Below are 128,917 nucleotides of genomic sequence, written 5' to 3'. Positions count from 1 at the left end.
AGAGAGAGAGAGAGAGAGGTCAAATTCTAAGCAAACAGCTAACTGCATTGAGCTGACCTTCAGAGCTTAAAACATTAAATAATTACTCTAGAAGTACTACATGGGCCATAAACTTATGTACTGCCAAAAGAAAAGAGGATGTGATAAGAACACCAAAATCATACACACTGTAGACAAAGAATGATGCAAATTTCAATCCAGCAAGAAAATATGCTCATGACTTATATGCACTACATATTTTACAATGAAACCTGAAGTTACAGCTCCCAGATAAGTAGTGTCTGAGGGGAAGTTAAAGAGAAAATATCTTGGTCTGGATAAAATTTATGGGGTAAATGAATTTTAAAAATAAATAGGTCTACACATAATACAGACCTGCAAGTATCCACTCATTTGATCAACATATATTTGTTACATGCCTACAACGTGCAAGTTTTCTCAACCCCCTCCTACCCTACTACAACAATATTGATGATAGAAGAAAGAAAGAAGAAATGAAGACAGGACTTATAGATTCATAATATATCAACCAAAGGTAACTAGTGAAAGTTACTGACACATGATTTTATATTTATATGTTCAAGAAGTCTGTTTCTCCCATTACACTGTACGGTTTAGGAGGGCAGATCTTTATACTCACCTTTGTTTCCCAAGGATTAAAAACAGTGCCTGGCACATAATAAGCACTCAGAAAATATCTATTAAATGAGGTAATTATATTAGTCCAATCTGTTCCTTAAGAAACAGAACTTGAATTTCAAAAAGTGAAATTACTTGCTTAAAGTCATAAAATTAAGTATTGTCAGAGTTCAGTTAGAAATCAGGATTCTAAAGATGTGTCCCTTTTCATTAGAAAAGATGATTTCTTTGGTCCAGTAACCATGTAAAAGAATACCTTTTCAATTAAAAATGAATGATCACCACACCTAAGTAAAGGCCAAATAGTGATTACTTGCATGATATTTACAGGATGATTTCAGGGTCCTATGTAGACATATCATGTCAGAAAGGAAGCCAAGTTAACAGTTGACAGTTAATTTATCAAAGCACTGAGATTCTGAGTAAGTTTTCTTCCTCCTTTCTTTTAATTATCTTTATTGTTTTTAGGATTTTTTTTTCAATCTTCAAGTAAGAATTAATTCTTCACCCTGGTCCCACAGCTTACAAAGTACAGCCCTGATACAAAATACAAAATACAAATATTGGATCCTACCACAATCACCCAGCAGCCATCCTCAAGAATTCTGGCTTCAGTAACAAAACTTGCTATATTCTTTCCAGTATGCCTTGGTATAGTTTGTTTTCTCAAGTTCAAATGCCTTCTGCAGTCCACTTAAAACCTGTGTCCATTTTCAAAGACTTCACTAGGGACCGCTTCCTAGGTATATAAACTAATTCTAGTACTCTACTGTATCCACATCCATGCATGCATGCATGCACTCACTCTTTCAAAAAGTATTTTATGAAGAATACAAATTTCAAATCCCAATGATTTATTCATTTACTCTTTGGAAACAAAGAAATTAGTCTTCCCCCTTAGCCTGGGAGCTTCTGTAATGAAGTTAGTATGTTTTAAATCACCTCTATAGTCATTTTATTTAAAATGTTTGTTGAATAAATCCAAAATCAATTCATAATGTCGTGCCCTGTTAAATGAAGGAACCTCCATAAGCAAGAGGTCAACGCCCCTTGCACACTAATCTTACTTATTGTCACTCACTCTCCCAAGGTCCCAGCCGGATCCGGGGCGTGGCGAAGGCGCGCTGGGCGGTTACCACGGGGTGCTGGGGGCGTGGCGCCGCAGCCTCGCTCCGCCCCTTGCGCGCTTATTCTCGTAGCCGGCTCCGCGGCTGAGGAGAAGGGTCGTGGTCTCGAGACGAGGGGTCGTGGTCTCGAGGCCTCCTCCGTTCTTGGGCCGAGGCGAAGGCATGTTCCCTGCTCAGGAGGAAGCCGACAGAACGGTGTTTGTGGGAAATTTAGAGGCCCGAGTGCGGGAAGAGATTCTTTACGAGCTGTTCCTTCAGGTACTGTCGGCGGGGAAGGGGTGGCTGAGGGGCAGGGCGCGTCGAGCCGGAAACGCAGCCAGAGGGGCGGGCCGCACCTGAACCATCCGGAGCCCGGCCCACTTCCCGCCCCATCCTGTGCCTTGGTTTTAATTTAGTTCCGCTTTGGCGCACCTGTCACCAGGTGAGCAACTGGGTAGTGAAGTGACAGAGTGCGCCCCTTCCCCATCCCTTCCGCATCCCATCCCCACTGCAGAGTCCTGGGGTGAGCAGTGACTGGGCCCTCTTCAACCCCCAGCCCTGAGTAAGGGCTTTTCAGAGGCGCTGCCTGGGCCTTGGGTGTGTTTAGGCAAAACACAAAACAGCCCTGTCGCTGCCTTGCTTCAGGTAATAAGCACCTCACGTCTTACATCCCGCGAAATGAGAGGAATACATTTTAACATGTTTCCATATACATTACTTATTCCCCCCAAGCCCTTTTACACGGCAAGTATTTTTACTCCAGAATGATAAATGAGATTTGAAATGATTTGGGCAGCCAAATCGTGACTGTGACCAATTGATTCCCTGGCCAGTTCCCTTTATTTCATACCAAGAGGATCTTATGAAAACTTTTCCACACCTGGTACCTCCAGGATTAAAACTCCTGTCTCCTGTAAACACTCACCTACTGTATACACATAGGCCTCACTTGCTAAAGAGAGGTCTTCATTCAGCCATTCATTTAACCATTTAATGATCCACAATTATGTGACAAACAGTAAGTAAGGTGCTGGACATACAAATTTAAGAGACAGCCCTTGGTCTTCCTAAAAGGAGAAATTTCAAATTAATTACCATGATTTAAGATAATCTGCAAAAAAGAGGGACACATAGTACAGAAAAGTTGTTTAGAGTGTGAATTCTGATGTCAACAATGTGACTTTGGCCAACTAAATGAATAGCTCAGTGCCCAGTTTCCTCAAATGTCAATGGGAGTAATAGTATCCACAATATGATGTGGTGTGAAGATTGAATAAACTAATCCAGATAAAACAAAACTGAACCTGGCCCTTACTAAGTGTTTGCTGCTGCTGCCACTACTCATATCACTACTATTACTATCAATAATACTACTGATACTAACATCAAGAGAAATCAAGAGTGACTTCCTCCTATCAGAATAAGGGCAAGTTCAAAGGGAGCAATAGCAAAACTAAATATCAAAGGCTAAGTATGAGTACCAGAGGTGAAAGGCGTTCTTTATATAGTTTCTGAAAGACTCTACCTTCATCTCTGAACTAAAGCACCCCTCTGTTAATTACAGATACACACAATTTGATAGAATTTCCTCCAGGAACTCAGTTACCTTTCCTGGACATAAAACATTTTTATTATTTGAAAAATATTGTTGATTTTAAGGCTTTTATTCTTCTAACTTGCCGTCTTTTTTAAACTCGCCCTTTTTAATCTACTCTAATACTTGTCTTTTCCTATGGTTATGTTTTTCTCCCCGTATTACTTGAAACTTATCATTTTAACTTAAAAAAAAGTGGGGGGAAGGAAGGTAGGGAGAGAGGGAGGAAGGGAGGGAAGGAGGGGGAGAGAGAGAGAAAGAAAACTAGTTCTTTTTCTCCAGGAGTCTTCTTTCATGTTGAGCCAACAAAAAAGGAGCAGAGGGGACTGATGAGGGGAATGGGATAGGCATGAAGGCCCCCATGCACATATATTATTTCTAGTCAGTAGGGACTGGATCTATATCAGTTGTATGTGGATCTACAAGATAGATAGGTAGATCTCATTGCTTATAATTTCTCCCTAAACAAAATATTCATCTCTTTTAACAGTTCAGACAACCAAGCATACGTTTGTATTTTTGCCTAAGCCCTTCTGTATTCTAGAAGAATTTGCTGAAGTGAGGTATCTTTTAGGAAGGCTTCAACCCAGCAGAAGTTAGCAGATCTTGACAACTGGCCACACTGTTTATGTGTTTCATTCTGTTTTAAAGAGACTAAAAAGTTTTGATGTGATTGTTGCTACTGGCAAGCCTTCTTGTTGGACTTTAAAAATGCACGGGCATAGTTTTGAATTTGTGAAACTCAAAGCATGTAAGCACATTCTGTCCATTCGCGATTTTATATATTTAATATCAGCAGTGGAAAAGTACTGATTAAAATTGATTTATTTTATTACTATATATAGTTATCCTTTTTACTGGTTTCTTTCAAATTTCTGCTTATCCTTGGAAGAGTGGACATCAGTTTCAATATCTTTGTACTTTTAACCAAGAAATACTGAAGTAGAGATTTCAAGGGGAAAGATAATGAATTCAGTTTCAAATATGTTGAGTTTGAAGCACAATCACATGGAGGTCTCTAGGAGACTGTCTCCATGAATGAGGCATGAGTGGGAAAAATAGATTTGTTGATGCAGTGGCTCTTGAAGACAGAAGGGAGGATGAGCTACTCTCTGGGAAAGTAGAGAATAAAAAAAGAAAGATTGAATCTTAAAATACAGCATCATTTTGAAGATGATAATTAACATTTTTCTTTAGACTAGAAACAATTTCTTAATGTACTTATCCAACTCAACAGACATCAGTAATCAATCATTAAAGTACAATGGAAAACTATGAGCCATTCACCATTAACTCTTAGCTATTGTGAGTCTTGGTGAGCACTTCCTCAAATCACTATCATGGTGGAGAGGTAACATTCTTTTGGTTGTAATTAACACATTTTACAATAGTTGGCTCTGCTTTTTTACTCTGTATTGCTAATTATAGGTTTTATTATCAATAAAATCTGAATATTTTCAATTTATTTTATTTTATTCTAGTTTAATGATACACCATGGAGTAATATTCTCCTGTTGTTGGACTTAGAGCCTTCCTCATTTTTCATTCTTATAAATAATGCACCTACCTAAAAGTGTTAAACATATTAAAATATTTTTCCCTTTGGGAATATTTACCAAATGGGATTACCAGATCAAAATAGTTTCTATATAGATCAAAAATTTAGTTTCTCCTGTGAAAATGTTTAATTTTGTCAGAAAAAATTAGGCTTTGATGTAATGTTACCAGTTTCTTTATGATAAGTCAAAGAATATTGGGTTTGTCATTTCAATTATTTTTGAGTTATACACTGTTAATATGTGTGGAGACAAAGTAGTATTTTAACCTTAGATTTAAATGCACTCTAAATTGTTTTGTTAGGCCTAACATAAGGGTAACATATCTTTCCTTTTAAGATTTGGAACTATTACCTAAAATTTCCTGATCTTAACACCATAAATATTTTTTGATGAGCCAGAAAAATGCCAAGAAAGTGTAAGTATGATATTTATTGTTAGGGAAATACATTATTAACAGAGCTGTTATTGCTAACAGATTTTTTTTTAGTCTGAAGTTGAGTATACTTGATTTTCTCAGTGTAAAAAAAATCTTTAGATTTATGAGAAAATAATTTTTAAGTTTCTTACAGGCTGGGCCATTAACCAAAGTGACTATCTGCAAAGACAGAGAAGGAAAGCCGAAGTCTTTTGGGTTTGTCTGCTTTAAACACCCAGAATCAGTGTCTTATGCCATAGCTTTGCTGAATGGAATTCGTTTATATGGAAGACCAATTAATGTGCAGTATCGATTTGGTAGGTTTTGTCACTGATGAATCTTCTAAGTGTGTTTTGTTGGTGGTGCTGTTCCCAGAGGTGTAAACATTTTTGTTTTTTATATTATAGCCTAAGACCAAAACAGTGCCCCTGTAGTCTCTTAAAATTTCTCAGAACACATTCATAATGTTATTCAATTAGTTAATATTACCAATTAGGTTGCCAACTCTATAGCATCTTTTGTGTATTAAAATTTTAAATGTTCTATTTTAATGTCAGCCAGCAAATAGCTATGATAGTTGCTATTGGCTGTTAAGAATTAAACAAATCTAAATGAACTGGGGACACACAACTCTAGCTTCTATATAGCAATGCTATTTGCTGATCTTCTTGTCAATGGTGTCAAATATCTACTATTTGGAAGATAAGGTGGGTGCCTAGTTCTTCTCCTGGTGTTATCATGTTATACATATCACCCTGGATCTGAGTCCCCGTAAAAGCAGCTGGCCAAAGGCTGACCCTTAATGGAAGAAAGCTTCCTGACATGAACGGCCTCAAACGCCTTCTCCTGCTACATGTCAAGAACTGATCATCTTTGATTAGATGCCCAGAGAACATTGTACTATTGCTCTAGCCCTTTCATAGTTTGAGGTACTGATAGAAGCAATGCTTATGCTTTTGCTGCAATGTTTGCAATGCTTATGTTGCCTACCTCCCCTAATGATTCAGGTTTATTGATGTATCTCTTGTTTGTTTGGTTTTTATTCTTCTTGCTGTACTAAAAAAAATAAATAAGAATAAGGAAACAATGCCTTTTTGCAAAGGAAAAGCATAACTTTGCATTTCGTTTTGTTTTATTTTGTCTTTGCAAAGATAATTAATTGGTTGCATCATGCTCTCACGTACTGTCCCGTTAACTCATACTGACTGGTAAAACGGGCCAGGCCATATCGTGTTCTGACACATCCCCAGCCAGCTGCTCATTATCCTGTCAGGTTGCATTCACTTTTGTCAGTACAGTTTAGCGAACTCATGCCTTCAAAACAGGAGGCAAATAACACTGATTATTTGCCATTTTTAGTTTCCAGGTGTGTATTTGACATTTTTAGTTTCCAGGTGTGTAGAACCAAATAGCATCACCTGTCTTATATGGCCCCATGTCAACATAATTCTTTTCTACACCCATTGCTTTGGACAAAGCTTGGTTATAATTCAGTCATTTATAGTGATGTAAACAACCTATGAATATTGGGAGATCAAAGATATATTCATGTATCTTATATGGAATTTTTTTAAATGGTTTAATGTGAGAACTCCAGAAACTTGTACCATGAAGTAATCTGTTATTCTGTTTCTTTTAAAGGGAGCTCTCGCTCTTGTGATCCAGCTAACCAAAGTTTTGAGAGCTGTGTTAAGATAAATTCACACAGCTACAGGTAATTAAAAATATTTTTTTCATAAAGGTAAAGCAAATAAATATGGTCTCACGCCAGGAAAGGTTTTTATATATTCTGGACTACTGTAAAACCTTACTGTTTAGACATAGGATAATATTAAGGAATTCATTTTTCCTGAAAACATGAAAAGTGACAGAAAATATTTTCATTTAAAGTTCAGTCAATATTTTCTGCAGTAGGTGGGAGAGATATATATTTGTGGCATTCTTTATAGGTTACTGCGTACTTTTCATAACTGTTAAATCACTTAAGCATCCAAAGTCTCATTGTGATGGATCACAGAGACACTATTATCCATATTTTATACTTGAATAAACATAGAGATGCAAAAGTTAACTAATTGCCAAGGGCACAAAGATGAAAAAGTGATAGTTGCTAGGCTTAAAATTAAGCCTTCTGACGTTAAGCCACTCTACCGTTTATGTTACTATTTTTAAAAACTTCTCTATGGTAATTTTCAAAATATTCTCAAGTTTTCCGTAGGCTGATTTCTCGATGCAATGGTAGCCTGCAAGGACACTCTCAGTGCAGCTATCCCAAAGGTCGTCGAACAGAAAGTCTCCCAAACCAAATAAGATGCTCAAATAACAGCATTTAGTAAAACAATTTAAAAGATACAGTCAAAAGCAAAAGGAAAGATACTGGATAGTGAAAAGCAAAAGGAAAGATAGTGGATAGTTAGCATAAATGGGCAAAAGGAGCATACTAGCTGAGTTCTGATTACACTAATATTCATATGCCCTGTTTCTCTCTCTGCTGCATCAACCTTTCCCACTGATAGTGTGGTCATGAACCCTAGAGTTGAGGTTTGAGTAACGAATTCCATTCAGATAGAAAGTTCCCGGAGCTAGTTTCACTCACTTGCTCTCTCAAAAAGACATAGGGGCAAATACACCTGGCTACAGAAGGAACTAGATGCTCACAGGTTCTATCTGAGTTTCTTAGGCAGAACAAAAACAAGAGCAGCAAAACTGTTAGCCCATAGGTGCCATGATAAGTACTAGGTATTTCCTTCCCTTTCTTTCTATGAGTAACAATCTTATTTGTTCCATCATATTTTCTATCGGATCTATCTGTGGCATCTCTTAAAACACACTAACTTATTTATTATGCGTATTTAATATATATTATGAATTCTGCCTGTGTCTCCCAAGCCACTTGCTTATTCTGTTTCTAACATGGTTTCATTGCTATCTCATAAACTCGTATTAGCTGAGTTCTGGCTACACTAATATTCGTAGACCCTGTTTCTCTCTCTGCTGCATCAGCTGCATCAGTGTAGCTTACTTAAAGGCTACCCTAAGCATTTCTTGTGAGTTTCATCCATCCCTATTTTTTTCTTGTTTTCTGTAGCAGAACTGAGTATTCTCCAGTAGGCTAACAACAGCTGAACCTCCCATGCCTGCTAATTATATCAGCCCTCCTAGGCATGGAAGAGTGGCCTCTTAGAACTGACAATTTCCCAGTCTTATCTTTAGGAGAAGTACTGCACTCCAAGTATAACACGGTGTTCTCCATGTCTTCATTCTCCCCAACATTTCTGTATCAGTGAAATAAAGACAAAATAGGTACTGAAACCAGACTGCCTGAATTTGAATCCTGCCTCTGCCACTTTATTAACCTTGGACAGATTATCACCCTGTAGCCCATCTCTAAAATGAGGATAGTACTTCAGAAGGTTATTGTGAGAATCAAATTTTATAATAAATTCAAGGTATTTAAAATACTGTGCACATAGCAAGCATCCAGTAAATACTTTCAGCAAATGTTAGCAAAAAGGGGTAGTGATTCACTTCCTTCATATGAGAGGAACTATGGACTCATGAATTGAGCCGTTTATGTAATATAAAAGCTTCCCCTCTTCTTCTAGTGGGAAAAGATACCTCTTTTTTCTCAGGATTTTGGAAAAAACAGCTATTGCTAGGTTTGGGGCAGAAGAAGAAAGACTAGATAAACAGCTAGAAGATGGCAGTAACTCGCATTCTCTACTTATGATTGATGTACTTTTAATCATCACAAATTCTAGAGTAGAAGATCAGAAATATGTGTATATTCCATAATACTCCACTTCACTGGTTGTACCTTATTCTTCTAGTGTGTGCTACATTATAAAGGAAGAATGGGAGAAGGTCATCATGTTCTAGAAGTGTTGTGCAGAGAAAAATGGTGCACTTGTTATACCCTATAGTCTTTCTTGGAAATGGGTTTTTATGCTTGTTATTGACTCTTAGGCAATAAATAGTTCTGTTTTTAATAAATAGTGCCTGTATTAGCGTGCTAAGGCTACCATAAAAAATACTGCAAACAGAGTGCTTAAACACAGAAATGAATTGTCTCACAGTTCTGAAGCCTCAAAGTCCAAGATCAAGGTGTCTGCTAGATTTCTTTATGAGGGCTGTGAGAAGGAGTCTGTTCTGGGCCTCTCTCATAGCTTGTCCCGGTTTGTTGGCAATCTTTGATATTCCTTGGCTTGTACAAGCATCACCCGGCTATCCATCTTCATCTTCATATGGTGTTCTCCCTGTGTGCATCCGTCTCCAAATTTCCCCTTTTGATTATAATAAGGGTACCTGTTTAACCCATCCTACTCCAGTATGACCTCCTCTTAGCTAATTACATCTGCAACAATGCTATTTCCAAATAAGGTCACATTCTGAAGTATTGGGAGTTAGGACTTCAACATGTAAATTTTGAGTTGACATGGTTCAACTCACAGCTCTTCCCAATTTACATGTGATTCCTCTGTGGAGACAACTATGCATGCCCTGAGATTCATATAGGAAAGGTAATGGTTTTAGAAAGTCGGCAGCTGTTTTCATAACTGTGCTAATCTCACCACCCCTGTTACTGGGTTGTATCTTCCCCACTCTATAACTTCATTGCACTTTTTATCTTGTTTCTTTTCCATCACTTACCCCACACACATGTTCCAAAGTCCTTGAACTCTACCTCCAAATCATGCTGTTTTATTTTTCCCCTTCCTCTCACAGAAAAATTATCTTTCACATCCTTACCTCCTATTCACTTCTTAACCCCGTTGTTATGTGGAAGTTGTTCTTTTAAAGGTTATCAGGAACCTTCTGATCAACAATTGAGTAGCTTTGGTGCTTACCCAGTTTACTGTTCTATAACACCCGACACTAAGTATTTCCTTAATGAAATGCATCTTCCACTGGCTTCTGTGATACTACTCTCACCACTTACCAATGCCTATCAATCTGACTGCTTCCCTTTGTTCTCCTGCCTTTGCCTTTGCCTCCACCTGCCTGTATTAATTTCACCCTTCCCCACAGTAAACTTCCTGTCCTAAGATTAGTAGTATTAGCATTAAAATTGTGGAATACTATGGAGCAAGTAGGCTAATGACTAGCTGTAGAGTCTAGTCACTATGCATACCATTGGAATTTATTAGACATCTCCATAGAAGCAAATATTACATGTATAAATAAAACTTCAGGACACTACTGCTTTTAAATTAGGGATTGGTATTGTTTTAAGTAGTGTGTGGAAGAAATCAGCAGATATTATGTGTTCATGTTAACATCAGCAGACCATTTAGGAAAGAACATAATTTTTGTAGTTATACAGTGAACATTCCTTCAAAAATAAATTGAGAAAATTTCTACCTTTCTTTCGCTTTTTTTTTTTGTAGAAGATTGAATGTACCTTTGGTGATTATTAAGGACTTGCTTTGCTTTCTTCATATCTAAGTGTTCTTTGTCTTTATACAACTATAACATTGATTAACATTTTCCTATCAGAAAGCCAAATGTGACTCTAAATATTGAGCTTTCAATATGTAGTAATTAGTAAGACTTGTGGTACTGCAGTGTCACTACATTATCAGTGTAATAATGATCGTGTGTTTAAAGCTATCTTAATTGAGTTCTTTTAGAAAAGCTCTTTTTTTAAAAAATTATGAAGACCTATCTTATTATAAGAATAAAGGACATTTATGCATAGGAATTGTAACTTTGTGTTACTTCTTTTACGTCCCCCAAGAAATGAAGAAGTCGTGGGCAGAACTTCCTTTCCCATGCAGTTCTCTCCAATTAATAATGCAGCTTTACCTCAGGAATATCTTTTCTTTCCGAAGATGGTAAGTTTGATATGCCTTTGGTTCAATATATAGCATTGATACAAACTATAAAGAACATGAAAACTACTTGGAACTTAAGCTGCTCAAATCTAAACCTAGAATGAAGGCAGCAGCTGCCCTGAGTTCTATGCCCCAATGGCAGTCTGCTCTAACGCAATCATCTGAAATCCTACACATGGTACGTAAGCAAACAGCCAGTGTGTCAACAGAAAAGGAGCAGGTGCTAGGGATGATTCACTGTGGTACAAGTAAAATTTGACTATAGAGTTCTCATTTAAATTGATAAAGCCACTGTATAAAACAGTATGGAGATTCCTTAAAAAACTAAAAAATAGAACTAAAATAAATAAACTAAAAATAGAACTAAAAATAGAATATGACCCAGAAATCCCACTACTGGGCATACACCCATAACCCATGTACCCCAGTGTTCATTGCAGCGCTATTTACAATAGCCAGGACATAGAAACAACCTAAATGTGCATCGACAGATGAATGGGTAAAGAAGATGTGGCACATATATACAATGGAATATTACTCAGCCATAAAAGGAAATGAAACTGGGTCATTTGTAGATATGTGGATGGACCTAGAGTCTGTCATACAGAGTGAAGTAAGTCAGAAAGAGAAAAACAAATGTCGTATATTAACGCATATATGTGGAATCTAGAAAAATGGTACAGATAAACCTATTTGCAGGGCAGGAATAGAAATGCAAACGTAGAGAATGGACACATGGACACAGAGCGGGAAGGAGAGGGTGGGATCAATTGGGAGATTAGGTTTGACATAAATACAGTACCACGTGTAAAATAGATAGCTAGTGGGAACCTTCTGTATAGCACAGGGAGCTCAGCTTGGTGCTCTGTGATGACCTAGATGGGTGGGATGGAGGGGAAGGAAGGTCCAAGAGGTAGGGGGTGTATGTATACATATAGCTGATTGACTTCACTGTACAGCAGAAACTAACACAGCATTGTAAAGCAATTATACTCCAATAAAAAAAGTGGAAAAAAATGACTATTTTAGAAGATACGTTTTTAGAATCGAATAATTTTATTTAGTGAAACATTTTGGTAAAATGTAATCATCAATTACAAATATATTGCTTTTGGACATGGATATTTTTAAAAATAAATTTCTTCTTTTAACTAAAGGCAAAGATTCTCAACTGGTAGAGTAAACTACATTATTTCCGAAGACTCTCAAAAATATGGTTCTGGCCTAGAAATCATAATGATGGTCTATATTGTTAACGGGGAACTTATGAAATCTTTTTCTTCTAACTCCTCATTTTATACATAATAAAATTGAGGTTCAGAGGTATTAATCAACAAGCCCAAGATTATACAACTTGTTAATAAAAGATGTGGGACTATAACACAGGTATTCTGATTCACAGGATGTGATTTCTTGCAAACATCCCACATACCTGTGAGCTTCAGATTTTTCAAATAGCCATTTTCACTTTGCAACCATAAGGAAAATTGATAATTTAACCTTTAGAAAAATCTTTTCTTAGTTATAGTGAGATATTAATAAACTGCCAGTTCTTGTCTAAAACTGTCAATATCTTCTTTCTGGCATTTTTTTAATCTTTGATGAGATGAGAAATACACACACACACACACACACACACACACACACACACACACACACAAGATCATGTTATCTCTATTAATCTTTAATCTACTTTGAGTTAAAAACTATGTTAAAAACAAGGAAGTGTCTATCTTAACAATTGAAAACTGCTGTATAATATGGTGGCCATCAGCCATCCATAAGGAGCTGAGTTTTAATTTTTTTTTAATTTTAATTAATTTAAATTTAAAAACAGAGACTTGATTCAGTTATTGTAAAACTTTTAAGTATGTTTGAAAGAACTTGGGTAGTATATCTACTTTTTCAACTAAATTTTATGTAATCTAAATTCAGATGAAGTATTTTCAATGAAAATTTACCATCCAAATTAAATACTCTATAAAAGGCACACCAAATTTCAAAGACTTAGTATAAAAAAAGTAAAATATATCATTAACAATTTTTATATTGGTTACTTGTTGAAATGATAATATTTTGGATATTTGGGGATAAATAAATTACATTATTTAATTGCACCAGTTTCTTTTTTTTTTTTTTTTTTTTTTTGCGGTACGCGGGCCTCTCACTGTTGTGGCCTCTCCCGTTGCGGAGCACAGGCTCCGGACGCACAGGCTCAGCGGCCATGGCCCACGGGCCCAGCCGCTCCGCGGCATGGGGGATCCTCCCGGACCGGGGCACAAACCCGTGTCCTCTGCATCGGCAGGCGGACTCTCAACCACTGTGCCACCAGGGAAACCCCTGTTTCATTTTTATTTTCATATTGTGGCTACTAGAAGACTTAAAACTACATACGTGGCTTACATTATATTTCGATAGGACAGCACTAATCTGTATTGTAGTAAGCTATACACTACCTTGAATCTTTATGTTAACCATTTAAGGAAACTACCATATCCCTAGTATGAAAAGTCACTGTCCTTCTTATACCAACACATGGTTTGGTTTGCCTGTAGTTATTTGTGTAATGAATGTAAACTGTTAACTCTTTTTTCCTAACTTTGTGGGCTTGTTTTGGTAGATGAATGTTTGTGGGTTTTTTCCACAGCAGTGGCATGCATATAATCCAGCACTGCAGCTTCCTTACTATGAGATGACAGCACCACTTCCTAATAGCACTTCTGTGTCTTCCTCACTGAATTGTGTTCCAGATCTAGAGGCTGGACCCAGCTCTTATGAATGGGCACACCAACAACCAAGTGACTCTGACCTTTATCAGATGAATAAACGCAAGAGGCAAAAACAAACCAGTGATAGTGATAGTAGCACAGAAAACAATAGAGGAAATGAATATAGCCAAAATTTCCGAAAGTGTAAGAAAAAAAGGCACTAGTATTTACATTCTAATGAAATGTATCTACACTGGTCTTCATTCTCTTAAAAGAAAAGAAAACTCTGTATTCCACTAAATGACCAATTCCATGGCTTTCTTGTCTTCTTTGAAATATATAATAATATGACCTCTGATTTGCTATTCAGTTTTTGTCTTGAATGACAAAAACTTAAAAATAATATAGTGTGCTTTTTGTATTTGTAATGGTGTTGTTAACAAGAAATGCTCTTTGAGTTGTTATATTTTAGTATTATAATGAACTTGCACTAAAATATTAATCAAAAGTCACTTACTGAGCACTTTTGTATTTTGTTATTAGAAAATATAAAACTTTCCTTAAAAAGGTTAATATCATCTACAATCCTATATTATTTTAAATTATCAATTTTCCCAATGTTATATCTTTGAGTTAAAAATTATTTAAATTATTTTCCTTCAGTATTTAAATTATCTTTCCAATTTTAATTCTCCACTCTCAAAATCTACTTATTTAAGTATATGTGTACACATTCTGCTTCAAATGCTAGAAGCTTGGAATTTGTGAACAATCATCTTTTTATTCTCACATTCACTACTTTATTTTGTAAATGAGTTTCTGTAATACTGAAAAACAAGGCAGTTGAAGAACAAGACGGAAATTACATTTAAACTCGGTCAAAAAGATGAATGCAGAACACACCCTGAAATCTTTGCTGAAATGACACGTCCTGAGGTATGGTTTCAAATGTATTGCTGTTAAAACAAGTATATAACCTTTGAAATATTAGCATTGAATGCGGCTATAATAAGATAATAACTAATTTATTGTTACATGATTATTATAAAATTCTGATGTAAAAATGTTTTTGGTAACAGTTTAATGAAAGAAACAGCGTTAAGAATTATTACCATTCCTTTAGCACCGTCCACGTGCTGGGGCATTGTACACTGATATGTAGTCAACCCCTTCCTTTGTATTGCTAAAATAATAACTGATGGGTGATTAGAGAGTGAGATCTCTCCCTCTTGCCAGAACATCCAAAGCGGCATCCCCAGACCATTTTCTCCTGTGCCTACAGAGTATACCCACCTGGGTGTCTCATTAGCACTGCAATTCAACACTTTCAATTTTACCCTAATTTTTTTCTCTCCAGATATTTTCTTCTTTGACCAGCTTGGGCCAATATTCTACTATGGACCAGTTGCTGGAGGGTTTCGACAATTGTTGACCTCGTTTCAATGACTTAACAGAGAGCTGTTCAGTCCGTCTTAGCCCACTTGCATGCTTCAGTGGTAAGGAAGCACTCTTGATGTCAGGCACTTAGAGAAATGAAAATAGGCCCATTTATCAGGATGGTGAACAAAATGAAAAGATAGATGTGACACTGGTTGTTCAGCTTCATCTCAATTTAAATATATTTAAGAGCTGGGTGTATTCTCCCTTAGGGTAGATGTGGCCTGTGGCAGATGTGATTTCAGTAGCTATTCCCCAAGGATGACTTGGCTGTTTGGTTCCCAGCCTTCCCTCTCTCTAGGAAGGGGCAGAAGGCTGGAGGAGTAGAGTTGGCTCCTATAATATCATCCTAAAGAACCGATGGCACACCAACTGCAGCCACTCTGGTCTGTGTTGAAAGCTCAGGAGCTTTAGAGTGTCCATATCCTACCACTGTTTTCTGTTTCTGTACATCCCAGTAAAGCTAGTTAAATCAGAATCGAGTTTGTCTCTCATTAATTTACTTACCATCAAGAAAAGTAAATTGATAGCATGGGTGTGATGTTGGTGAAAAATGAGCATAATATATAAATCTCTATAGAAATCACATTTAACTTCAGAAAGCTCAGAAAAACCTCTTTTTAACAAAGATGATATCTACCTCGATACCTCAAGCCCACAAAAGTTCAGTGAGCACAGCCTCTCCAGTCTGCACTAAGCAATATTTGCTGAAGTGGTTAGTGATGATGTTTTTCTGCCCAATCAGGATGAGATCTGTGAGGTCACATGTCACCCCAACTGACTGTGGGCTAAGTCTCTTTATTCCCAATCATGCCCAGCCTGCAAAAATTACTTCATGTACATGCAGAAACTCCCTTAGCAAGTGAGACAAGTGATCTATTATCTGGTTCCTGGTAAAACTTACTTTTGCGCTTCCAGTACTACCTTGTTACATTATCAACAGGTTATGTATTGATTAAGAAACACACAAGCTACTTGCATTGTAATTAGAGAATATAACCAGTAGGTAAGGATACTAATATATTTCCTGTGTTATAAACCCTGGGAAGGATTGAGCCCAAAAAGCCTGTATAGTATCTACTGCAAGGAACCTGGATCTTACAATAATTGGCACAGCTACTTGACCTTGCTTGAGGAGCTTAATAAATGAAAACATTTTTAGATGCATACTGTTGATCAGTCCAGCACACTAGCTGAATCCTAATAATTAATGTCTTTGCTTCTATTTTTAAATGAGAAAAATGGTAATATCCTGGATAGAAAAATAACCCTCATCTCAGCCACCTATCCCAGGCTGAAAGTATCTTCATTATTTTATTCCACCTCCAAGTCAATCACAAGTGAAACATTGCAGACTCTCCTGCATGCCAATCAAAACCCTGGGAGTTACTCTAGACAATTTCCTTCACTTTGTTTCTAAGTGGTTATTAACTCCTCATTGTGAATTTGTCCAGGTTCTGTTCATTTCCTGCTGGGAATTTTTATTAAGCAAACCAATCAACAATGAATGAATATCATTCTAAACAGAGATTTTGGTGCTGAGGTTACATCACTGAAAGAGTGTGGTCCCAACATTCAAGGAGCATGTGGTCTACTAGCATAGCTCGACAGGTAATTTCAAGATAACATTATAATATATATATATAACATATATATATATAACATATATATAACATGTAAACACACACTGCAGTAGGAGTGCATGAGAGTCTCCATTCCTCTGGGAGGACAGAGACTTGCCTGCTCATCCAGCTACATTATTTTAGACGTGTTTCTTTGTATCAGAGATTTTCAATTAAGAAATAAATTCAAAGATTTCTATTTTCTGAGGCCTCTGGATTTAGGTCAGTTGTGTCTTTGGAATATCTGTGTACTGCATTCCACAAAGGCTTTAGAATACTCTCCTTCCTTCCGAGTGCCTAGTTCTACTTTAGCCCACTTAACTTTTGAAGGGAAGTCTTCTCTGGCTCCTATCAAGTCCTAAATATCAGCCAAGAAATGGCTCCAATTGGGCCATTTCTTGATCATTTGGAGGAGGGCCTGGGAGAGGGTCTGGCTGTTTGTATACTCAGTGAAGAGGATTTTCTCCAGGGGGCCACCTGGCTTGTCATATGACTCTAATATAATCAGAGGTGGGAAGGACACTCTTTGGTAGCCCTATGAGTGGGATTGTGGATGACCACCCATCTTTCTATTGCTAGTTCTTCTCTGGATGCAGTAGGATCTCCAGAAAGTGGGGGTGAAAAGGGTTTTGTAATTTAGAAGGTCAGCTGCTGTACAGGGTTCATGAATTCTTTATGGTGGGGATACAGGGAACCTGCATAATGGGGATTTCATAGGAAGGCTTGAGGCTGGTTGGGCCTGATTGTTTTAGACCTGATTACAGAGTCACCGAAAGTAGGTGGAATCAAAAGGGATTGGTAAAATGAGCCTTGCTGTGCATCTCTGGGGCTTCAGCTAGAGCTACTTCTTGGTTGACACTAGTCACATGAATGACTTGACTGCCTCATGTTTTGAGGTCAGTTTTAAAAGCCTCCTATAACTGTTGTAAGGAAAGAGAGGTTAAAGCAGGTGTTAGGTGGTCAAGAGATTTTCTGGGGAAGCCAGAGAAGTTTGGGGGATTAAAAGAATTGGTTGAAGAAGTGGGGCTGGGCTTGGAAGCACGTAGATTTGGGACAGGGGCCCAGAGATCTAAAAGATCTTCTGGGGGGTCAGGAACAGGGAACTGGGGCTAAAGGTGAGTATAGGAGGGAGGCAGAGGAGAATTTATGGTGAACTTAAATTTTTGTCCTAAGTCTGACTTCTGCTGTTTTCTTTTGTTAAGGGAATCTTTTAAGCCAGCCGTAATACATTTTTGTGACCTGCTTTCAATTTGATCCTCCCAGAGGTACCAAGAGGGTATTTGTTTAGGATGAGAGCTCTCTATAAATCCCCTTAAATATGAAAGTTTTATAAATCATAGGACCCATTGTCTGGCCACCGACACTTAGGACCTGCATAAGTATACCTGTTCAAATGTAACACAAACCAATAAGTCTCTTTTTGGGAAGACCTGGAGGTAACCTTCCAGGCTTAGAATACGATTTAACTATGTACACAAGAGGTGTCCCTGAAGAGGGCACAGAAAATGCAGCCTCCGTAATCCAAAGTCACTCCCAAATATAGCTGGAAAGAAGGAGAACAAGTTGCTACCGGCAGTAAGAATGGTACTCCAGTCTCGCACAAAAGGGAGACACCTCTAATCAGGAACCATCTAATCCATGATTCCGGATGGGTAATACTGAGAAAGGAATCTCAACACTACAAAGGCAGTGAGATAGGAAAGGTTTTAGATTAGACAATTCCCTGAGAGCTGATAATGGTACCTCGTGTCTCAGAACCCTGACCTGACAGTCAGCCTCATGCAGGCACAGACCCTATAATCTGCACCTCCAGCAGGCAGAAAATTAGAGAGAATGCTCTTTCTGGAGCTAGGCCAAGCTCTCAGAACGCAAAATCAAGATGGGAGGAGGGCCTCATCCAGTTTTAGAGGTGACTCACAGAAAAGTTCGTCCAAGTGAACAGCAGTCCAGCGAGAATCGCAAACTCACTGGCCTATGAGGCCAGCTCAGACTACAGATTTATAAAACCTATGCCTGTATTCTACCCTATGATTCTCATTCTTATGAAAAACACTTTTAGACGGCACAATACAAAACAGTAACACACAAGACAACGACAAATGGACACAATGATTATCCCAGGGAAAGACTAATCCAAACCAAGAATCACAATACCCAGAGAACTAGTTCTAGCCAAAAAGTTTTTTTCTTGTAAATCTAAATTATGGATATTTCCCTTTTTAAAAGTCAAGGGAAATTTCTTATTGGCCTCACTTAACTGGACACTTAGCAGAGACCCAAGAGTCTGACTGGTAAGAAAGCTTACTTTCTCTGGCTCGGTTGGAGGTTTCAAAATCTCAACTGCAGGGACTTCCCTGGTGGTCCAGTGGTTCAGACTTTGCCTTCCAATGCAGGGGGTGCGGGTTCGATCCCTGGTCAGGGAGCTAAGATGCCACATACCTCGTGGCCAAAAAACCAAAACATAAAACAGAAGCAATATTGTAACAAATTCAATAAAGATTTCAAAAATGGTCCACATAGAAATGGAGCTAGAGACTGTCATACAGAATGAAGTTAAGCCAGAAGGTGAAAGACAAATATCGTATATTAACTCATATATGTGGAATCTGGTACAGATGGTACAGATGAACCTGTTTGCAAGGCAGAAATAGAGACACAGACATAGAGAACAAATGTATGGACACCAAGGGGGGAAAGGGGGAGAGGGATAAATGGGGAGATTGGGATTGACACATATACACTAATATGTATAAAACAGATAACTAATGAGAACCTGCTGTACAGCACAGGGAACTCTACATAGTGCTCTGTGCTGACCTAAATGAGAAGGAAATCCAACAAAAAGAGGGGATATATGTATACATATGGCTGATTCATTTCGCTCTAAGTAGAAACTAACACAACATTGTAAAACAGCTATATCCCAATTAAAAAAAAAAAAACTCAACTTTAGGCTCCAGAGTGAGTGGGGAGCCTGGAATACCCCATCCTCATTATCAGAACTGTTGGGAGAAAATAGTTCCCCTATCAACTTATGTCCAAGTGGGTGGGGACCTGTGAATTAATTAACAACATACAGATCAACAAGATGTATTGGAGTTTTCTAGAGAAACAGAACCAATAGGATTGGTTGGTTGATTGATTGATTGATTGTAAGGGATTGTCTCACATGGTATGGAGGCTGACAAGATCTGCAGTAGGCAAGCTGGAGGTTCAGCGGAGCCAGTGATGTAGTTCCAGCCCAACTCAATGCCTGAGAGTCAGGAGAGCCAATGGTGTGCTTCCAGTCTGAAGGACATTAAAAAACCAATGTCCCAGCTTCAAAGCTGCCAGGCAGGAAGAATTCCCGCTTATTCAGGGAGAAGTCAACCTTTTGTTCTACTCAGGACTGTAACAGATTGGATGAGGACAACCTACATTAGGGAGAGCAATCTGCTTTACTCAATCAATTTAAATATTAGACTCATCCAAAAACACCCTCCCAGAAATACCCAGAATAATGTTTGACAAAATATCTGGGCACCCTGTGGCCCAGTCAAGTTGACACATAAAATTAACCATCACATAGGAGGACAGTTTAATCCACATGCATGAGGGAACACTATAAGGAGGGGCTCCCCAAATTGCCAGAGGTCATGGTTTATACACCAGTTTAACAAAAGGGGAGGGGTGTTTTAGAGCTTCAGTGGGAAAGTATAGAAGTTTTTATCAGGCTTGTTTACACAATTTTTCATCCAGGTGCTGGGGGAAGCCTCCTTCCGAGCTGGAAGCTCCCCTAAGCAGAGTTTATGGCAGTTGAACTCTCACATCCCAGTGCTAAGGATCAGTCTTCTCCCAAACAGGAAACTCCTTCAGAGGGGATTATGGCTCTGCTTAAGTCAGTAAGGGGAAGTTTAGATAAGGTTTCTTTCTGAGGCTGCTGTTTGTTCAGATGTTTTTAGTTTAAAGTAATCCTTATACCATGCTGGTGGGTGGTTGGTCCCTTTATTAGCAAATTCACTTGTCTGTTTATATTTATGTAAGGAACCTGATACTACATTTTGAAAAAAAAAATTAGTCTTTCTTAAGTGGCAAAATTCAGTAACCCTTAAATTCTGTTTATTATGAGCTAAGGTGTTTTGGGCTCAACTAACACATGCCTCTGTATGCATGGCCAGACATTTTTTAATTGTTCAAATGCCTGTACAACACTTGGTCTGAAAAATTGTCATCTTTTTTTAACCAGAGATTCTTAAATAATCATATTGCTTTAAAATTGAATTAAAATCGCCTGGGCTTAAAACATTATCCCTAGGTAGTAGCAAAGCTCAGGGCCATACAACCAGATTTTGGATGGCAGATCAGACCAGCCATTTGCCCCAACTTGCCCTAACTCAGAATATGTGCACAAAGATAGAATCTGATTAAAATAAACATCATACCCAGGAAACAAGAAGATAAGAAATTCCAAATGTCAGCCTGTGGGTTGTATGTGAACATAGGAGAGAGGCAGTTACATGCCATTACTTTGATGAAAGTCTCAGATCTGTCTTTATCACAAATTGGTACCACCTCCAGCTTCTGCCCACAGATTATCCAGCTGCCCATGCAGCAGTTTCTTTCCTCCTCGTCCCCCATTAAAGTAGGACTAAGACAATCATTCTGGTCCACTGTACCACAGAAGTAATTGGGAACCTTATGAAAGAATTGTGCAGTTTACCATAATGTACTTTTCTGAAGAACACTGAAGATGAATTCACTGAACTGCTTCAAAGAACTAAATCTTCAGGTGATAGCAGAATAGAACATCAGTCAAACTTTGTTTAGTACAGATGTTCATTACTTGATTTGGGAAGTATGACTGAATGAATGGGTGAATGATTAATGAATGAAGGAATCAGGGACTGAAGCTGTAAGAAGCTAATAATCTGAATAACTATTACTTATTCAGGCTGCTGTGTGCCAGACATTAGTCCTGAGAAAAACACCTGTAAATGAGGAAGCTGAAGTTTAATTGCCCAAAAATGCACATCTTTTTTCAGCAGAGAAAAGCTAGGATATAAGTGTCATGGGACCTGTTCCAGGGCTCTAAATATACTACCACACTATTGGTACTAAAGATTTACTGGCAGATCCAGAATAACTGATTGGTGCTTTTTTTTTTTTTTTTTTTTTTTTTTTTGGTACGCGGGCCTCTCACTGTTGCGGAGCACAGGCTCCAGACGCGCAGGCTCAGCGGCCATGGCTCACGGGCCCAGCCGCTCCGCGGCATGTGGGATCTTCCCGGACCGGGCACGAACCCGTATCTCTTGCATCGGCAGGCGGACTCTCAACCACTGTGCCACCAGGGAAGCCCTGATTGGTGCTTTTAAATGGAAATTTGTTAACAGCTATCATAATTACCTCTTTCTAGAATTGATTTCATTGTCACTTCTCCTAGATACAAACCTGGACCTAATGGTCAGTGTGACTAAAAATGAGGCTCTGTGTAAAGACTCTGCCTTAACTTAGTATAAATTTCAAATCTATTAAGGTTACTTTGGGTAAATTAAATGGAGGCTTTCCTGCAAATATTCTTTGGAAGAGAATCATTTTATGACAAAACTGCTTTTACATTCTTTGATCCCCTAATTTTCCTATTTTAGTCCCATATTTCCTGAAGTTTCAATTCTTTTTTCTCCACATAACATTCACCACTGAGAAAAAACATGAGAAATTTTAAAAGAGCAAGTGAGATGTGTGTGTGTTTGTATGTGTGTGTGTGTGTGTGCATGTGTGTGTGTGTGGATGGGTGTCTGTGTTTAAGAGTTATTGGTATCAAAAAAATCAAAGAAAAAACAGAAATTAAAAGAATTTTTAAATGCAAGACAACACCTACAAAGATGAATGACGATGAAACGACATACTTCACTTTTAATTTTTGCTTGGTTAGTTTTTATGTCACTTGCTTAAAGAAACCTAAACTTGAGGCATATTGACTGTACCGAAATTTGAAAGAAAGGTACAATATAAAGCAGGATTTTTGTCTGGAGAGAGTAGCCAGCTCCCTGACAAGAGGACTTACAAGGTGGAATTGTTAAATTTAATACAAAGAGCAGTCTATGAAGAGTCTGTTCCTCCATTTCAAAGTTCAGAAACCTGATTATATCTGCACACCTATTGCGAATTGACTCACTTTAAATAATCTCATTGAAATACCAATTCCCTACCACCATTATCCACACTATAGCAGCCAAAGGACACTGGTTCCTTAGTCATGAATGTTTGAAGCAGCTAAATGTACAAAACCCAAGCCTAGCCAATCAGAGCCTCTTGGTGCCTTCAACTTCTGGCCAAAACGACTTGATCAGAATTGGCACCCAATCCAGGATGGCTCAATCATGGTCTCTTCCTCTGGAAAAGACGAAAGGGAAAGAGAAGGAATGGCTGTATTCAGAAAATGTAAATTCAGGAGATGTCTGTAGCAGTTTTCATCTTGTGTGTAAGGAAAACAGATAAAGTCCTTTACAGAAGAGAATAACATAGATATGCAGAGAAACAAAAGAGAGTAATAAAGGCATTTGGGACCGTGGTTCAAATAATCTACCTAAGAATCTGTAGTTTTACAATAAATTTCCTCTCTTTGCTTAGGTCTTTGATTTAGATTCTAAATAATATACTCCTTAAATCCAAGCATTTATTGTAAAATAAGGATCATAGGTCAAGCTGGTAGTGATCTCTGTGTCAAAATCCAATCTGTTACTTAGGGTAAGTGGCTTAACTCTTCTTATTTTGGTTTTCTCTTTAGAAAGATTATGGTAATCTATGTTTCTATCAGCAGTATTAGTCACTTCTAGCTGCTATGTCAAATTACCATAGACTGGGTGTCTTATAAATAAATAAAATTTATTTCTCATAGTTCTGGAGGATGGACATCCAGGGTGTTCTCTAGTGAGAACTCTCTTCCAGGTTGTAGGCAGTGACCTTCTCATTGTTTCCTCACATGGCAGAGAGCAGAGAGGTGAGGCAAGCTTTCCCATGACTCTTATAAGGGCACTAATCCCATTCAGGAGGGTTCCACCCTCATGACCTCATCTAGTCCTAATTACTTCCCAAAGGTTCCACCTCCTAACACCATGACATTAAGAGATATGGTTTCAACATATGAATTCTAGAGGAACACAAACATTCATCCATGACAATGTAAGGTAGCTCATTTTCCAACAATCTCACCCTCACTAGATATTTAATTTCTTTTATAATTGCCAGTCTCTAATAAGCCAAGTATGTTATCTTGTTGTTGTTGTTACTTTATTATAAATGAAATTTATGAGGAAAAAGAGGGAGAATATTTTATTTTAATTATTGATCACTTCCTGGTCTGTGTAAATGAAGTTCTTTGTCCATTTTGTCTAGTGGGGACTCATATTTTTCTTAATTTTCTTAGTTATTTTAAGTGAGTCCTTTATGAAAGGAATACTAACCATTGCATTCATAGTTGTTAGAAATGTACTTTCCCTGTTTGTCAAATCTTGTTTGGGGACCTTTGAACTGAAGAATTTACAATTTGTTCTCAAGTATGTCATTCTTTTCCTTTGTGGTAGGTACCTTCTTTGGGTGTCATTCTTAGGAAGGCTTTTTCATTATTAAATTATGTGACATTTTCTAGCTTTACCTCTGGCATGTTATTTCATATTTAGCATTCAAATATATAATATAATCTATCTAGAATTAATATTGTTGTGTGGTATAAGTTAAAGATCTAACCTATTTATTCTCCAAATAGTTAGTTAAAAATGACTCCTCTGTTACATAATAAATTCTTACTTGTTCGTGTTTCTGTGCTTTTTACTATATTCCATTGAAGTATTTGGCTTTAAAAAAATACTACATTGTTTTAATTACTCTAGCTTCAGAATATAATCTTCACAGGCTTTTGTATCTCCATAAAACATTAAAATCAGTGCAATTTTATTGCAGTTAAAATTTGTTTTCCTGCTTATTTAATCTTATTGATGTAAGATAGTTTAAATTCAAGAACTATTTACCAGTAATTAAATAAGGAACCTAGCAAAATAATCACCTTGAAGGGTTAATTTTGCTTAGGATTCCTTTTTTCCCTTCTTTTCTAATGTGAGTTAAAATATCTACAGAATTTTTTGAAGTCCTGGCAACTTATTTTGAAAATATATATGAGAAGGCTGCCCTCTTGTGTCAATGTAATTTACATTTTATCAGTCATTCCAGTTTTAAGTAGTCTCTATTCAGGGTGAAAAGGATAAAACAAAATCAATATTTTTGAACGTTTATATGACTGTGTCATTAGAAATAAATTATAAGGGGAAGTGAGCAATCTAATATTGCTTTATTTTTTCTTCTCTCTTCTTTGTTCAATTGGTAGCTCTTGTAACATGAAACTTTTTTTTCTTCAAGTTCTCTTCCTATTATAAAAATGTGCCAACCCCAGTTCCAGTGGTATTGACACATAATACTTTAAAAGGACTAAACATCCCCAAGTCCTTGAATATTTATATCTATGTAAGAAAAGTTTTTCCCCACAGAGAGACCTTCAATGGTATAGCCTTTTAGCATCCAGAAACCAGGAAAAGGCTAATCTGGAATTCATATAACATGACCTCCGGCTCAAGAGCAGGAAGTACTAGAGTTATAACAGGATGGTGTAGTTATTACAGGTGGACATGCAAATATTCTGTCTTAAATGAACATGTACATGAAAGTTATGGAATTCAGAAGTGGAGGAGAGACTGACAGAGTTATCTGTTCTCTCTGGGCTGTTAGGTACATGAACACCAGAAATATCAACAGCAGCTTCAACTGAGAAATCTTCAGAGGAAGTTTTCTCTAGCTGAAACAAATGTGAAAGCAGGAAGACTTTGTAGGTCTAAGCAATTCTACAACAAATGGTAGAAGCAACAAGGCTAAAAATACCTTCCCACGTGTGGAGTCCACATTACCTGACAAAGCTCCCCTTTAATACAGCAATAAAGAGCAAGGAAGTGAAAATGAAGAGGGTTTTCCAGATTGCAAAGAAAAGCTTTCAACTTTGCAAATGTCCACACTTTCTAAGACATTAGCAATGTTTTGATTGCCACTTTGGAAAAAAAAAGGGGTATGTCTTTGTGGACTTTACCCGGAAATGTGGTAAATGCTTGTATCAAAATAACCCTCCTACAGGAATGAGTTGAGGTTTACAATTTATGTATCTATACAGTGAGCATCGACTATCTGGTATTAAATGGATAGCACTAGCATTCTGTCAGAGCTGAAACCAGGATGCCCTACCCATCGTCCCATCTACCCATCGCTACTCATTTACAGCTATGTCTCTTGCAATAGACTTTGGCAATGCTAAATATTGAGTTCTATAATAATAGTCCTCATGGCTAGGAATTGGCTTTTTTCTAAATTCGCTGAGGGTTTGGTCAGTGCTGGGATATTTATGAGCCTCCTATTAACTCTTGAACTCTTTCAAAGTTGAGGTACATCAGAGACTTGGTGGGAATGAACTCACCTTGAAGGACTTACACCCATTTTCAGTGAATTTGTCCTGTGTCAATTTAGCTGAACTGGAACTACATTTCCCAGAATTCTTGTCTCTGTAATTCCAGTCGGGTTAGGCATATGGAAAACTGTATCTGGAAGGAAATATGGAAGCAGCAACAATTAGGCTTTGAAGTTGCGTGTGGGACATCAGACACTGTTGCAGCCCACTGCCACACTGTTACTGTTCTGCAGGTTCACGTTCAAGCCCACAGCTCCTCAATATCCCAGGGGTCTCCTTGTTCAGTTTTTCTGAGTCCTGGGGCAGGCGTGTGTTTAGTTCTGTGTGAAGCGTCAGCTGCTTCTGCAGTCACTCACATCATCCTGGTTGGAAATTCTAAGAAATAAACATAGGTTCCAGTTTGTTCTTGATCACCCCACTTTCACATCCCCCCTTTTTTTTTCTCTACTTCTGGCCGTAATGATCCATAGCAACTTCAGGCTGGCTACTGGATGCAGAGGTAACACTCTTCCAAGACTTCTCCACCAGGTTCAATGATAGTGCAAGTTTTAATCCCTAGAATAAATCCCCATTCCTTATCACTCATAGTAGTTCTTCTTCCTTGGTTGCATCCTACAAAATCTGGTGCCTGAAATAGAAATGCTGTCATAACAAAAACCTAAAACAACTGCCCCTGGCTTTGGGACAGCATGGCAGGAACAGGGCAGCTGGCCGAAGCTGGAAGGGTCTTCCCAAGATGATTCGTTAAAGTTGAAGAGTCTACAGAAGACAGTGAAAATTTGAAAAACAGTAAGAAAATTTTTATTGGAAAGTTTGGTAACATAGCTCCCAGTCATAATGTGGAAAATAAATATTTAATGAACTCACTGATCTAGCTGGAGAAATTTATAGACAGAACGTGGAAAATTCCAACAGACTTCTTTCTATGATTAAATACAAAATGAAAGGGGGATGGGAAAAGAAAGAGAAACTAAAGAAAGAATTGTACCATTTTCACTTAGACTTTAAGAATTTAGAGGAAATACAAAGAATCCAGGGATTGTCAGGTTTGAAAATAAAATGGTTTTTCATCCCTAGTTATTCCCAAAAAAATTCTCAAAGAAAGAAATAGCCTCAGCAAATATAAAATCCAATGCACTGAAAGAAACTCACAGTAAAGACTGTAAATGTGTGGCTGCTCTAAATCCCCTTGTTGAGACCTCAAAAAATGTAAGCGCATGACTCCTAGGACTCTAAAGGATCTTATAGATGGTGCCCCACAGCAGCCTTACTCTCTGCCTGAGGTAGAAAAGGGCCTGTCTCAGTTAAAAAAAAAAAAAAAAAAAAAATTTGTGAGTGGTTTATGCTAATGGCATGGATTTTAAAAGTAAAATACAAAGGAGTCTTTGGACCTCCCCAACCTACTATGGACAGAAAGCAGGCTGAGGAGGTCACTTGGTTAAAATAAAAATTGATCAGTGCATATAGATAAGGACCTAAAAAACCAGAACCAAGAGCTAAAAGGCAATGCCAAGAGCAGAGGTGAATCATTCCCAGGGAGCAAAACCGTCCCTGACCCTAGATTTCAGTAACCGCTGTACCTCTCATTCCCTCCTTATTTGAACTGAGTTTCCTACTGCTTTTATTTTATCTCACCATTGTGTGGTGGTAGGAAAACGTGTCTCTTTAGTTCATAGCTCATCAGATAGAGAGGAATCAAGCCCCAAGAGCAAGGAGGCTCGTCCACACCTGGCACCTGGCCTAAGCGTGTTGCTGTAGTGCAGTGAGAACTCAGAGGGGTCATGGGAAGGGTTGAATGTATTTTCTGTGTAGTCAAAGGGCAGGCAAGCTACCACGCTGATTGAATCTGAGTGGACTCTTTGACTTCTTTGCAAATAGAATGTGGCTAAAATGATGAGACGCTAGATTCTGGGTCCAACTCTTAACAGACTAACATTTCCATTTCCTGTATCTTGAATATTCACCTTTGGAGTCTTGAGTCTCCATGTAAGAAGTTCAGCTGGAGGAACCATGTGGAGAGGCCCTGAGACTGCATGGAGAGATAGAAGAGCAGAGTTGAACCCAGTCTTCCATCAATCTGTGCTAAGGCAGGCATGTGAGTGAATCCATTTTGGACTTCTGTATCAGCCCATCAGCTGAATACCCCCAAATGACCCTGGGGAGCCAGAAGAATTTTATAGCTGAGCCCTGTTTTGATTTCTGACCCACAGAATCATGAAATATAACAAAATGTTTTGTTTTTAGCCACTTAGTTTTGGGGTAGTTTATTGCTCTGCCATAGATAACTGGAATGACATTCAGTGCGAGACATCTCAATGTACAGCAGCTGGGATATGGAAAAAAACTCGTATCATTTTAAAATGGAAAAAAAAAGCACTGCTCTTTCCCTTGGTCTCCTTAGTGGTCACTTGGCCTCAAGGTGTAGTAATTCTCTGTTCCTCATACCAGAGATTTTACCAACACAGCCTTTACTACGTTAGTAAACTTTCTGGATTTTAGAGTCCGATTATTGGGACCATATGGATCTAATTCTCCACTGCATCTTCCCACCAAGCTTTATTAATAAAAAGTGTTATGTTTTGGCCTCCATCTGACACCCCTTTTTCTTCAGACATCTTTGGAATTCAGGCAGAGATGTAGAGGGATATTTCCTCATTCCTCTCTAAAGTATTTCTGCCAAGCCCAACTTTCAGAATTTTAATGCAATCAGATTGGTTTTATTTGCTTTTAAATACCAGTGAGATGGAAAGGAAAGAACTGATTTTTTTGTGTGTGTGTGTCATCTTCCATTAACCAACGCAAATAACTTTCCATATGCTCGCTGAACAATTTAAATGCATTTCTGCAAGTCAGCCTGCCTTTAATCTTTTTTCAGCATATTTGTTAACGGGGAAGTTTAGATCAGCGTGACACCTCTCCCTCCTTATGGTTAGAGTGAGTAAAATTACAGAGCTTTAATCCTGAGAGTAATCTGTAAAATTTTTACTGCTCGTTTCATTTTAACCATAAAAAATCCAATTTAATCATATGCTGTATCCATAAACAGATTTTTTTTTTTTTTTTTTTTTTTTTTTTTGCGGTAGGCGGGCCTGTCACTGTTGTGGCCTCTCCCGTTGCAGAGCACAGGCTCCAGACACGCAGGCTCAGCAGCCATGGCTTACGGGCCCAGCCGCTTCACGGCATGTGGGATCTTCCCGGACCGGGGCACGAACCCGTGTCCCCTGCATTGGCAGGCGGACTCTCAACCACTGCGCCACCAGGGAAGCCCCATAAACAGATATTTTAAAACCTGGTCTTAAAAAGTCTTGGGAAAGAACTTGCATTAAAACTATTCTAAGAATTTGCATATTCTGCTTATTTTTGGCTTTTGGTTCCTCTCTGAGCTGGCCATCTGTGTAACTGTCTCTCGGACTTCCTTTGTCACACCTAAACTGTGGCTACCACAAAGCCACATAACCTAGAAAGCTTCAAACCCAGTTTAATCTTCTCAGCTCAAGTAGATTACAAAAGCTCTGTTTATGTCACTAAATGCCTTTCGTTTCTTTACATTTCATTCAAGGAGACAAAATAGTCTCTTCCCATCTTCTTTCCAAATCCACCCTGTTTCTCCACAGTGACCGTGATGCAGATCCAGCCGTGTCATTCTCAGGCTTCCTAACTCTAAACATCTAAGTGGTATTAGGCCCCCCAGTATTTCCTAGAACCATTGAATAAGAATCTAGGTATAAGAAAGTATAGAGTATAAGGTATTCTATAAATAAGAATCTGGAATCTATAGCTCTTTCATTGTTAAATCAGAGTTCTAGATCCCTCAGTAGACTGGATTATTGGGGGTTCCATCCAAAGGGACAGCTGTATACTGGCAAGATGTCCCCTCCTCTGGCCCCCTCAGTGAGAATAAAGGAGGGCTCCATATCTGTGATGCTCTGGCGAGAGCCTCATCACTCTCTCTCTCCCTACCACCAACCCTGGTGCTCACAGATCCTCCATCACCATTTCCCCTGAGCCCATTAAGACGATTCTTATTATGGTATCCATCTGGATTTCTTTCAGTTGCTACAAAAAAAACACATCAGGTCATCCCTCCTCTCCCAGACTATAGGGACCATGAGGCATCTGAACATCCCTCCTCTTATTCACGTTCCTCTCCTTCTCACTCCCTGAACCTTCCTGCTGTGCTTTTAGAACTCATAGTCATTCGGTAGAAAAACCCCCTGTATCCTTAACCTGTTCCCTTAACTACCTGCTCTAACTGAAACTAAGTTCTCCTCTGAGGACACTGGCTCCCTTGCAGCCCTCTCTGGTGGAGGCACCACCGAACACTGCTCAGCCTGGAGGAGGGGTGGCTGGCTGTTTGCTCAGCATTGCCACTTCAAGATCACTCTCCCTTCTTCCCTCTATCGCGATACATCACCAGCCATGCCTTCTCATTGCATCATTTGCAGTGCTCTCACTTTTTTTTTTTTTTAACATCTTTATTGGAGTATAATTGCTTTACAATGGTGTGTTAGTTTCTGCTTTATAACAGAGTGAATCAGCTATATATAAACATATATCCCCATATCCCCTCCCTCTTGCATCTCCCTCCCTCCCACCCTCCCTGTCCCACCCCTCTAGGTGGTCACAAAGCACCGAGCTGATCTCCCTGTGCAGTGCAGCTGCTTCCCACCAGCTATCTATTTTACATTTGGTAGTGTATATATGTAAGTGCTAATCTCTCACTTCGTCCCAGCTTACCCTTCCCCCTCCCCATGTCCTCAAGTCCATTCTCTACATCTGCGTCTTTATTCCTGTCCAACTTCACTCCTGGCTTACTGTCCATCTCTTCAATGCTGTTCCTGCCAAAATTCTCGGTGATTTCAATGTACACCTAGCTGATCCTTCCAAAGCCCTGGTTCCTTAGTTTCCTGAACTCTCCTCTAAGGATCTCAACTCTTGCCCTACCTCATACACTCACTCCTGTGGTCATATCTTAGATTTTGACTCATTACCAAAAAATGTAACCACTCCATATTTCAACTTCAAGAATTCTGCTCTTCACAGACCAACTCCTGTCTCTCCATTAATAGGTGTGGGCAAGAGCAAGATATTTCTAGGAGTTAATAGATTGAGAAGGATGAGCTCTTTTAGTCCTCCTATTGCATTAGTTGAAAGTGGCCAGATTTGCTCAGAGGAGTTATGATGAAGGTTGAGAGATACAAGAGACTTTTATTTTTTCCTTTATACTTCTACAGTGTTTGAGTTTTACAATAAGAACCAACATTTATGAATCAGTTGTGAAACTAAAATATTTCAGTTTTAAAAATAGTAAATAATATTAACCAGTGATTCACAAAACAAGAAAAGTAAATTGCCAATGAATATGGGAAAAAAACTTTCCACAGATGAACTCAGAGACCGGTAAAAATATTCTTTCATTCTTTGTAAGCAACTTAGTTATCCTGCCTTGATACTTCTAGAATTTTTCTATTTACCATTCTGTTTCTTAAAATATGAAGATATGTTCAAGGTGTTAATTCCTTTTCGTTCACAGGATATCTTAAGGTGCGAATTTATTATCATTGACTTTACCTGGAATATGCTGTACTCTTCTTCCAATTTGGCTTTTTTCATTTATGGAATATATTAAGTCCCTCTTTTTCTCACCCATCTCCTTTTTACCATGTCTAACTCACCTTCATGCCAACCTGCTCTTTCTTTGTGGTCTTCTGCCATGCTTAATTAATGTGGAAACACCTTGTGTCCTGAGGAGAATTAACATGCTGATCGTTATATGTCTTAAAGTAAATCATTTTTGGAGTCTCCTCTTTCTCTGAAATTTCACAAAGACTTCTTTTCTGTTGCTTTATCATACATTTTAATTTCCCTCTTTTAAAAATGTACTCAGTCCTAAATAAGGAGAACTCTTACCAGGCACAGTGATTACCACATCACAAGGACCGAGGAATGAGTTTATGTCCATTGTGATCCAACTTGGGTGCAAGTCCCATTCTTTTATTGGGACTTTATCCAGAACACTGTTTCAGGAGCATGTGCTGATTTCATATGCTCTTTCATTACTTAGAAGGCTTTTATCTATTTGGATCCTGCAGGAATGAAATGAGCCCTTTCTATACTCACCACCTAGGTTTTTAATGTTCTGAACGAATAATGCACATGGATCTGTAGAACCTTCAGTATGTACCATGACCGGAGGTCTTCCCGACCCCATCCCTCTTTCTAATACTTATTTGTGTGCATTACATCTTGCAGAAGATAGTAAGCTGCCACCATCAGTCTCAATTTTGGGTGGCCCCTGGTTCTATCCGACTAGTATTACAGAAATTTTGGTCTCTAATTAGATGTAGAAAAAGTTGAGTTGGGTTGTAGACATTGACATCATAAGGTAGCATCTAGGAAGTAGAAGAATAGCTGTAAATTTTTCTATTTGATAAAGATCTTCAGGTTCTGAAACAGGAAGAAAATGGCAGAGGACGCAGAGAGAATGGCTTACTGCTTCCCATCACTGAGCTAATTGGTTTCTCATTTCTATCATCCTGGCAGTTTGTAGAAAATGTTCCCAAATTCAGTTAGGTTTACTACCATGACTGTTGTGAGTTTTTATTTTCTTCTGTTTCTAGAATCGGTTATCTGAGTTAGAAGTTGAGTGAGGCAAATTAATTATAGCCATTTTCTCAAAAGACAAGAGATCATTAACTAGATGCTTTTTATTCATGAGATGTAAAAAGGAAACCAAAGCAACCGGGTGGGGAAAAATACTGTATAAAAGATTGATTATGTTTTCAAAATTTAAACTACTGATATTTTCTGCCATTTACTTTATCTTTTACTAAGAAAAGCATTTAAATACTTGCTGGGGCACAATTAATTTAAATGGAAAGAGTAAACATCTTATAAAAAAAATCACATTAGTCTTGATTACTTCTCTTAATGGCAGTCATATCATGAAAGCAAGTTCATCTGTTCCTTCACCATAGCTTCTAAGGGAGATAAATAGTAACTTTGAATCAAATGGACTGTGTATTCATTGTTCTTACCATTCATCTGAAGATATCATTGTTTACTAATACTTAGGTACTTAAGTCAGGATGCCATGAAAAACAATTTTACTCTAGGAACATATGCAATTAAATTGACTTATATTGTTACTTAGGACATTTTCATAAATTACCATGTACTAGTCATCTTAAATTTCCTATAGAACAGATCCTTAATATTTCTTCAAGAAACTGAATATCTGAAATCTATGTCTAGTTCAAATCAAATATAGAAACATGCAGCAATAAAACTTTGTACAATTTCTCTTCTTAGTTTATTTATACACAGAGTGGGAAACAATAATCTTTTCCACATGTTAAGGATAAAGCAACTAAGAATGTCCTAGATATCTTACAAATGTTTAGTACATATTATTTACCCTCTGGACCACAAAAAAATCTAACATGCCATATTTAATTTAAGAATTTGACATGTAATCATGAGAGGGTGTGTGGAAAAGGACTGATGTTTTCTCAGTTCTTAAAAGCAAAAGCAAAGTTCTGTTGCACGAAAATGAAAAAACATTCAACACAGAGGCACAATTTAATAGCTTTCAATATTAATATGTACAAGGCTATACTATAACTATGTTCAGTTTTCCATATTTCTATGCCTGTGTTTATCTATTGAGACAGATAATTTATACAATTCTCTAATTCAAGTGCAAGGATGAATTTTAATATTTTTCACCCTAGAAAACATAATCAGGAAAAGAGAAATGTATTTCATTCCCTTAAATTGTTTACCCATTATCTAACTAGAATAGTCAGATTGTTACAATGTAACAATGACACAGCACAAATAGTAAATTAAAATTCTTTTTAACATAATCTAAGGTAACTATCTGGATATCCCAGAGTGCAGTGATGATGTAGGGACACCTTACTTTATTCTCCAGTTTTCTCTATGCAAAGAAAACATGAATGTTTTGATTCATCACCCCCTTTGCTACCATGGAGATAGCAATACCTAAAATCACTTACAAAATTCATTTTTGCAATGAGAAATAGAAAAGAGAAAGATTACACCTTACGTGTCTAAGAGTTGTACTATTATAATCATAGAACTTTCTGAAAAGATAGATAGCACTCATGAATATAGAATCATTATACAGAATCACTGATCCTTCCCAGCAGATGTCAAAGGAAGGCTGAGAAAATCATTCCAGTCCCAAGAACGATAAGGGCAAACTGAAAACTATTTCCAGAGAATAGGACTCCTCATCTTGAGTTCCAACATTGGTACTTCCCTGGGGTTCTGTAAGTATAATGAAAGACAAAAGTTTGGCTATTAATCCCACTAATCCTGTGTGGAGGATTTTTTTTTTTTTTTTTTTGGTCTGAATTACCAAATCCAGTAAAGCGTAATAAGTAGTCAACTAAATATTAAGCAAAATCAAACTTCACTCTGAGAGTCTTAACTCAAGAAATTTTAGACATTGAGCTTCTAGTAAAAGGTGCATAGTCAAGGGCAATCAGTATATCTTAGGACTGATCAATAAATCTCCTTTACCCTTTGCTCTTCTCTCACTGTGCTCTTTGTCAAAAATATCTCATCATGACCTCTGTGAATCATACCTGAGTTCATATTCCATCTCTGAGCTTACTCCTGAATACTGATCTCTTGTTCACAAGTGCCTATAATGTGTCTTAACTGCAGATACTTGACATATTTGATTGTTTTGAAGACCAGCAGGAGAAAAGCCAAGGTTACAGCTCTGCTCCAAGAAATAAGGAGTCCTCTCTACATTCCCTCTCAGGCAGGGAGCCCACCTGAGTTGTATCAAAGGACAATGAACAATGTGACAATGAACAGCTTTCTTTCAAAAGATATTTTTAATCACGCAAGTGTCTATAAAGGTATTTGGCTGAGATCTGATCATTGAGACTAAAACATAGTATTCTGGCCCACAGAATTTTATAGATGGGTAGTAAATCCAGTTGCCAGTACCATTAAACAAAACAAAAACAACAAACACGTCAATATGGTTCCTTGAAGCCTTCTAATTTTCATTATTTCTTGTGTTACACAAAATAAGATTAACTACTATGAAATGTGGCCGAGTGAATTACCCTATTGGAAGATATCTTTTTTTGATATTGTTCATTGACAGATCATTTATTATCAGAGATGCCATATTTTGGCAAATTATGTGGAGAAATAATATCTTCGTAATTATTACTCAATAACTTAAATGAGTTACAAAGTAAAGTTATATAAAGACTATGCTGAATACTGGTTTGGTCTGTTGCAAGCAAAATGTTTAAAGATGAGTTGATCTGAACAGCTGACACCTGAGTTCTTTTTAGGTGTGAGAAGTCTGTGTTTAGGAAAACACCTTGAGAAGCCACTAGAGGGCAATAGTTAGCAGGAAGTTGGGAAAATAAAATGTGTCAGAACTGTGTTAATGTAAAATAAAATATAAAATACAAAATAAAATGTGTCAGAATAGGATGGTGTGGGAGAGAGCTGATTAAAATGCCGTGAGACTGGACCCTTTGTTGGTGGAAAGCACCATGAGATAATGTTTAATGTTCAATTTCAAATTCTTACTTTGCAGTCTAGGTCAACCTAGGTCATCTGTCCAGAACATCAGTAAAGTCAGATATGCCAGATAAGGCCTTCAGTAAAGTGTGTGTGTGTGTGTGTGTGTGTGTGTGTGTGTGTGTAGAAAATAAGGAAAACTCTGAGTTCACTGTTTGAGTTAACAAGTTGTGGAGAAGTGGCAATAAATTATTTGTTCTAATTTAGTTAAAGTAGGAGTTTGAAAGTAAAGATGACACTGACTAAGACTATGCTGGGTATTCCCAGAAGTCTTAGGGAGCCCCTTGAATATTTCATAAGATGTGGATTTGGGATTTGAATCAATCTTACAATCTTAAGTAGCAGGATAAGTTTAGTTATCACAGAAGATTTTAGATTAACATGCATACACACACACAGACGTGTACACACACCACAGTTATTAAGAAAAAGATTAGCACAGGGCTTTTAAGGGTTATTGGTTCATGGTGGCAGATAAAACAGTCTCAGCAGCCAAGTAGACGCTCCTTATTACTAGAAATTTATTTCTATATCTATCATGTTTATCTCTATCTCTAAATGTATCTGTATCTATCTGCCAAAAAATCGGGGAGATATATATATATATGAGATGTATCATATATATATCAGGGGTTGGTAAACTATGAACCACAGGCCACATTCAGCTTGCTGCTTATTTGTTAAATAAACTTTTATTGTAATAATACAGCCACACCATTGTCTATGGTTGCTTTCACACTACAATGGCAGAGTTAAGTAGCTGTGTCAGAGCCCTTAGGGACCTCAGGATTTGTGGTTCTGCTAGTTTAGTGGTCTTGGTTCCCAAGGGAGGAATTCTTCCACCAGGAGACCCAGTAATATGGTTCCATTAAACTAGGAAGTTTAGCCTACCACCTGGCCACTTGAAGCGCCTCATCCCAGCGAATCAGTAGGCAAAGAAGGAGGTGAATGTCCTGCCTGGGCAATTAATTCCGAAGAGCTAGTGGAAATGGATTGCTACTACACAGGGGCATAAAGGGAAGTATATTTGGAATTCAAATGTTGCCCTGGTATCTTAGTGTTCCCAAATTGGTTGCTATTTAAAGTGTCCAGAAGATGGTGCTCAAGCAACATATATAGTTGACTTGGGGGACTCCTATTGGCTGATGATTTGCTCCCGACCAGCCATCCTTGGCCAGAGAAAGGTAAAGGCTGAATTTGCAATTGTTAATGCTAGAGCTGGACAGCCCCCGCTTCTATATAGGAGCTGAATGTAATTGCTTATTTTACTTTTGGTGTAGAAAGAATAAAGGTCAAACGAATACCTTACTTTTATAGACCTCTACTGATACAATTCTACTGATACAATTTTTATAGAATCATAAAATAGTCTTGAAATTAAATCAGAAAGTGTTATATGGGCAAAAGGGCAATACTTTATAGTCATATGTCATACTTTTAATTGAAAAGTCATATTTGAAAGCTGTGCTCTATTTTTAATCCATTCTATATGCTCACTGTTTTGTTCTCTGATTAGCCTTTAATCCTGAACAAGAACACTTATTAAGCCTTGTTTGATCTTTTCTAGGAATCCCTCATCAGCTGAAATAAATAGTCAAAATATTGTAAAAGATTTCAGCTAAAATTTACAAATCTATAGATAATCAAAAGCAATTGCTAAGCAAAGTTGAAGAAAGATAGACTATATAAAGGATTTAACTGTTCTGGGCAAAATGGTTGAAAGCACAGTCTCTGGAGAACAACCCAGGTTCAAACACTCACTCTGTATAATTTGGAGCAAGGTTCTTAGATTTTTCTGTGCCTCAGTTTCCTCAATTATAAAATGAGGATCATATAATTTCTTCCTCATAAGTTTACTCTGAGATAACATGAATACAAAGAAAGCACTTAGAATATGCCTGCCATGTAGGAAGCACTAAATGAATGCTAATAATATTAATTATCATTACTATTATTTAACAAATTTAAATTTTGTGAACAGCTGTCTAAAATATTAAAATTGTACTGTATAACTTGGGCCATTCATTTAAGATACGTTTGTCCTTTTTCTTATTTAAATATTTCATGCAAATCAACTTTATAAAATGCCATGTTATTATCTTCCATTTAAATAGCATGACACTGAGGGCATATGTAATTAAATTGAAACAGATTTCAGTTAAATCAGGATTTAATTCATTAGTCAGAATTAATTTCCTCATGCTTTTTTATGAATGCCACATTCTGGTTCAATATACCAATATTTATACTCTTGATAATTAAAATATGATTGCAAATTTTATACTTAACTGGAATAGTTTAGAATGCATATCCTGTATATTTCAAAAAAGGTACCCGATTTAATATATTTCAGTTAATTCTGTAGATACAATCACACATGGGTTTTGTTCTAGTGAAAACATTTATTAAAGCCGACTGATTTTAATAGGAGCACTGGAGGGCCCCTCTCTCCCCAGCGGTCTCATTTACAGAGACTGCTGCACCTGTTTACATTGAGCAACTATCCACAAAGCCTTAACAATTTGATTATATTGAAAAGATATCGGTACTCCTGAAGTTAATGAATGCATTTAACAAAACCCACCCCATACACTTATTTTGAAACTCAAGAAAATAATTCTAAAATTTTCTGGTAAAAATAAATTTTCAAAACCATGAAATAGTGCTTTGAAAAAATGGAACAATAAAAAACGTGAGTTTAGCAAGCAAAGTATAGCCTGCTAAAGAATGAAACATATTTGGATTCAATAATCACTAAAGTATTATTGTGTTGGCATGAAAATATATCAGTGAAAAAGAATAGAAAGTTCATAAACATACAATTGTATATGACAATTTAAATATAAGGAAGTACATATCACTAAATATTGGCAAAGGGATAATATTTAATAAGCAATGTTATGAAAAATTAACAATTTAGAAAAAGAAGTTACACAAATTTTAACATGTTCAGAAATAAATTCCAGTCAGATTAAAGGGCTAAATAAAAAAAAAAAATTCAAGAAATTTAAAATTAAGAAAACCAATCCTCTCAAAAATCCTGCAAGATTTTTAATACTATTTGCATAGTATGACTGGGAAAGCTTATCTCAAAGAGGTTAAGTAACTTACCCAAGGTCACTGTGCTAATTAGTGAAAGAGTAAGTAATCAAATGCAAGTATATTTAAATACAAAATCTATAATTTTCCATTACAATTCTATATTAAGTGCTTAGAATAGTGACTGGCATGTTTTGAACTAGATAAATTTATCATTGTTAGTGGTGTTTACACCATTACAATCATTATTATCCATAGAACTAGAGGACAGTTGCAGAATTGATGAAGTAAATAAATCAATTTAGAAATAAATATGACTTGGAAACAATGTTAGTAGTGTACTTTTACATAATGTTGCCAAAAGTTACCAAGAGCCAATAAAAATTTTAAACCTCCTGAACTAATGATTCTTGGTAATTTGTTTCAAGGAAGTAATAAAAAGAAGTGGATAAAAACACTTTCTGCACAAAGAGGTTTATGACTAGGTCCTCTGTGACAGTAAAAATTTGATAATAATCTAAAATTTGAAGAATCGACATTACTTCATTAATTAAATTTGCTGCATTAGCACAATAGAATAGTAGGTTGATTTTTTTTAAGTGATAATTATGTAGATAATGTAGCAAAAGGAAATCATTGTAGCAAAAGGAAGAACATAAATGTAATCCTGGTAAAATGCACTTAACTACAATAATGGTGCTTACACAGAAAATCACACATAGGGTGACCATCATGGGGATATGGAGTTTTGGTGATTTTTTTTCTTCGCTTTTTTAAAAAATATTTTTTATGTTCAAGTCATAAAATTGGGAGATAATACATTTAGGTAATTTGCTTAATATATTCATAATATAATTATTATTTCCAAATATACATAAGTATATTGACATTTAAGTTCAAATTAATGTGAGATTTAATTAGATTGTTTCAGCTCATTAAAAAGGGATAAATTTAACATATTAAATAATATATTTTCACTTTCTCCTCCATTTTTTACAAATTTGAATAAAAATAAAATTTTCTCATTAATCCTTAAATTAATTCCCAACTAATCACTGGAGGGGGGGAGAAACCGTGTCTATGTTTTAGTAGGAATTTACTATGATTAAGGATAATCACTTCCATAGTCTGAAGAATCTAAATCTAAATCTTTTCTGATTTCTCTCTGTTCATTAATATGCCATTTTTACAGCCTAATTAATAAAACTTTCTTCTATAGCTCACCCTTGTCCCATAAATTCATCTTGTTAATGTTAATGGGAAGATAATGATTACATTCTTGTGTCATAACCACCACCTTTTCTTTAACAGATAAAGATTGATAGTGATTCTAAGTAGGAGAATGTTGGCCCAGGAGGGGATAGGGAAAGAGGCAGAAATTGTACACAACCTGTTGTGACTTCTTTTTCAAGCTTTTAAATACACACGATTTTTTTTTTTATTGAAGTATAATTGTTTTACAATGTTGTGTTAGTTTCTGCTGTACAATGAAGTGAATCGGCTATATGTATACATATATCCCCTCCCTCTTGGACCTCCCTCCCACACCCCCCATCTCACCCATCTAGGTCATCACAGAGCACCGAGCTGAGCTCCCTGTGCTATACAGCAGGTTCCCACTAGCTATCTATTTTACACATGGTAGTGTATTTATGTCAAACCTAATCTCCCTATTCACCATCCCCCAACCGCCCATGTCCACAACTCCGTTCTCTACATCTGCGTTTCTATTGTTTCTACTTCTAGGTACTTAAACGATATTAACCTTATTTTGAAATGATACTTTTTAAACAAACAAAACCAAAAAGCAATAAAACTACCAATGAAACTATGAAACAATGTTCTCTTATCTATTAGATGTGTTATTTTATACTTCTTTAGAGAGCTTCTTTAGACTTTAGACAGTGGTTTTATTGTATCGCTATTGTGCCTACATAAAAAAGATAAATAGAAACAAACCAAGTCAACTGATATATTTCTAAAACATCTTCACACTCAGATCCAACTTTAATAAATCTTTCTTTGGATCAGGGTTGTTTGGTCCTCTGTGTCTGCACTATATCGTCCACTGTGCCATCAAGAACCATAGTGAGGTGGATATTCTGAAAAGTGCCCCACAGTTGTCCCAGCTTTTCTCCAAACTGTCGACATCTGTTTTGCAAGTTTTCATGTCAAGGTTTCCTTGAATATTACCAAATACCACATTCCTTGTTCCTCTTTCTACTCAGGTGTTTGCTGAAAGACCCTTTTTCAGGGAGTCTTTTGCTGATCACCATACAACAACATTGTATGCAACAACATCATCCATATTCCTTTTCCTCTTCCCCTCATTCTTCTTCCCAGTAGCATTTATTCCCATCTGACATCAAAACATTTCCTCATTTATCTATTTATTGTCTTCCCCCAGACACACTAGACTGTAAGTGTTATGAGACAGGATTTTACTTCCCCACCCTTTTTTTACCCAGCACCTAGCACAGTACCTATCCCATAATAGATAATCAATGAATAACTGATGAATGACTCAATGACTATTCACCTAAACTATGGAAAATTCAGAAAAGTATTCCTAATTCACAGGCATCGCCCTGCCTTTGAAAGACAGGGTTTACACAGTGAGAAAATGTATTTCTCCTCGAACCCTCCTCTATGGTAACAACCCCACCCCTTTTGACACCATCCTCCCTAGCTGTGTTAATATGAATGTACGTATAAACCACCACAGCTCTTGAGTTTTGAGTGCACTGTTTCCCTTCCTTCTGACTATCTTGATGGTAAAACTGCTTCTGGTCAACTCTTGGCTTATCGGCCATAGGACACTTTACAAGTTATTTGTTTTCTCAAAAATGCATGGGTTTGGTTTTGTAGACTTCATTAGATATTGAATGTAAGTATCTTAGTATATACTTGACATGTAATAAATGCACTATACATATTAGCTATTATTAAGTTTTTAAAGTCCTCCCAGGCTCGGTTCTAGCATCCTACATGAGTTTGAGCAAAAATATTCAAATCTATTTGAAATGCGTTATGTACAGAATGTCCGGAAAGAATCCCATACAGATATGTGGGAGAAGGCTCAATAAATGTTCATTTAAGTACAGTAAATGTGGACTTTATCCCATATTTACCTCCTTACAAATCAAATAATGCTTCAGATGATGTTGGGGAAGGAAGGTGGAGAAATAAAGAATACAGCCCTGCTGCAGGTATAATAACACCTAGTCATGGGAAGATTATATTTTTCAAGTAATTTACATCTTAAGATGTATGAAAAAACAAACACAAAGAAGAATTCAGGCTTCCGTCCATAGTATTCCTTTACCTGAAATAGTTTGCCTCCAGCTATTTTTATGGCTCCCTACAGTGTATTTATCATGTCATAACCTGTGAGCCTTCACCAAACTAGTCTGGAAGGAGGTGCCTGTCTTGGTTCATTATTCTCTGATATTGCATCCCGTTCATTTTCTTCATTGCACTGTACATTTTTGTAGTTATTTATTTATTTATTTTTGGTGTACTTGTTTCTTCTTGGTCTCTCCCACTAGTGCATAATTTGACGAGGACAGGAATGATTCATTACATTTCTAGCACCTTCCAGAATGCCTAGCACACAGAGGTACTAAATTAATGCTTGTGAAATATATTAGTTAAGTAAAGAACAGCATTCAGCAAAATGCAGTGGAGATCCGAAGAAATTTTTTGGAAAATATTTGGAAATTCCTTTTTTTGCCAAGTCATGTGGATACAACTTCAGGATCGTAACAAAAATAATCACAAATAAACTGTGCTACTCTTTGTTAGTGTAAAAATGAGCAGACTTTGCATCTTCTCTCTTATGTTTGCAAATCAGTAGCTACTTGGGGCAAAATGAAAGGGTATCAGATGGGTAAAGTGGAAAAAAGAAACAAAAAGAATCCTGGATTCAAGGAAATCGGATGTTTTTCCTCAGTTTTCCTTATGACTGTAATGTTGGGAAAGTCATCAAACTTTCTCCTGACTTGGTCACCTCCTCTGTGATGTGGTGGATTTGGAATATATCCTGAGAATCCTGTAATCTTTGTTTTTAATTTTTAGCATTTACGAAAACATGTAATGGGTTTATTATTGTTATCTTTAAATAATTAATAAATATTTTTACACTTAAAATTTTAATTTCTAACATAGATATCAGTAGAGCTGCTCCACACACACAAAAGTTACTTGGGTAGTCAATAATTTTCAAGAATGTGAAGAAGTCCTGAGTCCAAAAATTGAGAACCCTTGATCTAAGAAAAATGTAATATCAGTCCTGAAGAGAGTCCTTACAGCACTAACCACGAGGGAAAACAGTTGGAGTTAGCCTACATATTGTTCACTAAGTGACTAGCTAAGTAATAATCGTCATCATAATTTATGCAATATTTACCATGTGCCCTTGCTGTTCTAAATGCTTTACTTATTACATGAATAAATCACACAGTGCTTACAACAAACCTATGAGGAAGGCAGTACTGTTCCATTTTATAAATGGGAAAGTGAGCCCTGAGGTGTTAATGATTTGCTGGTAAATGGTGGTGCCAGACTTGCATCTGCAGTCTTACCTTGGAGCCTGTGTGCTCAATCACATTCTGAGTTCCTGGAAATTGCAGTATTTGCATAGAACAAAACATCACGCAGCAGTCAGGAACAATGTGTGAGTAGCCTCACGTGGGTAGATGCTCTACAAATAACGTTAAGTGAAAAAATATGCGGGGAGGGAGGGAGGTGTATTGCAATAACTTTGTAGGAAAATACCATTTGTATATATATTTGAAACAGGTGAAACAGCACCATAGAGTTTTTAAATATAACGAAGTGTCTCAATAAATGTGTAGAAGTTGAATTGAAAAGATACTTACGTGTTACTCCAGATCAGTTGACTTATGGTGGGGAAAATGGATAGGAAGGTGGGGAAATATAAATAAAACAAAATAAAATAAAAATGGTCCTTAACAAAATGATGATAGTATGCCAAGAACCGAAGAGTTGTGAATTCAATTTTAATACCAAGGTTAACAAGAACAAAGAAAATAACGTCTATTCCATCCCTCACCTCCCATGAAGATATAACCTGCAATCACCTTGAAGAAAAGAATTGTCCCCTTTCTGCCACGGTGACAACCATATGCCCAGGTAACAATAGGAAACAGCCAGCTCTTTCTTTCAGCTTTACTTTTAATCAGTCTCAGGGATTCTGACCCTGATCTATGAGGCTCTCCTCAACAAGAAAGGGTGAGGTACAGTGCCTGCAGAACGTGTAAAGTAGAGCAGAATCCCTGGAAAGGTAAGAACCCTACTAAGGAATCTTTCCAGCGGCCTAAAAAATTGAATATTGTGACATAAAATACGTTCCACTCCTTACCTGTCTATGATTTTTGTTTTTTTTTTGCTGCAAAAGGAAATATTTATTTCACAATTCAGCTAGCATGAGAATTCAGTGAATCAGAATGCTAATTTTGTGATAAGGTTTGTTTATGCCAGGGTCATTTTATTTAATATTTTCTGTTCCTCAGACAAATCTGAATAGTTCACTGAGTTTTCCTTAACTAAGCACTGAAGCAATAAAAACTGTAATTTCTTTCTTAAAAACAAACAAACACCCCAAAACTCATGCCCTCCTTTTCATTAGCATAGTCTTATCTTGTATCTCCTTTTCGGAAGCTTGAGATTAAAATGTAATTTTGTGGGGCTGCCAGAGATGTTTCCCTCAATCCCTTTGGGTAGGGGCTCCAGCACTCCAGCTCCAACACACCTATAGGCCTTTCTAACTTCATCTATTCCATTACTTTAGGGATTCCTCTTTCCCCACCAATCAAGGAGCTGGGTCTCTTTAAAGAGCTGAGTATTCATGAAAATCTGTCTGTTTCCAGTTGCTAGAACCGCCCTTTCCTGAGGGGATTAATTCCAATCGGAGGAAGGTAGACATATGTTGAGTTTGGAGCCTGAGCTATTTCCAGGCCTTTTCTTCTTCCTGGCTTCCCCCTCTGGTTCAGGTTCAAGTTCCTTCTTTCCTTATAGCTGAAAAAAGCAGGAACTATCTCTATAACACCTTGCCTTTTCCACAAAGAATCCACAGAGTGAATAGTTTAAAAGTGCAGATGGAGAAAGGGCCCCTCAGGCTGAGGCTGCTGAGTAAAAGATGTCCCCAAATTGGTATGTGAATTTGTGAAAAGTTCTGGAAGACATGAAACAAAATTTCTAAGTCCTGAACTTCGACCTCAATTCTTCACAGACACATTTATTTTAAAGTGAAATCTACAACTTCCTCTTTGCATGGGGCCAGACAAATACCCTCTGAAGGGAGGAAGAAAGCCAAATAAATGTTCTAAATATTCCCCAGGACTTTAATTCCATGAGCTATCGTTTGGTCTAATCCTCATGTAGACATTTTTGGTACCTCACTTTGACCCATTCTGTGGGCAGGCTAAAACTCCCGGTAAGTAACATCTTTTGAACGCCTTTCTCAAGGATGCTGGCCTTTTCTTTTCCTATATACTCAATTCTTTCCACTTACCTCTAACATTAATTTCAAGAAGCAGACAGAATGTTCCTTGGTCCTGAATCATAATACAAACACAATACCCATCCTTGTAAAATTATCACATGGCCTTATCCTCATTATACAGAATTCTTAAAATTACTCCCTCTTCTGTTATTTCACCTTCTTACTGAACTGAAACAAACTATTTCATTAGACCATTAGACACATCTCATGGAAAGTGATTTGTTGCATACACCAATACTTATTTATACAAGGTTCATGTCCCATCAATATTTATTAAAAGTCAAAATGCTATTCTTCTTAATTTTCATATCCCCATTTATGTCATGTATTTCATTTAGTTCTTTGCTAATCCTATACTACGAAGTTTTCCCATTTATTACATAGCTTTATGATTAATTTGAAAAGTAAAATTTAGATTCCCTATACTGTTATTATTTTGTAATACTAAGGGAAGCATTTCATTAGTTTCTAATTTTAAAGCCCTTGCAGTTTAGTTCACTCTGTAAAATTCTAATGAAACCTGTTGTCCTTAACAATTTTCTGTAGGGGACAGCTGTTAACACTGTTTGCAAACACCTAAATGTCATCCCAAGGAAGAAAGAGCTTTCTGCTTCTATTATAAAGGGACACATTTTCTAACAGAGCAACCCTGGAAATTGAGAATTACCGAGTCAAGTGCAAATTCCCCCAAAGGCAGAGATCTTTGGCCTCTGCAGAAGGTCCCACTTCTTCCCGCTCCGCCCCGCCCTTTCCTCCCTCCGTTCCCCGCCGCCGCCCAGGGCGCTCGCTGGAAGGGCGGGTGGAGGGTAGGGCGACAGCTGACTCCCGGGCCGAGTGCTCGCGTCCTCCCACCTTCCAGGCGCCGAATTGACCATCCCCAGCCAAGAGAGGTGACAGCCGCGGACCTCTATACGCTTCCCGTCGCCGGGAGCCCGCGCGGACCATGTTTTCCAGCTTGGGGAGGTGGAGCGCCAGCGGCTCCTACCAGCGGCTCCCCCGAGGCCCCGAGGCGCAGGTAAAGATTCCCGGTGGAGGTGCGGGAGGCGGGACGGTTTTCTGGCCAATCTGGCGGCGAGGGGAAGCGGGGAGAGCTGATTGTCCAGACCCTGAAACGCGAACTGGTGTCTTAGATCCCTGTTTTTGTCGTAATCACACAGGGACAGCACAGATTCAGACGCGCACGCACACACACAGACACACACACAGTCGGGAGAGCTGAGATCAGACCCCAGGATGGTGTGAAACTTCAGCCAGCGCGATCTCAGTCAAGGTGGCTGCTGGAAGAGAAAGCAGCATCTTTGAAGGTCTAAGTGACTCCACTGTTTGCAAACAGAAGCAAATATTTGAGAAAGGAATGAATGGACCTGACTTCTGCTGAAGGAGTAGAGGTTGGGATGGGACTCTAAAACCAGTGATAGAGCCTGTTAAAACCACAGGAGAGATCTGGGATAACTAAACTCTGTGTGTCAACTGACATGGTGTTGGGACACTGAGGCCTGGGGCAAATCCAAAAACTGCAGACATTTGACTGTGCCTTGCTCCCCTCCCCCCTGGCCCCCATAACACGTGCTCCTTTCACAATAGAAGCCATGTGCTAAGGCAGTGGTACAGGGAAATGAAACCTGCAGTTGTGTATCAGGAGCAATTTCCCTAATAAAAATTCTCTTTGTTTTACTTCTCATCACCTCACAAGACCGGGTCTTAGATCTAGCCCTTAACACATGTAGTTCTGTAGTACTAAAAAGGAAAAAAAAAAAAAAAGATTTCAGATTCAGATTTCAGAGGACCTTGTTCTAATCCTGGCTTTTGTTATTAACTCCAAGTGTCAAATGAATATGACAGCTATTCTTCTGATTACATACGAAACTATAAATTTCTTTAAAAGTAAAGCAAATTTTATTTAAATCTATAAAATATAGGCGTTGAATAAGTCCCTTAAAAATGTGCAAGCGCTCCACCAGGACAATATACCTATTTTATTTTAGACGTAGAAGGCTTAATCAGGCACACTGGTTTAACTGATCATTAGTCTAACCACAGAGGTGGCCAAAGGCAGTGAATTACAAATAGGTGGGGTGGGAAATTATAAAACTCAAACAATTCCCTCACCCCCAATTCTAGTGGATTCTTCCTCTAAGATTCCAACAATGTTTATCTCCTTGACTATTACTCAACCTCAATAGCTTTATGGACCAAGAATCCATTTGGGCAAGATTGAAAATACTCATTTTCTATTTGTTACTTCTATGATGCCAAGTTAAAAAAAAATTGATGGCTTCAAAGCATGTTGAAAACCTTGTATGATTACATTTCATTGCTGAGACTTTATATTTTTGACATAATAGATCTCAGATAAAAATCCCAACCTGACCTGTAAGCCAAGAACTTGACCTTCTGATTGAATTTCTAGGGCTGGCATAGTGATCCATGAATAGAAAACCTCTAAAAATTTTTATCGGCAGTGATTAACATTCATTCATTCATATATTCATTCATCTAGAACATGTTATGAGCTGGGCCCTGGAAATATAAATGTAGATCAAACATAGCTTCTGTCCTCCAGAGAAACTAAGTCTAGCAGGAGAGAAGTACCTGTAGGCAAATGATTGGATAGTCAGGTAAGAGTGAGGGTAAATTCAGAGAGGGCAGATCTGAAGAGCCTTTAAACTGTGTTAACACAGAACAAGAATCTGAGCATTGGAGGTTGGGATGGAGGAGAGGAATCACCAAAGGCAATAAATCCTACAGAGGATTGGACCACAAGTAAGATGTAGCCAGGAGACGTGAAGTACAAGGAAGTGGACAAGAAGAAAGGTGTTTCTAAGCAGCAGCAAACAGCAACAGTGTGTAACAGGTAGAGCTGAGGGTGTAGAATTATGACTGGAAAATAGAATGAATTTACTGGATCCAATCCAGTGTCTTATACTTCTCAGTTGGAGGACTTTGGGCAAGTATTTTTAAACTCTAGGCCTTAGTTTCCTCTTCTATAAAATGGGGATGACAAAAATAGTCCCACCACAAAGACATGTTATATTTAATAATATACTTTTAGTACAGTATCTGGCGCAGAATAAGTGATTAAGAAACATAAGTTCCTTTTGCTTTCTAGATGTTTTCCCTTCTCCGTGAGCCTGTACAGACACTTTCCCATAACTTCCTTCACGATTCCCAGGACCCTCCTTTAATACCCACAAGGAAAGCACCTGAAGTTAGGGATTATGAGGTATTGTTAACTGTAGCAATCACACCACATCCTCAGGAGGCTGCATCTCAAGGTTGAACCCAAAGAAGATTGAGAGCAACACATTTCACTAAATCCTGGACCCAAGCTATGCTGTGGGCTAAACTTTCTGCTCCTCCATCATAATTCAGAAATAACAGGACCACCATTCAAATGAAAATTGCCCATAAGTCGTTAATATTAAGGTGTGTTTATGGGATGCCTACTATATGCCCAGTGGTAGATAAGTACAAAGATAATAAAATAGCTTAGAAAACAAAGGCCTGTAGTGGGCTTGGGGAGATGAAAAAAATGAGAAATCATTTGGTGTCAGTTACATCTGCAGAGGAAGTGCTGTCAGAGTGAGAATAGGTGAGTTAGAAGGATTGCAAAATGGTCAATGGAGAAGATGGGAGTAAATTAGAACATTGGAAGATACTGTCAGAATTGTCATATCCTGGTTTTTAACATAGATGTTGCTTTGCAGCAATATATCAATAAGAAACTCAGTGAGACCCATGTTATGAATTCAATAATTATTTATTGAGAAGTCATTTATACATTCTTGGTGCTTGGTAAGGCTTAATTACATTTACCAGATATTTTACCTGCCTGCCATTTCTTCTGGGACGTAAATATGCTTGGAATTCACTGTAATAAATTCAGCATAAGATGCCTGACCCACATTTAAGGAGGCTATTTACCAGAGGACTCAAAGAGCCTCGTATAAGATGCTTTCACATGGAAAATGGGCCTAGAGCAAATATTAAGTCAAATACCCAGTTCTTGACCTGCTAAAGTAACCTTATCTAGTAGCTTTGCAAGACTTTGGCCCTGAAAACGACACCCTTTTTTATTTAGCTAATAATTCTCTGGACCAGCTAGATCATGTCCTTGTTTGGGTTAGCTTGGCTGATCTCTGCTGAGCTCTCTCAGCATGTGCTATCGTCTGGAGAGTTGGCTGGTGGCTGGATAATGTAGGACCTATTTCCTCATATGTCTGGCAGTTTTCAAGCTGTTGGCCAGGATGACCAGATGAGAACCTTGGTTCTCCTCCATGTGGTCTCTCATCCTCCAGGAGGTTAGCTGGGTCTCAGTCATGTGGTTCACTCAGGGTTCCAAGCATAGCAAGCCTCTTGAAGCTTAGAGTTGGAGTTCTCTTAATGTCACTCCTGTTGCATTCTCATAATCAAAACAAGAAGCAATGCCAGCCCAGATTCAAGGAGTGGGAAATAGAGTCTGTCTCTTGATGGGAAAAGCTGCAAAGAATTTGTAGCCGTTTGTAGTCAGACACAGAAATATATGTATTTTGGATGAGAATACAATCTTCACATTGGTGGCCAGTTATCAAATTGGCAACTCCCTGTAAAATAAAATGTGGCTTCCAGGTTAATCAGAGAGTTTTCAGAACATTTTCCCCACTGATATATGCATTGATACTTATTTTCCAAATAATATGTTTGGTAACAAAAGTTATGACAATTTTATAGTTCACATGTTTGAGTGGTTATTTGGGGCCACCACGTGATAAATGTTTTACGTTCGTCACAGCATTTACTTCTTGAAACAATCATATAAGGATGGATACCAATTTGCTAAATTAGAGTTTACCCTTGAACAACACAGAGGTTAAGGGTGCCAAGCCTCATCAAAGTTGAAAATTCACATGTAACATATAGTCGGCTTTCCATATATGCTGTTCCTCCACATCCAAAGTTCCTCATCCACAGATTCAAACAACCCCTGATTGTGTAGTACTTACTATTGAAAGCAATCCAAATGTTCAAATCCATGCAGTTCAAACTCATGTTGTTCAAGGGTCAACTCTATGTGTGTGTGTGTGTATACACACACACATATATATTTCTTCAAAGATTTAGAGTATACCGTTTGCTATAACTAAGAGAACAGATTTGGAGTATTATGTTTTCTCCTCTATAGTCGGGACATTTTACTGTACAGGATGAAACACTGTTTCACTTATTACTTCTAGAATCAGAATTTTAAAAAATGTGGTAAACACTTTTTCAATATGAAATCAGAACTGGATTAGAGAGGATCAATGCAAAAATTGTTAAATATGGGACAATTTCTAAGAATGAAATTTAATATTGTGATTAGTTTAACTTTTTAAAAGACACAGATTGATGCTGACCTTAAAAATGTAAAATTATGACTTTTGAGATCTTCCCTTTTAAACCCCTCCTCTTTCGGTTGAACTCACCAGGTCAATGGGAAGAATTTTATGGAAATATTATAACCTCCCCAAATAATATGCAATAGTGATAAATATATAATTGTGTGTATGTTTATACATTTATACAAATTATGTAATTAAACACATACAGAAGTTAGTAAACCAAATGCCTGTTATAGTCTATTATTTTTCTATTTTTCAGAAGAAAGCCAAAACTTTTTAATTTAGCAATTAAAATGTTTTAAATTTAGCTTATACATATATGTAAGCTAAATTATGTGTGTATATATGTATTCATATACATAAGCATATGCATACATATGTACACAGTCATATAAATTCAAGGAGCTATGTATATATATATATGTGTGTGTGTGTGTATATATTTATAGAGAGAGAGAGGAAGTAATGGGAATTTTAGAAATAATTTTCCTTTTCTACATGGTTTCTTGCTATGTAAGCAGTTGTAATGTTGGGAGAAATCTTAAAATTTTTCTAGTGCAACCACTGTCCAAGAATATCTTAATTGTATTCCTTAAAGATTATGATATCAACGTAGCTGAAACATAAATGATTTCACGTCTACTCTTCCACTTGCTGACAAAGATATTTCAAATGTAAAATAAAGACATTTTCTTCATACAATAGCTGTTTTATATATATATATATTGTTTTGTTTTGTTTTGTTTTTTAGAAATGCAGTCCAGAGAAAAGTGCTTCATTCTTCAGTAAGATGACCTATTCCTGGTTTAACAGGTAGGAATTTTACTAATTTATCTGTAGTATACCACACTGAGGAAGATTCCAAGCGAAATGACACCTACATGTTATTCCTTTAATCTAAGCATGAATATTTTTACAAAATAACTTTGTAAAGCTTTTCTTCTCATATTATTTATTACAAAAACAATCACATATAGTAACATACTAAATAGTTCCACAGATAAGACTACTAATACTCCTGTAATAAGGCTGCCCCTTTATAGGATTTGTATCCCTGTTAGCACTAGGGAAGGGCAAAAAAAAAAAAAAAGTATGTATATATATATATATATATCTCCATCAAATATGTTACCCACTTTATACATTTTATTTCATTTAATTCTCCCCTATGTCCTATGAGATAGTCTTTAACAGATGAGAAAATCTGAGGCTCAGGAAGAGGAAGTAACTTGTCCATTGATACCCATGTAGGAGCACACTGACCTGATGTTAGAAGTCAGTTTTTTTGAGTTCATGATTCACACTTTTGTTTGTTTGTTTGTTCGTTTCATTATTCTACTCTTTACTGGAAATGCTCTCTTATATACTTATGTATACTACTATTAAAACACACAATCATTTTTGTAAGACATACAATGTGATTCTTCTCATAGAGTAATTCATCTATAATGTGTGATGAAGGCTTTAACACAAGAATTACATCATATTAAATGAGAAGAGTTGATTTTTTTCTAATTTTATAAATTCAGAAGCTTTCTTTAGAAATGTATTTATTTTCCCCACAGAAATTTTATAATAATATGAAACAAAGTTTATCATCTTAATGCTTCTTCTTTTTTTTTTTTTTTTGCGGTATGCAGGCCTCTCACTGTTGTGGCCTCTCCTGCCGCAGAGCACAGGCTCCGGACGCACAGGCCCAGCGGCCATGGCCCACGGGCCCAGCCGCTCCGCGGCATGCGGGATCCTCCTGGACCGAGGCACGAACCCGCGTCCCCTGCATCGGCACGCGGACTCCCAACCACTGTGCCACCAGGGAAGCCCCATCTTAATGCTTCTTGATCTTTAGTTGGTAGAAACAAAATTGCCCAATTTGATCTACAAATATGTTCTCAAGAGTAGCCGAATAGTGTAAAAGAAAAGTTTGGTTGTATACTAGATGCCCTACATTATGCTGACTTTTAAAAATGCAGACATAAATGACCTAGATCCTGTCTTCCAGGAATTCATAGTAGAATTAGAAAGATTAAGAAGTACCGTATCAATTACCCAAAAAGGCAAAAGATAGTATAAACATGATGGAGAAACAATTTTCAGGAGTGTCATCTAACCAAGTTTGCATAGTTTGGGAATGTTTCACAAGTGATTAATGGTTTAACCCAACATTTAAAAGGTGTAGGGGTGAGCCACGTGGCATTCCAAGTTGAGCAGATACCATATGCAAACCACAGAGGCAGAGGAGAACTGACCCTTCCACATTGCAGAGTGTTGGTGTGGCAAGCCATCAAGCTAGAAGGACAGATCAGAAAGAGTTCTCTAGGACATCCTGAAGATAGTGGGAAGCCAGGGAAGGATTTTCAATAGAGAGTGACATACTATTTGCACTCTAGAAAAATCACCTTTGCAATTCTGTGGATATGATATGTAGAGATGAAAATGGAGACGGAGAGCAAGGTTAAAAGGCTCTTTGGGTATCCTGGTAGATTTATGGTTACCATCTGAATTGCAGTAATGGTAATGATGAAGAGGAAGGAACAGATTCAAGAGCTATTTAAGAGAGAGTTGGCTGGTTGAGGAAATTGAGGAACTGGGAAAAGCCTTGAATAAATCTCAATTTCTGGCTCAGCTAACTGAGAGGATTAGGTGTTGTAAAAAATTTTGTGAATTCGGTTTGGGGAAGTTTCAATTTCCGGTGCCTGACTCATTCCCATAAAAAATATCTACGGAAAAGTAGCTCTCAGACCTATGGATGTGAATTTGAGGGTCACTGACCGTAGATCAGTAGTTGAAGCCGTGAGCATGATTGAGATCATCGAGAAGGAGAGCCTATTGAATAGGATGAACAAACAGTACATTGGGAATTCTCAGTATTTAAACAGTGAGAGGAGGGGGAATCTACAAAGGAAGCTAAGTACTCAGAATATGAGAGACAAACCAAAGAGAGCATGTGATTGCAAGCTAGGGAAACTGTCAAAAAAGGAGAAATACAAAGTGACCAACAGGGCTAAATACTGAAAAGGAGTAAATTGAAATAAGAGCTGAGTATATTCTCCATGATAAAGATGATTGGTGATTTTTATGAAAGCTGTTGAAGTAGAGAACTGGTATACTTGATGAGCAAATAATTGGGCAGAAGAGGTTGAATTATGATAAGAATTCCAAGTTATACAAATCTAGGAATCACTTAGAGGATGGCAAAAATTTTACACCAATATGCTACATTAAGTTATGCACTAGAAAAAAATAAAGGTTAAATATAAATGTAAATGCGGGCTATTTATAGTTAACGATTTTGATTTTTCAAATTTGTGTATGTGTAGATATGTTTTCCAAACCTGAGTTCTGTCTCATCCATGAATTGAGAGAAAGAGTGATGTCTACACTGGCTTTAAAAATTTCAGACTGTCATTTTTTTGGTGGGGGGAGCGCGGATTTTTCTTTCCATTTTATTTTCATGCTTTGCCTTTTAAAAAAATCACTGAGGGGCTTCCCTGGTGGCGCAGTGGTTGATAGTCTGCCAGCCGATGCAGGGGACGTGGGTTCATGCCCTGGTCCGGGAAGATCCCCCGTGCCGCGGAATGGCTGGGCCCGTGAGCCATGGCCGCTGAGCCTGCGCATCCGGCGCCTGTGCTCCGCAACGGAGAGGCCACAACAGTGAAAGGCCCGCGTAACACACACACACACACACACACACACACACACAAATCACTGACATTGCCCTTGTCAGATTCCATACACAAGTTTGTATCCTGCTTTTCAAATATACCATTATAATAAATTTTTTCTTTCTTTTTTAAATTAATTTTTATTAGCGTATAGTTGCTTTGCAATGTTGTGTTAGTTTCTAATGTATAGCAAAGTGAATCAGCTATACGTTTACATATATCCCCTCTTTTTTGGATTTCCTTCCCATTTAGGTCACCACAGAGCACTGAGTAGAGTTCCCTGTGCTATACAGTTGGTTCTCATTAGTTACCTGTTTTATACATAGTTATCAGAGTGTCATTTTTAAGTCACAGACTATCACAGAATGTGAAAGACGCAAATAATTTTAAGTAAATGTACTTTAAAACTTTTATATCAAGTTATAAAAACTATATGCATTTATATTAAACATTACAAACACCATTTTAGGAGGCCTAAAGGAAAAAGCTGAAATTAAATGTAATAAACAAGATAAAACATAGCAAAATTTAAAATATGGCAACCCAATAGCTTGAAGTCCATATCTTAGATCAAATAGGCAATAAGCTATAATTTTTGAATATCGCATTTATTTTCTGTTTAAATTTAACATCTCAGCACTAGATAGGAGATATTTTCATGGCATGCCATTATCTGAAACTATCATTGGCGTTAATCTAATGTGGTTTCTTATCTGGTGATCAAACAATTGCAGCTGAAACATAGCTATTGTTCAAGAGAATGTCTCTTTGAAGACAGTGGTTAATTGTGTTCTCAGATCTGTTCTTTGAGTTACAGAATGAAGTCAGAAATTATTTCCTAGGCCAAATTCAAGCTCCCATAATTATATGAATAGTTCAATTAAGATGTGCTCAGATGATACAAACAATTAGCAAATTATATGCTTATGAGCCTTAATCCCTAAGGCAGTAGCTGTCTAGATCATGTTGATGATCAAGTAATTATGAAGGCTTTATTAGCAAATATAACCTGTCATCAGTGTATAATAATCATGGTCATAGAATAATCCCCCTGACATACATGGAAAAATCTAGTTAAAGTTCTTATAGGTCACAGTTGAATAATAATTTTAACCAGGGATACACTATTCAATCTGTCCTACCTTTTGCTCACATATTAATAAAACTTGTACATTTCCTAACTTTGTCCTATACTACGATTTTTGTACAGACTGTCTTGCCTTTTCCCATTACACAATCACCCCTTTCCAGAAATGTTTAAAAATGTAATTAGCTGGCTTCCCTGGTGGCGCAGTGGTTGAGAGTACGCCTGCGATGCAGGGGACACGGGTTCGTGTTCCGGTCCGGGAAGATCCCACATGCCGCGGAGTGGCTGGGCCCGTAAGCCATGGCTGCTGAGCCTGCGCGTCCGGAGCCGGTGCTCCGCAAAGGGAGAGGCCACAACAGTGAGAGGTCCGCGAACCCAAAAAAAAAAAAAAAAAAAGTAATTAGCAATAATGAAAATGATGATGTTACTGTATTATCTATACTTTCCAAGTATTCAATTATTACTCATCTACAAAATTTACTTTTCATCTCATCCTCCTACCCAACTGCCACTGGTTTAACTACCTTTAACATCAGTTGGATGAGATACTTATGCACACTTGTTAATGTTAAATATGCTCAAAATTCTCTCTAATGTAACAAAATTGAATGCAGAGTAGAAATATTACACTTAATGACACTGTCTGCCTTTGGTTAAGTTAGCACTGGTGTATATCACATTTACAAACCTGTGGCCAGTCCCTAGAGTTCCTGCTGTTTAACCACCTGTAAAAATGGAAAATTAATATTGCTCTGCATGCTGTAGAGAGTTGTGAGTATCAAAGTAGTTTAAGGGAATGTGCTTTGAAAAGAAATATCAATCTAAAAAACACAAGGTGAATGTAAGTACCTTTATTATTGCTTTAGGACTAAAGTCCACAAGTTTGTGGGACCTGGTGCATGCTCCGTTTCACTCATTGGGAGGGTCAACTATTGGTCCTAGTTGCTTCCCCAAAGCTACTTCATCAATTGATTTAAAGAAACACCACTTCCTCTTTTCCTAGATGCTTATGTGTAAAAGTTAGACCAGAAGAGAGCAAAAGAGGTGGAAGAAGCACACACATGGCAAAAGGGAAGTCACAGCCGAACCCAAATACACCACAATCAATTCGGCTTAAGTGTCACTTTTAGATGCTGCATTATTTGGAGACTCAGCATGAAAGCCAGGGGTCACTTATCCCCGTGAACCAAAACCACTGAGTTTTGCACGGTTCTAACTCAAAATGCTGAAGCAGTAAATGTTATTAAAAATACTTTTGTGAAAATCAATGCAATCTTATTTTGAAAATGAATATTTACTTTGTGGAACAGAATAGAAGGACTTAATATGACATAAAAGTAGTTTATTGCTTAATATGTTTTTAAAAGTGCACTGAAGGAAATTGTCCAGCATATTGAACCAACAGAGGCATGATTATGGAAGGTCCTTTCTTAGTACATTTAAGCCTTTTTGTTAATTATGAATTGTAATATGATATTAGACAGTGTAATAAAAGTAAAATTGAATCCAGTGGAGACTGGTTACCACAGGGTTTAAATCCATCCGAGGGTCAATCAATTCAGATTGTTCAGTAACAATGACAATGAAAGCAGTTCCAATTTGGAGTAGTGTAATACTTTGTTATGGTCTCTTAGACTAATATACTTTGTAATGGAAAAAACTGAAGCTATAGAGTCAGAAGGCCTGGGTTTAAATGGTAGTTTAATTTCTTATTGAATGAGTCATGTCATCAAGCTCAAAACTGAGTATATCTGAACTATATTACTTAGCAGTGTGTTTGGCTTCAGGTAACAGAGTAGTCAAATAATAATAGCTTAAATAGATATGTATTTATTTTCTTATGTTATTGGGTAGTTCACCAGCAGGGAATAGGCTGGTGAACTACCTCAGAAATGTTATCAAGGACCCAGGCTTTTTCTATCTTTCCACCCTCCATTTCTAGTATTTGGCTTTTCACCCGTGGTGGCAAAGATGGCTTCTCCATCTCAGACCATTATGTCTTCAGTACAGGGAGGAAGGAGGAAGGTGCAGGAAAAGGAAGGCAAGCATTTTCTCCTTTTGAAGTTTTGTGTCTTTTTTTTGGGGGGGCCATGCGGCCCGGCTTGCGGGATCTCAGTTCCCCCACCAGGGATAGAACCCGGGTCACGGCAGTGAGAGTGTGGACTCCTAACCACTAGACCACCAGAGAACTCCCTGTTTTGTGTTTTCTTTTGAAAAAGAAAGTTCTCCTCAGTAGACTTTTGTTTAGATTTCCTTAGCCATAACTGAGTTATATTATTTAATGCTAAGCAAAAAAGTAATGAGATTACCAGGACTGATTTAGGCCAATCATAGATCATAACTCTGTGGCTGGAATAAGGACTTACTCTGAGTTCAAGAGATTTTCAAGTGAATAAATATCAAATTCCAGTTTGTAGGAAGAGTTGAGGCAGAAGGGATGGGTGTAAGGTAAATACAAATCATTGTCTGCCACAATAACGTTCGTGGTATAACTAGACCATGCACCTTTGTTTGCCTGGGAAAATCTCAGTTTAGACCCATTGTTTTTGCATACTGACTCACCATGTACTCTGGGGCAAGCTTTTTGAATGGAGGAACGTGGAAGTACTGAGAGGCTGGCAGTATCTTGCCGTACTTCTTAAGGCATCAGCTCCAAAATGGCTCTGTGACATTGACTCATATGCTGTGGATCAAAGTAAGTCATATGGCCAAGGCCTAAGTTTGTGGGGCAGATACAGCTACTCCACTTGGACATTCTGTAAAGTCAAGTGTCAAAGGGTATATATAGTCCCAGCAGAGGAGGGATCCATTTCTCTTCTGATACAAGCCTAAAAAGCAAATATGGGTTTTGGCATGAATACCTTACTGTGAAAGTTAGCTATTTAAATCTCAGTAAGGGAGGTAGGGTAGGTGGGTGTCTCCAGTATGAGATGAGTAAATGAAGTTAGTGTTTCACTGAATAATTGGATATCTAAACAGCCCTGTTAAAAGCTACAAAGGATTATTATACATTATTGAACTCCAGGATAGAGCTGTATGATTTTTCAAACACACTCTCTCGTCATTCCAACCTGATCAATAAAATAATTTATAAATCAAGAAGTCAAGCTAATGTGTGCAAAATTAGTTTTAACTTCATTATTGATTTTGCTGAATTGTTTACCTTGCTCTTTCATTTTTAGAATAATTATTTTAGGCTATAAAAAACCTTTGGAAAGAGAGGATCTTTTCGAACTCAATGAAAGTGATTCCTCCTATATTGTGTGTCCCATCTTTGAAAAACAATGGAGGAAGGAAGTTCTAAAGAATCAAGAGAGGCAAAAAGTAAAGGTAATTAATTACTAAATTGTTAGTACTTAATGAAAAAACTAATAAAGCTTGTTCGAAATATGAGGTATCGATATAGAAAATACCTTAAAGATGTGAAATAACAAGCCATTTCTATAAGTATAATTGGTTGTTATTGCAGCTAATTTCTGTCATCAAATTATTAAACATCTCTTCCCTTCAAAGCTCAGGAGCAAATATGTTGATATGTATATAATTTTTGGCATCTCACCAATATCTTTCCTCATCCATCATGGCAAAGATGGTCTGCATATCTCAGAGAATCATGTCTGTTGGTCAAAGTAAGTCATATAGTGGCCAAGGTCAAAGCTTGTGGGGCAGGGATAGGTTCTCCACATGTAGCATGATGCACGCACACACACACACACACACACACACACACACACACACACACATGAATATATATATAGTCTTTAGACTTCTCAAAAAGAAAATATAATTTGAAGATAAAAACTGTATTATTTAAACAGTTTCAAAACTCACAAAAGGGATAAAATAAAATATTTTTCCACTTATGCCACATGGTATAAATAATGCCATGTGGTTTGGAGACATACCATACCAATGATATGGGGCATATTTTCAAGTTTAGCTGAATTTATTTTTTTGTTGTTGCTTTACTATCTTTGGAGTACAATACTAATTTTATGGTTAGTTTATATATATTTTATATATGAGTTCTGTTCCCTTTTCACATTGTTTTTATTTTCTTTAATTATGTAGTCATCTTTTCATAAAGAGGCACATACCAGGAAACCATCTCTGCTCCGTGCATTGTGGAACACCTTTAAGTTTGTCCTGATTCAAGTTGCTTTATTCAAAGTGTTTGCTGATGTTCTGTCCTTCACTAGCCCACTCATAATGAAGTAAGTTGAAGTCTTGTTTTTTCTTCTTCCCACAGGAAAATGATAAGCAAATCATTCACTAAAAAAGAGTGAGATAGGTCCCAATTACAAATTTTATTTAGAATACAGGCAGTCTATTACGTTTGCCTGTGATATGAATGTGAATTATGATATTATAGTGAGTAATTACTGAAACCTACCATGTACTAAGCACTGTTCTAAAAATCTTTATATTAATTATCTTATTTAATCTTTACAACAATCCTATGATGTAGGAAGTAGTATTGTACCCACTATCACAATGCAGAAACAAAGAATTTCTAGTACTTTGCCTAAGACCATACAGCTAGAAAATGCCAGAGTTACAATTCAAATCTAGAAAATCTGGCTTGAGTATATGTTTGGAAAATGTAAGGACACATACCTCTATTTTTCTTAGCTGTGGACTTTTGGGAATTGAAATTTATCAGCCAAGGTAATAATATATAAATATATATAAATATATATGTATGTGTATATATTTATGTGTACACATAGAGAGAAAAAAATGAAAGAATTTCTATAATATTTCTATAGTATCTATATGCAAGGATTCACAGGCAGACATTAAAATTGAGTCCTTGACTATAGGCTACCTTTTTCAAGGGGACATTTCCTTACCTCTGCCTGTCGTATGAAGGAAACACAAGGAAACTTTTTTTTATGAACTAATAATTATATTTTTTGTTTTGAATAAGTTTTCAAGTTGGATTTAAGAACAATTTAATTCATGAAAATAGAGTTAATCCCGAGTTGCCTGGATCCCAAATAATATTCAGGCACATATTTATCCAATATTTATTAAGCACCTACTACATGCCAAACTGTTCTAAGTAGACCATGGGGATAGAGCAAAAACCAAAAAGTCCCTGCTCCAATGACACTTAGAAGGGAGAGATAAATACTAAACAAATGAATAAATATAAATTGTATTAAGAAATAAACAGTGCTAAGGAAAGCAAAGTGCAGCAAGGCAGTAGGGTAGAGAATACCAGTCTGGGGAACTGGAAGTTGTTTTCTTCTGTGAGGTGATTAGGGAGGACATTTGTTATAAGGTGAAATTTGAACAAAGTTCTGAAGGAAGTTAGGGAGGAAGCCGAGACCATATCTATTGCATGGCTAAAGCCATGAGGCAGCAGCGTGCTTGGTGTCTTTGAGGACCCTTAGAAGGCAAGTGAGGCTGGAGCAGGGAAGCTGAGAGGTCAGAAAAGGAAAGTGATAAGACTGAGATCAGAAAGATTTGGGGGCTGGAAAAGATTTTGAAGGGCCTTATGGAACATGATATATTAGAAGGGAAACCTTTGAGAGATTTTGAGCGTAGAATGATATGATTAGACTTCAGTTTTACAGGAATCACTCTAGCTGCTGCACAGAGAATAAAGTAGAGCAAGAGTGGAAGAAGGAACAGCTAAGATAATCCAGGCAAAAGTCAATGATGGCTTCAACTAGGTTGTAGCAATGAAGGTGATACGTGGTCAGCTTCTGGCTTTATTTTAAAGGTAGAGTCAACATAATGCACTGATAGATTGAACGTAGGTTGAGAGAGGAAGAAAGGAGTCAAGGATGGCTTCCGAGTTTCTGTTAAATCACAAGGTAAATGAGTTACCGTTTATGGAAGGTATGGAAGGCTCAGGAAAGAGTCAAGTAGGGAGTGGAATTTGCTAAATTTGAAATATGTATTAGCCATTCTGCAGAAAAGAATTAAAATAGCAGACCTGACTGCTGTCCTTTGGAAGGCCTGTTTATAGGGCTGGCCTTTGGCTGGCAGTTGGAACTTGAACTTCAGGAGGGTTCCCACCACCTTAACTGATAGGAGTGGTTCAGTATCTCCAGACTGTTTATACAGTCAACATGGTCCATGCTGAATACCTGCTTTCCTTCCGAGAGTCTGGAATTTGGGCGTGTGTTAGGAAGAGGGTGCCCTGGACGCTGAGTCTTTAAAGGGCTTCCCTGGTGGACAACATTTCACATATTTGCCACAACTAGCTGCTGGGAGAATTAAGAGAGTTCTCTGTGACTCTACTGAGAGAGGACTTTTTGAAGCTTGTACCTGTTTTCCCCTAGACTTCACCCCATTCACCTTTTCTCTTTGTTAATTTTGTTTTGCATCCTTTCACCATAATAATTAATACTCGTGGATATGACTATATGTTGAGTCCTAAAAGTTGTTCTAATGAATCATTTAACGAGGGAGTGGTCTTGGGGATCCCTGACAGACATTTAGGTAAAAAGTTTGAATGAGCAATCGTCTACATAAGTTTGGAGTTAGGAAAGATATAGGCTAGAGTGATAAATGTGGGAACTGTTCCAAATTAGACTAGGTATATCAAGCTATGTTCTGGATGAGCTCACCTTAGTTACAGTGAAGGGAAGTAAAGATGTCCACACAAAAAATCACAAGCTTTTTCAGTGTGTAGAGGTGGTGAAGACAGGGAAATCCATCAAAAGATAGTGAGAAGGAGTGGCTGGAACAGAGAGAGGAGAACCGAAAGAGAATGGTGTTAAGAATCCAAGGGCAGAAGCTGTTTTATTGCTGTCAGAAAACTGTTTCTGTTGTTTTTACCCCAGAGTCTCTATTTGGTTCCCTTGTCTATAGACATATAAGCCAAATGTCTCCTGGATTAACTGTCCCCTCCTCCCACAGACAAGATAACAGATGTCTCATTCCCCCTGCCTCTGCCCCTCACCTCTGAATATTCCAGTTATTTTTAAGTAGTTACCACTGAGTAATTACCATTCACCTATGACCAGAAGTCCATCTATCAGAGATGCATTGGCCAGCATCTTCTCTCCTGCCCTGTTCTGGTGATCTATTGCTGCAAAATTAGCCACTTCAAAACTAAGTGGTATAAAACAACCATGATTTTATTATGTGCATGATTTTGTGGACCAGGGCTTCAGAGAGAGATTGTTTTTCTCTGCTCCACAATGACTGGGGAATTCACTGAGTAGCTTGAAGAGTTGAGATAGTTGTAGCAGCTCCAATAGAGACATACATCTGGGAACTTGGACCTAGCTGTTGGCTGAGTGATACCTTGATTCTTTTCTGCATCTGCTGGTACCAGAATGTGAAGATGGCTTCTAAACTTATATGCCTGATGCCTGGGCTAGGATGGCTGGAAATGGTCATCTCTCTTTCCCTCTTTTTCTCTCTCTCCACAGCTTCTCTGAATGGTTAGCTTAAGCATTGAGGTCTCTGGTTAGTTGATCTTCTTACATAGCAGCTGGATGTTCCCAGAGTAAACATTCCAAGAAGTTTAGGCAAGTCGTTTTATGACCTAGACTTGGAAATCCCAGGATGTCACTTGGGCCATATTATTTTAGTCAAGCAATTCCTTAATTCAGCTCAGATCCAAAGGGAGGGGAATTAGGTTCAAATTCAAAATGAGAGGAGTAGCAAGTGATCCCCAGCCATTCTTAGTCATGTTCTGATTTCCATTTGCCAATGACTGACTACTGCTCAGGAAACTCATTAGAGAATCTCACTGTGGTCACTCTTTCTGAAAATAGTTATAGACGATAGCAATTCAGTGTCTCTGTATTCTTCCCAAATCTGCAGTCTGTGGGGTACTAAAGAATTGTTAAGTCCTTGGCTGTGGGGTAGAGAATTGTCTCCCTAATTTTGTCACACACCTTTTATAACATACTAGCTTGATGACACCTGCAAAACAGAAATTTCAACATTGCATTGAAATGAGTCAGTTGACATGTCTTTCTCCCTGAGTAGACTATACGTTCCTCCAGGAACTTATTCAATTTTTGTGTCCTTAGCTCCTAGCACAGAGCCTGGCACATAGAACGAAATACAATTCCTGAATGGATTACTGAGTAAATGTACTTATCCAAAGCTATGCTTTTCCAAGAAGCACTCATTCTAGAGTAGCTGAATAAGCTTACAATTCCCACACTGGGGAAGAATTGAGTCATCAGAATTTTATGAATTTATATGATCATGTCTCATGTATAATAAATATATCAAAATAATACTTTCATTAATTTACTAGTAGAAGAAATTTGTTTCTTGTTGATCATGGTGCTTACTCTTTTTTCCCATTTATTGGGATTTTATTCTAATGTCAGTCAAACCAAAAAATGAGTATTTATATCTGATATCATGAATATAGATTTACAGTCTTTACCATGCCTTGATCACAGATTATTTACAGTATTTCCTGGAAATATTTTTTAGCAGTTCCATATTAATATAGTACCTGGTGATAGTCATTTAGTTGTTTGATTTTATGAAACAGGAAACAGTCTATTGATAGATGTATCTACAGTAAGAAGAATAGTGCTTCTCATTCAGGAAATTTAATTCTGAGACCAAGAAGTTATTTAGTAAGTTGCTTTTGTAAAAATAATTTGGAGTCCCAATGGATGGCATCTGATAGACATCAACTAAAAATACAGAACCTGCTGTTGTATAATGTTTATGTGGGTTGTGGTCACTTCAAATAGGGATTTTCAGTGATTAGAGGTTTATAATAGGATTTTTAGAGGCACTGGTATTATATTTGATTCTAAGGTACAATTTTAATAAAGATAATTTCTGAAGTACTTGGTTTATAAAGCAATTCGGGCAACATGAATTGCATTTAAGGATACATCTATTAACTGTCCAAGCTGTTAATAAAGTAGATCGAAGCTTAGATAATTAGAACCATCCCTATTGTCTAGGTGTACCCAGCATTGACCTTAATCACGATGACCATGTTGTCACCAAACTTAAGAGGAAATAAGTAAAGGTAGAGGAGAGGGAAATTGGATATGCATAAAAGTAATAAAAGGTGAGCTATAATTCAGGCCTTTAAAGAAAGTGTCTTTTTGCCATGCTAAGAGATTGTCTACTTAAGTTCTAATTGTCATGTTTCCCTATATTTAACAAAATGCATGATTTCAGCAAAAAAAAAAGAACTTTTAAATGTCTCTGTGTCTCAATTTTCATGATGAAGTTAGGCCAGAACATTTAATTATTTGATGAGATTGCCATATGAAAACTAGAAAATATCCTTCTACCCACAAGCCTGCGATAATAATTGTTGATTCTATTTATTATATATGCTTGAGTAAAAATAAAGGGGGAAAGGATGCCAAATTGGGCAAGTAAAAGAAGAACAGGCAAGAGTATGTACGTGTATGTGTGTGTGTGTGTGTGTGTGTGTGTGTAACATTTTGACAGCACTTAATTCACATAAGCATTTTATTACTTCAGATGTTTAACATTTCTTCTCTTTTCTCAATTTGCATATGACATTCAGGCAAATGATCATTTTCTGTGAACACCGCCCAGATTTTGGCTGGAGTGGCTATGGTTATGCTTTGGCACTTTTTGTTGTAGTCTTCTTGCAAACCCTGATCCTTCAGCAGTACCAACGTTTTAACATGCTCACTTCAGCAAAAATTAAGACAGCTGTAATTGGACTGATCTACAAGAAGGTAAAAGATTGAAGAAATTCCCAATTTCTAAATGAACCGTATCCTTATGTGCTTTCAAATAAGGAATCTGGAAAAATAGAAGTGTATATTAAAAAGTTCTAGTGTGTCCTTTGAATATACATTTATTTTGCTATGAAAGAACTTTGACTCATCAATATTGGTTGCATTAATTTCTTTATAGGGTCCTCCATCTATAGTCCCTGAAACTTCTAGTCAACTCTAATCCATGAAATTAAATGATATTCTGTGTCCACTGTTACATCACTTAACTGAATTGAATGTTTTATGGTTGTCTATATTTATGTATCAATAAAATTCCTTTCCATGATCATGTTCCATCTACATAGTACCTTTTACTTGCTCTGCTCACTCTGTCTTTTCATGCAACAAAGCCATCCTTCTCTCTACAGTCGTTACCTATTTCTCTTTGAGTCCAAGCCCTCTCCCACCCACCCCAAAACCTAGCTGATCCTTATACCTAGCATGACCCTAAAGTTTAATTTGTCCTTTCTTGAAAATACAATTTTAAATACCACCTCTTTACCATTCAGAGCCTTTTATTTACATGATAGTTATAAACAATTAAAGAGTTTCCTCCCTCCCATAGTTATCACAGAGTTATTAAATCAACAGGAGTATTTTGCCTTTAGTCTGTACTCCTCTTTAAATTGTGGGCTCTTCAGATTTGGAATAGGAACTTTTTAACCTGTTGTACCTTTATCATCTAAGAGAGTGGCTTTTACACATTTTTATAAAAGTTGGAAGACTGAGTAAGTGAATAAATGAGCCATTGCCTTCAAGAAATTGGAGAGAACTATTAACATACATAATAAATGTGTAGAACTAAATGCAGATATTATAAGAGATCAGATAAGCAGGAAATCTACAATGTGTGTAGGCAGTTAAGGAAGGTTTCACATAGAAAGGAGACTTGAAATAGTCTTTTGGAAAGCTGTAGGATTTGTGTAAGTGGAAGGAAATATAATTTGGGTTGACCTGGGCATGAAGTGTTACAGACAATTTGACCATATTAGGCCAAAATGGAGGCATAGAGTGATTTTAGAGACTCTGGAATGACCCAAGCTCAATTGAGCCAGGAAATACTGAACTTGAAGTAGAGCTAGCTCTGTGTAACGTAGCCCAGGTACAGGGTCAGAGAGGCTGCCCCAGTTGTAATTTTAACGGCTGTAAATTCTGAGAATTTACAGAATCCAAATATGGAGAAAAGATTGATCAAAGAGTCTAGGAATCAGTTTAAATGCTAACATTTGTTTTCGATATATGGTCTATATGGAACAGGACTTCATTCATTGATTAAAGCATTGGAGTTTAGGTATAGGATTGGGGTGCATTTACAAGCATAAAAGAGTAGATTGCGGTAGAAATTGGAGCAAACTGTCCGAAATAAAAAGGAAAATCAAGTGCTATGGGTGAGTCCATTATAAGGGCAAAAAGACCCTGGAGATAATGTAAGAGGGAACAGAGTCTACAAGAGTGAGACTGTATGGGTCCTTAGAGAATGTTTAATAACAAAGGGCACTCAAGGATCAAAGGAATACAGCAATCAAGCTGGTTCAGTGGATCCTGCAGTAGGGATTAAGATTTAATTCTAACTCCATCAGACAAACAGCGGAAGATATTAGTAGTGACCTGTAGTGCTAGGATGCTCTGGGACAGCCCATGCAGGTGGCACAAATATAAGGCAGTCTTTCTTCTGAGTCTCTTATCCTATATCTGCTTTCCAGAGGGACCAGCTGGGGTTGCTAAATTTCCCTTCTCCTATACAGATTATAGGATTCTGATTTTTGTCATATTTAGGTAACTTCAAGATCCTAAATGGCTCTCATAGTGGCACCAGATGACCCATGTTCATCTGACATTGGCCCTCCTTCATCAGGGATTTGTCGTTACACTGGGTTAAAGCTGGTCTCACACCTTTTTCTTGGTGACGAAGAGGTGTTTGAAAGCTCTTGTTCTGTATCCATCCACATGACTGCTGCTACTTTGGAGTAAAGTTCAGGGAACATCATTTTTTAAGGTTTGTGGGGAAGAACACAGGCCTTCTTCCACCTGATCACTGCATGAGTCTTTGGGTCTTAAAACTCAGGTTTTGTTACCCCTTAGCTCTCTGTTGCAGGCTCCATGGGAATTCTTTTTTTTTTGCGTTATGCAGGCCTTTCACTGTTGTGGCCTCTCCCGTTGCGGAGCACAGGCTCCGGACGTGCAGGCTCAGCGGCCATGGCTAATGGGCCCAGCCGCTCCGCGGCATGTGGGATCCTCCCGTACCGGGGTACGAACCCATGTCCCCTGCATCGGCAAGTGGACTCTCCACCACTGCGCCACCAGGGAAGCCCTCCATGGGAATTCTTGAGGGCTAAGAAACAAGATATGGTTCAAAAGCAGCATCAGTTAGTCCTGGGCTTAATGTGGGCAGTCTGAGGGCATTCTTCCATCAAATACCATCCAATAGGAGTTTCTGTGATTTTTTAAAATATTCTATATCCACATTGCCCAGTATCGTAGCCACTAGTCATATATGGCTGTTGAACCCTTGAAACTGAAACGTGGCTAGTAAGAGTATGGAAGTAGATTTTTAATTTCAATTAAATTTAAGTTGAATAACCATGTCTAGACTGTCTACATTTGTGGCTTAAAGGTTTATTCTTTCCTTAATTGTGGGAAGTATATAATATAAAGAAAACTGATAAAATTCTGTTTCCATTCTTTAAAATAGATATACTTAAGTGCGATCAGAAGGAGGAGAGAGAAAGAAAATCCTGGCTTACTTTTTTTGCATCCAAAGGAACTGAAGAGAAATGAATTCTCATAGATTTATGAGGATCCACCTTTACGAACACCATGACTCATTAGAAGTATGGCAACCACTGTTTGAGAATCACTGGGATAGAAGTGTTTAGGGCCCAGCAAGTTCTAAATTATATGATGTCTATGACTTACAGCTAGGATGGTCAGGAAAAATAGTTCAGGAAATAAAGATATGAACCAGGGCCGTGGCAATGAGTCCAGAAAGGAACAAATACACGAGGGAGAATGTGAAATTGTAAAACAAATTTCATCATCATAAGATGAAATGAACCATTAGTGAATTGAGCTCAGTGATAAAAAGATATTTCCAGTCCATAAAAAGGGTTTTTGAGGTTGGAAGCCATATCTGGTTTATCTGGGTCTTCTTAGAGCATAATTCAATCAATGAAATGAATGAAGTTTCAAAAAGTGATGAGTCACATAGTTGTGTTACAGATCCTCCTGAGTGGGTCCCCAACAAGGGTCCTTCTGTCCAGTGTCCTTCGAGCCAACCAAGTTTGGGTTAGGAGCAAAGGAAAGCTTTATTCTCTGATCAGATAACGGAGAGATGGGAGCTCGCTCTAGAGCAGGGGTCCACAATCCCCCTCCACCCCGGACCCCCAGTCTGTGGAAGAATTTTCTTCCAAGAAACCAGTCCTTGGGGACCGCTGCTCTACAGCACAGGGCTCTCCCGACAGGCTGGCGGGGAGGGGAGGGGGCGAGGTTCTTGCTGGGTGGTTGCAGCTGTGCTGCTCAGGCTCCTGATCAAGGTGCCAGGCCCAACATCTCTGCTCGCGGCCCGCTGCTGCCATCTTGGATGAAGTGTCATGCGTGGCTACTGCACCCCGACACCGAGCATCGGTGTAGGCTCAGCCGTTTCCTTTCTCAGGAGGAACTCTGGTCTGTAGGGCTGGGTGCGAGGCCTCTGCACACTGTCCCCTGGGAGCAAGTGAGACTAGACTAAACACCCAGGGAAAGGGAAAAAAAAGGTTAGACTTTATTGTATTACCCAGTCCCCTTAGAATTGTTTTTTTTTTTAACATCTTTATTGGGGTATAATTGCTTTACAATGGTGTGTTAGTTTCTGCTTTATAACAAAGTGAATCAGTTATACATATACATATGTTCCCATATCTCTTCCCTCTTGCGTCTCACTCCCTCCCACTAGAATTGTTAATGGGTTTTGCCCGTGACAGTTGTGCTTTGTGTGTTTTCCAAAAGGAGGGTATTTATTTGGTTCCTTGGATAATTTGATGATTTTGAATTACTCAGTCTTTTAGTATTTTCATAAATACTAAGTGTGGTTTATCTTTTCCTTCTAGAAAAGTGGGAGAAAAGAGTTTATATTTGTTTATAATAGTAAGTTGGGGGTGGGTGCTATTAGAGATCAATGGATCTCTCTTAAAAAATGCTATAGTCTTAATGAAATGAGAATAACTGTTCTTGGAATTCCATTGTTTTACTTGGCCACTTTAAATGGTCAATAACTTATTAAGGGAGTTTACAAAGCTATATTTGGAGGGGGCGTGGATAGAAGCCTAACTATTGTTGTGATTAGTATTTTTTCCTTTTTTCCTCTTATGGGAGCAGTGTTTATTCTGTTTTATCATCAACACCACTGTGCCCCTTAGAAGTCAGTAGCAGAAATGTAAAGGATTCAACACTGCAGTAGCCATAGGGCTTAGGGGGATCCTGACACTCTGTGAAACTCCCAGGTCTGTGCATCTCCTCCAACAGCCCCATGACCTCCCACACGCACTGAGCCCCTCGGCTTTAAGCTAGGGAATGTTAGAAGTGTTCCACTGAAGGCCCTGCCTACTTTTTTTCCAGATGGGCTTTTCCTCTGGCTTTGTATTAGTCATTTATTGAATAAATAGGTCTTGAGTGCCTCCTGTATACCATTTACTTTTGTTAGATCCAGCTCTCAATCCTGTCTCTCTTTAAATCAATGTGATGGAAATTCTTTAGAACTTTTGTCATATGAATGGACTTTTGCCTCTTTTCCAGTTTAAATATAAATTTCCACTATTTTTACAGTTATTTATGCTTTTCACTGGGAATTTTAAATGAGTGGGAAATTAAATAAATGAATTTCTAATGTCAACCTTAGTAAGAAGATACCAGTAATTAACCTTAAGGATATTGAATTCAATATAATATTAAATAACATACACAGAGGGAAAGTGAGAATTAGGCTTTGGAAGAAAAGAAAACATGTATTTCCAACTTGTCCATGAAGCCTTTCAATACTTTTATCTCTCTGAATCCCCATGGCCCTTCTTACCTATTGTTATAATCAGCCTGTGTGTAGGACGTTTGTGTAGGAGGGGAGTGGACTGCACAATTAGATTATAATCTCTTTAAGATTTAGGACTGTATCATTGAAAAATTAGCATTCATTAGATATTCATTGATTCACTTGTGTACTTTGTATTGATAAAAGTTAGATGGTTTAGCATTATACGCCAGTAAATAGAGAGGAAGCTCAGTGCTACAAATCTAGAATTGATTTCTTTTGCAGTTTTTCAATTCCACAAATTGTAAAGGGTCCTTGGTGAATGTATTTGCTTGGGAATCCAACTGTTACTCTCTACCAATACATAGTAAATTTTAAAACTATGTAATTTGATCAATAATTGTTTTTTCTTCATCTAAAAACATAGCTCTTGATATTATATGATCTGATGCATAAGTAATCATGCATATTTGTCTAAATATATTACAAATTTTTATTTTTAGTTAAAAGTTACCATTGTTTGACTGTAAAGATCCCTCATGATCTACAGAACTCTGAGTATTTTGCTTCTCTTTTTCCAGGCCCTGCTTTTATCTAATGTTTCTAGAAAAAAGTTTTCCACTGGGGAAATTATTAACTTGATGTCAGCAGATGCCCAGCAGCTCATGAACTTGACTGCAAACATCAATCTCCTTTGGTCAGGTCCTTTTCAAATCCTGATGGCCATATCATTCCTTTGGCAAGAGCTGGGTCCAGCAGTGTTAGCAGGGGTAGCAGTCCTTGTGTTTGTTATCCCAATGAATACTTTAGTTGCAAATAGAATGAAAAAGCTGAAGGTAAGAATATGATTGCCTCAAGTTACATGTGTCCAATAGTACTTATTACTTTAATACATTTAGGTGCTGGCAATTTATGCCTTCTTTTATATTTTTCTGAAGTTTTCAAATAATTACCAAAAAGATTAGGCTTTAAAGATGAGAAATAGAAAATAACATATGATTATAAAATAATTACGAATTACTAAACACACTAGTATTTAGAATAACAGGTTTTTCAGCGAATTCTTTTAAACTAATTTTTAAAAAATATTCTGGATTTTAAATGATTGTAAGTCAAATTTTTAGGAATGGACTTACTTTTTTTTTTTTTTTTTTGAGGTACACGGGCCTCTCACTGTTGTGGCCCCTCCCGTTGCGGAGCACAGGCTCTGGACGCGCAGGCTCAGCGGCCATGGCTCCCGGGCCCAGCCGCTCTGCGGCATGGGAGATCTTCCCGAACCGGAGCACGAACCCGTGTCCCCTGCATTGGCAGGCGGACTCCCAACCACTCCGCCACCAGGGAAGCCCTGGACTTACATTTTTAGGACCTTAATCTAGAGCCCTAAGACATCCAAAGAGACTCCAATATTATATACAAATATTCTAAACAGAAAATATGCTTTAATCATACAAACAATATTAAGGATATTAACTTGTAAATGTGTACTTTGTTAGATATACAAATACTTATTATTATATATAAAATAATTGTGACAGTATTATTGGAGGAAACCCTTAAGAAGCAATACCTAAACAATAATAAGTATAAAATAATATAAATAGTAAGCATTTGAATATATGTATAATACTTATATAATGTTTGCCAAAAAACCAGTATTTGAAAATATACATTTTAATCACTCTAATTTCCAAAGTACTAATAACACTCAAGATAGTACACTTAAAATATAGAAACCTTTATTTATGTATATATATAATTGATAGAGTTTGGGGAATTTTATCCCATTTTAATAGACTATGGATATTATTTTATCATTCCATTCTAAATAACTATTATATTTTCTACTCTTTTGGAAAATGTACACCTTGTTTTTATCCTACTGCTGGCTACTTTCAAGTTTATAATGTCTATTTATAACTATTTTCTAACATTATCAACAGAATAATATTGCATGAACATTATAAGATGGTTTTATATAAAATATTATACAAAATAGAGGAAATACATTGTATTTTTAAAAATAGCTATGGTCATGTCAATTAAAGTATTAGCAACTCTCGTCAAATATACTTTCATTTTCTTTTCCTTACCTAGAAAAGCCAAACGAAGAACAAAGACAAACAAATAAAACTGCTCAATGAAATCTTACATGGAATTAAGGTAATATAAAAAGAGCATACCTTTAATTTAACTATTTAGAATATAGCAATGAGTTAAACAATAAATGAATTTTTTAGCATTCTCAATATCAAAGTAATGATATAAGTATAATTTTTGAGGGAGTATTTTAGATTTCAGATGTATAGGAATTCTTATTGTTGAAATAACATTTAAATAAAGCCAAATAAAATGCAGGCTTTTTTTTTTTTTTTGATTCTCAACCAACAACTAAACACAAATATCCCAAAAGATACAAAATATTACTTGTTTCAAGGGTAGAAGTGATGGGATGAAGCAGGGCAGAGTGACAATCATTGTCATCAGTGTGAAAGCAGATTTATACAGACAGGGTAAGTGATGAGAAGGCAGATTTATACGGGGTTCTTTTACTCAGAATAGAAATGATCATACAAATGCTATTCTATGAAAGGTGTGTTACAGATTATTTGTTTCCTAGAAAAGCTACCCCCACTCCACACCACTAACATTTTCTCTGTGATAAAATGAGTGAAACCTTTTGAACTTTTGAACAGAGATCTTCCTGAGTTTACAATGGAGCTATATCCTGATAAACCCATCATAAGCTGAAAATATCCTTAAGTCGAAAATACATTTAATACACCTGACATACTGAATATCATAGCTTAGCCTAGCCTAAATATGCTCAGATCACTTACATTAGACTACAGTTGGGCAAAATCATCTAACACAGAGCCTATTTTATAATAAGGTGTTGAAAAGTTCATTAATTTATTGAATACTGTACTGAAAGTGAAAAACAGAATGGTAGTATGGTTACAGAATGGTTGCAAGTGTATTGGTTGTTTACTCTCTGGACTGTGTGGCTGCCCAGCATCACGACAGAGTAGTATGCCACATATTACTAACCCGGGAAAAGATCAAAATCCAAAATTGGAGGTGCAGTTTCCATTGAATGAGCATTGCTTTTGCACCATCCTAGAGTTGAAAAATCCTAAATTGAATCGTTGTAAATTGGAGACCTGTATATAATTTCAAATCCTATTGCACTTGGATTATAGCTTACCAGATTTTTCTAAAGCACAAAATTTGCAGAGTTCACATGGAATTTCCTTCTAACATTTATTTTATTTATTTATTTATTTTGCGGTACGCGGGCCTCTCACTGTTGTGGCCTCTCCTGTTGCGGAGCACAGGCTCCGGACGCGCAGGCTCAGTGGCCATGGCTCACAGGCCCAGCCGCTCCACAGCATGTGGGATCTTCCCGGACCGGGGCATGAACCCGTGTCCTCTGCATTGGCAGGCGGACTCTCAACCACTGCGTCACCAGGGAAGCCCTCCTTCTAATATTTAAAAATGCATAGGACATTCCCTCTGTCTGGTGCATCTATCATTATATACACAGAATAAACCCATTATATGTACCCATTGATTCACCTTAGAATCAATAAATGATATACTGTATTGTGCTGTGTAGAATTTTTACAAAAATATAAATTACTGAAGTGAAAGACATTGTTAGATTGAAGATACCTTGAAAGGAGGCTGTTATCCATTTAATCATCTGAACTTTAGAATGGCAGTAACTAACTCTGAAATTTAACTCAGATTATTCAATAAGGTCACACATCCCCAAAGTATATGATCCAGATGCATCTTGCACCTCTTGGTGGGTTATTTGAGAGCTCCTGCATCCATTAGAAAGTAGAGTGATGTATGTTCATAGGTTTTAAGTATTGATATTCATAAAAGGAAATTTGTATTATCAGTAGGACTAGGACAGTGTAGATAAAATAAAAGAAAATTTCCTCAAGATCTAAGCAAAGTTCAAGATTTAAAATAGCAGTCCCAGTAGTAAATACACTAGAATATTGGTAGAGGTCCAAGTGGCAATCAATTAGTATAATTTAAAGGTGTGAGCAGTTTGCATCCTTGGAGTCTGAAAACAGGTGTCATAGAGCCTCTATTTGATAATGATAATATATTAGCATTTATTGAACATTTTATATGTGTCATGCACTGTGCCTATCACTTTATATCTGTTTCCGCTTATAAACCTCAAGAAAAAGATTTCTCATCTTCATTTTACAAATAAGGAAACAAAGTATCTGAGCAGGTAAGGGTCATGTCTAAGTTCACAGAGCTGATGAGAGATTATTAGGGATCTCCAGAGAACCAGGACTAATAGGACAGATAGACATATAGATAGATAGATAGATAGATAGATAGATAGATAGATAGATAGATAGATAGATAGATAGATAAAGATTTATTTTAAGGAATTGGCTTATGATTATGGGGGCTGGCAAGTGTGAAATTTGTTGAGCAGCCTGGAAATTCCAGCAGGAGTTGATGTTGCCATCTTGAGTCTGGAGGCAGAATTCCTTCCTTCTCAGGGAGTCTCAGTTTTTTCTCTTAATGTCTTCAACTGATTGGATGAGGCCAACCCATTTAATGGAGGGTAATCTGCTTTATTTAAAGTCTGATGATTTAAATGGTAATCAGATCTAAAAATTACCTGCACAGCAACATCTAGACTGGTGTTTAATCAAAGAACTGGGCAACATAACGTAGCCAAATTAACACATAAAATTAATCATCACAAAGAGATAGAGCTGGAATTTGAATGTAGGTCTATCTCACTCTAAAACATATGTGGTGAGCCATTGTATGATTCTGCTTCTGCATGTTTTCCATCTCAGAAAATAGTTTACAATCTCAGAACACCAGTAACCTTTCAGAAAATGGCTTGAAGTCCCAAGACATCAGTTATCAAGAAATTGGGAGACCAAGGAGAGAAGCTTAGATATTTAGAAATGGGAAGAGAACAGAACTGAGAGTTGGACCAGCAGGAAAATTGACAGGATTAAGCTAGATAGAAACTGCTATGGAGCTCATGCCAGGAACTGGGATGTTGCCAAAATCTGGCTCAAGAATAAGCTACTGGTGGGTAAGAGAGACATAAGCCTGGGGAAATGGTGATTTCCTCCCCCGACCCACCCCAAAAAAACACAATTCAAGGAAGTGTTTTGACTCAGTTGAAAACAGGAGAAATTTTCTTTACTTTATAGGTAACATTTGTTTTTTTTACCTACACAATTATGTGAGTGTGTGTATGTGTTATAGTGTGTGTATTTGTATGTGTGCATGCTTTTATTCCTTCTATGATATTGATTGTCAGATAGTCATTGTCTGACTTCTTCACAGATCCTTAAACTTTATGCCTGGGAACCCTCCTATAAAAAGAAGATTATTGAAATTCGAGAACAGGAATTGGAAGTTCAAGCATCAGCTGGGTATCTTGCTGTATTTTCTATGCTGACTTTAACTTGCATTCCATTCTTTGTGAGTGTGTGTATTATTTCTTGTTTTGATTTTCAAATTTGATTTGTGGATTCACCTTCAAATTACCTGGAATTAAGGTGTCCAAAGTGAAATCTTCTTTATCTGAATTTAAATTAAAAAGTTTGCAGTCATTAACCTATGGAGATAAGAGAATGAAAGTTTTAAAGAAGGGGAAAAATTTTTTGGTGCATTCTCATTGGTCTGTATTTTTTATATATAATAAGATTTTACATCTTTGTAAATTTCTTATGGATTGAACATATGCCATCCTCATTCTTAAAAAATATAACCTGTATTTCAGAGTTCCATTTCAGCTCTAAAGTTTTTTGATTTTCATGATTAATCCCTTTTAAGCAAGACCCAAAGTCACACTACATAGAGTTGGGAAGGAAAGTTATCTAAACATTTATTAAGTGTTTCTACTGTTTACCAGACAGGTTATATGCATTGCTTTATTTCATTCTTGAAATAAAAAGGCATTACTTTTCTCATTTCACAAAAGGAAATGGAAATATTGATAGTTTGGAAACATCCTAAAGTTATAGAATTAGTATTTGTAGGTGAATTGATATGAACTGAGGTCATTCTTCTTCTGTCACTTCATACAAATATTGGGAATCTCATGCTATTTAAAGAGTATAAATTGCCTTAAAATATGAAGCAGCAGCTGAAAGCCAAAGGATAAGAAAACTACATATACCTGAATTATCAATTTTAACCAAAGTTACCACTCTCAGTGGTGATGGGGTCAGGGAACATTCTATATGTCTCCCCTGTTGTTAATTTAAAATATTATTATTTTTTATTCAAACAGACATATGGGTATAATGAAAGTAAAAGCAATATTTACATTTGGAATACTTTAGTAGAAATGTCCAAGAAACATTTGTTTAAGACAGTTCTGTGTACATGATAAATAGTCAATACATTCTCATGCATAAATGAACTTTTCTGCCTTTTCTAAATGAAACTTAACGCGAGTAAATATAAATCTTATCAGTCGTGATTTATTTATGCCTTCCTCAGTTAATACTAAGACACAGAGAAAGTATAATTATTGAATATGAGACAGAAGGTATGCACACGTTACTGGAAAAAATTTACATAAAACTTCTCCACTTTGAAAAAAGATGAACTACTATACGTTTTAAACGGGAATAATTACTCTAGTGAAAATACGATATGTCAAAGAAGGAAGCTAGACCACATGTTCATAGGATGTCGTTATCTAAGATACACAATTGTATGATCTGTACTAAACATTGATTTCATAACTTTCTGCAGTAGTACTGAATTGTACTGAATTTTGGTAAACAGCAACAATAAAGGTTATTAAAATTTTCTTTCCTAATTTTGAGTCTCTAACTCATAATTGAATAATTGAAGATAATAACATATGTCTATTTTTAAGGTGTCCCTGGCAACATTTGGGGTCTGTTTCTTACTGGACGAAGGCAACATTTTAACAGCCACTAAAGTGTTCACGTCTATGTCTTTGTTTAATATTTTGAGGCTTCCTTTGTTTGATTTACCAATGGTGATCTCAGCTGTGGTCCAGGTACATCCAAAGTATCCTTAAACTGAGAATCATTTCTCTACTGAAATCTATGGTTTTGCATATTTCATTTCTTTGTCTTTTTTTTAAATTTCACTTTTTGTAGTTGCTTTACACTGCTTTCAAAGTTAACCTCCCTGATTTAGTGAGCAATAGAGAACATTATAGAATGGAAGGAATCGTGTCTTCTTTGCCTGTGCTTCTCTTCTATAAAAATGACTTTTACGCGTCTTTTCAATAGAAAGTCAATTGACTTTCTTTTCAAGTCAATTGAAAATGACTTTTCAATATGTGATACTGTTTTCTTTGCTAAGTGTTAGTTTCTTTTATTTAGCTTTTTAAAATTTGGTGTTTGACACTATGCCATTAAAGGGTTCATTTTCTGTTTTCAGCTGAAAAATTTTTAACTAGGTGCTTTGCACAGAGCTGGATCTGAATTTTCCCAGGGTTCAGCAGCATTTCGTCTATACTAAATGAATAAACCAGGGAGAAAAGTGCATTGATAATATCAGTCTGCCAACAAACCTTGTATGAGGTATCTGGTTCAGCCTGCTTTTATTGTAATCTCCAATTGCTAGAGGCTCTTTAGATGCTATAATGAGTAGAAGGTGGCTAAAACCACAAGGAATCCAAAGAACTGAGTTCCTTCATCCCTTTGCCCTGAGATTTTCTCAGTTAAATTTTTTTGATATCAGGTTTGGGCATTCCACCATCAAATCCTTTTCAAGTCTGGGTTCATAAACAAAGTGAATCTTTGCTTATTGGAACCGGCTCTTTGATCTAAGAACTTTGCCTTTTAATTTTTAAATTATTTAAACGAAGAGTAACATACTTCTATAGTAAATACCAATTAAGCTATTTTTGTTACATAATACCATTTTTATGTTATTTTACTAATAATGACCAACAGAGGGCATAGAAGTACTATTGTTGTGATGCTTTTAACACTTGTTTCACAGCACACTTCTCTTAAAGAAAATGTCATTCTTAGAGTAACAGTTTAGTTTTGCTTTTGAAATTAGAATCTAGCTAAAGGTCTGGTATGGCAAAGTGTCTTCCAACTCCTAGTGGTATGCTACTACTGTCACTAAACAAATAAGGAGAGCATTGTTAAAAAAAAAAAAAAGAAAAGAGAAGAAAAAGAACCAGCTCTGCATACTGATATGACACACTTGGTAAACAAAACCACAGCCCAATTACATCTTATCCATTAACAATAGACATTTCCTAGCATAAAGTGAATAAAAATATACTAGAGGTTTCATGCAAGTCAGTTTCAGGGGGAAAAATGATTCTATTTATCATAATTGTAGCTAAACATTTTACAGGTATTTTACTATAACTAAAAGTTACTATTGCCAAAACAATCATTTTATTTATGCTCAGAAGCAGAATTCATTCAATCGTCCTGAAGTTGCTTTTAAAAACTAATTTTTGTATAATTATTAATGAATCAGTTATTATGTCTTTATTAGAATGTTAAGGAGGAATTTTGCTTTCTTCTTCTCATGCTTTCCTGCATATTGATATTTGTTTTGATCTTTGATCCTTGAAACTGTTCTTTTCTTTATGGATGGACTCATTTATAAACATTAAAACAATGCAAACTATGCTTGCTGAATATTCTTATCAATATCTTCAATTTACATCAAAAAATTTTAATCATACTGTAATTCACAATAAATGCTTTTCAGTTTAACTTGTGTTTGAAACCCAAAAAATTTCATTTGCATTTATTTTGATAGACAAGAATATCATTGGTTCGTTTGGAAGACTTTCTCAATACTGAGGACTTTCATCCTCGAAGTATAGAAACAAAGTACATAGGAGGTCAGCAGTTCCTCTTTGTATTCAATATTTATTTGACTTCTAGGCTGAAGGCAATTGATTCGAAGATACATTTGTATTTATTTTTTCTTCCTAGATCATGCCATTGGTTTTACAAATGCTTCCTTTTCCTGGGATAAAACAGGGATTCCAATATTAAAAGAGTAAGTCATGGTTTGGGGAAAATTAAAAACAAAAAAATTTTAGCATTGAATTCTATAATGTTCCATGTTTTTATTTTTTAGAGTTTTTAAGCAGAAGATGAATCTATTGGAATTTACACGATTTTTTTTAAACCTTTCACTGCACATTTCATTTTTATGGTTGTTTTACTCTCTTTTTTCCCTTTTCATTTCCTCTATTTCCTCTGCAGCATTTGCTGTTGCATTTTGGAAGTTTGGAATGTAGGACAGTGTGAATAGCAGCAATTTCAGGGATGATACCCAGTGCAGTGATACAGTGACTTGTCTAGGAATATACATTAAAAACAATTATAACATGAACTTCTTATGTCATCTCTCTCCTTTTCTTGTCATGCAGCTTAAACATAAAGATTCCAGAAGGAGCTTTAGTGGCTGTTATAGGGCAAGTTGGGTCTGGAAAATCATCTCTGCTTTCTGCCGTTCTAGGGGAAATGGAGAAACTTAAAGGAGTAGTCCAAAGAAAGGTAAAGTCAACAATGCATTCTTTTCACATCTCCTAGTGTAATAGGCTACAGCCAGCATATCATTAGTGTCAATAAGAATTTATCAAATTGAATTGAAGATGCAAGTATTTAATGAGCATTTCTAGTTTGTAACAATCATTTAAATTTCCACAGAAATTGATTAACTATGGATGGCTTAGTAAGAGCATTGTGTCCTCCAAATACTTCAGCAAATCATTTAGGAATGCTTATGGTAATTGTTTGATGATATTAACTAAATTGCAACCAATTATAGAGAAACGAATGTGATTTATAATGTAGTTTGAGTAGGTTTCTAATTATCATTCACTGCAATGTTTCCTAAGTAATTATGGCCGTTCCATTTCTAAGAAATCTTGTAGTTGCTCATGAGAAGGACCTTTGACCTAGAAAAACCTCAGGAAAATATTAACAGCTTACATTTAAATTTAAGCCTTTGGACTAAGGAGAGGTCTACTCCACTCCCAGCCATTTGTTTTATTCTTAAAGGTCAGTAGGAATAAGAATTCAAGAAGTTCTTCATCAGCTTTTTCTTCTCTGAAATACTAGACTATCTAATGAGTTTTTCCTTAGACCTAACTAACTGTTAGGTAAAATACTACCTATTCGCTCCTCTCACATCTGACAAGATGGAGAAGCTCTATAGATCTGAAACCAGTGTCTTCACAGTTTTGCTCTCGAGGAAAAAGCAACTCCAAATCTTTTTATTTTTTGTTCATAATATATCTTTCCTCATGTCTTTATATCTTTCCTGACTCCAGTTCTTTAGTGATTATTTATTTCTCTCTCAGCATTGCTATTTCTTAGTTTGGAATCAAGTATGATTTTTAGGACTTTTTCTGATAAGGTTACACTTAATGAATACCACTATTTAACTTTAAGTACACGATCTTTGTCTCCTTATGTGCTTCCTAATGATTACAATCAGCCATTTGTCTATCGATCAAGATGACTATACCTTTTCCTAGGCCAGTAAGTATCCTTTAAAAATATAATGCTTGTCATGTTGATTTTATTATCGTTCAGTTTCTTTGGTTAATTTCACAAAGCAATTACTGAGCACATACTATGTGCCTAGCACTTAGTACCAGTATCAATATAAAAACAATATCAATTCTAGGTTTCACCTGATGCATAAATGATAATAATAAGCTTGAAAGGTTAAGCAGTAGATTGAATAAGATAATGTGCAAAGACCTAGACTAGTTCTTGGCTTAGAGTCAGCTGGCTCCCTATGAATTTTTATGGTTTTGTTATCTTCATTATGATTGTTGAGGTACTCATGGTAAGATTTAAAGATTATTTCTGATACCTTTGAGAATTCGTAATTAAGAAAGTGTTCATGGTGATAATAGAAACCATAACATTGCTATTACTAATCGTAAAGCAGAGAGGACACACTTTGTTTATGTTAAGCTAGGGTTGTCAAAGAGAAACAATATATATATATATTTTTTTTTTCAGAGGTATATAACGTGTTTTAATTCTCTTGGAAGAATTTCTCTTTAATGGCTTGTTTTTCTTTTTTTTTTTTAAAGATTTGATGAAAGTTCATAATAATGCAACTGACAATGAAATTTATTTATTTCTGAGATATACATTTTAAAGTAATAACTAGAATTATGACTTATAACATTTTACCAGAACATATAAGATTTTTAGAAATTTCATGTAATGTCTGCAACATTTATATTAACATATTTCCATACAAATAACCCAAAGAAAGTTTAGTATTAGTTGTTTGTTTGTTTGGTTGGTTGGTTTTTTATACTGCAGGTTCTTATTAGTCATCAATTTTATACACATCAGTGTATACATGTCAATCCCAATCACCCAATTCAGCACACCACCATCCCCACCCACCCCACCACGGTTTTCCCCCCTTGGTGTCCATACGTTTGTTCTCTACATCTGTGTCTCAACTTCTGTCCTGCAAACTGGTTCATCTGTACCATTTTTCTAGTTCCACATACATGCGTTAATATATGATATTTGTTTTAAAGGGAAGCAATATTATCTGTCTGTATAATTGGCCACATTGTTCTTTAGGAAGCTTGTTGGTCTGGATCAGTGGAGGATTTGAGGTACCACACTCTGAATTATTTCTGAAAACATTTTTAATCCTAAATATATGTGTCATCCTTATTATATCTAATTTAGTAGTAATATCATGATGATGGCATGGCCAACTTAACATTTAGTATTTATAAGGTGATCTTGTTTACATCTTTCTGTTTCTCAAGGTTTCACATGAGCACTTTTTTGAGGCATATCATTCCAACGTTCAAATTCTAAGATCCCCTATTCTCAGTTTCTAAGGCTTACATCAGACATCATTCATGCAGAGTATTCAATATTCAATGTTCTTTGATAAAACATCAGAGATTTAGAGTCCATTTTTGAATTAGCAAAACTTCTATCGTAGTTTTATTATTAAGAATGAAATGAAACAAAAACATTTTCGTTTGTATGTGAGACGCAAATGATAATTATAATGATGATAAAAGGAAAAATTTACATCTCTGTGAAAATTGATTAACTTTTTTTCAGCTGCTGTCATACCAGAACATCAAGTCCACACCTCTCAATGTAGTATTTAGTTCCGGTTTTATATTATATACCACTTTTCCCTGTTCTACAATCTTTTCTCCTGTGTTCTTCACCCTCTGTTCCCCTTATCTTGACTAATGTATATCAAGTATTCAGAACTTCTCTCACCCGAGGACAGATTTAATATGCTATTCTAATCAAAAGTTATTCACTAAATGAGGCAATTCAAGAGCAATTACTTTTGTTTTCAAGATCAAGTCAGATCAGAACTATATTGTTTTGGCTCAAAAGCCATTCTATGTCTTACATGCTCAACAAGGAGGAATTAAAAATTAATCTTTGACCTTCAAAGTAGTTGGTAGAAATCAAAAGACTGGTAGTTACACACAGGTCTACGTCAGAAAGTACTTTAAATGTGTGGTATTGTTACAGAGTGCATAATATTCAAAATACTCAAATCAGTGTTTGTATAGAGTCCATGGGGCAGATTGAAATGTGAGTCTCTAGTTCAAATACTGGGAATCCTTTGGAAGACAAGGGCTAGTTCAAAGGATATTTTATGGAGCAGAGTCATATTCAAGAATAATGTCAAGATATAAAATTATCAAAAAATGAATTTAAGAGCAGAGAGTATGTGGAAGAGAGAGATGTGCTGCCCAGACCACCCCTTCTAGGAAGGGCTTGCCAGCTAGCCTTGGGAGTACATATAGCACATCAGCACCTTCATGCTGGCCTCCTGGGGTCCCACTCTGAAAGGCCAGGACAGTTCAGCCTAACAGAGAACAACTGATGGGTGATGTACCTCCATAGCTCTCTGGAGTGTTGACCAAATCTTTGTTGGATCTGAATTGCTGTGCGACTTCCTGCTCTACCCAATCCTCCTTCTTCCTTTTCTTTCCTAAGAATTGATCCCAAATAAACAACTTGCACCCCAAATTCAACATTATGGGCTGAATTGTATTCCCCCCAAATTCATATGTTGAAGTCCTAACCCACAGTACCTGAGAATGTGACTGTATTTGGAGATAAGGTCTTTAAGGAGATAATAAGTTAAAATAAGGTCAGTAGGGTGGGCCCTAATCCAGTATGGCTGATATCTCTATGAGAAGAAGAAATTAGGACACACACACAAAGGGAAGGCCATGTGAAGACTCAGGAGAAGAAAGCCATCTACAAGCTAAGGAGATAGGCCTCAGGAGAAGCCAACCCTGCCAACACCTGATCTCACACTTGTGAGAAAAGAAATTTCTGTTGTTTAAGCAACCCAGTTCATGGTACCTTGTTAGGGTAGGTAGAGCTGACTAATAAACTCAGTGTCTGCTTCCAGAAAATCCCACCAGACAGGTAACTTTGATAGAAGCTAGAGTGAAAGTAAATAAAAGGCACCAAGTAACTCATTTGAAGGGGCCTCTAATAAAAATACATAAGATTAAAACAGGATATAAGATGAAAATGTAAATAGAATATATTTACATTGAAGAAATCATCTAAATATTTTTAAATTCAATTTAAAGAAAGCAAAACCATGGACTAGATACGTTTCTTTAATGTGGTGCATGCAAGTTCTCCTTTTCCCTTGTTAAGAGTATTTATTTTATTTCTTTCTTTTGTAGGGCTCTGTGGCTTATGTTTCCCAGCAGGCTTGGATTCAGAATTGCATTTTGCAAGAAAACATTCTTTTTGGCTCTGTCATGCAGAAGCAGCTTTATGAGCGAGTTTTGGATGCCTGTGCACTCCTTCCCGATCTGGAGCAGTTACCAAATGGAGATCAAACTGAGATTGGAGAAAGAGTAAGGAAAATATGTTTTATCTTATGCAGGAATAACATTCCATTCAGCTGCACTAATAGAATATTTATAGCCTTTTTACTGAGGTCTTGAAGAGCTATACAACTATAATTTTAAAAAGTCATTGTAGAATTCCTATGAAAGAGATGGCCATATTAAGGACGAATAATTATTTATTATTGACTATTTTGAAAATAGATTAAAAATCAGCAGGAAATTCTGTTGTTAGTGTCCAAATGGGGAAATGAAAGCCCACCAAGTGGATCATCAACGCTTTGCCTTAGTTGCTGGCATAAGGCCGTTAACTATCTAATGAGGGAATGATAGTTTTGTTTCTTCCTGAAGCTCTTGTGCACAAAGTCAAGCCTAGGACAGTAACAACAGAGCCCCAGTCTCCAGTGGTGGCACCAAGGCCAGGTTCTAATGAGGCTCTGAGACGATGCTGTCATGAATGTACCTGTTCCATATTTACACATTCCTGCTTAAGAGGAACTTGTTTCCCAGGCGTCGTATTCTTTGCTCTATTTTATTTTCATCTCATTAATGAATAGTCATTATGCTGCCCAGTGTTTTGGAGTTAAAAATAAAACAAAACAAAACAAGATATCATGAGCCAAAGTATGAAGCCCAAGAGATGATCCCCAACCCATGACTAAAATCTCCACTAATTAAACATGAATGCAAAAGCAGCCTCTGCCTACGATTCATGTGTACTATGAAGATAAGTAAATAATCCTTAGTGCTTTGAATTTCTGAGAAGAGAGTTAGAATAACATTGTTAGGCATTTTTACCCTGGCTTCAAGTTATTTAATTGTCTTGTTATATAAATTGAAAGTTATAGAACAAAACTATAGAAAGGGGAAATATTTAAAATCGAGGGTGTACATTTTGCTGTACATCTGAAATTAACACAACTTGTAAATCAACTATATTTCAATAAAAATTTAAAAAATAAAATCTAGCATGAGGCAAATTTTACCTTTAACTAGACTTACTTTGGTTTCATTCATAGCCTGTTACTTTGCAGATGTATTTTCTCGAAGTGTTAAATTGATTTAATTTTTTTGCAACCTCTGTGTTTTTTCTGGCATCTTCACTATCCCTTGGTGAAATGGCACCATAGCTAGAATTATGCAGAAATGTGACTTCCTTTTGAAACTTGTTAATACATATCGAACATTATGCTGATAAAGCCAATCTCTAATAAAATGAAATAGCTAAGTATGTAACTAAAAAATTGAAGTGGGAAAAATTCAAAATGTGAAGTATAGATTTAATATAGTCATTAAATGTTATTGACACTTATAATTTCTGCTTTTTATATTTTTAAATTAAATTTCTCCCAATCTGATGATGTACTTTAAAATAAACATATAATTGAATATTTCAAAAAGAAATCTGTTTACAGCTGTTTATGAGACGACCAAGATAATGAATGTAGAATTTTCCTCACTTTTATTCATCTTTTCCTTTGGCATTCTTCCACTGAACACAAATAGTTATTACTCTATTATATGCCCTTATTCTGCAATGGGGTATATAAGGGTGAGCAAAAGAGCTATCAATCACCCAGTCTTCAAGGGACTGCAATCAACTGGATCTCTGCCAATGATATTATCAATTGTCTTTACCAATATTTATTTGGACACTATGTGCTGGGAATGCAAGGATAAACTAGGCATGAGCTCATAGGAGAGTGAGACACTGACATGGGTATTGTCATTTCTAGCAATGGGTGAGTAAATAGGACACTGCAAGACAAGAAGGGAGGGAATGAATCACTTTACTTGGAACTCTGGGTAGAAGATTGATTTCAAAGAGGACTTAGAGTATCTTTTGAGTTGAAAAGGGAGGATATGGGCACCCAAGCAGAGTGTATAGGCTCTGCCCAGATATGAAAAGGCAGGCTAGTCTGCTTGTAGGTCACAGTCACTTGAGAAGGCAGCATTGGGTGAGTGGTTGAAAGATGAGTTAATACCAGAATATAAGTATCTTAGGTTTCTACTAAGGAATTTGCTGATGCTCATGGATGATGGGAAGAGAGAGACACAGTCATACAACATTTTTAAGCAAGATGATAACATAATTACAAGATTCGTGATGACAAGTCAGAGGATGGATTGGAGAGAGGAGTGATTGGGTGATAATAGCTAATGTTGATTGTGTCTGTATTTGGTATTGGCTTTGTCCTAAATATATATATATATATTTTTTTTTTTGGTGGTACGTGGGCCTCTCACTGTTGCGGCCTCTCTGGTTGCAGAGCACAGGCTCCAGACGCGCAGGCCCAGCGGCCATGGCTCACAGGCCCAGCCGCTCCACGGCATGTGGGATCTTCCCAGACCGGGGCACGAACCCGCGTCCCCTGCATCGGCAGGCGGACTCTCAACCACTGCGCCACCAGGGAAGCCCTGTCCTAAATATTTTACACTCAGTAAATGCTCATGACAAGCCCATGAGTTGGGGGCTGTTATAATCACACCACACACACACACACACACACACACACACACACACACACACAAACACACACACACACACACACACACACACACATATATATACGTATCATAGTACTTTGTATATTTTTTTTTCACTCCTGGCTCCCCTGCTAAAATGTGACCTCCTCATGACAGAGGCTTGGTTTCATTTATCTTTAAATCCCAAGTGCTAGCACAGCACCCAGAGTATAGGAGATATTTGTTAAATAGTAGGAGGACGAGAAAGGCAAAGAAGCAATGACATTTTACAATTATAGGGCACTGGCTGATTTCTGTGCTGCATGGAGAGCTTTTAAACCAGATCTGTAAACACTAAACATAAAATAAATCAAGTAAATTGGGCTTGGCCCCATAAATCTCCATACATGGCTGTACACTTCGACTTTAATTCTCACAGAGTGATGTATATTCCTTATTCTTGCTTCTTAGAGTTGTACTTTTGCCAACAAGACTTGTACTAATCTTTCTACAGAAGAAAATAGGACATGTTGATTGCTGCTTTGGTAATTTAGCTATTATTCTCAGTCTCCTATGTGTCAATTTAAAATTGATCACCAGTGTCAGTACACGGCTGGCAGCCAAAAGTTTTCTTTAATGTTCCACAGGCACAACTTTTCAGAGTTAGGGAACCAGAAATTCTTTTCTCCATAACTGTTAGTATCTACTTTTGAAAACACACAATTAAGAGAAAGCAGATATATCTGTTAATGTGCACAAATTAGTGGTACTAGGAAATAGAGGCTTTTGGAATTTTAGGATAAAGAAAGGTTGGAGTGTTAACCCTGAATTATTACCTATCCCTGCTACAGAAGAGAATTTGGACGTAACTCTATGTGCTTTGAGATTTACACATTTTTCCTCTGGTTTTGTTTTTTCTCCTGCTTCATTTTCAGGGTGTGAATATAAGTGGAGGTCAGAGGCATCGAGTCAGTCTGGCCAGAGCTGTCTATAGTGGGGCCGACATCTACCTCCTGGATGATCCCTTGTCTGCAGTTGATGTTCATGTTGGAAAGCAACTTTTTGAAAAAGTGATTGGGTCCTCCGGCATGTTGAAAAACAAGGTAGCCATAGCATCACTTATGCTTTAGTGAGGGAAGGAGAGGATGATCTATGTAGCATTGTGCCCCAAATTCTAATCTTTTGTTTATTTGTTGAAGCAGAGTAGTTAAATTTCACATAAAGAATGAGATGTTGTATTGCTCTTTTACAGACTCACTTTAATGAATGTTTTAAAATTTTTTACAAGTTTACTCTGACCACAACTTATGTGATTATTACCTCATTGACTAATACCATATTCGAAGGTGGTTTACATGCCAGAATGAGTTGTTTTTAGCTTAGGTGACTTTTTTTGAAAAGTGGTATTTTGGTGCATAGCACTTTTATAAAAAATAGTATTACTTTATTATTTATTACTTAAAATGTGGTATTATTAATCTAGCATTCATAACAATTCAATTGTCTTGTGAAGGAACCAAGAAGAAAGGAATTAATATTTACCAAGTGCATACTATGTTTGACACTAAATTAGTTCATTTAGTTCTTATAACAAGTCTCTGAGATAGGCATTATCGTTGTTCTTGTTTTATACATGAAGAAACTCAGGACTTATAATGACTTGTTGTAGCTTGCTTAATTTAAGAGCCACAGAGATTTTTAAAAGCCTGTCTGACCACAAAACCATACTCATCGATTCACAATATGTGTTTACAGATTTATTAATATAGAGAATTCTGGAAAATTTAAATAAATGTATAAATATTTAAAGAATAGACAAATGTCTTTACTTATTGAAATGAAACCAAGATAAATCTTCTCGTTCAATGTTATGTATATGTATACAATAATATGGAAAGATTTAAAAATAAAGACTTGAATCAAACATGTTTTTGTAATGCTACAGGACCTTAGAAAAAGGAAGCAAGAGTGACAGTTATAAGATTGTTTTTAATTTGCTGTAAATTTGATTCATTTTTAATGAATGAAGAATACCTGAACTAATGGGTTAAAAACATTTGCTGACTTTTTTCTTTTTTCTTTTTTGTCTAGCAGTGTATCATCATTCATTGTGAAATATATTTATATATGCTGCCTTAAACTGGCACCTACCAGGAATTATACTCTAAAATAGTAAAGACAAAAAATAATGATTGCAGCTCTCTTTAAAATGGCTTATTTTTGCCATCTTTTGTAACCCAGGGAATAAAATACTCTTTTGTAGACTCGAATTTTAGTGACACACAACCTCACACTTCTACCCCTGATGGATCTTATTGTTGTAATGGAAAGTGGCAGAGTAGCACAAATGGGAACATACCAGGAGCTTCTGTCTAAAACCAAAAATCTCACGAATTTGCTTCAGGCCTTCAGTGAACAAGAAAAAGGTGAGGACACAGTGAAAAATAAACCTCAGATACAGTGTGCTTACCCATTTTGAAAGCCCATTAATTGCCTGATTTCTCACTATGCATTTTTCTTCATTCATGCTACTTAAGTCAGGAACTGGGTGTCTTCCTTTCTCTAGAAAAGAAACAAATACGTTGGGACACATCAGCTAAAAATCAACCTTGTTTATGATTTTTAAGCAAAATGTTATGCCCCAGGGTCAGTTTGTTCATTTATGAAATAAGAGATTAGATGATTTATAAGCTCTGTTGCAGATATAGAATATAATGGGTCTAAACATTCTACTTTCTTTGAAATTAAATCCATGTCAAATAAATAATAAATATTTGAAACATACTATTGCATGTTGTAGGAGAGAAACAAAAGAAAAGAAAATCTGAAGAATGACAAAGGAGAATGATATTTGTCTAACTTTTTTACAAAATAGCAACTGAGTTTATTTACTACTAATTTTTGTTACTATAGTCCTAGTATTTTAAATTAAGATTCATAGATATTTGTGTAAATGAAGTGGTTTGGTCTTTATCTAATTAGGACATAAGGATGTTTGAAATCTAGTATTAGTTTAATATTCCAGAGATCAGTCATTTTCCACCTCTGAAAGTTGGATGTACCATTATCTTTTTCCAGCTGTAGACGTTTTCTCATGTGCACCACCATCATGATCCTTGTTCTATACGTTTCCAGAACACCACTGAGAAATGGCTGTAAAACCAGTGAACTATTTCATAATTGCAGGCTAAAAGAAGACATATAGAGTTATTCTTAGTATTTCCTACATGAACTGGTATCTATTCATTCACTTTACACTATACCTGGATATAAAAGTCAGAAAGATATGAAAGCAGTTTATAACAAGATCAGTGCAATTTAGTATTTTAATGCCATGAAATCAAAAAGCAGAGCCATTTTGCTGATGTGTTTCTCTAAGCTAATACACATTAGGTATGAACTACTATTTTCTTTATTCCTTGTGTATGCCCCTTTCTCAAATTTAAATATTCTATATGTAGATACATTCAGAAAAACCTGATTCATTGTCAGGTGGCTGTGATCATTCTTAATAAAAGAAGACCTTGTCTTTTCTTAATGGCTAGCAGTTTTGGAAATGAGCCCTTGCCTATTTGGTCAGGCTAAGTAATAATTTATATTTAGTGTGTAGGAAAGATATATCTATGAGTGTCTCTGAGGGCTGCAATGAGGATGTGGTCTGTCATTTTCTCTATCCCCAGCACTTAGGTAGCCTCATGTTAGGCAAATAACAGGTACTCAATAGCTGTTTGTTAAACAGATGAATCTGCCTCCATTTTTTCTACCAAAAGTATGTCTCCTCAGAGTGAATGGGATGATTTGTAATGCTACGAGCCAGGATATATTTTTTGCTACTTATTTTAAAGGCAACATGAAATATAAGTTGTATTACTTTGGAAAATATAGCTCTGAAAGCAGGCAGTGTGTAAGTTTTAAGTTCAATATTTAATCTACCATAAAATATGGAACACAATTTTGAAAGTTGTGGAATTTGCTCTTGTTTAAGTCTCCAGTTTTGGAAACAAATATCATACCTCCCTCCATTGATATATCTTATGTATACCAGTCCTCTGTGGTGACAAGTGGAAAACATTCTTGAAGTTGAGCTGACATTAATAGATGTTACTATCTCAGCAACAGAAATATGACAGATTTAGGAAAATGTGAATTGAGCTTTCTTCTAGTTACTTCAGTATTGTGTCTTTTCTGTTAAAATTCAGAAAGGTGGTGAGTAGAGATCATTTTTGTACTAGAAATAGAATATGTTTTTTACAATGAATATTTCTGGGATTTTGATTTATTTGGATGGTGAGTAAAAAATATATAAAGTCTTTTAAAAAGCAGGCATAAAATTACTCATGTTAATACTAGATAGATAGATATTTGTAAAAGGTCAGCCATATATATTGTAATTTTATTAGTGACCACACAGAGCAGAACAAAAATAGATCAACTGATATACAATTGATATAAAACATCCCCCAGACAACAACTTCAAACCTGGTTACATTTAGTGACATTCCTACAGTATTGCCCTTAGACCTGGGCCAATTTGACCCAGTCCTGTACTACGTCTCCGCTCTGGCTTCCCTGGCTGGCTCTCTGGCCAAGGCCTAGGGATTGTGCCCATCAGGGGTCCTCTTCCCATCCCGCCACTCCTTGACCACTCCAGGTACTTGGAGTCCCAGAGTTCTCTGCCCATATGACATAAATTTGCTCCAAGGATCTGTGCTCTCATTCTTTAGTTCTACCCTCTTAAGGGTCGACTGCTCTACTGGCATTCACTACTCCTTGGATGAAGGATGTTTTTTTTTCTTGGAGGAGGGTTGGCAGAGTCTGGACATGTAGCTGAGGCAGCCACAGACATGGTGAGGGGTGGAGCTGGGGTGGGAGAAAACCCGGCAAGCACCTTGACCACATCACCCGGGACTACCGCATTCCCCAGAGGAACTCGCAGGGCTCCAAACACTCTCACCTGGATTTTGCCTTCCAGGAGGTCGGGAAGGTGTATGTGTTAGGGTAAGCGATAGAACTTATTTACCAGTCTGTTAGTTCCATCTATAACTATCAAATACTTAGAAGTATGGTATGCGGGCCTTCATTTATACTCTTGCCCCAGTTACCACAAATGTTAGGCACAGGCCTGTCCCTATGGGGAATTTCTTTCTCTTCTTTGCATAAGTAGTGAATAAAAATAAACTTATATCTGAGAACATTTTTACTGGAATTTAGAAGAAAGAGGGCTACATGGACAGAGTGTGATTTGAGAAGTGTGATCCCCACTTCTAAATTCAATCTGTGATCTATCATTTATTTTTTACAATTTATCCTTTTGGCCTTGAGTCTGTTCAGGAATTACTTTAAAAAGCACACAATATTTCCATTTAAAACTTTTTATTAACTTAATGTGACATGAAAGTGGGAGTAAAAGTCAGCACAACATAGTGGAAAAAACATGGGACCAATTTCAGAGCCCTGGGTTCTGGTTCTAGCACTGAATAATTATATGAATCTTTGTAAAAATGACCTCTTTTCATTCTTCCCATTTATGAAAAATGGGACTTGAACTAGATCTGTTTGTCCTGGTGTCTGATATGGAAATGAACAGTGTACATTTTTATCACTCCCTTGCCCCCAAAACTGCTTATGACCCAGACACTTTTTCTTTTCCTATAATTCTCACCCTCACTACCAGAGTTGATGACAGATAAGTAGAGTTTACAGTATAATTTGGTTTGGATACATCAGATCTCGAAAACTCCATCTAGCTCTGAAAAATCTATAAGTCTCACCTTATGGGAATATTATATAAGAGGTGAGAATCAGAGGAGAGAAAAGAGTTTATGGAAAAAGATATGACTAAAGATAAATTTACATATTTATAGGTTTAGTCTAGGATAATTCTTACCCATACTAATAATACTGATGGTAGCTAAGATGTCTTAGGTATTAATTCTGTCAATATGGTCACAAGTGTTTTACTTAATTCTCCCCAAAACCCCCTGAGGCTACATGGTCTTAATTTTACAAAGAGGATATACATCTTGCCCAAGTTAAGACAGTGTAAGTTTCAGAATTTGAATCCATCACTTCCTCTGTTTCATGCCAGAGGCCAATCAAACTCTTAAACATTATATCAAACCTGTAGGAACAAGTACATTGACTTAGTGTGAAAGACAGGAAGGAGTGTAGGGCTCAGCTCACGCTTGCTCTCTCCATCTCTCTGTCTTTCTCTTTTTCTCTCTCTCTCCCTCTCTGTCTCTTTGACAAATTTGGGTTTCAGGCAAATCACTTATCCTATCTGAGTTTTATTTTTCCCTTCAAAATAGGGGTAAATTTGCCTGTTGTTCTCTTTATCTTATCAGCTCATTTTGGCACTCAAATTGTATAATGTATGTGAACATGTTCTATAAATTATAAATATATAAATTCAAACATTATTATTATCAGCTATAAAGATGAAAATGTGCCTTAGGCAGGAGAGGATGAAACATCCCCAAATTGAATTTTAATTCTGTGAGACATGGAATCCCACGTTTCTTAGAGATAGTTGATGTAAATCAGAGGCTTCCTTTAAGGACCAGATGTTTACTTCTAGAAATAAGAAAACATAGAGTTCATATAAGAGACCTTAGAAATCTCCAAGTCCACTTCCTTCTTTTTAAAGATAAAAAGTCTGAAATTCAAGGAGGTTAAGTATTACACTGTGGGAAAAGACAAAAATCTGCCTAGCTCTGAAATGTTTCCCATCGAATTCACTAACAGTAACTTGAACCTCAGTCTTGTAGTTCTAGATGTGTGACTTTGATTAATGCTACCTGCTTTACTTCTCTGTGCTTTTTATCTGTAAAATAAGGATAATCATAGCATCTTCCCCACAGGGGTAGTTTTGAAACATAAGAGTTAAAATATTTAAAGTATCTAGAACATTGCCTGTCATGTAGGAAGCTATTATTAGTGACAATAGTAAGAACATGACAGAGATTCAGGGATTACCATTGCATGCTCTTAATACTTTTCACAATAATATTTGTCTATAAGACTTGATGATATTGCTTTTTTTTTTTTAAAGACTGGAGTCATGTTCCTCTTGGGCAAATACTTAAACCTTCTGTGGAAGATCCAAAACAAGTTAGCACTCCTCTCTAATGTCTAAGAAAGAACTTCTCCGTAGGCTTTTTCATTATGGAATCTTAGTTTTATCAAGACATTACAAAACATTTTAGGTGAATAAGAAATAATGGGGAAAATGAAAGGCTCCCAGTATACCTGTGGATCCAGAACACAAAAAAATTCTCTAACTTGTATAATCTTTCATCATATTTCTCTCTATTTTGTGCATTGTTTGCTTTTATGGATATAAAAGCACTCACCGTCTTCTTCTGCAGCTCATGCTTTAAAGCGAGTCAGTGTAATCGACTCCAGAACTGTACTGAAAGAACAAATCCTGGAGCAAAATGATAGGTGAGTATTAGGGTAATACCAGGCTCATAGGGATTATGGACTAATTAATTACATTTTTTAACATTTAAAATGCATGCTATAAAAGTGATCTGTACATTATGATGGATACAAAATGTACTTAGTGGTTTCCAAATTTTATACTATGAGTTACAAGGTTGTATCTAAGTTTTTAAGTGAGATGTATGTGACTTAATTTGGGACACATAGTAACTCTCAGTAATTTCTAGCCAAATTCTACTAGAAGAAATCTACTCGGATTTCTGTGTGAGCTAAAGATATACCCCAAATGAATCTGTTTAGAAAAATAAGAGGAAGGGAAGGAGGGAGGAAAAGAATGATAAGGGAAAGGAAGAGAGAAATAAAAATAATAAAACTTTGACCCTGATTAGATTGTTATATTATACTTCTTTTTCATTTTTGTAAGTAATTAAAATGAACAGTGATTGAAGCCAATTAACCTAATCAGTTATTTGCCCTAATACTCCAACAGTTGCAAAGAGGAGACAAAAAAAAAAAAAGGAATAATAGAAAAAAGTGGTTTAAAAAGTAAGTGGCTAGAATTATAGGGAGGTGCTAAAATGCAGGATTGGAATGGATTAGAGAGAAGCAAATACTTCAGGATCCAGTAGCTCAGAATTTTGTAGTTTTGACCTCGAGTGAATGAATGGGCGTTGAATTTATTTTTTTTTTTGAAAGGATTGGATATTCCTGTGGTTGTGTGATGATGTGGATGTTGCAGCTTGGAGCTCTGTGTACATACCAGGTTTAGCTGACTGAATAGGTAAATTAAATTATTCCTCTGGATCATAAAGACCTTGGACTGCTTTTCTTCTTTATTGTCTTGGTGTTGTCATCCAGTCTCATGACTTTAATTACCTTTACTCCAAGTTTATATCCCCAGCCCAACCTGTCCTCTGAACCCCAGAGTTGGACCCTCCTCTTTGATGTCTAATCTTCTTAGCTAATGGCAACACTGTTCTTCCCGTTGCTTAGATAAAATATCTTGCAATCACCCTTGACCTCTCTCTTACTCCATATCCAATCCATCATCAGATCCCATTGGCTCTATCTTCAAAATATATCAAAGAATCCAAAATTCAAACACTACTCATCACTTTCACAGCTTCCCTTTGTCCAAATCACTATCATTTCTCCCCTGAATTATTATAATTGTCTTCTTACAGGTCTTCCTGCCACCAGCCTTGCCCTGTACAGTCTGTTTGCAGTGTAACATCCAGAGTGGTTTGTTTTACAAATATGAGTCAGATCATGTCATTCTTCTGCCCCAAATCTCCAAAGGATTCACATCTCAGAGTAAAATCCCGAGTCCTCACAATGACCTATAAAGCCTTGGAGGACCTGTACCTGTTTACCTCTCTCAGAACCTCCTAAAGCTCATCTCACTATCCTACTGCAGCAAGACTGACTCTGCTATTCCTGGAAGACTAGGCATGCGCCTCCCCTGGTGCCTTTGCACTTTCCGATCCCACTGCTTAGGGCATATTTCTCCCAGATATCCATATGGCTTGCTCGCCCATCTTCTGCAGGTCTTCTGCTCAAATGTCACCTCATCAATGAAGACTTAGTTAGCCACCCTATTTTATACCACAATACTTCTTACCCCTTCCATGCTTTTCCCCGCATAATTTTTACTAATTATCAGCGTACTGGAAAATATACTTATTTACTTTTATTTTGTCTTTCTCTTACCTCTAGGTTATAAGCTTTATAAGAGCAGGAATTTTTGTCTTTTTGTTCACTCTTCTCTTGCCATCTACATAACACATTTCAACTAAACACTGAATAGCATGTGTTCAGTAAGTACTTTGAATGGATGAATAAATAACTAGAGACTGAAAGCACACTCAAGGAACTTTTAATCCATCATTTATTTTATTTTATTTTTCTTACCATTATAACAATAAGTTTCATTTAAATGAGTGTCAGTTTTTAAGGATATCCAAGAAAAGCAAAAAAACACTGAAACAGACTTTGAAATTTCTGGGCTGTGGGATCTTCAAATCTCTAAATTATAAAGAGAGTTTTCACTTGTGTATAGTCTCACCATACACTCAATAAGTAGCTTGCTTTAAGGCTTAAATCTTAAAAATCAATAAGTATTGTTATAAACATAATCATACCCTTTCCTCTGTAATAAATCATTTTTTCTATTTATAAGTCACGGTTAGTCATATCCAAATTGAACCTCTTAAAGTTTTTGTGAACCACTTTTACAAAATTTCTCCTTGAAAAAAGAACCCCAATCCCTATAAACGTTTGTTTACAGAACTGGTTTCTAAACATTTCTCAAGTTCTGGCGGCTCAAACAGAAGCCAGCATGCTGAAACTTACTTCTTCAGTAGAGTACATCAAAAGGATCACCTCAGTCCTACCATGGCACATTCATGTCAACAGAACCCAGCGTCAAACTTACTTTTTAATGACTGTGATAAAAATGTTATTGGAGGTCCATGAATCCCCGCATACCAATCTTTTCTTGTTTTTAGGCATGGCAATTATATCACTTTTATTTTTTGTTTGAGGGGTCAGAGACCTATTTTCATTTCTCCAAAACATGTGCATCTTTGCCTACTTCCATGTATTTCCTAGTTTATTACTTTCTATACTATTCCTAGTCTAGCTTTCATCATTTTTTATCTGCTTTACTATTTGGTAAGGTAACATTACATGGGGAAAATTTTCCTGACTTTCAACCTAATTTTTTTTAACCATACCCAATTATTTCCAATTTATGCAGAATTAAGATAGACTAGAGATTGGAAGATACAAACAGACAAGAACTTCACAATGGAGACTCTCTACAGTGGGATGTACTGAGATAGAACAATGAATCTTCCTCATGGAAGGGTTCACAGGGAAACTAACTACCCATCAAGAGGGAGGTGGAAAGGAAGTTGGACCGAATAATGACTGAGAGTCCCTCCCTTTGAAATTTAAGAGTTAGAATTACATTATGATGTTAGTTTTGTTTTCAAATGGGGACTAAAATAAGTTGAACTGTTTCAATATTTTGTTTTTCATTTTTTGGTTTAAATTTTTATGGTATATATTATTTTATTTCCTTAAATATTTATTACTATCTTCCCTGACCAAAATAAACTGGAAATGCTATTTTAGTATCTAGACTGCCCCCTTTTGGCTTTCATGTCAGACTCTATTAATCACTTTAATCCTCCCATACATACTCTATACTTTGCAACTGTATGCTCAGTTCAGGGATAACGGTTTCAGTATGTTAATTTTATATATTTTATACAAAAATATGCAGACCGGTATTATGCCGACTTTCCCAAGGGTTTCTGAAGGACAGAGCAAAACTCATTTTTAAAACTTCTCTACCAGCATAAAAAAATTTGCACTTTTAAAATTCAAATAAAACCTGCTATTCACAACAAAGTGCTCAGGACCAAACGCAGAACTTTTGTGGAAAAAGGATCATTAACTTTGTAGTTTGGAAAAACGGTACCCTCCTGTGTAGTGGCCAGTACATTATTGGTCTTTCTTAGTTATGTCTAATCAGGATGCTTTAATTCCCTTTTAACAGTTGGGTTCATAGCATTTTATATCCAGCTACATTAAGAATTAATTTTTTGGCTTGACACCAATGCTAAATTTGCTTATCCAAACAGAAGCCATGCCAAGGGCTTGAAGGATGATGACAGTAATTAACCCAAATCATATACCAGGAGTTATTCCAATGAAAGTGTCTGTTAAATAGTGTATCTTTTCCTGAGGTAAAGCTGATCCTACAAAGGGCATGAATGTACTGCAACCTCCCACAGAATGTTTCTTGACACTAATGCCAGAGACGGAAAGGGAAGAACTACTGGGCTGATCAAATAGCCATTTCTTATTCTGATAAACAAAATGGGAAATGTGGAGAAATGGGGGCATGTACCTCAGTTTAGAATTTCTAGAGGTCAGTTTGATATTAGATATATCAAATGACTTAGAATGTAGCATATCTCATGCTCCTATGTCCCTACAAGGGACCATGAGAGATGTGTAAAGAGAATTATCATTACAGCAATAATTAAAGCAGGAAAAATCTGCAACCAGTATACATTTCGATTTTGTTAAATAAATCTTAATGTAGTAAAATGATAAAATATTATGTTGCCATTTGACAAAATATAATGCTGTAATAGAATAATATTTGAGGTGCATTATATACTGAGTTACAAAGACCACGGGTAAAATTTTTTAAAAATTAAGACTTGTTATAGAGCAACATTTGAATTATGATACCACACATATAGAGAAAAGACTATAGCAATCCTCACCAGCATGTTAGCACCAAATATCTCTGGAATATAGCATTATGAGTATTTTGCTTCTGCTTGTCTTGGTCTGTTTTCTCTCTTCTCTCTCCTCTGTTGTCTTTGCTCCTCTTCGTGCCATTCTGTATTTTCCAAACATTTCTTTAGTAACACAATTCCAGAGGAATTGACAGCTACTTGGTGATTGGTTGGAAATGTGTCAATGTTGAGACCGAGGAAGCGTCGTGGCCAGAGAAAGCTTTTGAGGAGGTAGGAAGTAACTGGTTTCGTGTAGGGCGTGTTTGAGATAATCAAGCAGAGACGAAGTAGGTGGCAAGTAGGTTCTTTACCGTATGGATCTGGAGCTCAAGGAAGAGGTATGGACTTGAGAAATCCATGTGAGAGTCACCCACAAAGACGAAGGTTGTTGAAACTGGGAATGGATGAGAGTGCTCAGGAAAGAGTGTGGAGCATAGAAAGGAAATAATGACTAGAACTGAGCCTCAGGAAATACAAACGTTAAAGGAAGACAGAAACTAATGGAGGCCCAGAGAGGTGGGAGAAAACACAAATGTGTGATGGTAGGGAAGTAAGAGGAAATGTCTCTTCAACAAGGGAACGGTCAATGATGTTAAATGCCATGGAGAGTTTAAGTGAAATAATTTTTAAAGTATCCCATGAATACAGCAATAAGTATTGTACCTACTTTATCAAGGCCCCGTTGATGGAAACCGTTTCAACCAGGTGCCAGAAAGTTCGAGGAGAAAAAGGTGGTTTGGCAGAAAAATGTTTGGCTACAGAAAGAAGGCAAGAAGTAGGATAGTAACTGAACATAGAGTTGAGGGTGGAATCATTTCTGTGGTGATGGTATTAATTATAGATGAGAAAAATGTGGAGTTCTCTGTGGGCTGAAGGGAAGGAGTCGCTAGAAAGGAAGAATATGAAGATTAGAAAAGAGAGGACACAATTCGGGGTCTCCTAGATTTGCCTTAAGCTAAGAATCCCTTGCATCATTTGTTTAAAAGACAGATTTCTAGAGGGGAAATCTTATAATCTGCATTTTAAAAAAACACTGTCAAGTGTGTCATTGACAGGAAAGTGTGGAAACGCTATATTTAATAAATGTATTTTGAGAAAATGGGGCAGAATGGGATTCAGCTCATAAGGTTATCCTTAGATCTGAGGAGAAAACTACCTTTGTTTTTTACAGGAGAGAATTAGAAAAGGCTGGGTGGAGATGCAGATAAAAGTAGAAGTGTGGTGACTGACTTCCCTATCTGCTTTGACTTTCTCCATCAAGTAGGACACGGGGGCCCCTTCTGAGAGAGATGCAAGAATTTCTAGGCACTATAAAAACCCGGGTGGAAGGAAGATATTAATTTAGGGTGGAGCCAGTTTGCTGGGCTCTATGATCTTTTGAAGCAGCACTCCGCAGATGGGCAGCAAGTGTGACAAAGGCTAACTTGTCAGTTTTAACGTTGAAATTTAATTGAAAGAAAGCTATTAAAGTTCAGAATGTCACCACAGTTTGGATGACATGGTAATCATGGAGTACAGGTTGGATAATGAAAGGAATCGAGACAGGGCCTAGGTTTGCCTGGGGCTGAGAGTTTCCCGGATGTGGGACAGTCAGTGCTAAAACCAGGAATATTCCAGGTAAACCAGGATCATTAAACATTTTAGGGGGCAAGGATGATAGAAAGTTACATTTGGGAACTGGGGGTCTAGGTAGAATAAAAACCAAATATAGTGAGAGTAACTGAATGTACAATCTAGAAATAGAAAAGGTTATGTTATGGCCAGGGACTGAAACAATTGGAGTCAAGTTTTCAAAGGTGGATTAGTTCCAGGTAATAAGATTCATGGTTTGCGGTCATGAAAGTTGATGGCCAATGTAGAATGCAGATGCAGGACTCTGGAAGTATGAAGGTCATGAAGGTGAAAAGAGATTGAGTTTAATACATTTGTCCTTGTCAGCTGTGACGTCACCCAGAATAGTGGCAGAACGAAGTGGGACGAATTAGCCCGATGCTAGTCTTCTGATAGGACAGGAGGCGAGTAGATGCGGAGGCACAGATTATGGTACAGCCAGATGGCATTGTCTTACACAATCTAGGGATTTGGCTCAAGTTTGAAGGATAATTATCTAGAAGAAGCAGTGAAAAAAATCATACAATATGCCCTGGCCCTAAATATATGGGGTAAAAAAGAATAAACGATCTCCCTTCCAGAAGATTAAAGGAACATTGTTATTATCACGGCAAGTCAGGTCTCTGTTAATGAAGCAGAAGAGTGTGCAACAAAGTGGTTGAGAATGTTTAACTTTTTAAAAAATGTTTAGTTGATCTAAAAACCTAAAAAAAATGTACATCGTCTTGCTTTATCAGGCCCTTATTGGATCAAGGAAAACAGTTCTCAGTGAGAAAAGAAAAGGTCCCTGTTGGTGGGGTAAGCACCAGAATAACTAGTGTTATTTGTTACTAACCACTCAAATGTAAATGTTATTAATAAATACCATACGTTTTTCATTGAATTTGAGGAAGGTTGCTATATGATAGTTTGAAGAAATTGAATTAAATGGAACAGTTGGACATTATAGTGGTGTTTAATTAGGATTACATGTTATTTAGCTATGTATATTCTGGTTTACTAATAATAGTAACTAACATTATTTCAACTTTTATTTTTAAGTGCTCAGGACTGTGCAGGCACTTTGCTTGTATTTATAAGGTGGCTACTAGCATTACTCCAATTTATAGATGAGTAATCTGAGGATTAGAGTAGTTAGTAACTTAGACCAAGATCATAAAGCTTAGGATATGACAGAGCAGGATTTAAATCTAGCTTGTGTGACTTTTAAGTACAGTAACTTTATTTTTAAAAACAATTTTGCTTTTAGGTGAAGTTCTCAATCATTCTGAAGTACCTCCAAGCCTTCGGCTGGCTCTGGGTATGGCTGAATGTGGCCACTTACCTGGGGCAGAATTTGGTGGGAATTGGACAGAATCTATGGCTTAGTGCCTGGGCAAAAGAAGCAAAGCACATGAACGATTTCACAGAATGGAAGCGAATAAGAAGCAATAAACTTAACATCTATGGATTATTGGGATTAATGCAAGGTTAAACAAAAAGTCTAGCTGCTTTTCTTTTCTCTTTCTAACCTAATCGATTCAGATGCAAACGTAGGGCATTGTTTTACTTTTTAAAAATCTATGTCATAATATTCAAATACTTTGGGATAATTCAAATGCCTGTGTTTTTAGTTCACCATATTTGCAAGAGTAAACAAAAACTTGTATGTGTCAACTACATGGCCCACACTGAATATTATCAATTTGTCTCATTTAATCTTGACAATAAGTATTTAGCAAGGTGTCATTATCCCCATTTTACAGCTGAGGAAACTGAGTCTCATATGTTAAGTCAGTCAGGACTCAGAAGTCTTGAATACGTGGCTGTCCACTGTATGTGTGAGGCTTGTGACTGATGTGAAGATCAGTAATTGCGTCTTAAAAACTGCATTGTAAGTAAAGCTTAAAACTACGTCGCAAGCAATATGCGTGTAAAAGTAGTAAAAGAAAACACTGTAAGGATTTAGAGCAGGGGAAAGCCGTATTTGGTTGAGAGATTAAGGTAATTTCTAAGGCATAGTTGGCATTTGAGGTGACACTAAAAAGATGGAGGGAATTTTGTCAGGGATCACAGAGGACAAAAGCTGATAGATGCAGAGAAAGATGTGAATAAAGACGGATGGGGAAGGTGAGGGGGATATAGGCATAGGTGAGGATGCCAGTCTGAGTAGTCTTTAGTTTTTTGTTTTCTTGTTTTTTTTTTTTTTGCGATACGCGGGCCTCTCACCATTGTGGCCTCTCCGATTGCGGAGCACAGGCTCCGGACGCGCAGGCTCAGCGGCCATGGCTCACGGGCCCAGCCGCTCCGTGGCATGTGGGATCTTCCCAGACCGGGGCACGAACCCGTGTCCCCTGCATTGGCAGGCGGACTCTCAACCACTGCGCCACCAGGGAAGCCCCCAGTCTTTAGGTTATTGATAGGGCAGTAGGGGAACTAGAGGTGGAAAGGTAGTTTGGAGATGATAGTTAGAAAGGCAAGTAGAAAACTTTGAGAATTGGGGGAAAAAGAAGTGACAGAATTTGGAGTCATTTTTCAGAATAAGAATAAATTTTCAGTGATGAAAAAAGATGGATTTTTATTGATGGGACTAAAGTCAGAGACCAGGGAGAAGTTGAGGTTGGTAGGGAAAAAATAATCAATGATCTTCAGGAGTCTAGATGGGAGATCATCTAGTACAAAAAGATCTCTTATCTGATGCATCTCCTTGTCACCCAAAGCATCTAGACTAGTGCTAACCAATGGGTAGGGAATGAAATAAGATTTGAATAAAGTATGAATGGAGGAAGGGTCAGAGAGCTGCAGTGGGACTGGAGAAAAGGGATGGATAGGAAAGACACTGCAGTGAAAACATATGTAAGAATTGCTGATTTGTGGGTAGGAAGAGAACATCACTCATGATTTTGAAGTTTGGGTAATTGAGAGAACAATGAAGACAAAAATAAAGAAACCAAGGATGAGGGAAGTCAGTTGGTAGAGCAGAGAAATGATTAATTCAATTTGGAGCATGTTTAATGGGAAGTGTGGATACATATTTTTCTGCTGTTTTTTTTCTCCCCAGTAGCAGAATAGATACACATTGTCCTTCAAAGAAGTTAGGTGATTTGAAAGAGTAAGAAGAAAGACACTCAAAAGTATAGTACTCAAAAGTGTAGAACAATTAAAGGGAAGATATTTTTAATTAATTAATTAACTTTTGGCTGCGTTGGGTCTTCATTGCTGCGCACAGGCTTTCTCTAGTTGCAGCGAGCAGGGGCTACTCTTTGTTGCGGTGCGCGGGCTTCTCATTGCGGTGGCCTCTCTTATCGTGGGGCACGGCCTTTAGGCATGAGGGCTTCAGTAGCTGTGGCTCGTGGGCTCAGCAGTCGTGGCTCTAGAGCGCAGGCTCAGTAGTTGCGGCACATGGGCTCAGCCGCTCTGCGGCATGTGGGATCCTCCTGGACCAGGGCTCGAATCCGTGTCCCCTGCGTTGGCAGGCAGACTTTTAACCACTGCACCACCAGGGAAACCCAAGGGAAGATTTTTTAAATAGACAATTTTTGATGTGTTTATAAGAAGAAAGGAAGACAGAGTGAAGGAGAGTGATAAATTCAAATAAGAAATAACAAAGCCATCTACGTGGAAGTCTTGCTGTCTAGGGATATGCATAAGGGAAAACAGAGATGCATGCTTTTGGTAACAGAAAATGAAGATAACATTTAAAAATTTGTGATTTAGGGCCTTGCTTCTGTTTTCTGCTCTCCTATCTTATTTTTATTGTGTGACCATAGTACTTCTTATAAGTATCTCCATCAGAAAGTAAACAAATATTGTGAGACAAATTTATGTTTTTGTCATTCTGTTAACAACATTCATTGAGGAAAGAGTTGTTATGTTAACAACTAAAATGAGACACCAGGACTTAGAATGTGTTTGGTTTTGAGTCAGTGAATCAAGTTTTTTGGCTTGTGGTTTGCAACTTGAGGAAAAAGTAGGTATAGACATCTAGAATGCTGAGCAGCAAAAGAAATGTCCCATATACATCTCTATATCTATGTCTGTCACACATATATAGGAGGGTTAAACTCTTACCAATCCAGTGAGCTCATGTTACAGTTTTAAGGGAGACTCAGTATCCTTCGGAGAATATTTTAAGTGAGCAAATACTGTTTTTCCTATACTAGACAAGGTATGCAAGTTTAGTGTTCAAAATTTTACTTGTGTAAAGTCTGACTTTTAATTAACTATCAGTAGGTATAGAAAGTATTTTGTAGTAAAGGTAACAGATTATGCAGAGTTTAATCAAAAAGATTTTTTCCTGATTGGATTTTTGTTTTTTACATTTAAAAACATTTAAATTTTTGACTTATTATTAAATACAATTATAAATTATTTCTTAAGAAATGAAAATATATAATTTCTGATTTTTTTAGTAGTCTGCAGCTGTGTCCTATGGAACCTGGTTCAATCAAGAGCAGGCTGTATTCACTGATATCATCAAAGCTCACATTATTTTTTGAGCTTTAAAACATAAATAGCACTTTCACGTGTTAATGCCGGAGGCTATGAATAATATAGAAGGCTAACATTCAAAGAAAACTGGCGTACTGAAGCAGAAAACATTGCATCTATATTTTATAACAATAATAAAGATCTTACCTTATCTTCTGAAAAAGAAATAGCCCTGAACATTTTATTCCTGGTTCCCAGCTATTTCCTTTAGAATCTCTAGGGCACTCTGAACATCCTTAATCTATTGTGTTTTATGCCCCCTTGTTAGGAACTTCCTTTTCCAACCCAATGTGTAAAATATAGGCACCTTATTTTCAAAGTGCAATGTTTAAGGAGTACACACCAGTCTAAGATGAGTGAGTGGATCATTTACTTTACTTACCTCACAAAATTCCACTGAAATGACAGTGGATGAATATAAAAGTAAAGGGTTCAGGGGATTTCAGAGTGATAAATGTCTACATAAGCGATTATACTGATAATCAAGGGTAGAAGAACCTGTAACCAGGAACAGATACTAGATGAAACTGTCAAAGAATAGGGAGCGGTTCAGTCTAGCTGTGGAGGAACTCAGGTACAGAGAGTAGGATTGAGTAGCGTCGAAATAATCAAAGTGATTCACTAGAACATTGTTCTCCTGTTACCAACTGGCACAGCAGTAGTACCGTGAAAACTAGGAAGCTGATGTTTAAAAAGGAAATTAGGGTTACTAGTGTGTGTGACCTACATAGAAGAAAGCCTCCTTATGTGGCTTTTGGAGAAGTTCCAGCCTATGTCTAGATCACCATATAAGACTTCCAGTGTCACACCCACTTAAGTGGAATTTCCATTCAGAGGAGACTGGGGAAAATTAATGTGCACACAGGCAGAAGAAAGCCACACCAGGTACCTCTTAATTCACCATGTTTTTTGTTTTTTGTTTTTTATCACCATGTCTTTATCTTGCATGTTTTAACTGGTAATGATGGATGGTCATGCATTTTAATCAAGTGAGCAGTATAGATATGAGCCAACAAATAGAGCAGTGGAGCCCAGAAGTAAAATAGTCATATTTGATATGTAAGAGAAGCTTAAAATTAGTATCTTCAGATATTCAAAAGCAGAGGCAAAGCAAAAGCAGAATGTGCTTAAATAAGTTCAATCTAAGAACAAGAAAGTTCTTAAAAAATTTAAAGAATTTAAAAAGATTGTACAAGTGTGAGAAGATAAATCGGTAGAAATTGTCCCAGATGTACAACATCAAAAACATAGATGGCAAATGATAAATAAGGAAAAATCAGAGGAATAATCCAAGATGTTCAACATCCATACAATAAGACACAGTAAATGCAGATGGAAATTATCAAATGCATAATATTTAACAACATTTTCTGTAACTGAAGAATACTAAAGCCTGTTCCCACAAAAATTTCCAGTTTAGAACAGAAATACAGAGGGTTCTAAGAGAGTAGTTTATGTTGCTGGATGAGGGGGTGAAATAGGATGAAAGAAGTAATAGACTATCTGCTGAGTTTAAACATATTCCAAAGAGATTTGCTGACTATTGAATTGTTTGGGAATAGATTAGTGCTTGTTGCATAGAAAAATAGTGGTACAAGCATTATACATTTAGTGAATTTCATGAATATTATGTTTAGTAGTAATGTAAACACTGAATATTTGAGAACAAAAGGGCAACAACCTATTTTTGGAAGGACTAGAAGCAAGTATGGGGAGTGAGGTAGGAAAATAATAGAAAGTATTTAAGAGTAAGAAATTATTAAAGAGCAGTGTGTGATGTTATTTAAAATATAAAGGAACTAGCTAAAAGAATTTGAGGTTGGAACAAGAATCCTGTTGGCAACACACTTTTACTAACAATTTTGTATAGTAGAGATCAGCGGTGCAATTATGTATCCCAGAAGACTCAAGAGCAAATGGCTTAAATAACATGGAAATTTATTGATGCCTCAAATGGAAAAGTCCAGGCACAAGTTTTTAAACACACTTGATCCAGGGGCTCAAACGAAGTGTCCACCATGCTTTCTCAGTTCTGCTCATTTTCCTCTTTTCCTGAGCCATTCTCAGGCTTCACATGATGATGAAAATGTTCTCTTTCAAAGAACATCTTTCCATAGAAATCCATGAAATTACTCTCCTTGAAACAATTTGAGTCACATATCCACCCTTGAACCAATCACTGTAACCAAGCATTTCTTCCTCCACCCCTACAAGTTCACCAGTTTGGGGATTCTTTGTCCTTTTATTTCTTCTTACACACCTGGATAGTTCTTTTCTGAGCTTGTCTCTTTCTTGTTATATTTTTGTCAAACACAGCTACCAATAGTCAATAGAGGCTATTAACTGTGTTTTAACCTGTTCCACTGAAGCTACATGTTTATTATTTATATTTTCTAACTTTTTAGTTTTTTCAAGAACCTTCTCACCAACCAAACTGTAATAGCTTGACAGACCAAAAATAGTTTATTCATGACTCATACCACTTGTCCACTGTAGGTCAGGAAAGGGACTCTTCTGATTCTAGGGCCCAAGATGAAGAAGCAATCCAACCACTATTTTAAATGTTGGCAGGCACTGTGCAAAGGGAATAGGAGCTTTAGCAAGTCTGACACCTGGAAGTATCATGTGAAATATCTCAACTTACTGTTCAGAACTATTCATTTGATCCCATCAATCATAAGGAGGTCAGAAAGTGCAATTCTACCATGGACCTAGAAGCTAGGAGAACTGAAATGATTTGTCTAGCAACATCAGTCACTACCACATTGTCTTTCAGGACATCATAAAGTTAATAGGTTGCTAAAATTCTGTCAACCCGGTTGATCTCTCATCTTTAGAGCATTTCTCTAGAACCTATGCTCATGAATAAGGAGAGCCCTGCTCTTATAGCGCACCAGAGTGTCCATATTTATTTTCCATGCACCATATGCATTTATACTTAGTTTGGTCCACAGTGATACACTTTTAAGTTTGATATTTGAGTTTTCCATTAAAAATAAATGCTATTACAAGCAATCTTTTGAGAGTTAAAATTCCGAATTTAAGCTGTTAACGTGTCATTGATAACAATTTGTGTTTAGGTCTCTTTGTTTGCTCGGGAGCTTATGTACTCACCAGAGGGTCCTTGGCTGCCTCTCGAACTTTGCATGCTCAACTGTTGGATAATGTGCTGCATCTCCCACTCCAGTTCTTTGAAACCAATCCCATAGGCCAGATCGTCAATCGGTTCACCAAGGTAAGTAAGCCATACCTTATTAAATAGCATACGTATAAATGATCCACATTTAGTACCTTATTATCTCATTTGTAAAAAATATCATTCTAAAAAGATGGGATTACGTTTAGGGTAGATTTCATTGTTATTTTATTTCTAATTATTGGGACATTTATAATTGATGTATAGCAGAGTCACATCTTACACACATACTTAAAATAACCCTTAAAAATAGCTGAAAGAATCCAAGAAGTGAATGTGCTCTGGTGTCTACAACTCCAATTCTTATACACATTTAGTTTGAGAATCAGTGGTTCAGGCTGAGGAGGGGGAGAAATGTAAGTCTGTATCGACATATCCAGATTTTAAGCATTCTGCCTTTAAAAGAACTATCAACTCATTAATGGCAAATGGGGGATGGGTAGAGGTTCCCAGAGTGTCTCTGCTAACCTATAGGGTTTTGCCCATTGTGTTTACTACTAAGTACTTGTAATTGTACTATCCAATAAAATGCAATGCAAGCCACAGATGTAATTTAAAATTTTCTAGTAGCCACAATATAAAAGTAAAAAGAAACAGTTGAAGTAATTATTTATAATAATATATTTTAACAGAAAATATCTGAAACATTACTTTAAAGTATAATCAATGTAAAATTATTGATTGAATATTTTATTTTTCTCCTACAAAATCTTCAAAATCTGGTTTGTGTAATAGACTTCTGTTAGATCTCAGTTTGCAGCAGCCATGTGGCTTCTGTATTAGTTCATAGCCATGATCTTAAAATATGGCAATATATTTTTGTGTATATGAGAAACATTTGGTGTGGTATGGGGAAAAATGAGGATAAAACATCAAAATATAAATGAGAATACCTAGCATAATCAGTTTTTGATGGAGTATTAAATCTTGCTTAATCATACCAGTGTCACACTGTTCTTTGAAAGTTTATAGAAGAACTTGATCACCAGTGTTCTTTGTCTCCCAGTGGACATATCTCTATGACGCTCCTAAACAACTCGCATTATTATACAGTAACATGACAAATGATTGGGTCTTGAACAGATGAGAATATGAGAAGGTGTATTTTAAAGACAGGCAGGAAGTTACTTATGAATATGATGCTCTTACACTATTTGGTATGTGAGATAATCAGGGAAGTCCCAAAGCAAGGCTGAGAAGAAATAAAATTCTATCTCCATTCTTTATCATGTTGTCCTAAACTGAATACTCCATCCCTTCAAGGTTGAGTGCCTTCCTATTCCCTGGGATCTCTAAGGTCATACCTTATACCACAAACATAGCTTTAAGTTACATGTGAACTGATGCATGACCTTCCCATGTCCATTTCTCAGTCCCATTGTCCACCTCTATCTTTCGGTTTTTAATTTTGTAAGTGAAGATTATTTTGTTTTCCTGTTTCTTCTGAAATTGGCAGGATCCAGCTATCCAAGAAGGTCACTGGACATGTTCTCAGTGGATAAGAATGGCCCAGGAGTGTTTTACAGTTTTTAGGGAGTGAATAATGGTAGACCAATGCCCCTGAATACCCAACTACCGGGGTTTGGACTCTTTTTTTTTTTAACAGAGTCTGATTTCAGTCATATAAATTAAGTGCTATGTAGTTGTCACTGGGAAGTACCAATTGCTTGATCATAGACATATTGGTACTAGAACACCCTCTTAATTGTTACAGCTGAAAAATACATGGGGGTGGGCTGGGGAGGGCAGAGATCATATATTGAATAGTTAGATATTTAATAATCAGATTGTCACATCTGGGTAAATGTTTTATTTTTACAATGAATGATATATGTCTTCTTCCCCTCATTTTAAACCAATGAAAAGTTAAAAAAGTGACTCGATATCAAATTTTTCAGGATATGTTTATAATTGATATGCGTTTCCATTACTACTTACGGACCTGGCTGAATTGTACACTGGATGTTATTGGAACAGTTTTGGTCATTGTGGGAGCTTTACCACTCTTCATTCTGGGGATTATTCCTTTGGTTTTCCTCTATTTCACTATACAAGTAAGTACACGGATTTTATGTGTATTAATAACTTATAAGTTCACAGTCAAATATAGTTTCAGACCCACTTAGACTGCCTGTTAGTTAAGATTCTCTAAGGAGCAGACATTAAGAAAGGATTAGATGTACTAGAGAATTGCTGGGGGAAATGCCTGTAAAAGATAAAGGAGAGGGAGCAAGAGAAGGCTGGGTGAGCCCTTCGACAGTGAGGCAGGTCTGCTCCCTTCGAGGGAGAAGGAAGAGGATTGGGTAGGAAGAGTCTTGGACTGCAGAACGGTTCCATAAGAGGTTTGGTTGAATGAATGGGAAGTCCACAACCAACACTGCCCAGTGGATGCTCCCATGTGACCCCTGAATGGACTTGTTTTAGCACCCCTGCCATGCTCAGTCTTTGCCTGGGAGTCATCTGTGGGAAAAATGGCCTTCATTCTACTATAGTAGTGGATTTGGAGGGGCAGCGGCTGGGCTGTCAGTCAGCTATGGGCCCTGCAACAGGAGAACTGAGTTGTGCATTTTCATGGCCACCATAAAACCTAGGTGTTGTTTACATTTTAGCAGAAAGTTAATTTGCCTGAAGACCCAAGAGAGAAGCACATATTGCCTTTTGCCCTGTTATCCCTGCTATCAACAAACTATTGCTGGAAGAACTACAACAGATCTCTCATGATATGTATATATCCTTATATTCCAATTAAAATGTGGTCAACCAGGGGCTTCCCTGGTGGCGCAGTGGTTGAGAGTCTGCCTGCCGATGCAGGGGGCATGGGTTCGTGCCCCGGTCCGGGAAGATCCCACATGCCGCAGAGCAGCTGGACCCATGAGCCATGGCCACTGAGCCTGTGCGTCCGGAACCTGTGCTTCACAACGGGAGAGGCCACAACAGTGAGAGGCCCGCGTACCATAAAAAAAAAAAAAAAAAAAATGTGGTCAACCAGTTTGAATTCCAAAATTATGTCACTGTGAGGCTGTAGTGTAAAAACAAAATTTCTTAACACATATTTAAATTAAATATAAAAGTTTTTTGAGGCTCTTTATACAAAAGGATGCAGTTCTTGTAGTTTAATGTTTTCTCAACCTAAGTTTTCAAATTCATATTGGAGTTTAATTTGTCCAACCAGGATGTTAATCATTTGCTCATTTCCACACCTGTACTATCATTATTCCTCCTACTTCCTATGTTGTCCCTCTTCTCTCTGCCTATCTGGATCTTACTTACCCTTCCTGCCTAGGTTATATTCTACTTTCTGTGAGAAGCATTCTCTACCAAAGTAGGGCAAAGAGATATGACTCATGTAGGTATTATGGATTTATTATGCTGCTAGTATTATAGGCTGTTTTTTTTTTTTTTGTTCTTGTTGTCATTTTATTTATTTATTTATTCATTTATTTATTTACTAGACCAAAAATTGTCTCCTCAATGTGATTGTAAGTCCTCTGGGGCAGACACTATATCTTATAGTTAGAAAAAAAAAAAAAAAAAGTCAAGAAATTGAGGAATGGTGTTGAGGATCAATTGTGTCTGCTTAAAAAAACAAAAACAACAAAACATATCACAAGTGATAGTCTTGTGGTTGGTGCACTATAACAGGGTGTCTGGGAGTGGAAAAGAGTCTAGAAACCATGTCTTGTTAGGCAGAACTTTATAGGGTGAGCCCTGAATGAAGATTCAGGAACCTCAGATTACTTTCCTGACTCCTGTGTTTGGTATATCACTTTCTTTTCCAGGCTTCATTTCTTTTCCCTGTAAAATAAGAGGTTTGCTTTAGGTCCGTACTACTCAAAGTGTGGTCCCTGGACCCATGGGCCTATAGAATCAGAATCTCTTTTTTAAAAAATCACATTTTACAACCAAAATATACACAATTTTTATTTGCTAATCATACCCTAATAGATCAGAGGGAAATAAAGAATTTCTCACAGAAGTCTGTGTTTTTAAAATCCTTCTGGTAATTTTTACTAAAGTATGAGAAGCACTGATCCAAATCAAATGTTCTTAAGCTCAATGCTCTGGTCAGTTTCATGGAAGGACCCCAGGGCTTCTATAATTCATTGAACTTTTATGAAACTACCTCTGAGACAATCTCTTAAGTCCTCTTGCAGGCTCAGAATGCCGTAATCGTTTGTATTCTCTAGAGCACTTAGCATAGAGCAGAGCTTGTAAACTGTAAGCTGACAGGCCACATGTAGTGTCAGGTATGTTTTAGCGTAGCTTGCTTAATGTTTTTACCAAAATGAAGACATTTTTAAAATTAGGAATTTTACATAAAATTCCAGATCTGAAGATTTTCATGAAAAAAAATTGCAAGATGTAACAAACTCTTTATTTTCATTTCCAGTTTGTAGCAATTACGTGGGGCTGATGAAGGATCCACCCATCCCAGCTGTCCTCAGCCCAAGTCAGAGGGGAAGTAGTCAATTATAATTGTGGCCACATTGGTTTTTTTGGCAGAAAAAAATAAAGAAAATTTTTTCCATAACTATATTTAGGTACAAAAATATTATTGTTTGTACATTTGGTTGGCTACCTTCATTTAATGGGTTAACCACCTGGCCACACTTCCAACATGTAACATAGAGCTTTTTCCACAGTAGGTACTCAATAATGGGTGTTTGAGAGCATTATCAAAGTGAAATTTTGCCCAATTATGTTCTAGTTGTGCTATCCAGAATTTGGGCTTTTTACTGTTACAAAGGTGCATTCGTTTCCTGGGGCTCCTGTAACAAACTTGGTGGCTTAAAACAACAGAAATTTTATTCTCTCACAGTTCTGGAGGCCAAAAGTCCAAAATCCAGGAGTAGGCAGTGTTGGCTTCTTCTGGAGGCTCTGAGGGAGCTTCTGTTGCATGCTTCTCTCCTAGCTTCTGGTGGCTGTCAGAGACCCCTGGCATTTTCCTTGACTCCTAGGTCCATCACTCCAGTCTCGTCTTCACATGGCTTTCTCCCTGTGTCTGTGTCTTCTCCTTTTCTACTTTTTATAATGACACTCAGATTGTATTTAGGGCTCACCCGAAATCCAGGATGATCTCATCTCAAGAACCTTAATGACATCTGCAAAGATCCTATTTCCAAATAAGGTTACATTCACAGGTACTGGAGGTTAGAACTTGAACTTAACTTTTGGGGGCTGCTCTTTAGTTACACAAGTATCCACTACACAAGTATCTTGCCATTTTCAAACTATTGAAGCAATTTTGCCTACATCTTCCCAACCGCCTCTTTCTGTTTTCCTGTTAGAGATACTACGTGGCAAGCTCTCGGCAGATTCGGCGGCTGGCAGGAGCATCTCGCTCTCCTGTCCTTTCCCACTTTAGCGAGACTCTCCTTGGGGTGTCCACTATCAGGGCATTTGGACATGAACAGAGGTTCATCCAGCAAAACAAAGACGTGGTGAATGAGAATTTGGTCTGTTTCTACAACAATGTGATTTCGAACAGGTAAGTCATATTCACATACCCAGTTCAGGACTAGTCTCTTCTTGGATATTTTGTTCACTAACTTTTAAACAAAAAGTATTTTTTGTTTTTGTTTTTTGTTTTTTGCGGTACGCGGGCCTCTCACTGTTGTGACCTCTCCCGTTGCGGAGCACAGGCTCCGGACGCGCAGGCTCAGCGGCCATGGCTCACAGGCCCAGCTGCTCCGCGGCATGTGGGATCTTCCCGGACCGGGGCACAAACCCGTGTCCCCTGCATCGGCAGGCAGACTCTCAACCACTGCGCCACCAGGGAAGCCCCAGAAAGTCTTTTTAATGATATTTCATCAAAAATATTAAAGCCTTAAATATTTCTAGTATTTAATATACACTTAAGTTGAAGTGTGTCTATTTATGTCCGTATGAATAGTACATGCTACTTTACGTGAAAATAAGGTCCCACGTTTTTTGAAGGTTATACAGGCTGCTATTAGAATTAGTAAAGATGTGACTCTTTGTTGTATTTTATATTTGTAGAATGGATTTTCTTTGCAAACAATAATCTATAATATTTTGAATTTGAAGCTATACATTTCACATAGAGGAGAAAAAAAACATTAAATAGTTGGGCACATGTTAACTTTTAGTGACTAATTTTATCATATAAAAAACGTGTATGTAATCAGAAAGGTAAGTGATTTTCCAATGGGATTTTAAGATAAATGCATCATTTCAGCTGATGTTCTTTTGTTTTGATTTTTAATTCTGATTAACTTTTAAAGCAAAGTTCTGCAAAAGTAAAGTGTATTTTTATGCAGAGAAATCCTTTACTCTATCATCACTGCAAAAATCCTGTTTGATTGAGTTCTAAGTAAGTGTGAAAAAAGAGAATGCAGCTATTGATGTTTACTTCTTCAGTTTTCAGAGGAGAGTTCATACTAAGTGCACCAAAACTTTTGCATCTCAGTTCAGGAATATTTTCCATTATTACAGGTGGCTGTCTGTTAGACTTGAATTTCTTGGCAACTTAATGGTGTTCTTCGCTTCACTGCTTGCTGTGCAGGCTGGCAGTTCTATGGATTCAGCAATAGTTGGTTTGTCCATATCCTATGCCTTAAATGTAAGTAATAGTGATTTTGTGGTATATGATATGTTTATAATCCAATTAATTAAGCTCTCTTCTCCTTTTCCTGTCTGAATTATAGACTGTATTAACTAAGTAATGAGAGACAAATCTGGATTACCCTGGAGGCTCATTTCTTTCTTTTGCTACTAGCAAAAGAGCTAGCTCAGTATTTCTAAGTTAGCTCACAGAGAAAACAGGCTGATACCCAAGGCTCAGTGCTAGAGGATCCAGGAAACTCCTGCTGTTGCATCATTACCCAGAAGTTTCCTGTTCTCCTATCCTTATAGAGTTATAAAGTATAACAGGGATAGGACCCCTCTCTACTGTGGCCTGTCCATCTGGTTTGCCCAAACTAAGCAGAGAGATAATGCAAGCTCTGGGGAGAATATATGCTCTGCTTGTAATTTTTTTTCCTAATAAGCCCTATTTTATATGATACTGCAAAGTGCTAGTGGTATGACTGTGTGCAAGTCCCCTTAGTAAAATAGAAAATGTATCAAACTGCTTAATATAATTCCATATTATTTAAAAGTTGGGTCTACATGATTTGGGTACATGCCCTTAGTCCCTTATCTAAAAGCCTCAAGTCAGATGCATTTCAGAATTCAGAACTTAGGCTTCTAGAAAGGAATTATAATACATTTAACATACACACACACACACACACACACACACACACACACACACAAATAAACATATCCATATGTATGTATGTATGTATGTATATATGCAGGGCCTGGGGCAGAACTCTGTAATCAAACTCTTTGTTCTGCAGTGAAATATGTGAATGTACATCCTAAGTGGGTTAAATCAACACTTTAAGGAGACCCACATCAGTTCAGTCAGGTTGGCCATCAAATGGTTTAGCACCAAACTCAAGAAAAATCTGAATTGTGAGAGTTTTGTGACTTTCAGAACTAGATTTGAAGTTACAAACTTGGGGAACTTATATTTAGGGATAAGTTGCGTGAGAAGAAAGTAGAGTTTGGGAGAAAAAAAGGAGACAGGAGTAGTCAGAAAATTCCTTCAAATGGAAGCTGGTAAAGAATGCCAAAGGTAACATTGTGTACAAATTTTTTCCTCACTTAGGATGTACATTTCTTAAGGCATATCCCATCAATCTTGGTATTCATCATTTCTTATACCAAGTATGGTCTCCTTTAATATATGTTGAACTATATTCATTCCTTCTTCTGACAAATAACCATTGTTTATGATATTAATGAATTTAACAAACTTAAAGAAGCACATGTGTGTCTAAGAATAAATATGCTCACTTCTAAAGTTGTTAAATAATTCTAAGAAATAAAATATATGAAAATTCTGAAAAATGAAGCTTTATAAAGTATTATTAATAGTATATAAAAGACTGATACTCATTCATTAAGCTCTTGGTTTTTCACCTCCAGATTACTCAATCTCTCAATTTTTGGGTAAGGAAAGCATGTGAAATTGAAACCAATGCAGTTTCCATTGAAAGAGTTTGTGAATATGAAAATATGGATAAAGAGGTAAGCACTCCTAAATAACTAATAAATGGATGCAGAATTAAGATATTGTGATACACCTTGAACTGACATCTTAAAAATCAATTTTGAACAAAACCTGCATTTCCAAATTTATGCTGTAATATTTTGCATTTCGATGAAATTAAAAGGAGGATCCAGGAAACTATTGTAAATACACCACTATACACTATTGTAAATACACCACAATACACTATTGTAAAATACACCATTATTTTATATAATCACTAAAGTAGAAAAAAAGCACTGCTAATTAAATTAGGACTGTTCATAAATTATAAGATATCCCATTTCAGTATTGTTATAAAAATGAAATATGAGCACCTGTTTTTAAGGGGCACAGTGATCTGTCCCCTACCAATGTAAAGTAAAATATGCAACCTATGATTATAACTTTGTAAAGATTTTACATTGAGAAAAGTGTCTTAATGCAGTCACCTCACAATTATTTACAGTCTGATTGTCCAATTTCAAAATTAACTACGCCTTTACTGCTTATACCTTCTGTCCCATTTACTCACCATTAGCATCTCTTGGATGGGAAGGAGAAGGAGAAAAAATCAGTCTGCTTTGTTCCCTTTAATTAATTATAATTTGGGAGAGAGAAGAATTAGACTATAGACAGAGTATAATGTTAGCATTATCTTCATATTTTACTAATCTAGGGTACTTCTGTCTCCCAGTTCCATGAATTAACAGGGCAGATGATAAAGGGTATATGTTGAATTTCTGCATCTTCTTCAATCCATTTATAAAGGTATCTAAATCTTCGTGAAACTTTCCTCTTTTGCTCGCTCATAACTCTGAGGAAGAAGTGTTCCTCCTCCAAATAAAAACCTACAAATTTCCAGTTGTATTTTGGAAACATCTCTTCATATCTTTTCTCAGACCTTATTCCATTAACCACCTTCTCTAATTCCTAATTTCAGCCCCCCAACCCCTTTACTCCTTTCAGCCTATAAATATACTAAAATATTTTCTGCATACTCCAACTCCTACCTGAACTTTGAATCTTCCTCTAGATTCTTCCCTGGGTCTTACCTTCCTTTTTCATACAGATTTCACGAAAGATTAGTCTACCTTCACGATCACAATCACAGTTACCAATATCTAGTTTGTTCAGCTTATTGCCATGTAATGACTAATATAAAAATTGTATCATTTTCTATATTTTCTAAATCTTTTGCTATTAATATATGTTTTCTTTTCATTTTGAAAAAAGTTCAGTAAAATGTGTGTGTGCACACACAAGCACACACACATTTAAAAAAAAAATCATCTTTCTGTAATTTGATGCAAGTTGTAACAGACACCATTGCAAAAACCCTTGATGTGGAAAGAAGTAAATGTGTCCAAATGACCCCTATTTACTCCTCTATAGCCCCGTTTCTCTGCTCCTCTTTACAGCAGAATTCTTGGGAATAGTTCCTGTACTTGCTCTCTCTAATTCCTCTTTTCTCATTCTTTTCTGGACCCTCTTTCGCACAGGCTTTAAATCCTACCACTTCACTGAGCCTGCCCTAGTCAAGATCACCAATGGTAGCCTCTCAGTCTTCACTTTACCTGGCCTATCATTTGACACTTGTGATCGCTCCCTCTCATGAAAACACTTCACCTCACTGGCGGGGCACCACAGTCTTCTGCGTGTTCTTCTACCTCCTGCTCTTCCTCCAGTGTTCCAGAGCCAGGCCTCAGTCTCAGGTCCTCAGCATATGTAGTTAGTCTCCTTTACCTGGAAAGGGTTTCCTCTGATATGCACATGATTTGTTTCCTGACCATGTCCAGTTAAGCCTTTTCTAACCTCCTTGTTTAAAATTACACCAACCCTGCCTATTTCCTGATTTCCAAAGTTTTATCATCAACTAACATTCTGCATAGGCTATATGGTGCTTTTTGTCTCTCCTCACCAGCATGCATGCTCCGTAAGGGCAAGAATTATTTGTTTTTCTCACTGCTAAGTCACCAACAACCAAAGCATTAACTGGCACAGTAAACACTCAGTATTTGGGAAGTGAATAAATGACAAACTGTCCTCCTCTCAGCTAAAAATTTCAGGTTACCTTCAGCTCCTTTATAAGCTTTTAGATTTTTCTTAATAACTTAATAGAAGATGGGAAGCCTCTTTATGTGTAAAAATTTATTTCTAAGATTTTGGTATTTTTTAAAATTGTTTTCAGAAAACTCATAATGTTTACAAACGTCATTCATCATTTTTGTTTTATCACTTTTGTTTATATGCATGAGAATTATTTTTATTGGGGGGAGATATTTTTATTGTAATTATAGTTTAAAAAATATTTCTTTGTTTTAAGGCACCCTGGATAATGTCTAAAAGGCCTCCGTCACAATGGCCCAATAAAGGGATAGTGGAATTTGTTAATTATCAGGCTCGATACCGAGATGATCTTGGTTTAGCATTACAAGATATCACTTTCCAGACTCACGGGGAAGAGAAGGTACCATATATATTTCATAAGTCTCACTTTACCTTTCATCTGAATATATTTATTGTTAAGGCCAAAGTATACTGTGATATTGAATATAAGATGGTCATTTGTTCAAATTTCATATAAAAGTAATAAAGACGTGGTTGGTTTGTACAAAATAAGCTTTTCCTCTATCAACAAAAATATATATTTTAAGCTGTTCATAATCTATTGTGAAACATGACTTTACTATTTTTTAGCTTTATTGAGGTAAAATTAACAAATAAAAATTGTATTTTTTAGGGTGTACAGTGTGATAGTTTGATATACATATATTGTGAAATGATTATCATAACCTTAAGAACACTTAAGATCTACTCTCTTAGCAAATTTCAGTATTATTAATTATAGTCACCATGCTGTGCATTAGATACCTAGAATTTATTTGCCTTATAACTGAAAGTTTGTACCCTTTGACCAACATCTTCCCATTTTCCCCACCCTTCCATCAATCCCTGGTAACCTTTTGTTTGACGTTTTGATGTTTTTAGATTCCACATTTAAGTGAGATCATACAATATTTTTCTCTGTCTGGCTTCTTTTACTTAGCATAATGTCCTCGAGGTTCACCATGTTACCACAAATCACAGGATTTTCTTCATTTTTATGCAGGATTATATATATGTTTATATACATATTTTTTTTCTTTATCCATTCATGCATGGCATACACTCTTCAACACACATATTAGCCCAAGCCTTTCCAGTGAGTAAGGAGTGTCTGGATAAAGACTCATCCTTGCATGTCACGTTAAGTCTTCCATGACAGTCAATGTTATTCTGGTTGGCAAAATTAGATTCTACTGACCTGACACGTAATGTATTTGTTGTCAGTACCAAGGTCCCCTTCCCTTACAAAAAGTACAATGTAAACTGTTTATGATAATTTCACTATAGATTGGAATTGTGGGACGAACTGGAGCAGGCAAATCAACACTATCAAATTGCCTATTTAGAATTGTAGAAGGATCAGGAGGCAAAATTATTATTGATGGAATCGACATATCTACAATTGGGCTTCATGACCTTCGTGGCAAACTTAATATTATTCCACAGGTAAAGACTGTTTTGTCGTTAGTCTTTCTTAACTCCCTCTAGGGAAACTTCATCTTTTGTTCTATTTTATTTTGTTTTTGTTTTAATTTTTTTTAATATATTCCTTTCAAGCATACACATTCATTTTGGGGAGCCAAATTATTTTAAATGTATTATGAAAAATAACTATGTAATTAAACCCTATTAAACACTCTAAATCTGAAGTGTTCTCCCTACGTGCATTTATCTATTTGAAAAACTATGTTGCTTTGCAAGTTTCCTTCATAATAGTAAATACAAATAAAATTCAAATGTAGAGATCAGGCTGAAACACATTGGTAGTTTTTGGAAGAAAAAAACAATTACTGAGGCTTTTGCTTAGTTGGTAATTTGAATGTAGGATTTTGATTCTTTTGACTTGAGGTTTAGAAATATTGAAAAAATGAAAAGAACAATAATGCAGTTAGATCTTTTTTCAAGTCCTTTGATTTTTCCATCTGTGGCATCAGAGGAACTTGATCATTAACAAATATGCAAATTGGCTCAATAATATGCCTCTGCAGTCCAAGATGACTTTATTCAGTTGTGTTTAAGAGATTTAAGCTGAGCATTTATGAAATATCTTTATATTATTCTTTAAAAATATCTTAAAATACTATCATCTCTTTGTCATACTGTTTAAACACATACTTACATTCATGAATTTACTTCAAAACAAATTTGAGTAAAATCTGAAATTCTGACAGGGATAAAATTGACTGGAGAAAAGAAATAGTCATTCCTCTCTTATAAATCAAAACAGGCGTAGTAAAATACAGTTTCACTAGACATGTCAGTGTATTGGAAAGAGCGTGGACTTGTCGTCTTTGAATTCTACCTGAGCACTTACCTTCTGTGTGTCCTTGGATGAGAGCTTTTTAAAACCTCCAGTTCACTGTCTGTCAAATGAGGATATTTACTTCTATCTTTCTGGATTGGTGGGCTGATAGGTAATATTATATACATAGTATAGATTACATTTATTCAGTTCTTTTCTGTATTATATTATATCCCTGACTAAAGGGCAGCTACCATCATTATTATCGTGGTTGTGATCGAGACATTATTAATAAGAGGACGAGAAAGAATCAGGAAGCTTATAATGATTTAATCTAACTTGCAACTTATTCTGATTTTCTTCTGCTTTTGGGTTCAATATAAAATGAATTTGATAACTATTTAGTTTTGATCATTTTGTTTTTTCCTTATTTATTGTACACATGCCTCATGTGACAGTAAGATTACTGGTGACTATTTTATTCTCTAGGACCCTGTTTTATTTTCTGGAACCCTTCAAATGAACCTGGACCCCCTAGACAAGTATTCTGATGGCGAGCTATGGGAGGTGCTGGAACTATGTCACTTAAAAGAGTTTGTGCTGTCCCTTCCCAAGAAGCTGCTGCATGAAATTTCAGAGGGTGGTGAAAACCTCAGGTAAGCTGCTAAGAACAGAGCTTGGCCAGGTTATTCATTCAGGGCTTTTTAGAAACGAGTTGGCCTCAAAAGGAAGTCACTCCTGAGCTACCACGGATCTTGTCTGGCCTGTTCAAAGCACACCATTGCTGATTTCTCCTAGGGAAGACAGACAAGGAATAAATAAAATGATAGCCACTGGCTGGGAAACTGCTGGTGAAGGGAAACAAAGGGACAAAAGAGGAACAATGCAGTAGGAAAAGTCACTATTTAATTGAATCTTCTTCTGCAAAGACTCCTACTCTAATAGCTTTCTTCCTAAAAAAAATTGTTGTAAGGGCTACTTTGATGTTTGACGTCTTAGGATGGTCCCTTTATGTGATCAGAGACCTAAGGGAAATCAGTTAGACCCTCTCTGCACCGGAGAGACACAGCCTGTATGACTCAGCCTCTTCTTTGTTTACTCTCTCCTCCCTCTCTCTGTTTCTGCCATCTTGGCCTCCTTGGTTCCTTGCTGTTTCGTGAAGATGCCAGGCCGATTCCTGCCTGCCTCAGGAATTTTACATCTGCCAATCACTTTGCCAGGAACAGGTTCCCATTGGAAATCTTCAGGACTCACTTTCCACTTCCTTCAGGCCTTGAATTTAAAGGCATCTTCTCAGAGAGGATTATTTTGGCATGCCCATCTAAAATGCCCACCCCGTACCCACATTTTACAGCCTCCCTTTCTGTACGTTCGAATTCTTCTCATTACTATGCATTTTGCTTATTTATTTTTTGTCTCCCCATGTAAACACACAGACAGAGCCTTTTGTCTGTTTAATTCATTGTTCTATTTGCAGAACTTGGACCAGAGTCTGGCATATAGTAATCACTCGGTGAATATTTCTTAAAGAAAAGAATGAATGAATGTGTGGGTTAGGAAGAGAATAACAGTATAATTAGAATTTTAGAACAGGAAGTGTGTGACCATAAAATCCATTGTGGAAATCATTTTACTATTTTTTATAACAGTGTTGGACAGAGACAGCTTGTCTGTCTTGCTCGTGCTTTGCTGAGAAAAACAAAAATTCTCATCTTGGATGAGGCAACAGCTTCCATCGATTTTGAGACTGATAACTTGGTGCAGACCACAGTCAGGAAGGAGTTTTCTGATTGTACCATCCTGATGATTGCTCACAGACTGCATTCTATCATTGATTCAGACAGGTATGCTTTATTTGTTTTCAGAAATAAACCAGTTTCTACAGAGATACCTACTGAACATATGAAACACATTAATTACTTGCCACTAATAAAGGATTTTATCTGTGCTGAGAGATACAAAATGTCCCCTAATACTATGGAAGATATTTTCCAAAATAATTAGAGGAATTTGTTAATACTCAAAGAATATTAGAAAACTTGATATATTTCCTGAGTTACATAGTACCTTTATTTTGTACTGACATAACTCATACAGTAATTTAAACTTTATGGTAGCAAGAACAAGAAGGGTGAACTGAAACACTGATTATAGGTTACCTGACTGGATTCTTTTCACATTGCAGGGTGCTTGTTCTAGACTCTGGAAGGATTACACAATTTGAAACACCACAGAATTTGATACACCAGAAAGGACTTTTCTTTGACATGCTAACAGAAGCAGGAATAACACAAGACTCAGGGACAAAAAGTAAATACTTTTAGTTGTATATTGATTATACCCAATAAAAAAAAATAGTATTTGAAAAAATAAAGACAGGGGAGAAATGCAAAACAGCGGGCCCCTAGCTACATGTTAACACAAACAAGAGATAAGCACCATAGCTCTAACCATAACGGGCTATACCCAACCTTCTTTCTTCCATTCATTCCCTCCAGAATATCTGCCTTTTCCTCATTGCCCAAAGTGCTAAATGCCATTTATCCCTTAAGTCTCTGACTTTGTTCAGGAGTCATCTTTTGCACAAAGCATCTCTTGATTTTTCCCTTCGCTCCCCTGTCTGATCTACATGCCCTTTTTCTGTCCTCTGAGTAGCCCTACGTGCATACCTTTATCACGGCAGGGACCATACTCTATTTAAATCCTTTTAGTCTGCCTCTCCTTAAAGCTACTTGAAGGCAAGTGCCCAGTTTATTGTTTTTGTGTGTTAGGTTCCTAACATAGTACCTTTCAGATTGTTGATACTCCACAAACATTTGTAGAATGAATGATTAGGCATTTTAGAGTAATATTATACAGGCACCTATAATAACTTTTGAGATTTTACAGTATATAAAATTATGGAGGGGCTTCCCTGGTGGCGCAGTGGTTGAGAGTCTGCCTGCCGATGCGGGGGACACGGGTTCATGCCCCGGTCTGGGAGGATCCCACATGCCGCGGAGCGGCTGGGCCCGTGAGCCATGGCCGCTGAGCCTGCGCATCCGGAGCCTGTGTTCCGCAACGGGAGAGGCCGCGGCGGTGAGAGGCACGCGTACCGCAAACAAAAAAAATTATGGAGGAATCACAGAAAAACATATTGAGTTATTCAGCTGCTTTTTGGAAAGAGTAATTATATAACTGAATTTTATAAAATAAAATTTTGCTTTATTTAAAAATAATATTTTATAATATTTTTACTATTTACTATGAGTAAAAAACCTATATTTTCTATGGAACGTCATTTTCTGGCTTGATTAACCTCAGTGAGTTATATATCAGATGGTATACATTCACAAGTAATTGTTGATTTGTAGTATTAATTATATTTTGAAGGGCTTTTTCATTTGGTAGTTTTACGTAATAGAAGCCACATTATTTCTCTGAATTGCCATTCAAATTTGAAGTTTTCAAACTTCAATGGTATTTTCCTTTCAAGATGATTTTAATAAAATATTTTAACATGTTAAGACTCAACAGCCATTTCTTTTATCCTCTTTTTCTCCTTCCTGTGCAACAACTTTGTACAACCTTGCTTCATCCCCTAAGTGTATTTATGAAAAGTTACCGTAAATTATAAAACCCTATATTATCTAAAGCTTCATTCCTTAAAATGTAAGCTACTGAAAGTGTTGTCCTGTCTTTACAATTCCTGTAGTACCTACCACTATGTTTTGTACTCAGTAGGCATTGAATAAATATCTATTGAAATCCATTAAGAAAGGGAACTGGATATTTCATTAATATCAGTTAAAATTTATGTTTTGGCCTCTTTACACATGTAGTAAAATCAATCAGAGACACTGCATAATTTAGAAATCTAATGGGAAATCAACAGTCACCTGGATAAATTGTGGTATCTTCATACAGTGGAATTCTATACAGCTATGAGAATGAATGAACAAATGCTACAGGCAACACCACCAATGAATCTCACAAACATAATGTGGAGTGAAAGAAAACACAGGGGACTTCCCTGGTGGCACAGTGGATAAGACTCCATGCTCCCAATGCCAGAGGCCCGGGTTTGGTTCCTGGTCAGGGAACTGGATCCCACATGCATGCCGCAACTAAGAGTTCACGTGCCACAACTAAGGAGCTGTGTGCTGCAACTAAGGAGACCACGAGCTACAACAAAGAGGCTGCCTGACACAACTAAGACCCCATGCAACCAAATAAATAAAATTTAAAAAAAAACTGTAAAAAAGAGAAGTCAACCACAAAAGCATATTCTTATATGATTCCATGATTCTATTGATACAAAAGGTTTTTTTTTAAAAAAAAAAAAATAAAGAAGAGAAACTATACTCCTAGAAGTCGGGATATTGGCTACTCTTGGTGGTGATGGGTAATGATTGAAAGGGTGAACAAGGTGGGCTTCTGGGAAATGATTATGTTCTGTTTCTTGATCTGGGTCTGAGTATTAGTTCAATTTGTAAAAATCATCAATCTGTATACTTAGGATTTGTGAAAATATAGATAGATAGTTATAGCTATATATATACATAGATATCTCATGTATAATATAGTTAAATAAAGAGGAAAAAGAAAAAGTAAAATAAATTAGTCATTTAAAATGACTAAGCCAAAATTACTCAATATAATATTGTGTTTTAAAAAATCAATATTTCATTCTCATTTTTATTATGTACATCAAGTTTGTTCAATCACTGAAGTACTCTTTGAAACAAAGTGCAGGATACTTAAAATGACTGGATTATAGAGAAGTAGTAAATTTGAATTAAAAAAACCTTTTAATTCAATGATTTATTTATTTCAAAATTTTAACTTCAAAATATATTAAGAAAATAATTATTATCATTTGGATATGCAGAAATATTTACCTTAGCTGATAGAATGAAAATCCTAAGAAGCATTAGATTGAATTATTTTAGGATGAGAATATTTATTACTGAAAGCCCACTATATGCCAAGTAATGTGCAAGGCACTGGAATAATTTATTACTTTCAATTCTCAATAAAGAATATAAGAAAGTTATTACCGCTCATCCTATTTTACCAAATATGATAAGATACCAAGAGGATCTTGGCCAATAAAGTGTAGAATCCAGGCCCACATGACTACAAAACTGATGATGATGTTCTTTTCAGTTCTCTAATAAGATGTCTCATTCCTAGAAGAGCCACTTAAAGAGTCCATAGTTCAAGAATGGGGCGGAGAAGAATTTAAACCAATAGCTGTGTAGACAAATGGAATTAAACCTTGGGGGTAGGGTGCTTCTTCAAATATAGTATTAGTTTGAGCCATATAAAATAGTCATTTTTGTAGGTAAAAAAATAGTTGAATAAGGGCAATTTCATACACTTTTAAATATAGCTTTGATATCAAAGTTAGTGTTAAGAAGATGTAATGCAGTATTTTAATACACGTGAAAATAATAAATAGTTCTAACTGGTCTAGAGGGCTTTTATTCTAGGAAAAAAATCAAGAAAATTAAAATAAAATATTATAGTAGTTAAAAGAGTTCAGGATCTAGTGACAAAGTGCTTATGCTAAATCTCAACTCCACCACTTTCTAATTGTGTAAACTTGGGCAAGTTAACTTATTTCTCTGGACTTATTTGGGTGTAAGAATTTTATCTACCTCCTAAGGGTTTTGGGGTTTTTTTTTGAAAATTAAATGAGATAACACAACATTTAGGACAGACAAAACTCTTTCTGGAATATAGAAAACATTCAGTAACATGTTAGCAATCACTTCAGTGCTAACAGTCGTATCTCCTCTCCTTATAGTTGCAGTTTTGTGTTTACAAACAAAATCACATCATAGGACATAGTATTAAGTAAACAAAAAGGGCAAAACTGAGCCAATGTTTATGAAAGGCTATTCTATACACAGCAACAACTTGGGGATAATTGGAGATTAAAATAAGACACGGTCCTCAGTGGTGTGCAGTGTGATTGATCTCAGTGAGATTAAGCAAAGCTAAGAAGGCAGAAACAGGGCAGATCTCTTTCTAGTTCCTTCCAGTTCTCCTAGTTCCCACTTTTCTAGCTGTCATTTTCCAAGCAAGTAGACCATCTGTGGAATACAGAAATCAGGACTTCTGGCTACATTATGAGCCACATTTCTCTAAATCTTTTTATGAAAATTAATACTATTTTGGTAGTTTGTATGGTGGCTGCTATTGGGTTAATGGGGCCGAGGTAACTGGTGTGAACCCAGTAAAGGCTGACGGGCTTCTCTTGATGACCGCTGACTAGGTAACCAGGTTATTTACAGATCAACCAGATTTTGCACATGCTCAAGTTATCATAGTTGATCAAAGATAGCAACATTTTCTCTCTTGAGGGCAGCACAAAGAGAAAAATAAAACTGAATAGGGGGCTTCCCTGGTGGCGCAGTGGTTGAGAGTCCGCCTGCCGATGCAGAGGACATGGATTCGTGCCACGGTCCGGGAAGATCCCACATGCCGCGGAGCGGCTGGGCCCGTCAGCCATGGCCGCTGAGCCTGCGCGTCCGGAGCCTGTGCTCCGCAACGGCAGAGGCCACAACAGTGAGAGGCCCGCGTACCGCAAAAAAAAAAAAAATGAATAGGCATATGAGTAAAGTGTTAAAATATATCATAAACTGAAAAATGTTTGTGATAGTTGTGAAAAATATTTGTGAAAAATTTGAAAAATATTTTTCCAAAACACTTACAAGGAAAATGATACATGTGCATTTTTGTGTGTCAAGGGAAGAGATACAAGATTGATTTTTGAGTTCATGTTTATAAGACTCAGCTTATCATTAATATACTTGCGAATGATTATTGGTTTACTGCTATTTTTCAACTCTTGATAGAAAATGTAATGTGGTTATCAGAGAATAAGACTAAATGAATGATTTAGAATACGTGACAGTGGAGTACCACAGGAACTAGGCATAAATGTTAACCCAGCTTTAGTCAACACTAACTCTGTCTGAACATCTGCTTCTGGCTTTCTGTTCTGAGCATTTGTGCAACAATTTCCAGGTATTACAGAACAGCCTCTGCTTTCCCTGTATTGCTATAGCTATGGCTTTACAAAGGTAATAGACAAGAATTAACGTTGGCCATGATGCGTAAGGTCTTGAAAACTGTTGTTTCATGTATTTTCTTCCACTTTTTAGTTGAATCAGTTCCTTTTTATTCCATCTTGGCCAGAAGCAGAAGTCCAACAAATGGCAATTTGACCAAATGTTTAACCACAAAGTAAGGGTCAAAAGTTTAAAAACACAAGGAAGGAAAGAAGGAAAACAAAGAAAGAAGTGTAAACAACTAAGGGGCTTGTTTTTCTTAGGTAGAAAGAAGTCCCAAGGTAGAAAGGACAAAACTGGCCAGAGCAGTTCCATAACACCACTGGCCACTTCTATTACATGTCCATTGATTGGTAGTTGCAAACCCATTGCTTTATCTCCAGCATCATGTCTGCATTTCAAGAAGGTAGAGCAGAATTATGTCACATACCCATCCCTAGCTGCAAAATAATTTTTAAAGTAGGGGATGTCGCCACTCCAAAAAAACTGGGTTCTGAAAGTAAGAATGAATAGAAAAGATAATTGCAGTAGCATTTAGCAAGGTCTGCCACCACTACTTTTTGTCGCAAAGTATTTTTTGACTATGACAAAATATTCTTAATTTAGTTACTTGGGAGACAAAAGAAGGGTAGTGGTTACAACTAATAAGATCCAATTTCCAGTTTCCAATACTATATAGGCTATGTTAAGCAATTTAAGGTGATTGGATGAACTCTTAACAGAATTGTGTGTATTTATGTATTTACGTTGTGTACATAGATATATACACACACACACACACACACACACACACACACACACACACACATATATATAGCTATAGTTATAAAGTTGTGTTATGCCATTTAAGACATTTCAGGAGGTCTTTTAGGTAAGCCAAAAAATAGTTAATTCAATGAGGTGTAAGACAGACTGTATTTGTTAGTTTTTTAACATCCAAAAAACTTAATGTGAGGCAAGCTATTAATTCTTCCCAATACTAAATAAATGCTTTACCACAGCAAATTTATTTTCTCTTATATTTCTGCAGAATTCTGCAGTTTTTGACTCATAGTTTCAGGGTCTTGAGGATATTAGGGAAAATAACCTATTTTCTTGTGGCATTTTCTTATAATCCCTTATAAAATTAGCAAGTCACTGAACTTTGTTCATTCTCCTTCTATCATCTCCATTTATAATATTTAGCACTTTCTTGCCAGGCACTCACAAAACCCCAATGAATTAGGTACTATTGTCTTCATTTCGCATCTTAAAAAATCTGTAAATTCAAATTTGCTTCTCAGAAATGTAAAGAATTAAATAGCACTGTCTAAACCTGTAACATTATCTGGTAAACAAGAGGTCTTTCATGGATACTATCCAGTTTAGTACTGAACAAAAATGGTGCTATAGGATTGCATTATGGGATGGATAAGGCAGCACAGCATTGGGGCTGAACATGGACTGGATTTGAATAACTCTGCTACGTATTAGTTGTATAATCCTGTGAAAATTACCTAACACATCTGTGCCTTAATTTCCCTATCTGAAAATGGGGTAAGAGGAACTACCCCTAAGTTTGTTAGAACAAAATTAATTAGTATTGTTAAAACATTTAGAACACTCCTGTACATAGTAAGCACTATTATCTATTGCTGAATAAGAAATAAATAAAAAT

General features: G+C 36.7%; 3 protein-coding genes and 1 long non-coding RNA gene across 4 annotated transcripts in view; 3 read left to right on the top strand and 1 right to left on the bottom strand.

The window, feature by feature from the left end:
- LIPI (lipase I) overlaps window positions 1-1,930 on the bottom strand; it is an 81,162-nt gene extending 79,232 nt beyond the window's left edge. Inside the window, exon 1 of the mRNA XM_027115719.1 lies at window positions 1,776-1,930. Coding sequence (XP_026971520.1) covers window positions 1,776-1,930 — 155 coding nt within the window. The remainder of the gene's footprint in view (window positions 1-1,775) is intronic.
- On the top strand, window positions 1,831-15,770 carry RBM11 (RNA binding motif protein 11). Its single transcript, XM_027102502.1, has 5 exons — window positions 1,831-2,024; window positions 5,468-5,630; window positions 6,955-7,027; window positions 11,051-11,147; window positions 13,795-15,770. Exons 1-5 carry the CDS (start codon window positions 1,929-1,931, stop codon window positions 14,077-14,079), a joined length of 714 nt encoding a protein of 237 aa, XP_026958303.1. The 5' UTR covers window positions 1,831-1,928; the 3' UTR covers window positions 14,080-15,770.
- A 9,150-nt stretch (window positions 15,771-24,920) lies between these two features.
- On the top strand, window positions 24,921-36,683 carry LOC113618394 (uncharacterized). The gene is made up of 2 exons (XR_003432000.1): window positions 24,921-28,490; window positions 35,093-36,683. It is a non-coding gene; the product is annotated as an uncharacterized LOC113618394 (long non-coding RNA).
- Window positions 36,684-46,048: 9,365 nt separating this feature from the next.
- LOC113618386 (multidrug resistance-associated protein 1-like) lies at window positions 46,049-123,195 on the top strand. The gene is made up of 28 exons (XM_027102488.1): window positions 46,049-46,557; window positions 51,654-51,715; window positions 58,834-58,981; window positions 59,723-59,865; window positions 65,142-65,319; window positions 70,942-71,196; window positions 72,455-72,520; window positions 75,707-75,844; window positions 77,256-77,402; window positions 79,145-79,229; window positions 79,324-79,390; window positions 79,767-79,893; window positions 84,075-84,251; window positions 87,644-87,811; window positions 88,972-89,134; window positions 94,076-94,151; window positions 100,819-100,879; window positions 101,331-101,550; window positions 107,632-107,786; window positions 109,646-109,801; window positions 113,036-113,235; window positions 114,204-114,330; window positions 115,746-115,847; window positions 118,175-118,318; window positions 119,245-119,403; window positions 120,689-120,855; window positions 121,849-122,043; window positions 122,385-123,195. Exons 1-28 carry the CDS (start codon window positions 46,486-46,488, stop codon window positions 122,521-122,523), a joined length of 3,897 nt encoding a protein of 1,298 aa, XP_026958289.1. The 5' UTR covers window positions 46,049-46,485; the 3' UTR covers window positions 122,524-123,195.
- Window positions 123,196-128,917: the final 5,722 nt, after the last annotated feature.

Source organism: Aethalodelphis obliquidens, unplaced genomic scaffold, assembly GCF_003676395.1.
Source record: "Aethalodelphis obliquidens isolate GAN/ISIS:26980383/991018 unplaced genomic scaffold, ASM367639v1 scaffold1, whole genome shotgun sequence".
NCBI classification, from domain to species: domain Eukaryota; kingdom Metazoa; phylum Chordata; class Mammalia; order Artiodactyla; family Delphinidae; genus Aethalodelphis; species Aethalodelphis obliquidens.
This window is presented reverse-complemented; position numbering and strand designations above follow the sequence as displayed.

Coding starts and splice junctions, on each gene's coding strand:
- RBM11 (XM_027102502.1), top strand. CDS start 1,929: ATGTTCCCTGCTCAGGAGGAAGCCGACAGAACGGTGTTTGTGGGAAAT. Junction 7,028..11,050: donor ATAAATTCACACAGCTACAG/GTAATTAAAAAT, acceptor ACGTCCCCCAAG/AAATGAAGAAGTCGTGGGCA. Junction 11,148..13,794: donor ATCTTTTCTTTCCGAAGATG/GTAAGTTTGATA, acceptor TTTTTTCCACAG/CAGTGGCATGCATATAATCC.
- LOC113618386 (XM_027102488.1), top strand. CDS start 46,486: ATGTTTTCCAGCTTGGGGAGGTGGAGCGCCAGCGGCTCCTACCAGCGG. Junction 79,230..79,323: donor AGAAACAAAGTACATAGGAG/GTCAGCAGTTCC, acceptor TTTTCTTCCTAG/ATCATGCCATTGGTTTTACA. Junction 118,319..119,244: donor AGACTCACGGGGAAGAGAAG/GTACCATATATA, acceptor ATTTCACTATAG/ATTGGAATTGTGGGACGAAC.